Consider the following 139,024-nt stretch of genomic DNA (forward strand, 5'->3'; position numbering starts at 1 on the left):
AGATTTAAAAGATCCTTGATGTTCTATGACTGAAAATATTTGAAGCCATATAGGTTCAAAGATTTATTTATATACTGTACATCAAAGATACAGAGATGCCGAAAATGTTGTCTTAATTTTATTGAGTTAGATCCAAGTAACAGTTTTTACAGTGTAGCCTATCGATTCAGAGAGTAATGTACAGACTGACTAATGATGTGCAATGTAATACAAAAGGGGAAATTGAAAATAAAGTGATGGTGAGACAGTAGGCCTAATGCTAGTAATATGGAAAAAATACAAACAGGTAGCCTACTACTGACATAAGGTGCAGTGTGTGTCCCACAGATAGTGGGAAATATAAGCTGACGTCGAGCACATCGTTCCATTTACAATAGGCCTATGTCCACTGCCTCATTTACTTCTTGGAATCCAATATAAACACCTGATTCAGAAGGATATTTTCGTCTTATGGCCACAACAACACATGATGGTAGTGGTTTCCGATGCTCTCTCCCCAAAACTTCACCTTGTAGGGCCCATTCAAGCACGATCCGGTAGGACACAACCGAGTTTGACTGAGAAGACAGGAGAAGATAGGCTAAGTATAATGCACATAAACAGTAGCTTGTTACGTTAGATAGGCATATTTGAATGGTTTCAGCAGGCACTTACTCAGGGGATAGTTGCCCATCAGGTCCACTCGGTGTGGGTCGTTTCTTCCAATTAACTTTGTCACGTCGGAAAAATAAGTCAACGACGGCCGGGTGAATCGTTGCTGCAAACGCACCGCTTTCTGTGGCACAGCCAGGGTCTTCTAGATCTATGACCCCCGCTACCGATGGCAACACTAGATCCTATTCTCGACAGCACAGGCTCTCCACCAGTTGCTGTTCGCACGTGTTCACCGTCTCACTCATCTTTCCTGCCTTTCACGATCCATAAAAGCTAGTTCCTCCTCTGTGTATTCGGGTTCAAACAAATATGGTTCTGGGTCTGCTACAAGCCAGTCGTTATCATCGTCGTCTATCAAGTCAGCCATTGCAAATAATTTCTTGGTGCTTCCTAGCATAGGTTGAAGTCAAGTTGGTTCTATTTACGGAGGTGAATGTGCCGCGTGTGTGCCTCTCTCTCGTTCAGAGGGGAGGTGTCGGCTGAGGGGTCGATCCAGCATGGATTCTAAACTCTGTGATGGATAGGATCTACAATTAGGTGTTAATTAATATTATAACGCTAGGTCGAAGTACTCCCAAGTGCTATTGCGCCACACATTGTAGTTCTCCTGTTTATTCGCTTGGAAAATCGCCACGTTTCATGTTGTGTGACCTTACACATTTTTATCAACTACTCGTGCAACTGTATTTGAGTAGGGAAAACGTGGATGTGTTTGATTACTGCTATCTTCCTCCCTCTATGGCTACATCTGAGCCCGCTAGCATAGCAGCATGCTAACACATTTGCGCGGAGAGGTATGACTCAACTTGTGAAAGTTAAGGTAAGAACATATATTACTGACATTGGGTGGCGTGTTCCTTTAAGGTTCTGCGTCCATCTCCCTACCCATTCATCTCGGTGGAATACTTCACAAACCCTTCGTTCAACACATGACAAACCATATACCAGAATAAACAGCAGACCTTACCGAACACAGAAGTGTAAAGCAGTCTGCTGTACAGTTAGCTGTTCCAGAGTAATCCAGTTTTGAATTTGCAGCAAATTTCCACATACATGGATGTCTCCAAATTTGGGCTTGACGTTTTACAATGTGTTTAAATTGTTCTACTACATGATTTCATAACAGGCCAAATACAAAAGAAATGTTACAAATATTACCTAGATATCGGTAAATATCAAAATCAGAGGACAGCTATAAGAGTTTGTGAAAGTAGCCTTAACGATCACAAAATGCTAAGCATGCATCTAGGCACAGCTGAGCTGTGCTTAAATTGTTCAATACATGATTTCATAACAGGCCAAATATAAAATAAATGTTAAATATAGCCTAGATATCTGTAAATATTAGATGATCAGATGATTTACAGTTCTATGTAATATGTCATGTTTCATGTTTTTGTAATGTTTCATACAGTGATGCAGGTCTACTGCTGTGAATAGGCTAAATACAACTTTTGTACTGTATAGTTAACTTTGGCCTTGGTGCCCTGACATGTGGCCTTTGTGCCCCCCACCAAATATGCCCAACTGAAGGCCAAGTGGCCTTGCCCCTAAAATGGTGAAATTCCAAGCCTGGTGCTGCATGCAGTCTCAGGCTGGTGGCAGGGCCCCTCGGACCCCGACGCAGGCTTGGGAGCTGTCAGCGCTACGGCACGGCCATACATCAAGAGCTCATCCATCACACGCTGTGAAGTGGCTCCTCTTCTGCAGGTAAAGTGCTGTTCAATCCACAGCGGCCAGGCCGGGCCGCGATGACAGCACGGGCCAGAAGGAGAGGATCATGCCTTCAGGCACAAATGTTTGAAGTGCAACGGTGTATTACGTAAAAGCACTTGTGATAAGTGATGCATTCTTTAATGCAAAGAGGAGTGTTCTTTCAACAGAGTCTGCAATGAGAGGAGATGATGGACAAATGCGGGACGAATGACAGACAGAACAAAATATATTAGTCCAAAAAAGCCCCCCCCCCTGTCAGATGTGGGTCCTGCATCAGTGATAATGATAATAACACTTTAGAATGATAGACCATGCTTAGATGAGCATTAAAGCTCAGTTCTGCTTAAAATAGATCTGTTCTTGTTAAAACCTCACAGTTTAATCATCAGGTCTGTCTCGGTCAGCTTTTCTGGAAGTGCACCGGATTGACTAAAAAAGAGATGTACTACAACTGCATGAAAGAAAAATCTTACAGGAATAACAATAACAGAGTGCACTCGATTAACTCTGTCAGTGTTGTTATTTTAAAATACGCAGCCGCCTGAACCAGAGCCCATCAAAGGATGTTTCTTTTCACTGGTGCTCACTTTCCCATATAAAGAGTGTGATGAGAATGTTAAGTTGCACATTCCAAAACATGTCTTTCAATCATAACCAAAATAATCCTTCTTGCTTTCAGTCGGAATAGGATGGCATGGTATGATTGATTGATTTAACGATATGGCTTTCAAACATTTGTTTCTCTCATTTATAAGCACATTGCCTATCTGATGTTTTGATCTCACAGACACTCGTTTGATCCTCCACACTGTGGCACATTGGCATTGTCTCAGGAGCTTTACAAATGATAAAGTGATACACTGTGTGATTCACATGTGCAGACTACATGCAGAAACCTTGCGATCCTTAATCAGTGGAACATCGCTCTCAGGCTTCACATACAGACAAACAGGAAATCAATTCAGCGGCCAGACAAAGACACAGCTGATCTCACATGTCAACATCACAACGACCACAACACACACGATGCAAGGCTGGGATCTGGGGTTTTCACAAACACACCAAACTAAATAAAGTAAACTAAATGGTTGATTTATTTTCTGCCGTCAGTTATTTAGCTGTTTTCTGAGCGGAGTCAGTCAGGGAGATACACTAGTTTAGCACTCTTTACAGTAAAACAGCAAGCTACTGTTATGTCTGTCCTTCCCAATATCGTAACCCACATTTAGGCGGCAAATAAATTCAATACACTAAGCTGAGCAAAAATGACCTTCCAGGCAAATATGAGAGACCCCTCTAATGGAATGCGTATTGACTGCGTTTAATTGTTATCTGCACAGCAATGACACAGTAAGTCAGAGCATCATTACAGCACGTTCTCCCAACATGTCCAGAGGTCATTTAAATCAATGAGCTAGTCTGCTATGTTGATAAACCCTGGAGAGAGAGAGAGACAGAGAGAGAGAGAGAGACTGAATTTAAGCTGAATGTAACAGTTGCCACTTTCTGACACGTTTTTCATGAACAACCACTTTTGGCATCTTATACTGTAGCTATGTTTGATGGCTAATGGGCGTGTGAAGGCCAGATAAACGTGCCATTGTCATTTCCACTAGCCTCTCAGTCTATGCTCTATGTACCGCTAGTTTTGTTGTTCGGGTCAGATCAACACAAAGCCCTGTCACAACAGGATATTGCCAACAGTATCAACAAAACACAAAAAATCTGTTACCTTATAGCAATTTTTCTGGGCAGTTGATAGTGATTGGCTTTTAAGGTAAGTACAGTATTTCACTAGTTTTTGACCAAAACACCATAAAAAAAATGTAAATCAGGTTTGTAGGCCAAGTGTACTTGCGTATACAAGGAATTTGGTCTCTGCATTTATCCCATCCGTGAATTAGTGAACACACAGAGCACACAGTGAGGTGAAGCACACACTAACCCAGAGCAGTGAGCTGCCTTGCTACAGCAGCGCTCGGGGAGCAGTGAGGGGTTAGGTGCCTTGCTCAAGGGCACTTCAGCCATTCCCACTGGTCGGGGATCGAACCGGCAACCCTTCAGTTCCAAGCCCGAAGCCCTAACCAGTAGGTCACGGCTGCGCCAGGCCAAATAATGCTGCCAACATAACATACTCATTCTATTTTATAGTTGGGTTTAACATTATTCAAGCACTCTCTACCTTATTCTATCTATCTAATCTATTGATATTTAGTAATTATTACTGTTAACGTGATAACAGTGCACTGCAGAGCATGAAAAGCCCAGAGGCCTCTTTAAGCACAGCTCTGGTGCATCAACATTATAAACAGATTAAAGGCATTAGAGCTCCAAAGGGACCACAAACGACTACCACCTAATGACTAGTGTGGGTTAAATGGGGAATTTTTAAGTAAACAAAACAAAACAGGGCCTTGGTAGATTTTTAAAAAAAAGAACGGGCTGCATATCGTGTCTCTGCAGGCATGATATGGGTCACAAAATGGGTCCCCAGAGCTCTGCTGATTTGCTTGTTCATCTTTGCAGCACGTTGGCTGAAAATGTTGAAGTTCACGCTCAGGCGCAAGGAAAAAATGGAGCAGGACAACCACAAAAAAAATGCCCTCCCTAGGTGCCCCTTACGGAACGGTTAAGCACTAAGACTGCATGGCTGCGACTCTGTCGACAGATTTCAATAAAACTAACAGGAATCCCTCATGGAGGTCTTTCAAATTAATAGTCCTGGCGAGGAGTGGAGGCAATCATTCTTCTGGAGCTGACGGCACTGAGCGGCGGCACCTGAATAATAAATGCAGCAGGCTGGGTCAGCGAGGCGGGGTGCGGTGGGGTGGGGGGCGGGCTGAGGAGGGACAGGGTGACTGCTGGGTCTGTGCCAGGCCTCCACGAGCTGCTTGGGCGTGACTTTCACAGTCCCCAGCAAGTCCCTCCGTCCCATTTCAACACCGTCTCAACATCAGCGCTCTCTCAGAGGTCTTAAGCACGGATTACCAATAATGCATCCAGGCCGTGGGCGCACCAGGTGGAGGTGCCCTTTGCAGCACAATTTTGCAGCTGAGCACAGAGACGTGAAATATGGCCAGACTGCACAGTATGATGTACCACTGTATGAATATACCTTGTCTATTAAAAAGCTCTATTATGAGAGCTTATTCTAGGGTCCTCTCAGTCCTGTACTCATGTGCAGAAATAAGCATTTAGATACCTACATCACCAGGACAAAGGTACTGTATACAGCTCTAGACACCTGGTTGCTGTGCCTCCTTCTGAAGAAGTATGTCCAGTTCTGAGCCAGGTCAGCTTCTAACCATAGAGCCCAGAGCAATGAGAGAGAGAACAGCCACGGGCAGAGCACAGATAGGCATCTGTAGGTCACGACTATCTCACCATCAGACAAATATCAGCTTGGAAGCTGATCAACTGCTGTCTGGAGATTGAGTTTGGAGGGAGGCAGCTGTCACGGATGAGATTCTGTCCCTATCTCCTAGCTCACCACCACCAAGACCCCAGAGAGAGAGACCTTTGTACACAACAGTGATAATGATAGTGCTTCTCTGCTTGAGCAGTAGACTCTCTTCACAAGGATACTTGTCTTGTGCGTGTTTTTCTCTCTGTTTATAACCCCCCCCCCCCCACACACACACACACACACACACTCACACTTTCTTGGCTGTCACAATGAGGACTAGCCTCTCTTATTTTGCAGCGCAATAGAAAAAAGGTTAAGCACCGGCGTTAGCAGGGTCAGGCCACTGCAGAGGTGACACTGAAGTGCAGTGAGTCCTAATCAAAGCAGGAGGACAAGAGGAGGAGAAGGACTGGAAAGATTATCTTCTTTAGCCTTAAGCTACGTCACCTCGTTTCCTGAAAGACAATTTTTTTCCTCTTGCCGGGAAGAGACGATTACTGGGGTTATGGACAGACATCCATCCATTTAGTCTCGTCTTAGAATCAAAGGCCTGCAGGCAGCAAAGACTGTCACAAGTGTCAGCGAGAAAATGACACCTGCCATCCCCCAGGGGAGATGAGAGTGTCAGTGCCTGCCATGGCTTCACTCTCTAGAATGTTCCACTGAACAGTTTAGTCAGTCAGTAAGTGTATGAGGAGTTCATAAACGGCATGTTGCAATATTTGACAGTTTGCAAAAATTGTGATATTTCAATTTCATATTGTAATGATTTCATATCAGTGATATGGCAGCCCCAAAGCCAAACACACCCGGCTATCTTAAAATGAGTTCATAATGACTAGGACTGTCTGGTCTTTGAATTGAATGAATTTTGTCTGAATGAATGAATTTTGAATAAGTGAACATGTATTCAGTGAACATTATATGATACCTTTACACAAATTGAGTAAGGTTACATGCCCAATGAGGATAACTTAAAATGACCCTGAGAATATCTGTTATTTAAAACATCATGCTTTCCTTTCATTAAATAGATTTACAATTTCCATACTGATTTCAACGTTCTTGGAGGGTTTTTGCCATGGTAATGCAATGATATTGCAAGGTTATTTGCAATATTGTTATGTATATATTACAAGGTTGTTGCAATGGGTTTTTTTTGCCGAGTCATCTGCCGAGTTGCATTAGCTTCCACGCAGATCAAGTTGTCCGTATGTGCCCTTTCCATAGACAGATGTCCAGACAGAAATATTAGGCCATCATTCTTCATGCATGACTTACCTGCTCAAAGAAATGTTCCAAAAAAGCTTTAATGCATTCATCATGGACACACGTCAGTTGTATAACATGTCATGTAGCCTACCATGCTACTCTCCCAGCATATTACACAATATAATCAGTGGTGTAGTCTAGTTTGCTGTAGTGCTGTGGTGTAGTCTTAGTTAGCTGTAGTGGGTGTACTGTGATGTAATCCAGTTAGTTGTAGTGGGTGTAGTGTGATGTAGTCTAGTTTGCTGTAGTGGGTGTGCTGTGATGTACAGTAGTCTAGCTGTAGTGGGTGTGCTGTGATGTAGTCTTAGCTGTAGTAGATGTGCTGTGATGTAGTCTAGTTAGCTGTAGTGGGTGTACTGTGATGTAGTCTAGTTAGCTGTAGTGGAAATATTGTGATCAACCCCTAATGTTAATCCGATTTAATCCGATTGTTTGCACCCTCAAATGGCCGGTGACGTAGGTCTGTGACACGAGTTTGTGTGAAAGAATACGTTTCCTTGCCCAAGTGGGTATACTGAGAAGGTGATGCTTTTTAAGTGGGTATACTGCGTAGTCCTGCGTATCACATAGACTACCATTGAATAGAATGAAGGGAAGTAAGTCAATAATTTTATTCCATGAAGAAACAAATTTAACTCAGCGACGCAAAAGGTTTGTGCCTACATTGTCTGCCTACCTCACGTTATAATCAAGTTTATTGTCATGTAGCCTACTCAAAAAAGAATGTAGCCTATCAATAATGAAATGTCTTACGCTCAAGAGCTAGCATAACTTTATAGAATAAATGAAATAGTAGGCAAGTTTTTTTTTTTTTTTTAATTTAGCCTGTCTCGGCATTGCTGCTACGACCTGTTGTAGCCTTATGTGGTCAATGTCATCTGACGAGCGACCTCCATGAATACCTTCTCGTTTCTCGCAACCCCCCTCCAACTCCCGTTGAATTTTATCATCTGCTATATGCCACATGCAAAAACAAACAGAGCTACATCTTTTGTGCCAAGGGGCATCCCCCCCCCCCCCCCCCCCCAAGAACGGGTGCATGGCTACCCTACAAATAGAGGTGTTTCGAGCTTTTTAAAATTTCTGGGATGAGGAAGATTTCACCCCCGGGATTTTCTTTTTTAAATTCTGGCTGCTAAACACATAATTTTAACGCAATTTGGGTGGGACAGAAATACCTTTACAGAGCAAGCAGCTCTGGCCATGTCGGCTCTGGCTCACATGACGTAAACATTGCTTTAAATCAGTGGTTCTCAACCTTTTTTGAGCAAACGCCCCCCTGACCTTACTTTGATCCTCTGGCGCCCCCCCCCCCCCCCCCCCACACACACACACACAATTAACAAACAAAAAAACAAAAACTACACCCCTGGGTAGGCTATAGTCCACTCACACTCATGCTATATTACTTAAATAAAAAAACTGTTTTGGTTTCTTCTGGAATTATAAGTCCCTATGAGCCTATTTTATTATGAAGCAGATGTAGCCCACTGTTAGAAGCAATAGGAGACTGGTTGGGTAAAAAAAAAAAAAATAGATTTATGTAATTTGCATTGTACTGTCGGCACTTTTTCTTGCTATCCGCCATATTCGTTTGTGTTGTTTTATTAAAGATGAAGACGTCACAGTGAATTGTGTACATTTTTATTGGTTATTAAACTGTTAAGCCGCAAACTTGGGTTATGTTTATCGGCGTTACTATAGAGATGACGATATCTGGGGCTGGGGGACATGAGTCCGAGCGTGTGCAGGCCCGAACTGCACTGTATGACCACTGAGCAAGCGCGCCGGAAGCACCGGTGCAGGGGATGCGAACGCAAAAAGGGCAGTTGTTGACCACAACACTGACACGGCATCGCATTGATTAGAGCAGTGGTTCCCAAATGGGGGTACGCGTACCCCTGGGGGTACGTGAAGGCACTCCAGGGGGTACGTGAGATTTTAACCCTTCGAAGCCGATTGATGCAAAGTGCGTCAAAAAACACACCCTTTCTTCTCTGTTTGCTCAGCAACTGTTCATAGCAGCGAGAAGCCTTTATCCTGTGACAGAGCAGAAGTAGGGCTCTCCAACGAGACCACGCACCTGTCTGTACGTTAAAGTATGAAGATTAAAAAAAAAAAAAACATGAAATTAAATCAAATTGCATCATATTTACAGTCTCTGCGTTCACCTGCCCGCACCCACTCTCGTTTGAATTACTCGCGAACCCGTGAACGCATAGATATGGCAAGCATATCAGATGAAAGAGGAGACACAGGGCTATCCATTGATACCAAGTTTGTCGATCCTTCTGGCTTGTGAAAACAGACAAAGTGACTGCAAAATAATAACGTCATGTACAAAAACCAACTGCACACCCATTACTCTCGTTTGAATTACTCGCGGACCTGTCATCGGATAGATATGCCACGCATGTCAGATGAAAGAGGAGACACAGAGCTATCATTTGATACCAAGTACATCCTTCTGGGAAATAAAACAGACGAAGTGAGCGCAAAATAATAACTTCATATAGCTCGACTTACCTCACGTTTTTCTCTGTTTTTGTGGCAAAGCATGTTTATAATCCAACGCTATTGAGTGTTTCTCTATGGCAAAGAATGTTCATAATCCGGTTTTGAGATCCTAGCAAATTCCTGCATGGTATTGGTATATCAAGGCTCACATTGCATCCCAATTTGTTCGACAAAGAAACAATAAGGATTTGCTTACACTGCTGTTTGGTTGTCCCAAACTTTGAGATGATCCATACTCTACGCATTAACTGAATCTTATCAATCTTGAAACCCGAACTACGATGTTCCAAACAGAGTGACTGTGGGATGCAGTACCTAATCTCACTGCCTTCATCATAACTGCTAAGAACAGTGCGCCTTTTACTGTTAAACATCAAAATAACATTGCGTTTTTAAGCGCCAGGACTGCTCATCATGTCGTGACAAAGTGTACACCAATCATCATCTTCTAAGTAGCCTTATGTTGAGATGTCTATATCTTTTGCCCTAAACATAGGCTATCATTTGTGTGTGAAGCATGTTTCAATTAAGACAGTACACAAGCTATTTTTATTGTTGTAATATTGAATGATTTTCATGAATAAAGCGTTGAAAAATTATACGCACAGTGCGTAGGGCCTACAGGATTACGCCTGGCGGCGCCACTGCTAACAGACATGAGTGAAAACTTAGGCCTTTTTTGCTGGGCACAAGAGAGCAGTCTGGCAAGCTGCCCATCTCTTACATATGCATTCATGAGGAGGCCGAGGGAAAGTGGGAGAACCGTGCCTAAACAATTGATTAGGAATTCAGTCATATATATGAAAATAACATTTTTATGAGCAGGTTAAATCCAGATGGCGTTTAATGTATTAATAGGGGAAACATTCAGAAACAACAGGACCAGTATTCAAAGCACCAGTTCTGCTTCTCTGAACCATGTCAAAAGCATTTTTTACTTCTGGTAACCTTTTAATGTGTCACTTTCACTTTAGCACTTTAGTCATCCACTTCCCTATGCCTGCTACACTACTGCATCTTTCATAGCCTATAGCTGCACAACTAGCTCCAGTTCCGTTTTTTTTTTTAAATTGGGGAAGAATTACTGCCCTTTATTATCTACCTGTTTGTTGACATCTTGTTAAAATACATTGCATTATTTCATGATCGCTAAACTTTTGATTCCTTTCCATGTTGCCATGAGTTGACTGCATGGCCTGTACTGTATATACATATTATTCCCGTTGTGCATCAGCGTGAGCAACATCAGTTGTGGGCACCACAGATTACGTTGGAGGGCAACGGGCGGTGAAGTGAAAGCTTAGTAAATTCCACCTATAGTATATATGGCAAGGCACAGCATGCGTTTTCTTGTTGGTATTCACGCTGTTTTCACTCTGTCTTCATACATCCATGAGTGCTCTCTAAGACAAGAGTACCCCCCACCCACCCTTCCGGCCTGCATCACCCAGCAGCACTCAAATGCTGCTGTAGATCCTTGTAAACCGCAGAAAACGCCCAACAACAACTTCCTCTCTAAGTGCTTAAAAGCAAGTTTAACTCTTACAGTGCTGTGCATTATACAGACATGCCAAACACATTTCTTTTAGGGGAGGATTTCTAATCCTTGAGCCAGAGGAGTTGGTCGATACAATCTGAGGGGAATACATCTCATATAGATTTTTAGTAAGGTATACAACCCAATAAATTATATCACAAGACGTGGTAGCGTTTTGTGTTTTATCACCCTGTTTATGTCTATGATATGTCTGATGCAGGAATGCATTACAGGTGAAAAGGGTACACATTTTAACTAATATCCCCACAAAACTTCCCCCGCTGATTATTTTCGTCAGTACTGAAATACTTAAGATTTTTACCCTATTCACCTGTAATTTATCCCTGCATAGACATATCATAGACCTAACAAGGTGATAAAACACAAAAAGCTACCCCAAATACAATGCTATCACTTCTAATTCTAGAAAACCTTGAACTTTGAAAAAAAAAAACACTATAATACTCAGTCCCCTCGAATGGGATCGATGAAACAAAATTAGGGGTCTGGCTCAAGGACTAGCATTTTAACAACATTGTTGGAAGTGTCATCAATATGCAGCTTTACATAGTAGCCTATTATGGCACAGTTCTTAATAGACTAGAAAGTAGCCTACTATGGCACAGTTCTTAATAGACTAGAAAGACTCTCAGAGACCGCGTTCGTCAAATGATGCCTCTCGTAGCAAAAGTGAAATGAAATTAGTCAAAGCACCCCACGAGTTAGATCTACTCCAGAATTGAATTGATTATTTCTTGTCCGATACTACAACTTTGTTTTAGTTTTTGCAAAATCCTGCCTATAAACACACAGACAAACCACACAAAAAAAACCCTCCTTGGTGTAATGCTGGAAACATGCCCTCAGAGGGAAAAGGGCTGTTTTTTACTTTCAAGAGGTCTTACAGAAGTCTTACTTTAGCATGCTGTTAACCCAAATCTCTGGCTCCTACTTAGCTCACCACCTGCAGGGACTTCAAAAGGCGAGGTGGGCAGAATCACCTGGTTAGTGTGAAGATGCGGTGTGTGTGTCTGTGTGTGTGTATGTGACACCACAGCATACGACGACGAGCGGATGAGGATTACACATAAGCACACCGTGCCAATCAGCAGGAAACCACAGGAATGCCAGGCTGGGCTGGGCAAGGTGGGGCAGGAGGGGAGGGGGCTGGTGGCACTGTGAGAAAATGCGTGTGTGCTGTGAAATGCACACACACACACACACACACACACACACACACACACGCACACACACACACACACACACACACACACACACACACACACACAGGAACACATGTCTGGGCAGCGTCGCGCTGTAAGATTCCCAGTAGAAATCCCAGCCAAGCTCCTCAATGGGACATAAGCCATCCAACACATTTGTTCTTCCTCCACGTGTTCCTTCACAGCCACTCTCAGCTGTCTGGCTCTGGTGCCCCAGCGATGGAAAAGGAGCATTCTGGAGATGGAAAAGGGGCCTCTGCTCTTTGCTATCTGACCAGTTGGTGCTACAACGTGATGACAGGAGGCCAATGCTCACATTTACCCTGACAACGCAACTGCAGACATCAAAATACAAGCCAAGCATTTGGGAACTGCTCGTCAGCTCACAGATGGGATGTTTAGAAACAACTCCAGAACAGAAACTTGAGAGTAAAGATGAATAGAATACAATTTTGTTTTCACCACAAGGTCATAATGTACTCTGGTGCCAATAAATATGCTGAGCACTTAGAGTAGGGCTCGGCAGTAATTAAATTGATCCAATTAAAGGCCTCTGATAGGAGTTTATCTCCTCGGCTGTAACAAGCACCCAAGGGGGGTGGACACTCACCAAGAGACGAGATAAAACAAAGGGCAGTTTTCACCCCAAAATGCTCAGTGCCTGATTTTAGGGATGCGGTTTAGTAGTTTATTGAACAGACAAACCAGTCAGACCACCACAACCACTGTCCTCACAATCCAACCTTTTAAGAAAAAGTGTGTTCCTTATCATTTGAATAAAGGGCTCAGTGGAGGTTCCTTCTCTGCATGTCCCCCCATGTGACCCAACTGAACACAGCTCCTGTGAGCTCATATCAGCTTCGTCTCTGTCCAAACCTATCAGCAGCCTTCAGACATCCCTGTCATGGCATCTAATGAGGCCTTGCAGATGCATTCTCCCCAGTAATCTGCCAAACCCTCCCTTACCCTCCCACCTCTATTCTGGTGGTGAGGTGGCGGATGAACTGCAGTTGTTTGGTCTGGTGCTGTCTGGCCTGCTATCAGAGCGATATTTCACTGTCACTGTGTCCACCCCGTGGTCACCCTCCCTGCCTACCACACCGTTGACCTGGACTACCCACCCACCTGTTTCATGAGCCCTCCTCCCCGTCTACTCTGTACAAGACCCACATACCATATTATATTACAAGAGCCATGTGGGTCTGCTACAATGGGCCTTTGTCCATATGAGAGTAACATAATCTTTGTCAAGTAGGACACTTTAGAAAAGCAAGAAACTTTAGGTGGCAAATTCTCTGTATGTACTGTATAGTAAGTAATGTGTATGTTTGTTTTGGAAAACAGTCAAAGTCCTGCTCAGTGTTCGTCATGTTTGTCATTATTGGGAGGACTCTCCATGTCAGAGTGAGCTCCACTGTTGTTTCTGTAATGGGTAAAGGAAGCTGTGGCATTCTCAGAGCGCGTTCCACACTTCATTACGGCTCAAGTTAAACAAGCCCTGTTCTCTGGCTGAGCCAGAAGCCTGCTGGTTCTTAAGCAGGTGGCTGGGAGGGTTACCCAGCTGAGGCAGCCGCACAACAACAAGCAGACTCGTCTTTCCACAACTAGATGGATCCCCCGAGAACATCTGCTTGCCTGTCTTTCCGCGCAAGTCCTTAAGGTGAGGGATGAAGACAGGATTCATCAGCGGAGCACGCCCACAGCGAGGTGCTCGCACGCGCCAGCCACATGCGGCAGACGCTCTGCGCAGCAGACGCAAGGCAGACCCCGCGCATTAACCCTGAGCGAAGACAAGGAAGTGCCAATATTGCGCTCCAAGGCGAGGCAGGGAGCGTCTCAGGAGGGGCGTCTGGCGAGGAGCATTAAGGACGGAAAAACAATCAGAAGACATTTATGGAGTGCCGAGGAGGACTGACACAGAGGAGGTGGTGGTTTGTGAAGATTCAAATATGGGCTCGTCCTCCCTCACTCTGGGATGTCTTTTCCATACAGCTTGGTTGTCACGCACGCACGCACGCACGTCAGTTCTCATCAGTTGCTTTCCTAAATTAGAGGATCGGCTCTGCCTTGACATCTCGTGTCCAACAGTCCAACAGTGGAGGCTAATGCATTCACCAACACAGCTCATCTAAAATCGCTCCCTTCCCTAGGCCCAGCTACCACACAGCCCACACAGAGGCTGGCTGGGCGCCCCGCTGCTGACCCACTGTAAAGTTCAGCACAGATACGTCTGGAGCTGGTCGTGGGTCCCATGTTGGACTTGGATTAGTCCACTTGTTTGCTTTGGGAGTGAAATGTTCATCTTGGACTGTCGTAAAAGAGAAACCATAGACTTTGAGCAGATTCTACAAAGATTTGAAAAACACTGGAGAAAGTCCATCATTTATCATTTGTCTCAGGTCAAATTCTGGTTGAGCAAGAAGCCAGGTCTTTGGCAAGAAACTGACAAACTGCAATGGTTCCTTCAGGAGGACCTGGCTGAAACAGACGACACAGTAGAAATTCTTCAAAGTGTCATTTTACCACAAGGACATTTGCAGAGGCTGGACATGCTCATCACTCAGTGACAAGAAATTGGCACAACCTTTGATCAATTAGAGGCTATTATTTAGATAGGCAACCATTTGGAGTTGCTTTGGGAATAAAGGAAATCAAATGTCTTCAATGAATCAAATGGTAGACTGGTCTTCTGTGGGACCAGCTCTGCCAGCTAAAGCAGAGTATTTTATAATTGATGAGGGACAGTGTGAGAGGCCATCTCAAAAATGCTCTATCCGACAGCAAACACAAGAGCGTTTACAGTGTTCCGTCAGCCCTCTTAAAACAACTGCAGTCAGAAGACTGCAGATGCCCCTATATTTGGTCTGTAAAGAGAGGGAAGAAACCCTACATCCAAATCCCTTACCAGACTTTTAAGACAAACAAGGACAGACAGACAGGCAGACGGACAGACAGACAGACCTGATTACAATACGCTGTCCCCTACTGCGCGTGAGGGTAATTAGGGTCACACCAAGCATGTAACACTGCTTTTTTGTTGACTCATTGCGCTTTGTAAATGAAATAAGGTCTGTTACACTTGGCAGCTCATACACAACAACCCTCAGAGTAAGGAAGTGTTGGCTACAAATTGATAGGCACGGAACTAATCCCACAGTAATGTGGAGGTGAGAACATGTGGCACACATGTAAAACAACAGAATGGAACAAAGCAAGCCCAGGCCAGAGCCAAGAGGATCCGGCTGACTGTGCAGGGATAAGGTGATGAGATGCCTCAGTGAGAGCAGTTAGAGGATAATTGCTTGTGTTTGTGATAATGTATTCATAATTACTTTTCTGATTACAGAACATTTCCTATCAGGGTAAACAGCACAGCCTTTGAAGCTGAGACACCCCTTTGCATACCCCCCCCCCCCCCCCCCCCCCCCGTCCAACTACACACAAGCCAAAGCCTCCGAGCGTGGCCCTACACCAGGAACAGTTCAGTTCATCAACTCCAGGTTTCATTAAGAAATCAAGGGTTGTAATGGAGTATGATAACAGGACCACTGGCTGGCCTAGGGCAGCTCCGATCAGGTGGGGCTGCTGCCCAGCACACTGCAGCACATCAATCTCTAATGGCACTTATGCCACTGATGGAGTTTTTCTTAACCGTCTCGGAGATCAATGTAGGGTGAAATAAAAAGTCCAAATTAATAAAAAAAAAAAGGCTTATTAAAGCAATGGGTAAAGTACCTTGTCAAACAATGTTTTGATCAGATTACATAAATCTAGTTTATGAGATGATCCCTGAAATACTTGCTTTTGCCTGAGTCAAGCAAAATCAGTGCATCTAAAAGCCACTCTGTTTTAAGAAAACCAAATGGTAATTCTTCTATCTATTTACATGTGAGTGTCTCTGTTTTCTCTGTTGAGAGCGAACAGAGGTACTATTATCAGCTATTATCAGGCGAAGTCAGCGATTGCACAGGAAGTCGCATTTGTTTATGTTTATGTTTACATTTTTATTAGCAGACGCTTTTTTCCAAAACAACATCCATTATATTTTAACCAAGTACCAAACAAAACACACCAGAGAGGTAGCTCACCCCTCCCTTCAGTATTCCCACCAACACCTTTTTTTAGAGTGCACAAAAACAAACACACACTATGCAAACACTCATTTACATACACAAAAGTTGCAAGAGAATGGGATGAAGAGAAATTGACAAGCGTTATATATTTTTGCAGAGAGAATGTGCAAGACTGAGCGGCGGTCATATTTTGTACCGATTTGCGGTACATCTAGTTTTCCCTCTTTTATGCAGCTAGTTATAGTACAGGGTAACATGACAAAGTTGGTGTTCACCTTTAAAAAAGAAAGCATTGTTTCTAAGCAACCCTCTGATGGTATTGGAACGTTGAGTGTATTAATGATCTTCTTTTAAAGGTGTAGTCATATCATAACATTCACATTCAGCAATGATGTCCTCGCGATTCGCTAGCTGCCTATTCTGTGAGCATGTGTGTGTGTGTGTGAGCATGTGTGTGAGTGTGTATGTGCCTGTATGTGTGCATGTGAATGTGTGCGTGTGCATGCATGTGTGTGTGCGTGTCTTTATGTGTGTGTGTGTGTGTGTGCATGTGTGTGTTTAGCTAATATGGCCCCCCATGAACGGAATTCCACAAAACTTGGCATGCATTCAAAGGGTGTCAATATGATCCTACACTTCAAATTTTGTGCAGTTTTGAACATGTCAGCCAAAGATACCTGTGATTGCAACGCCTAATTTTTTATTTTTTCATTTTTACTAGGTGTCGCTATACCTCAAATGAGTGGATGTGGGATGGGTTGACATGGCCCCTTGAGGCGAACATACCAAAACAAGTTGGTCATCCTAGGCCCTGTGGTTCTTGATATATTCACAGAAAAACTGTGTCCGGCCTACTCTCCTTTTGGGGGGCCCGGTGCGGTGGGTGGGCAACGGATCAAACAAAAAAACAATGGTTCTGTGTCATCCTTGTGGGGCTACATGCACACCAAGTTTTCTGTAGCCCGATCTTTCAGTGTCCCAGGAATCGCTGACCCAAATTTACCGAAGAAAAAATATATATATATATATAAAATCCGAAGAACAAAAACTCTTATTAAACCTATATGACCACCGCTTCGTTAGCGTGGTGGTCATAGTAAACCATGACTGCTTCTTGAGATTTCCTTAGGAAGCACAATCCTGAGCAACCTGTTAGACTAGAAGCCCTCTTACTTCCTAACCTTCATGGACTTTGTGGTCATGGTCAAGGACTAGATTGCTAATGCAAAACTTAATTTTGTCAAGATTGCCACAAGCTTGTTTATCTTCTATGTGAGTAGAAGAGCTCTTTATACTTAGGGCTGTGTCAGTCACATCTGTTTTTCCCACAGATATTCACTCCACTCCTGCAATGCTGTGAAGGGCGTTGTTGGCCGGAAGCAGAAGAGCCAGTAGCTTTTGGATCTGGAAAAGCATGCTATGTGTCCTTCAAGTGGTCAGGACACAAACATACTTGTGTCCATCCAAAACTTCCATGATCTTACGGCAGACAGAGAGCTACTCCACAGTCTCACTCTTTATAGTAATCTGGAGATGAAAACTGTAAGCACCCAGCTGGACACTGATTGGTGCTATGTGTATGGAGTTGGTGAAGCCAAATCTGGTGATGGAGAGAGAGAGAGGGAGAGAGAGAGAGAGGAAACCAATCCCTAAATGAGGGGAGGACAAGAAGAAATGGGCACTCAAGAAATAGCAGAGTAGGATAGCAGTCCAAACGGAGCAGGGCTATGGCCCATTTACAAATATGAGAGAGGAGAATCCTGCCTACAGGGCTGGGAAGATGTGATGTGCATGCATCCAGCCAGATTTGTCAAAAGTTGGAATTTTGTTTGCAGCAAAGAGAGCCATTGACACCCTCTACAGCAGAATGGAGAAGTGACAAAAGAACATAACACCCTGTCTCTCCATGCTGACAAAATGTAAAATACAAAATTTGAGTTGAGTTGAGTTTGAGTTTGAGCTGAGAATGAGTTTTCCAGAGTTCGATGTGTGAATTATTTTTGGGATTTCTCACATGTAAATGTAAATCAATTCTAGGCCAAGTATACTTTGATACAAGGAATTTGGTCTCTGCATATATCCCGTCCGTGAATTAGTGAACACTAAGAACAACCATTTTTGGCATCTTATAACTATGTTTGATGGCTAATGGGCGTGTGAAGGCCAGATAAACACGCCTGTCATTCCCACTAGCCTCTCAGTCTATGCTCTATGTAGTTTTGTTGTTCAGGTCAGATCAACACGCAGAAATGTATGAAAAGCCCTGTCACAACATGATATTGGCAACAGTATCACCAAAACACAAAAAATCTGTTAGCTTAAATCAATTTATCTGGGCAGTTGATAGTGATTGGCTTTTTAGGTAAGTACAGTATTTCACTAGTTTTTGACCAAAACACCATAAAAAAATGTAAAATGTAAATCAGCTTTGTAGGCCAAGTATACTTGCGTAAATGCGTATACAAGGAATTTCATCTCTGCACTTAATCCCATCCATCAATTAGTGAACACACAGAGCACACGGTGAACACACAGTGAGGTGAAGCACACGCTAACCCGGGGCAGTGAGCTGCCTTGCTACAGCGGCGCTCGAGGAGCAGTGAGGGGCTCAAGGGCACTTCAGCCGTTCCTACTGGTCGGGGATTGAACCGGCAACCCTTCATGCTTATGTATCAGACTGTATATGCACATGTACATTTTGGCTCATCTATTGTCATAGAGTTAAACCAAGCCTGACAGAAAGACCCAAAGGCAGCAGTGAAAAGAAAGCGTCTCCAAAATATTACATTAAGTACATTTTAGTGCTAGAGTGACAGGTCACAACAAAGTAGTTTCCTCATACAGTATCTCAGGCCTAAACAAATGAAGATGGAGGAGAGGTGCAGAGCTGTTAGCTTAGCTGATAAACTAGCGGGTCAACCAGTCATTCAGGCTCACAAGCAGGTTCCAGAATTTAGGCTCACTCCTTGAGTGCAACTGTACAGTATGTGCTTGTGCACTGATGTATCTGCCTGTGTGTGTGTGTGTGTGTGTGTGTGTGTGCACCAATGCGCGTGTATTTCAGTATGGAGGGAAGTAGCAACGCTGCTTCTATTTTTATCCCTCTCCCTAGCCACAGGGAGCAGCCACCATCTGCATACAGCAAGCCAAGCTGCTGGCACCACCAGAGAGCCTCCTTGGACACAGTAAGGGCCTAAGCATTCACCGCAGTCTTCCTATAATCTGTTTCTATTTCCCCTTCATGGACTCCTCTCCTCTGGACTGGAAGGTCAGTGTGCACAGGGGGGACCTGTTCCAATCCGTGGACTGGTACAGGGACCCGGGCACCAACTTCATCATTGGCGGTATCAACACCAGCACATCTGATGCAGCTGGACCCCACGGCGTAGCCCTGGTCTATTTATACAGCGGCAGCTATAAATAGCACCATACCCTGGTGTGTGCCGCCTCGCATCTCCCCTGCTGCAGACCTGCAGTAAGCTCCACTGACTGAACACACGCACGCACGCACGCACGCACACACACACACACAAACACACACACACACAAACACATACGGACCACTGCAGTGCTCTTTATTCACAAAAAAACACAGAGACAGACACTAAGAGAGATGGGAAGAATGGGAAAGAGAGAGAAGGAGAAATAGAGAGAGAACAAGAGAAGGAGGAAGAGAGGGAAAAGGAGGAGGCATCCTTTGTGGATTCCGCACCAGCCCTAATGTTTCCTCGGGTCATGGGTGCGCACTAGAGGAGATTAAAGACTTCCATTCAGGTCTCCTTTTTACCGCTTCCTCCATCTGATTTGGCGATGCATCGTTTCACTCTAATTTACTGTACAGGAGGCCATGGGCAAGAGAGAGAGAGGGGAGAGAGAGAGAGAGAGAGAGAGAGAGAGAGAAAGAGAGAGAGAGAGAGAGAAAGTAAAAGACAGACCAAATCGAAAGGAAAGGGAGATGGAAGGAAAGAGGTCTGACCGTTGCCTCAAAGCCTCTCTCTAAGCCCCACTCCTCCCCCAGCTCTGGGTGACTGCAGTAGCCTTTTGCGTCAGTCTGGGTGTCTCTGTGGTCCCTCTCTGCCAGGAGGATGAGGTTGCTCAGGGCTGGTTGGTGACGCCCAAACCTTTGATGCCAGGCCATGTGTAAAGCACTTCTCATCGAAATCTTCTTTTCAAAACACAGTGAAGCTGGGAAGTCCAGTCAGAGGGGTGCTTTTGCATGTATTATTGCACAGGATAAACATCACATTGCAAACACACAGACAAGTGTTTGGGCAATAAAGTCCAGTGCAATTACAGGGGATACAAACAATCCAAAATTGTTTGCTAATCTGTTCTTTTGCTGTGAGTTTCCACCACATGTAAACTACGGTCAGTGGTTCTGTGAAACAGGCATCATGAACTCCAACAAAAGGGCCATAAATACTGACCTCTTCCACAGTTACCTTGACCTACACCTCAAAGTCATGTTGTGACATCCATGCAGTTTTTCATAAAATGAGTGTAGTTCATATTTAGACCAACTATCCATATTTTGACCATCTGTAGATTAGATACATTTTATATATTAATAATGTCTCTTTAAACAAATATTACATGAATCAAATCCAATCAATCTAATCACAACTCTAATCTATTCATGAATCTTATGGGTTAAAGTCACACAACACTACACATCTGCAAAGTTAGCCTGCCATCTAGTGGACTAAAATGGTCATCAGAAATGACCAGATGAATGGATCAGGGCAGCCACATAGGATAAGTGATCACAACAGGATAAATGGACAGGGCCCATCACTAGTGGGCCCTAAGAATCTCACAGACAAAAAAAGAAAAAACAATCAAGAGGTTAAATATGTATACACACACACCATATAGTACACACATGAATAACCATTGCTGAGGGGGCTATGTGATTATTGAGACTGTCATCCATATAGGCCTATAGAAACTTAAGTTGGACTGAAATCACTGCAGAAAACCAGAAGACTATATAGCAGGACTCTGCACAAACCTACAATGAAGGCTACCATGAACCAAAATGTTAAATACATCTCAAAAATGTCAAGAATTCTGCCGTTCTGAACATGCTAATAGCGCCATCATATAAATAGATGGAGATTAATCCCAGAGACAATATATATCATAATATCATATGTGCCCATGAACATGCACTGTGAGATTTCCTTAGTTTTATTCACTTGCCTCCTGTCTGTCATTTTCTTTTACTTTTCATCATATTCAATCTTATTGCTTGTTTGTTGGTGTGGAGTAAGATGTTGGTGATTTGCTCATAAAGTTATAGAAAGTAAACTGTAGCTGGGGTTTGAGGAAAAGTGTGTATTATAGTTGTTGGAGAAAACCCAACTCCACTCTGTATCAGGCCATTCACTTCCTCTACCTTGTCTGTTATGATCATAAAACGGGACATCCGTTACACAAAGTTATGCTTATATTAAAATGTAGACTTAAGTGTATGTGGATGTAGCATATATAGCACATTACATCATGTAATATTACATAAGACATTCAATATATTAACAAGATAGATACACTCTGTGTCTATGTCATCTGTTTGCTGCCATTCTGACATAAGGGCCTGTCTTGAACAAGGTGTATTGTTCTGAAGTTTCCTCTTAAATTACATACAGTACCTGCAATGTCAGTCTCCACATTTCAACATTTAACTTCCAATTGTTCCTTTTTTTATGCTTCCTACTTCTAGATCTGACAATTAAAGTTGCTAAACAACTGAACAACGATATAAATGCTTGTATTAAACTCACTGTAAATTACCAGAACTGCTTCCCCATCACCTTGCTACACAAGTCCTGGTTTTGTGCAAAGGTCACAGACACCAACACAAATGCATGCATGATTGCTCTGATAGAGTCAGAGCATGCATGCACGCACACACACATATGCACAGGCACACACACACACAATGTGTCATTTAATTAATTTAATTAATGTACAGTATACAGTAATACTGTATATATGTATTTCTTCACAATGCTGAAGAATGCTCCATTCACACTTGGGCCTTCCAACGTTCGGTGGTCTCCTATTTCTCGATAACATTCTTGCACTGATATAGTTTTTCTATAGTTTTTTTATATTACCTTGCCTACTCTCTTGTATGTCCATATTTATTTGATGCTGGTCTCTAGACTTTATTCTTGCACTGTTGCACTGTTGGACTTACTCATTCGCACCATCACCATGACACTCACTCTCACAGAGCACCTTACCTCACTATGCACAGAGACTCACAGGCTCAGTCCCTCAATCATTGCAAAGGCCTCATGCTTAATCACCCCTACTATCCACACTATGTGGATACTGTTTTAGACTTGATTTAGATTTAGTGTTATTTAGTGTAATTTGTATTTTAGTATATTCTTTATCTTCTACTGTCCTTATTGCTTAGTTGTGTTTTTTTTTTATATTATATACTTTTATTACTTTTTCTGCTGTTAGTGAATGCTGTATGTGATGTCTGTATGCTACTGAGACCTTGAATTTCCCCTTGGGGATCAATAAAGTATGTATGTATGTATGTATCTATCTATCTATCTATCTATCTATCTATCTATCTATCTATCTATCTATCTATCTATCTATCTTATCTAACAGACCGCTGCCAAGGAAAATGGGTTTTGTGCTTCTAAGTCACGTCTTTCATATCACTCCACAAGTACTGGAACTTCATTCAAAAGTGAAAGCAGACGGTTGCTCAGCTGTGTTCTAAAGAATGTTTGGTTCAAGTTCAGTGTGTGTTGTTACGAACTATTTGTTTCTCAGCAAAAGCCACGATGAAACGGTAACAAATAGGCTATAGCCTAGGCTATGTAGGAGTCATATCGTGGGGATTTTATTATTCCGTTTTGGCAAGTAGCCGTGTAGGCCTAATAAGCAGGATAATGTAGCCTATAGAACGCTGGTCATTATCGGGAACTAGGTCCCTTCAGGGCGGAACAAGACCCCTGGAAACGGACCTATTTCCAGATAATGACCGGCGTTCTATACATTATTCCTTACATAATAAATCATTCACAGCCCCATCACTTCGGGGAATAGTTGTCTCTCGTCACCATATCTCAATCCAGACAGTATTCTGTCTGCATTAGACATTTAGGTAAACAGTTCTAGATATCATGTCTCCATATTCTTTGACTGCAAACCAGCAGTTAAGTTCCTCCTTTCTGCCACTCTTCCTTCCTGTAAATGTGGTCATGTTAGTATGTGGAAGTGAGCGAGTGCACAGTTCCAGCACACTATTGAGTTTATTGTGAACAGCTGTACATCTAAAGTGGTGAGTACACAGAACATAGCTCATATTTATCTTTTCAGTTCTGCTGGGGATTTAAAACTTTATAACATTTTATAAAATGGTGTGTTTTCAGCAGTGTAGAATCAGCATCTGTAAAGTTTGTAATATTGAGAGGGTTAGTTGTTTTTAGGGCAGGTCATCATAGAAATACATTCCCTATAGCGAATGAAAACAATATGACAAAGATAACTAGACATAGAAATACTTTCTAGAACACGAAAGATGACTTCCTGTTACATGGCTGTTTTGAAAGTGTTTCCACTAAGTTCAGAACTGGTTTGAAGATGAAACAGCTAAGAAAATGTCTACCATCAGCTCTTCTATAGGCACAGAGTATATAGAAGAGCAATCAAGGGGTGTGTTAATAACCTAAATCTTCAAGGATATTCACAAAATACAATACTCAGAATACCATGCTTTAGCTAATTAGTGGGTCGACTCATAACGCATGAAGAAACTCTTATACCTCGTATCTTATAAATGTAGGTGTTTGTTAGGTTTGTATGCCTATTTTACAAAATGAGTAAAGTAGAATAAGTAGTAAAATAACCTCAACGCTAGTCTTAGTCCCAACAGAGACTGAGTGGTTATATGATACTAATCTACAGTTTTTTTTTTAAGAAAAGTATGTTTATTGCATGTTGTGAGCAACATTACAATGTCAGTGTAGTATTAAGAGAATTGCTGGTTAACATACATCTTTGTACTCCTTTTCATGGCAAAATGATATTTAACTCATTATTATGTATTGTTACATGCTATGCTGCCTTCATCTAGAAAGTAGAGGCGTTTAAATACTTCTCTAAAAACAGATCCTATGAGGCAATCAAACGTCACACACACACATGAAGGCATAGCCATTTATGGTTAAGTTCGGTGTCACGCCTCCCAGCAAAATGTGGCAACACAAAAATTATCATTCCATCAATTTGTTTCTGGTAAATGGTTACTGTTAAACTCTAGATCTAAACAGTTAGCACAGAAAAGTGATGGTATACAATATGCAACTGATTTCATTTGTAACTTTCTCTGGCAAAGTAATATTTGACCAAAACTGAGGGCTGTTTAGTCTTACATGAGCAATGAGCATGCAATCTTAGATTAAACAATCCCATTAGTGGTCTTACGGTACAGCTGCATCATATCTTTGGCTTTGGTGATATGCACATTATCTCTTTCTTCCCTCAGAAAATGGCCGCGCCTGTGCGTCTTCAAGTCCTCATTCTGCTATCAATAACAACAAATGGTGAGTTTACAGACAACAATGTAACCAATGAACTGTTCGACAAAAGTAAATGTCAATGAAATCTCTTTGATAACTATTTTTCACAGTATTGTGAAGTGTACAAGAAACTATTTGATTATAATGCAGGTGTAGATCATATTTTCCAAGTTCAACTTCTTTAACTATTTCTCTCCATATAGTCTGGCTTGAGCAAACCTGTGAGAAGGGAGCCGTCCACTCCTGTAATGACTGTATCAAATCTGGAGCATTCTGCTCTTGGTGCAAATCTGTGGTAAGATATTCACAAGGGTTGATTCTATGAAAGCTCTAATGTGTGAATTAGTGCTTGGTAGGCTTCTTTTTTTGCCTCCCACTGTTCACATAGATCCACAGAGAGCAGTTTTCCATCGACAGTTAATTTAGATTTTTTTTTGTTTTTTAGTTCACAATTTAGTTCACAACGGTCTTTCCTATTTATCCAACAACAGAACTTCACAAACCAAGGCGAATCTGATGCTGAGCGCTGTGAAACCAAGGCAAAGCTAATGGAAAAAGGCTGCAAGGAGACTGACATTATCTCTCCACAAAACTCCAAAAAAAACATTAAACAAAAACCACTGTCTGGCCCTACTTCAACCACCGACGCAGTCCAGATCGAGCCTCAAGAGATTAAACTGGAACTTCGCCCTGGTAATTTTTTTCCTCACATATATAAGATATATAAGTTCTGATGGGCAGTGCTATTTGTGCAATACAGAGTTTTAAAATACCAAAATATCACCAGTTTCAGTGGATGCATTAAACTGCCGATGCCTTAATTATATCTGCATGCAGAAATAATCCACAAGTTTCTAAACCCATCTTCCATCTTTTTAAGGCCTTCCAGAAAAGATTACACTCAAGTTTAAAAGAGCAGAGGGCTATCCAGTGGATCTCTACTACTTAATGGATCTCTCTTACTCCATGGTGGATGACCTGAAACTATTAAAAACTCTGGGAAAAGATTTAGTGGCAGTCCTACAAAAAATAACCGGTGGCAATGACAAAGCAAGAATTGGTAACGCAATTTATACCATCCAAACTATATGTTGTGACTAACTAAGCAAATAACTAAACTGATCCACGAATTTGTTCTTACACCAAAGGTTTTGGCTCATTTGTTGACAAGACAGTCCTGCCGTTTACAAACACTAACAAAGAAAAACTTAAGAATCCTTGCCCAACGAATGAAAAGGAGACGGTGGCTTGTCAACCACCATTTGGTTTCAAACATGTTCTCGACCTGACAAATAACTACAAATCATTCAATGAAGAGGTATCTAAGCAGGACATTTCTGGAAATCTCGACACTCCTGAAGGAAGTCTGGACGCCATCATGCAGGCTGCCATGTGCGAGGTAGGATGCTGGAAAAAGTTTCAAAAAGCTTCAAAAATGCTAAGCATGACTTTTTAACATGTTCATGTTTTATGTTTTTATTGGTGAAGAGGTGTCCCTCAGTTTCAGTGCTTAACATAAAGGCCTTTGTCTAAATGTGCAAAGTAGAACATCTAGGCAAAATGTGAAACATGATCTATATTATTATTTATTAACCAACTTTTGTTTAATTCCTAGAGAGACATTGGCTGGGGAAATGCCACTCGTTTGCTAGTTCTAGCCACCGATGCTGGATTCCATATGGCTGGTGATGGGAAACTGGCCGCTATTCTGGAACCAAATGATGAATTATGCCACTTGACCCAGAACATGTACAGCAAAAGCAATTTACTGGTATGATAAACTAAAGTAATTGCAGTGACTTGAACAATTTGTGTTCATTTTATAGATTTGCACAGTAGATTAAGGGGCTCTGTCTTGACGGTCTGAAATGCATGGTCTAAACTTGGGTTAAGCACATTTAGGGCGTGTCGAGTCCAGGCTAGTGGTCTGGCGCATTATCTAAAAATCGCTATCTTACACTACCTAAAAAGCATTACGCCACTGACCAAGAAAAACCTGGTCTATAGCGAAAGGCGCATGAAGCACAGCTGAAGACACGCGATCACGAGATGTAAGCAGCAAGTCCTCTGCAGGATAAATGTCCTTAGGTTTTTTATTCAGTCATTCGAACACAGTCATTGGTTTAGTGGAATACCTGTACCATACAGTTAGATTCGTTCAAATGCGCCACTGACTATCAAAATACCGATGCGCTGTTTAAAGTTGCGCTCCTTGCTGTTAAAGGGAAAGACAGATGTCATTTTCATTGGTTTAAAAGATGTTGTGCCCAAAACACACCCACGACTGATTAAAGAAAGAACCGCCTTTTTGCGCCAGGCGCCCGATGTTTCATAACAAAACCACCCCCAATGCGGACTGGACAAACCCCTAAGCTATGCTATTTTCACGGCGTAATTTAGTGATCAGACGGCAGGTGCATTGTTCAAAAGGATTGGTCTTATGTTTCTTAATTAGTCATGGGTGTGTTTTAGGTGTAACATCCATTAAACCAATGAGAGTGACACCTGCCATTTCCTTTAAGAGCAAGGAGTGCAAAACCAAACAGTGTGTTGGTATTTTGATAAAGAGTGAGCACATCCCTTCAGAAGGAGGGCCCTATCATGACAGTCAAAAGCGCCTCGTCACTTGTCAAAAGCGTATTCAAATTTAGTAGGATGTCCAGTCCACATTGGGAGTGTTTTCGTTATCAAACGTCGAGCGCATGGCGCAACAAGGTGTTCCTAGGTTTCTTAATCAGTCATGGGGGTGTGTTTGGGGCGTAACATCATTTAAACCAATGAGAATGACGTCTGTCATTCCCTTTAAGGCGCGATGTCAAAGAATGCATCGGTATGCTCTTGACAGTCAACGCCGCATTTGAAGGAGGCTGCTTGCAAGACCATATGGAATAGTCATTCCACTAAACCGTGCTTTACTAAAACCTAGCATAGCCTTCACACATTTGCACTCGTCTATTATTTGAACTCATTGGCAAAGTGAAACTAACTTCACCATGGTGTGTCAGTCAACGACAAGACAGTTATATGCAGTAAGTTACTTTCACTATTGACTGACAATGGGTTACCATCGAAAACATAGGCTGGAAAAAGCAACACTTACCCTAATATTGTTCAAATGACTCAATAAAACAACATGTATCCTGAAGAGGAGAGGAGTTGCTTATATCTCTTGACAGTGCGTCTTCAGCTGTGCTCCATACGTGTCGCCTCTCCCCTAATCACTTTTAACCGTCATTACCAATTTGCAAATGATGGTGAATAACTACTCATCATGAGATGTACAGTATTTTGTAATATCTTTATTCTAATTATGTTTCCCATTGCAATAGTGCAATTTGTAATGTTTTGCATGGATGTGCGCTGGTGTGCGTTCATGATAGAAGGATGGTGCGTTGTGCACCCGCCAATATGACTGTTGACAATGCGCTCTTAAAATAACATATAAAAAACTCACCATAGACTTCTGACCAGGTGTACAATAGCGATTTTTAGACAATGCGCCAGGCCACTCCCTAAGTTGTTAATTGCCACACCCCTGGGCGCATTGTTTAAAAAATAAATGTGCAAAATAAGGAATTAAACTTCGCGCGGGGGGGGACGAGTTTTACACCATGCGCCAGGGTGCAAAAAACAGCCCGGAATCTGCTTGCAGGCGAGACTGCGTATGCAATACCAGGATTCCACTAAAGATTACTTTATTAAAACGTGTGTGTGACAAGCACATGCATCTGCACTCGTCTTGTACTTGAACTCGTAGGCAATGACAAAACAAAGTCTTACATTTAGTTATTTATACTTTCACTTTTGACTGACAAGGGGTTACAATCGAAAACATAGCCTAAAAAAACTTACTCCAATAATATTCGAATGACTGAATATAAATCCTAAGCACATCCACCGTATTGGGAGTTGTTGCTGTCTCGCCAATTGTTACTTTTCGTGACAGCACACCCTTTAGATAGCTTACATGTGCCTTTCACTTTAGACCACGTTTTTTTTGGTCAGTGGCATTACCATTTTCAGTGACCTTAAAGGAATTATCCGGAGTAAAATGCACTTTAGATCAATTTACGGATGATTGGGAGTACATATGTTGAGTTGACATCCAAATCATGTCATTCGGATGTGTTTTGAGACGATTGCTGAGTGTGGAGTAACACGCTCTGGAAATGCACAATTTTGTCGCCTTTTTTTTTTTTTTTTTTTAAGCTTTAGGGACCCTCTACTCACTACCACGTAAATGTAATGTTGTTTGGAACTGTAGAAGAGGTATAAAAAATAGCGTTTTGTAGCGGCGAAATGACATGCCCACATCACTTTCAGGCTAACAAGTTTTGACTAAAAACGGTAACATCAAACTTTCTCAAAACACATCCGAATGACATGATTTGGATGTCAACTCAACGTATGTACTCCCAATCATCCGTAAATTGATCTAAAGTGCATTTTACTCTGGATAATTCCTTTAAAATAGCAATGTTTGATTATGCGCTTGACCACACCAGTTTTTTCATTGAAAACCCCATGGGTGCGCATTGTTCCTTTGACAACTTGTGAACTCGAGTCCTAGGCGGTAAAATCATTACTGTGTTTGGTGTAATATAGAAATTAAGATGTATAACAAAAATGTTTCTTCCCCATTATTGTGGTCTCCATCTTCAGGACTATCCATCTGTTGGTCAAATTGCAAGGACCTTACAGAAGAAAAACATTCAGCCTATTTTTGCGGTCACAAGCTCTGTGAAAGGAGTGTATGATGTAAGCAATGGTCTAGTATAAGTTCTGTTGTTCTGTTGTTCAGCTATAGACAATAAGGCTAATACATGTTTCCCACACATCTTTTCCCAGGACCTGAGCAAATTGATCCCAAAGTCTGTGGTGGGAGAATTGACTGATGATTCATCGAATGTGGTGCAACTAATCGAGAATGCCTATGATGTAAGACTTTATTAATTCATCTTGATATTTTTCCTTTGATTAAATAAGCAAATAGTAAATGCTTTTATGTCATAAATTAGTTTTGTTCTAAAACATAACTGTAATCAGTTGCCTACTGTATGTGCTATGCTATGCTATGCTATGAAAAAATATATGCTAAGAGTAATTCAGATTCTCCCCATCCAATCAGTGGCTTTCAAGATAATTAGTATTCTTAATTTCTCAACAGAAACTCTCCTCTAAAGTTATTGTGACCCATGATGTACTGCCAGACAAGGTCACAGTCACATACACCTCAAATTGTCCAGAGGGAAACAATCCAGGCGACGAGGGTATCTGTGATAACGTGAAGCTTGGCCAAGAGGTATCCATCCCACAAAGCACCCAGCAAACCACACACACACACATAAGAATCCACCAATGCAAATACATCATGATGTACATTATGACTAGGAAAGGTCTACTTCAAGATGAAGTACATTTAATTTATATAGCATGTTTAAGACCAAAGTGCTTCACACAGTAAAAAAAAGAAAAGAAAAGAGAAACATACCAAACAAAGACAAACATTCAGTATTTACAAACAGACATGACAATAATATTGACCCAGCTTCACGATCAGCAGCAGCTGATTCATATCCAGATGGAAAAAGTATGTGTTAAGCCTGGATTTAAAAGCAGTTAGGGCTGGTATATTTCTGAGGTCCATTGGGAGAGTATTCCAAGTCTTGTAAATAAGTAGGCAACGCATGTAAGCAAATCGATAGTTCTGTGATAACCAGCTTCCTCTAGGGAGAGTGAAGTTCGTCCCAAAGCTGAGTGCGGTATTATAACCCTATACCTCACTAATCAAGGGAACTTCATTTAGCTGCGAGGGAGCTTCCCACCCGAGTTCACTCAGTAATCGAGGGGAAGTGGGTAGGGATTACTTTTGGAAAAACTTTAATATAGTTTATTTTATAAACTTTTTAAAAGAAATACCATCACCTGGATGTTTAAATGAACCTTCATAGACACAGGGCTCTTTTTGGCGATCTAAAACTCAGCACAAAGCGTATTGTTATCACCAGGGGCGTACTGGGACCAAAAATCGGCCCTGGCATATTTGGCCCAAGCGGCCCTCAAATCGGTCGGGCACACCTAATTAAATACAAAATCTTTGCATTACCCTTAAGCATATATTTTCAGCTGTCATGGAGCACTGAAAGTGATGTAGGCCTCATTGGTTATCTCTTTGACTGATCAGAGGTAGGCATGGAGCATATGATCTCCATATTGAAGTAGGCTAACAAGCAATTATTAAAGAAGAGTTTCTGCTTGAATTCAAAGTATCATTTCAAATTATTCAATGGGCTACAATTGACAGCAGCACCAAAAATTACTGAAGCCTAAGTGTAAAGAGTTAAATTACCCAGATTGTCTTAGACATTAATGTAATTTACCAGTTATCACTGTAGGACAACTGAAACAACACAAAATAAACAGGGCTGTTACTGGAAATATTTTATTCCTGTAGGCTATACTACCTACCTACATTGCTGGTACATTTTGGAACAGTACAGCTACATGAACTAATTATCTTTAGTGTCTTCCAGTAGCCTATTAGCCTGGCGAGCCAGACCCACATTAAAATGTCATTCGAACACAGTCATTGGTTTAGTGGAATACCTGTACCATACAGTTAGATTCCTTCAAATGCGCTGCTGACTATCAAAATACCGATGCGCTGTTTGAAGTTGCGCTCCTTGCTGTTAAAGGGAATGACAGATGTCATTTTCATTGGTTTAAAGGATGTTATGCCCAAAACACTTTGCACCAGGGGCCCGACATTTGATAATGTTTGATAACAAAACCACCCCCAATGGGGACTGGACAAACCCCTAAGCCATTCTCCAATGACCATTTTTAGATTGCTGAGATAGGGCCTACAATGTTTAACAACCTCTACCATATTAATTTTCAAAAATGTCTAATGTCCCATTTCTTTTAATTATCTGTTTAGGTTCAATTCTTTGTTGAAGTGACAGCACATGAATGCATGAACAACGTTTCCTTCTATGTCGGCCCAAGGGGCTTCACTGAAAAAATGAAGGTGACCATTTCAACCCGCTGTGAATGTGAATGTGATGACCCTCCGTTTCCCAATGATCCACTCTGTAATTCTCAAGGAGAGGTGAAATGTGGAACATGCAAGTATGAGAGCAACAAGTCTTTTTTTCGATTTCTCGCACTTATACCTTCTTCGCCTACTTTGCAGGACTGAGCCATTATTACTTATGACCGTAAGTGAGTGATCTCTTATCTTCTCTGGCTTCCCTAGATGTAATAAGGGTTATACAGGCCAGAAGTGCAAATGCAAACAGGGGGACAGGAATGATGCAGACTTGAGGCAACTGTGCCGGGGCGACAACAGCACTGAGTGTGGGGGTCGTGGGGACTGTGTCTGTGGAGAGTGTCAGTGCCACAAAAGCCAGAATGGGAACCCTTACTATAAAAAATACTGTGAGTGTGTCGATGAGGGCTGCCAGATGCACAACAACAAGGAGTGTTCAGGTATGATCCAATAACAACGTTTAAACATACTATCACTAAAACTATCGACGCTGTTCTAGCCTTACTATGCATTGCTGTATGTATCATTACCATTGTTCTCAATAGTGTTTGTAGTAGCAGAAGTATCAGGGTATGAACAGTCAGTGAAGTACATTCAGAGTTATTTTTATGTTGATGTAATTTAGTGGCCTGGAAGCCAGCCCCAATATAACCCCCACCCACAACATTTGAGGACCATTAAAGGGACACCAGGCAAGCTTGATGCTTTTTCTCTACGAAACTCCCCCTCGCTCGGTCTGAAGCTTTTTTCCTTTTATTAGTATAAGTATAGTATAAGTATATATACTTTTTTGATCCTGTGAGGGAAATTTGGTCACTGCATTTAACCCAATCAGTGAATTAGTGAAACACAAACAGCACACAGTGAACACACAGTGAGGTGAAGCACACACTAATCCCGGCACAGTGAGCTGCCTGCTTCAACGGCGGCGCTCGGGGAGCAGTGAGGGGTTAGGTGCCTTGCTCAAGGGCACTTCAGCCGCGGCCCACTGGTCGGGGCTCGAACCGGCAACCCTCCGGTTACAAGTCCAGAGTGCTAACCAGTGGGCCACGGCTGCCCAATTTTCTTTGCATCTTCCGTCAAGGGTTTTCGCTGCTTCTTCACTGGCTCTGCCATTATACACACGTTTGCAACAATCGCTAGAGTTTCGTTAGCCTGCCTCTGTGCTGTATGCAGGATGTAAACTGATCCTGCTTCGGTCGGCGGGTAGGATACAGCGAACTTGCAAGTGGGATATTCTTCTTACAGGCAGTAGGGGCGGAGTCTTCATTCGCCCTGTAATGAGTCATTTAACCATATACCAACTTACGAAGATGATTAATTAACACGAAAACGTTGCCTGGTGTCCCTTTAAAGGTCCTTCATCAGAGGTTAAGTTCTGGCTATCAGGCTAGTAATTTAGTGTCATTTGCAACTTTTTCATAGTTTGCTAATTTTCTTTTGTGCTCCAGGTCATGGTGACTGTAGATGCGGGACATGCAAGTGCCACAGTGGTTACGATGGCGATGCCTGCCACTGCAAAGTGTCAGACGCAGGGTGCCGAACTGGCGGCAGCATCTGCAATGGCCGTGGGGAATGCCAATGTGACATCTGCAAGTGCAAAGGAGGCTACCAACCACCCTTCTGCCTGGAATGTCAGGCTTGCACGCCGCCGTGTCAGCAGTCGGCGTAAGAGACACTCCCAGCTCTACTCCTACACACTCCCATGGAAACCACCGTCATGCCAATACTTCTGCTGACGTTGAGTTTTCTTTGGTTAGCGTTAAGATATGTTGTTTCTCCATTTCGCAGGAATTGTATTGAGTGCCTTGGCTTTGGTGGTGGTCCATACGACAAAAACTGCACCACTGCCTGCAAGCACCTGAAGCACGTCATGGTGGAAAGACTATCATTCAACACACAGGCCAAGAAGTGTGAAGTAAAAGACTCCCTAAATTGCTGGCTTGACTTCACCATGAAGGAAATGGAAGGAATGAACAACTATTTTGTTGAGATACTTAAGGAAAGAAGTAAGGCTTCTTGCTTCAGTTTATTTAGAATTGAGATAAATTGTATTTTTCCGGAACTCTAATTCTTTATTGCCTGTGATTCTAGGGTGCCCCGAACCACCACCCATCCCTGCCATTGTAGCTGGGTCTGTTGCTGGAGTGGCCCTCATTGGACTCCTGATTCTGCTCATCATTAAGGCTCTGCTGTATGCAAAAGACTTAAAAGAATGGAAGAAGTTTGAGAATGAGAAGAAGAAAAGCAAATGGAGCAATGTAAGTATGACATCACAGGAACACACCAACTTCTTGGGAAATTAGCTTAGGCTATTTGGGTTAGACCACTTAGCCTATAGCTAGGCCTACATTTTATCTATAGGCTAGCTATACGCTAATAGAGCTAACCCACTTCCAGTGAATTATGCTAAGCTAGGTTAACAGTATCAGACTGGGTTATTGCACTCACAGAGAAGAGAATGGTATGTATAGTCCATGGTAGATGGCAAATAAGCTAATATAATCAAAAGTTGGTGTGCTCCTCTAAGTTCAAAAGTCAATGTTGCCCCAATACATTATTATGTCTAACTGCTAATCCATCTAATTTTTTTGTGTGTGTTCAAAGGCTGACAATCCCTTATTTAAGGAGGCAACAACTACAGTGACAAATCCTACATTTTCTGGAGAGTGAGCTCAAACATAGGTACTTTACCACTGTGTATAAAAAGAATGTGACTGCTTATATGTCTGTTAAAGTGTGTAGTGAGTATGCACATGTGTACAGACACTGCTGTTGTATGCAATTTGCCAATGTAACATATAGGTGGTTCACTGGACATATATCAAGGGACACTCTGGCTATATAGTTTTTATTCTTTTATTATGTCTTAGTGCAGAGACAGATAGTGCTTTATGGAATCAGGAAATTGTTATATGTATATTATGAAAAAATATTTTAGCAAAACAAAATCTGTTTATTCTTTAATATAGTTTTGTAAAAGTGTGTATATTTAAATATGTTGGTGATATGGTGTCAAATTTGAAAACACAATTCAAAGAGGTTATGAAGACAAGTAATTTATGTACATTGTGTCAAGAGTTCAGGAATGAGTTGCTGTTGAATGAATTTTGAACTGAACCAAGAATAATCTCAGTGTGGTTGTCATTTTTGTTGATTTTATTATGGTCATGATGAGTAGTAAATGTGGTATATTTTTAAAATCAATGAAAACATGAAATTGTGTGTATATGGTGCATGTAAACTGCTAAGGCTGAAAACAATTGTGTCCTGAAGCCCAATCTGAATAAATGTGTTTGGAGGATGAATTTGAATTTTCTTCATTTATACATTTGTGAAAAAAAGAAAATGAAAAGATGTTGGATGTTTCTAGCGACAAACACAGTGGACAGTAAGGTGCTTGTTCAGAGTGTGTGAGGGGTACACTTCACGGCACACTAACAAAAGGAGAGCCGCAGAGCTGAACTAACAACCACGCGGAAATGAGTCCACTTCAGCATTATGTAAGCCAGGGCCACAGAGCACCGTAAACACCCAGTGACCACTGCTTAGTGGAACTGAGCCCTGGGATACCCCCTCTCCCTCATTCTTATATTCTCTTTTTTGCTCATACACTCTTTCTTTCCCTTTCTCACTCCTTCCCTGTCTCCTGGCCGTTCCAATCTGAGTGTGGTTAATAAGTGTGAGCATGGGGAGGGAAGGGGAGGTGTAGGGACTGAAGTTCACTCACAAAGTGTGAGGAAGAAAGGGCTGCAGAGAACTTGACATTGCCCTGCCGTGGAGTCCAAGAATCAGGTATGTGAAAATCTTACTACTGGAATTTGGGCTGTGCAGACCTTTTCTTTGAAGTAGTCTTGTTATAGCTTGATGTTTGTGGATTTTAAGAACTGCCGAGTGCTAAAGCAGGTCTGGGGGGGGATCGATCACTAGGGCCACTGAACTAATCATGAAGTCCTCATGAGCTTATGAGTCATTCCTCATGAGCAATTTCCCATGACCTTCCTTTAATGTCGCCAAGATTAGACCAACAGCAACCACAAACAACTCTGAGCTCACATTTGATGGTTCATTTGGCTGTGGGCAATGCTGACCTAGTCTCTGTGCCCAAAGGAATTCTTAAAGTGTTGTTTGTGCCTTTGCCAGTAAATGTTGGGTAAGGTGGGCCCTCCTGATTACTAATAAATCAATAAGACAACAGAAACTCAAGGTCAGTAGGGTGTCTTACTGCAAGTCACATTTGCAGTTGATGTTTTGGTCACTCTTTGATTTTCTGTCGTATTCACACGAGCGGTGGTTGAGCAAGGCTCATGCATGATATGTTCACTGTGTGTACATGGGAACATAATGTAATTTCTATCTAAGTTATGGGGCAGAATAAGACAGACTTAATCATTGCACATTCCACAAGAGATTTTGGCTTTCTGTCAGGAGATCTAGCCGAGATCCCATAAGCTGAAGATCACAGAGGATTTAACACTCAGGGACAAGCGGGCAGACACACACATACACACACACACACACACACACACACACACACAGCAGCAAGCTCTCTGTTCTTAAATAAACGCATTAGGACTGAAATTAGCCATAGGATCGAATAACAAAGCTCTCTGGCTCTGCACCAATATTTCATTCTCAGTCTGCGGTAATTGCACGCAGAGCAAATCAGGCCTGCATTTAAACTTCACTGCACTAACAAAGAAGCCTGGCCCTTGGGTAAACACCTATCCCAGGTGAGATCAAGAAAGCAAACAAGGCTAACGCACCAATTGGGCTCCAGCCTGCCAGCGACGCAGACACAGACGTGGGGGCCGAGCTCTTAGCAGAGGCCAGCTATGAATGGCACACACCTGTATGCAGATCTCCAGCGCTTGCCATATATGGGGGAGCGATGCGTTTTATGAGTGGGGAGGGCAAGAGGCAAAGTTCACGGGTTGTAAAGAGGCAAGGGAGAGCTGCGGACACTCTGCAACTGCCTGTTTCGATGCTGCGACGTCTCTTCCCACACCTCTCTCCACCACTCTCCGCGCCACAGGTGAGTGCCACTCTGCTGAGCACACCTTTTCTAGCATCTCTGGGGGTTAAAATAGAGACACTGTGTGGCAAATTGATCCATGAGCGTATAAGAGATGGGTCAGGAATGTACAGAGTAGGGATGTGAGAGATGACACTGCTGCAAAAATGTTAACCATGCTATGTCCTTTTATTCCATAATGGACTGGGTCCATTTTCATCTAAATTCAGAAATTATTTTAGTGGAAATTCGGTGTCATGAGTGGCATCATAAACCTACTGTAGTAGCATATGAAAGGGACAGATATAACACTGTCCAAGTCCATCCTCAGGGTGTGGTCAGGAGCAGGTCTTGTTTGAGTTGTCTAGAGAACCATATGTTAACGTTTTTTTTAATGGATTTTAGGTTCATACTCACTCAATTTGTAGTGCTTCACAATGATATACATCTCATGTCTACCAGGGCTTAAATATGATGACAGACAAATGCATACTCTTCTAAAAATTAGGTTAGTTGCCTGGTTGAAATGAAAAGGTGAAAATGAACAACTGTACGACAGTAACAGCAACTGAAGCTTTTTTTACATATGCGTTAACGTGTCAGTAGTATTAACCAGCCGCAAAGCGATTCTGGGACACAGAGCAAACAGATGTCAGTGAGAAGAGACAGGGTTTCCCAGCAGGGGAGGCAGCAGACCTGTTGGAGGTGCATGGAGGAGAGGAGAAGGGAGGGGGCCTTGCCATTCAAACTGTGAAGTAAATTATCGCTCAAGGCCATGCCAGGCCACAGTTACGTAATAGCTGGGTACACTGTCCTGCTTGTTCTGCCAATTTCTCTCACAATTATGGGCACTCTCGATTATAAACTAGATAAGGAGATAAGGTTCAGCTGCCCATTTTTATGTATCATACAGAAACCATATATAGTTCTCATGCTAATTCTTATGTTATGTGTAATTCACACATAGCATATCTCTGTGGCACAGTGAGAGTTGTGTTTGGTTTTGTAATTGTTTTAGGAATACTTTGTTTCTTACAGAGCCCCTCAAAGAGACTATGCCATAGATAGATTACAATATCCACAGACCTCTGAACAGCAGTTTGATCATGCATTGATAAGCTTGATAAGGACGCTCATAAAAAGTTTATTTTATTATGGGCAAACCCACAAATCAACTGTGTGATGAGATCAGTGAAGAGAGATATATAATACATCTACATATAACACTTAAAGCAAACCTTTGTCACTGCATTGTCATTGACAATGTACTCATACTACCAGTACATGTTTCCTAATGTTGAGGGAAAAGACAGCCTCTCATTTCACTTGTCAGAACAACATCCTCATATCCCTCTCGCCATCAGTTCAGAGGTCTAATGTTGTCATGGGAGCGTAGCCATATCTGACTGCCATCACGGCCCTTAATGAGGAAAAGGGGAGGCACAGCATGGCAGTCTCAGAGGAGAGGACAGTCACTAGACGCTTCACAGATGGCTGGAGTCAAACTCACCTGATCACTCAGCAGCAGCAGTGCAACATAAACAAAAACATGTTTGCCTGACATAAAGCTTAACATGTTTTATGTCAAAAACGTAGGGGGAGGGGGTGTACAGTAATAATCATCTGTGGCGCCACATCGTGATGTGGGCGAGGCCTCCTTGAACTGAGTAATATTTGCTCAGAAGGGTATTATTAACACAGCTGGAAAGTCTGTCCCTTGAATGAAGGCAAACATGGCACAACAATAACAATTAATGGCCAGCTAATCATAAAACATGCATGATTCCCTGTGAGATATACAAAGTCTGTTTTATTGAGCCCTAAATTGCCATCAGTCAAAGCTGATCTGAATGCAAACTTAAACAATTCAGCTTCAATTGCACTGCACTTTTTAAAAATGGACATTCAAAGTGCATGAACCAACATTGCATTGTTTGTAAGGCAGAGATGTGGATATGAAACAGTACATTCAGCCCTTAGGGAAGAAGGCTGTGGCAGTGAGGTTAACTGGTCATTTTATCTCAGTCCTCCCACAAGTTCCATCACACATGCTAAAGAGAGATTGACATGCTCCACCGTGATGAGTTTAGACCGCATAGCCTTTTCCACCCAACGAGTCACTCACTCATTTCAATAGAACAGCAGTATTCATTTACTGAACTTTAAAAACACTATTGTTTGACAACACAGGTTAGTCAAAAAGCTGTGACACTAGAGTTAAACACTATTTATCTTACTAGTATATATACTGCACCATAATGTTTCAGTGGGTATGGTCAGTAAGGTTTAACTGCTGAGAAGACATATGTGAAATGAGGCTAGGCAGGAAGTTCTAAAAGGGATTTCCACTTGACTATCTCTGGCCATGTAAATTAGACCTATTTAGATAATGGCACATAACACTTCAATTTGGTGTTTGCTGTTACTGCTGTTAATGTTTGTACCTTTGCTAATTTCACACCAAACACATGTCCTGTTTGCAGCAGCAAGAACCATTTAATACATACATGTGTGTTTACACCTTCACCAGTCCGGAAACTTGAACTGTTAAAAAGATTCAGTGGTGAAGGTTGTTTCACTTCCTGTGGTGTGGTTTGCTGTTGCTCTGTGAGAATGTTGAAGCGATCAGGGAGTGCTGAACAGAGGGGATCCACCCAGTATTGCTCACTACACACTATTAATGGGGGATCATAAGTCAACTTGACAACCTCAGGACGGCTTGGAGAAAGGCCTCAATAAAAGAGGATCATTAATGTCGCTAATAAAAACACATTATGAAGACAAGAAAGTTCAAAGTTGCGTACTGAGCTGTGCTGTCAGTAATTTTCCGGTGAGCACTCAATGACAGGCGGTCCATGCACAAAGTTGAAAATCCTATGCAATAAACATAGTGCTTGATACTGGAAGGGTGTGACATTGGACCACTGTGAGGGAAACAGAGTGGTGTGAAGAATATAACGTTGCGCCCTGTTTAATGGGCCACACACACCAATCACCTGGGCTGAAATGTATGCTGTGTTGAGCAACTCCCCAGACTATCTCTCTTAAGATCTCTCTTCTTCTCCCACATCTAGGTATTCCCCAGGAGCTGAAGCTGGCACCATGCCACAAGTTCAAGTCAAATCTCAGATTCCAAAAGTCCTCAATAAAACAACCCCTGGTCTACAGATATGGAGGGTGGAGGTAAAAGAGCATGAACTATGAGCTGAACCATTCTTGCCTAATGCCATCACACCTGTCATGTAGCATGACTGAAAATGTGGGATTCATGTGAAGACCTTTGTTTAGACATTTTTCATGTGCTATCTCATTTGAAAAGGTTAACAAAGAGATCATCACATGTGGAATTATTTGTATGTCGTGTAGGTATGTGTCTTTTATGTGCTTTACATTTTCCCACCAGAACATGGAGATGGTGCCTTTCCCCTCAAAAGCATATGGCCACTTCTATGAGGGAGACAGCTATGTGATACTCTATGTAAGTGTCCATAAGTTCAATACAGGCTTATTATCAAGTGTTTTTACAACTGATCATCCATTAATCCAAAAATGTCCACCAATCTCATACTTTACATGGCAACTCAGACGCATAAGACCAGCGGGGCTTACTCCTATGACATCCATTACTGGCTGGGCAAGAACACCTCTCAGGATGAGCAAGGGGCAGCCGCCATCTACACCACCCTGATGGACGACCACCTGGGAGGTGTGGCCGTGCAGCACCGCGAGACGCAGGGCTACGAGAGCGCCACCTTTCGAGGATACTTCAAGCAGGGCATCATGTGAGTAGGCCTCTGTGTACAGGCACACAGTGCGCCATTATGGAAAAAACACCTGTCATCCTTCTGTCATCCACCTGTCAACGGTTTAGGGCAATGTTGCACCAGAGTGGCACCCATTTATTGGATATGGCTTCTGATTTATTAGGAAAATATTACAAAATGTTGTGTATCAGACAAGTAATACTATGACACCAAAGGAAGAGGAAGTTGGGTAAGATCTAACTGGGGCTTACTTCTGCTTCTGTTCTAAGAACTGGCAGACTATAAATGTTAAGCACACTACACATCCTTTGGGAAAAAAATACGCAATTTCTTAACCCATCTGTCCTCTGACTCCTAATAGCTACAAGAAGGGAGGGGTGGCGTCTGGATTGAAACAGGTTGAGACTAACACGTACAACATCCGCCGACTGCTGCATGTCAAGGGGAAGAAGAATGTTGTGGCTGGAGAGGTAAGAATGTCACACCCTCTCACACAGCTAACACATCAAGCTGTTTATAGAAGGCCAGCGACAAACAGAAAGACACACAGTGGATGACACACTGATAGCGAGAGCTCCAAGCGAGTTCATTTCCACCAGCTTTGGAGAGCCGCCTTTCGCAAGAGCATGGAGACACTGAATCATTGCAGCCAGGGTCAAAAAAGGTCCAAAACAGCCTGCTAAACCACACTGACACACACTGCTATGGTCAGTTAAATTGTTTCTAAGTTTCCACAATGAAATCATCTGTACAGTAGGCCTTAAGACTTCATCACAGTACATGAGAAACGAATGAGTGGCAGGAAAGGTGATCGCTCTCTTAGGGCTGGGCGATATGGACCAAAAGTCATATCCCGATATATTTAGGTTGAATATCGATATACGATATATATCCCGATATTTTTTCTGCAAAGTTAGAGCTGTAAAATGAAATGTTCAGTCAAATATGAGTAGTTTTATTGAAAACTCACTACTCAAATAACAATAAAATCTAAACATAAAATTGGAGTGCCTTTTTTTAAATCAAAGCTCCGTAAGGTGCACATTTAAATAAAAAAAAATATGTTAAATAAAAATAGCCTATAAAATAAAATAGGCCAATCTTTTTCTGAAATAAATATATTTATATGAGAAAAGTAGTGTGCAGTTTCACAGCAGTGCAGAGAAGGGAGCAGTGCAGCAGAAAGCTCTGGTCAGCGGCTTGCGTGGAGCAAGGATCACGGCGCAAATTTGAACTAGATATATGCGATATGGTCTAATTCCATATCGCATTTTAAAATATATCTATATATCTTTTATATTGACATATATCGCCCAGCCCTATGCTCTCTCAGTCTAGAGCACAAGCCACAGGATAACTGCTGGGTAACATTTCATGCTAACTGCATAACCCAATCAACCAGATGAAGATTAAGCAACCATGCCCTTCGGCATCCTTTCATGTATCTCATGGGACACAGCCTCATCCGTGTTTAAAACACAGTACATCAACCAGCTAGTTCAACTTTTTTCAAAACAAAATGTTTTCTAGCACCTCCTTGTGGTCCACACAAATGCATGTCTTTCAAGCCACTGGCATAAACTCATAGATCCCACTCCAGGTCTCCCATCCAATATGTCTAATCTGTCATGTTTGATACTTAGGTGGACCTAAGCTGGAACAGTTTCAACAAGGGCGACGTGTTCCTGCTGGACATGGGGAGCCTGATCATTCAGTGGAATGGACCGAAGAGCAACCATATGGAGAGACTGAAGGCAGGACACCATTCTTTGCTCAAACCATCCAAAACCATCCCTCTGAGACTGATATTATTAACTGGTTTATTGAGCACTCATTCTAAGCAAACTGCTGTTCTTGCAGGGGGTGAATCTGGCCAAGGACATCCGTGACCGGGAGAGAGGAGGCCGAGCACAGGTTACTGTGGTGGATGGAGATGACGAGAAGTCCTCCGAGGAGGCCATGAAACTCATGAAACAGGTCCTGGGGGAGAGGAGGGACATCAAAGACCCCATACCCGACACCGTGGTGGATGAGAAACTCAAGTCCAGCATCAAGCTCTTTCAGTGAGTACTGACTCTCAATACAGCTCTTCAACTGACCTATACCTACATATGGATGTCTCTCTAATACAACAGGGCTGTCACCTTTCAACAGCATTTCAGATGCACAGGGGAACCTGGTGGTTCAGGAGGTGGCTGTGAAACCCCTGACACAGGACCTGCTAAGGCATGAGGTAAGCTACCACTTTTTAATACGCATCAGGAATAGCTGAATTGCGCCAATTATGCAGATGCTATGGTTGTGTTATTACCACACAATGAAATGTTTGAGATTCAATTAAGTGTATCAGGTTAAAATGAGACATTTGCCTCTTGCCAGCTGATGTAGCTGGTGTATTCTATTTGATGCTAATTAATGTGGGTGAGATTTAAAGTAAAAATGGAGAACTGAGAGGTCTTTTCAGAAATGTGCGTGCCATGGAAGAGGGCTGGGCTCCAACTACAGAGATTAAAGAGTAAAGATAAACTTCAGTGGACGGAACAGTGGACAATGGACGGAAGAGAGGATAAACATTGTTGACACTGCTCCTACCTTAAAATACATGCTTCTTACTTTCAGTACAGCCTACATACTAATAATATCCATTCATGCTGTGGTATTGCCCTTACAGGTTGATTAAACATAATTATGGGTACATGCCTATACCCTATTGAAACTCTGTTCTGTTTGGACAGTGTCAGAGTGCATTCGATAGATAGATAGATAGATAGATAGATAGATATCACACACAACATTCACTAACAGCAGAAAAAGTAATACATGTATATAATATAAAAAACACAACTAAGCAATAAGGACAGTAGAAGATAGATAATATACTAAAAACAAATTATACTAAATAACACTAAATCTAAATCAAGTCTAAAACAGTATCTACATAGTGTGCATAGATTAAGCATGAGGCGCTTGCATTACATGGAATAGAAGTAAAATGAACTGGCAGACCTTGACTTTACCCACAAGGGTTTGGCTGGTCTCTTGCTTTTTTCCTTTTAGGGTTTAGTTCTCCAAAAGGTTGTTCTGTAAATCTAAAGATACTAAACAGGAAGCAAGCCATCTTACCACTGACTAGAGAAAGGACAGATTATTTAGCTCACGCTCATTGATATTCAATAATATTTTTTAATTTTTTAAAAAGCTTTTCTAAAAAATAAAAACAAATTCCAAAAGGCAGGCTCTCAGCTAAACCCTTTTATGGTCATTTACGTGTAGGTTGAATACAAAAGAATACAAAACATACATGCTACTTTGAGAGTTAAGACCATACTTTCATTTGTGATGTTTGTCAGTGAGTACAAATGATTACATTTATTCATTTGATCATTTCATTTCCCTTATTGTATACTAACACTTTTTCTTACCAGGATGCATGGTATACGCTAGAGAAGTGAAAAAATAGTAGGGCTGACTGCTCAAACCAAAGAACATTTATAGAAAATAAAACACAGAAGAAGAATCTGAAAAGTCATTTGCAGTGATACCACAAAAAACACAATTCAGTGCTCTTCCTACAGGACTGCTATCTGCTGGACCAGGGTGGGATAAGGATCTTCATCTGGAAAGGGAAGATGGCCTCCAAGACAGAGAGGTCTGAGTCTCTGAATAAAGCAGAGGTGAGTATTTAACTGGCACGTAAATTCAGTACCAATAAATACACCTACTGACGGTCAAGGGACTATAGAAGTACAATCAAGGATATACATGCTAATTAAAACATGCAAACGTGTGAACAAACGAATGGTCTGTCATTTCGTACTGGTTTTAAACCAATTACTCCCTTCTCCAAGGCCTACAAGAGGGCTAAAGGCTACCCTCAGTCCACTTATGTCGAGACCGTGAATGATGGGGCCGAGTCCGCCATATTCAAACAGCTTTTCCAGAAGTGGACGGTGAAGAACCAGACTACGGGGCTTGGGGTAACACACAGCCCTGGGAAAATTGGTAGGTAGACCAGACCACTTCATTTCACTCTACAGCTTTTGATGGGACCAGTTTATATTACAAATATAAAAATATTCATATGTCGATCTGCCATACATCAAAGAGCCCCATTATAACTCTGCCATTCTCTGCATGCTGCAGCCAAGGTTGAACAGGTCAAATTTGATGCCACATCCATGCATGCCAGACCTGACCTGGCCGCAAAGCAGAAAATGGTGGACGATGGAACCGGTGAAGCACAGGTCAGGACCATTTGACCACCAGCATGCTTACTGACAGCTGATTCAATTCCTTACTTTAAATAAAGACCTCTGCCTGCTTCCCAGTGTACAAATTGCACATATCTCTCTCATACGCACAAAGGTATGGAGGATCGAGGATAGTGAGCTGGTTCCAGTGGACAGAAGGTGGCTGGGCCACTTCTACGGTGGAGACTGCTACCTCATCCTCTACGAATATGAAGTCAGCAACAAAAAGCACTACATACTGTACATGTGGCAGGTCAGTAGCACTCATATGCATTCCACAAGCACCTTGTACGACTCCCTGACTGCAAGAGAAGTGCCACGCATTTCTGCAAGTTGTCAATGTCAATGCATGTTGTGTCACAGGGCCGTCACGCCAGCACTGCAGAGCTGGCCGCCTGTGCATACCAAGCTGTGGCCCTGGACCAGAAGTACAATGGGGAGCCTGTCCAGGTGCGAGTGCCTATGGGCAAAGAACCTATGCATCTCATGGCCATTTTCAAGGGCAGGATGGTCGTGTATGAGGTACGTCAAACAGCTCTATTTTCCCCTTACTGTATTGTTGCATTGTTGGCGTCAAGCTCAGTGGAAATAGAAGTGTACACCTCCTGACCTTTGCTTGATTGTCCGCAGGAAGGAAGTTCCAGAGAAAACTCCTCTCATGCCAAGCCAGCCGTGCGGCTCTTCCACATTCACGGCAGCAACGAGTTCAACACCAGCGCCATCGAGGTGCCAGCTCGCTCGTCCAGCCTCAACTCCAATGATGTGTTTGTGCTCAAGACTGAGAAATGCTGTTATCTGTGGTGCGGAAAGGTAGGTATCTCTAAATGATTTAGTGTCACACTTAATTATTGAGTAATTGCTTTGGGCATGTGATGGTGCAGAATGATGTACATAAGGTGCCCTTATTATTATTTAACAAGCAAAGTCTAAAGTCTAACTAAAGCTAACATTTGATAGTCTGGCCATATCGAACTTAATCATTTGATACCATGACCAAGATAAGCCCAAAGATTAGTGGCTCAGCTCAATGCTCCCACATGCCATGCAATAGTTGTAGTTGCTTGTGATATTTTGCGCATTGCCTGACATCTATCTATCTATCTATCTAACACTCAACAGCTTTGACATATGTAGACTCTTTCAATCTTTTCCTAGAGGATATCCAGTTGAAAAGTTCAAAACCAACGCAGATACTTTGAAATTAAAATGAATCAGGCTTTAGCTTAATGCTCTACAAAATGTCGACTTTAAAACATGTTTTTGTCCCAACGTTACCATTAGCTCAATGTTGATTTATGTGCCACCGGAAATGCTTTGGGAACGCACATGTTTGTTTATGCTGTTAAAAGGGTCTATATCTGACTGGTGTGCATTGCAGGGATGCAGTGGGGATGAGAGGGAGATGGGAAAATCTCTGGCGGATATCATCTCCAAAAGGGAAAAGCTTGTCATTGCAGAGGGCCAGGAACCAGCTGACTTCTGGGTGAACCTTGGAGGGAAATCCCAATACGCCAGCAGTAAGAGGTACAGCCGTTGTTCTAATGTGTCCTCCTCATGGATCTCACTCTGTAGTCCTCCTCTGCTCATTCCCTGTGACTTTTATTAGACTACAGGAGGAGCACGACAACATCACCCCACGCCTCTTTGAGTGCTCCACCCAGACTGGCACGTTTGTTGCCACAGAGATCACAAACTTCAACCAAGATGACCTGGATGAGGAGGATGTCATGCTGCTGGATATCTGGGATCAGGTGAGATACCTCTTTTGATTTTACCAGGTGTGGCACCACCATGATAATGAATAACATTAATTTGATTATTTCAAGAGAATGTAGAAACATAGCTGTTTACATCTCTCTCATACAGATATACCTGTGGATTGGGAAAGGTGCCAATGAGAAGGAGAAGCAGGAAGCAGTCGTCACTGCTCAAGAATACCTGCGCAGCCACCCAGCTGGACGTGATGTAAACACACCAATCCTGATGGTCAAGCAGGGTTTTGAGCCTCCCACCTTCACTGGCTGGTTCCATGCCTGGGATCCTCACAAGTGGAGTGTATGTGCTCATTTAGAACAAAACAATCAACTGTTCAAATGGCAATGACTTAAAGGAGTAAAAACAGCTCCATTGTGAAAACGACGGCCAAAGACTTCACAGAATCACCATAATACACCACACTGTGACGTATTCACATTCTCAAATCTTGTGTTTAGGATGGAAAGTCATATATGCAGTTGAAGTCTGAGCTCGGAGACGCAACTAACATCATCCAGATTTCAATGGTGAGTTCAAGATAAGACTTTCACTTGTTCCAGGTGTTTTCCTAATCGATTCCAAAACATGTTTACCTATAAATTCTACCTGTGGGTGGCGTCCTTACAGTGGATTGTCCACATCTGTACAGTTCAGTTAAGATTTATGATACACTACACTATCTTTAAGCCTAACTTGGAATCGCATGATCTCACCTGTGTGTTCAGGAGATGACCAACAGCAACAACTTCAACAGCACCAACAAAAAGGAATCTTCTGTTAGCATGGTTCCTACCACGAGGCCCGCCTTTCCTGCAGACAAGCTGATTAACTGTCTGGCTGAGGACCTGCCTGAGGGGGTGGATCCCACGAAAAAGGAGGTAAAGACTCACCAGGACGAACCCTAGATCCTATCTCGCGGGCCAAATATGTAAACTTAAATATAATTATGCAGAAATGAACAGAACGTAAATGTATGTTTTGACATGGAATTTAGAGCCTCTGTAAATAGTTCATTTCTTTCTGAAACTGCAGGAATACCTTTCAAATGAAGACTTTACTTTGATCCTGGGCATGGCTCGCATGGACTTTTACTCCATGCCCGATTGGAAGCAGCAGAATCTTAAGAAGAACAAGGGCTTGTTTTAGAGAGACACACACTGTGATGAGCACTCCTCAACATCACTCTTACTGATGTCTAACATGAATCTTTACTTTGTAATTTTGTTTTGCAGACCAGCTGATTAATTGGAATCACATTATTTATGTACCTACTCTTTAGCAGAAAATATGTAATCATACATGTAATTCCATTAGTTCCATCTAGTCTGACATGCAGCTATGTTGCCATTTTGATATGCCACTTAAACTCCTCTTTCCGTCACATTTGGTGGTATGGATACCTTTAACAAGTAGATTTATAATGTTAATGTATTGTTTGATTTTTTTATTGTAGGAATTTTGTTAATTACAAACTAAGTATAAGTATAAGTATATATACTTTTTTGATCCCGTGAGGGAAATTTGGTCTCTGCATTTAACCCAATCGGTGAATTAGTGAAACACAAACAGCACACAGTGAGGTGAAGCACACACTAATCCCGGCGCAGTGAGCTGCCTGCTACAACTGCGGCGCTCGGGGAGCAGTGAGGGGTTAGGTGCCTTGCTCAAGGGCACTTTAGCCGCGGCCCACTGGTCGGGGCTCGAACCGGCAACCCTCCGGTTACAAGTCCAGAGTGCTAACCAGTGGGCCACGGCTGCCCCAAAATACCTTTAACAAGTAGATTTATAATGTTAATGTATTGTTTGATTTTTTTATTGTAGGAATTTTGTTAATTACAAACTAATGTACTACATGGCATTGTTAATAAGATACACATTAATATATTCCTATCAATATTTAACAATACAAACTGACCTCTGGTAAATAAACATTCAAAAATTGCAGTTCCCTTTTACCACAATGATCGGGTATAGAGCAGTAGTATAAACAGCAGTTAGGAAAGAAACTACACGGATGTTGTGTCCAGATGACAAATATAGATATATTTTATTGAACACCGAACATGATTTTCTGTAAATTACAAATTAATATTGGAATAAATGATTAATGGTGTAACCCAATGATATTAGAGAGATGAACCAGAACAGTTCAAACAATGAAATCAATTATCCTGTCTGTAGCTTTTTCCCCTATGTTTTCCATTTTATGGCTTTTGCAAGTAAGCACAATCAATTATTTGGGTAGATAAAGACTCTTCTTTATTACTTTTATCTTTAAACAACGTAAATCAATTACCTTCAGACAGTATCAGATACCTTTCAAAAACCACAAAGATCATTCTTAGTTAGGTCATGGACTATTTAGAATGAGCTGAAAGAGAACTTCCAGGAATTCCATAATGGCAGTGAGTCATTCTTTTTCTAAGAATCTTTAGGTGTAGAGGTTAATGAGTCTCTGTGCTTCTCTGATACCTGTGAGATAAGCTCCATGTGTAGTGGTATAAAAGTTCACATGTGTCGCCTCTCCAGCAAACAGCACCTGCAGAGGCTGGAGGAAAAGAGAATCAAAACACAACGATTACTTCACCTTACACCTGCACCGTCTAATAATTTCTTCCATAATCAACAAAAATATTACAACACAACGCTTACTTGGAACACTCAAGGACAACTACACAGATGTTTCACTTCACCGGTGATGGTACAAAGTTAGTCATGGTTGGACACAAATACCTTCCTGTCGTCAGAACTTGGCTCAGGTGGGAGAGGTGCAGCCAGAGCCCCATGTTCTTCTGCTAGCACCCCCTGTGGCACAAACGTGTAGGAGCCACGGACGTAAGGGTCACGCCCCCACCTGGACATCAACACCTGAGAGACCTCAGGCACAGGCCAGCCAGTAAAGGACCTGAGTAATCTTTTGGGGGGAAAAGAGATTAGGACAACAAAAGAGATTAGGACCACCACCTTATGTTTTATCATTTTCAAGTAGTAGACCTACTTGTATTCATACATTCCACAATGAATCATACTTCAGAAATGAACAGAGATGCTTGTTCATTTTGAAGGACGTATCCTACAGTACTCCTGACCATGAAAACACTCCAAGTGTGTTAAACATAGAAAATGATAGATAGATAGATAGATAGATACTTTATTGATCCCTAAGGGTAAATTCAAGGACAGAGGTAATGACTTGAGAGTAGTCCTTCTCAGAGTAAACAGCCTTTATTACCGGCATAAAGTACATGGAAAGAAAATCTCACCTCATGCAAACATCTCCTACTTCTACATCCTCCAATGTCTCCATATGGAGTGCCTCTCTGCCTGTGATCCAGCCACACAGAACATTCGGGTGGCGAGCCACCGTGTCAAAGCCACAGATTTTTTTAAACCATGTCTCCTTCCAGGCCTCCCCTTCCAGCTCTGAAGTGTAGACAGCGGCATCCTCAGGTCCATTGTCCCATACAAGTTGTATCCCAGCACAGTCTTCTGGCCAAAACCTCTCAGGAAAGCAGAGATAAATCTTGTCTACTGTTCCAATTTCCAGTTTATCAATGGCAGCCATCTTGGAGTTTGGGAGAGGGGGACGAAACATCAGTGCAGCCCTCTGCTTCAAAACCCCCAACGAGACTGTCACTATTACATGGTCTGCTTCAAAGCTCTGACCATGTTCACAAACAATTTGCACAGGATGAGTTGACCTCTTGCCACTCTCATCTAAGGCCCATTCAATGTGTGCCACAGGGGTATTTGTCATAATGACCCCTGCTGGCAACTTTCTTAAAAGGACGTCTATAAATGCTTGATACCCTCCTGGACCAAGGGAATTAAAAAAGCCTCCCTCTAGGGCCTCATAGTGCGAAATCTGGGAGGCAGACACCTCATAAAGGGAAGAGCTTGCTTCGTCCGTACACTCGCACCTCTTGCACCACTCAAAAACCTTCAGGCCATCCTCTGTTGCTGCCAATGGCGACTCAGCAAAGGCGTTGTCAAGGTAATCCCCAAGGCTAAGGCAGCGGTGCCTATCTTCCAGTTCAGAGTCGAATGCCCTGGTGGTGAGTCGACTGAAGAGGGCACACACCTGCTCGACGTCCTCAGCCTGCAGCAACCTCCCATCCTCTTTGAAGAAGTAGTCACAAGGGGTTATAGATCCAGGTAGGCACATTTTAGTGCTGGCTGAGTGCCCCTCTGACAGCAGACCATGCTCCTTACCAAGCTCAAAGAGAGGGTTCCCTTCCTGGCCATGAATCCAGTTTGCCCCCAGCTCTATGATGTCAGAGCCAAATGGTCTCATTGTGTACACTCTGCCACCTACTCTTCCCATGGCTTCCAGGACCTGCACATGTTGAAAACCAGCCTCAAATAAGGTGGCTGCAGCTGCAATTCCCGCAAATCCGGCCCCTATTACTACTACTTTGGCGGTATGAATACGATTCATTGTACATCGAAAGCAATCTAACTAACTCTATCTGCACTTTGTAGGCAATATATATTTATTCAGCTCGTCTATGAATGAATTAGTATACTTAGCCTACACTTTAATTAACTATGTCAATGTGCTGTTCGCGAAAACTGTAGCTACAGTGAAGTGTATAGACGCTGATTGAACAGAAGAATAAAGCAATAAAAAGTGGACCTTTGGAGTCAGTGGACAATGTGGCGCACGTGTTCATATTATAGCCAATATATGTTCGCCAATATGAATTTTACAGTTCGGTTATCTGATAATCTAATCCATCCGTCTAATCTCATCATCTAAATTACACTGAATAAGAAGACTAGGTTGCTGTAGGATAGCCTACTGGCTAAAGTTTGTTGCATACAGTCGATAGTTACAATGACGCTCTGATCAGCCGACTGATGACTCGACTCGACTTCCTGAATTCGCAGTAAGCCTAGGCCTCGCCTACATGGGGTAGCGGCACCATCTACCGACATATATTGGTCACTGAAAGCTCTAGTGTAATTTGTGCGTTGCAGGGCGTCCACAGATCCCATTACCGCACTTTTAGTGTTTTATTGCTATATAGGGCATCTGTCATAGGCCTATAACATTTTTATCCAATAATGAAGAACAGTGCCATGTGATGCAAGTTAGACATCTACACTCATATAACTGTAAAAAAGAAGAAAATAGAAGGTGAACTAATAGGTCTATAGGCCTTACATGAAAATCTTACTCAGTCTGCAGCACAGTGTAATTTGGTGTATAGAAACACAGACTAGGCCTAATGCAAGCCATTTTAAAACCAAAACTCACTTGGAATTTAATGAAAACTACTGAGGAAACATGTAAAAAGACACACATAGCTGATGTACTAGGACATTCGACTACAAGAAACATACATTATCTGTTCTGGAATAGAATCAAACTTATTTAATACAAAAAAAGATTCTGGTAGTTGTTCTGTAAAGGAATATTCATTAGGTTATCAGATGTTTTTTTCTTTATTAGAATCACTTTTGAAAATTACAAATTCTGAAAAATGGACTGTCCCCTAAGAACTTCTATAGTTTTTCTACGATAAAACGTTCTACGATTTTAAGTGAAAAATACACCATTAATGACACCTTTAAGTTATCATGGGTGTGACCTGACAACCCCAAAAAATTGAAACCCAAAAATTAGATACAACAAAGCCATTAGAAATGAGTAGAAGTATCACTCCTCTCGATAAAATGTAGGTTTAATTAGAAATGAGTGTAGGCTTATTGAGTAGAAGTATCACTCCTCTCGATGAAGTGTAGGTTTAATTGTCTGTCTGCAATCAGCACAGTACGATTCAGAACTTTCATTTCACCCACATTTGGATCTGGTCTGACCTCAAACAGCTTGATCATCTATAGGTGGGAAAGAGAAAATTAATAACAAGATTACCCATTAAATTACACATTTAGATAGTAGTATGAGGCTGACACCACACACACATTCAAACGTCACATTCACAAACTAAATTTAAAAAAAATTTCCTACGCTTCTAAGTATACATTTCTGTTGTGTGTTCTCACCCTTGCCAGAGCGAGGTACATCTCCAGCTCTGCTATCCGGCGGCCCACACAGCCTCTCACCCCAAAGCCAAAGGGAATGGAGCCAAAAGGGTGGGGCCTGGCTCTTCCGTCCCTTAACCAGCGCTCTGGTTTGAACTTTGATGGCTCAGGGAATACTTTTTCATCATGGCTTATAGCATAGTGGCATAATGAAAACATTGTCTGTTGTGGTGAGACAGAGAGAAAGCATGGTGAATTGTAATGCTTTGGAACCACACACAGCATTGTAAGGATATAAAGATTGCTGTACAATAGTGTTTAGATTGAGAAATCACCTTCTTGGGAAAGAAATATCCTCCAACAATCATATCTTTCTCTGATATAAGGCGGGCATTGATGGGAACAACTGGATACATCCTATAAATGAATGTAATTTTCAAAAGTTGACCCCATCATTGAAGTCAGTAGCATATTGTTTTTAATATCTGTCTGATTCTCTCGATAGATATTGCCTATTGGGATCATGACAAAGTGAAGCAATTCATCAATTAATGTTATACAGAGTCTACCTAAGAGCTTCCTTGATGACAGCCTTAAGATAAGGCATATTTGTAACATCCTGGGCAGTAGGAATGCCATCTCCTTTAACACAATGGTTCACCTCTTGATATAAAGTGTCTTGAACTTCAGGTTCTCGAGAGAGCTGATACAGTGTCCACATCATGGTGTTTGAGGTCTTTAAAAAACACATAATAGTAGTTGACGCACCAATAATTATTTTCTACATACATAACCCAAAACCAAGTCATTCATACCGTGTCTACTCCAGCCAAAATCAGCTCAGCAATGCTTCCATACACCTCTTTATTGGTCATGTTGGTGTTGGAGAGCAGGTAGGTCAGATACTCTCCGTCCACTTCTTGGTCTGTGTCCACACGCTTCTGAATGGCCTCCATCTTCATGTCTATTAGCTGCCCAGCTAAAGGATGGTCAACATTATGATAATACTGATACTTACAGTGGTCAGTGTATGTTATTTCATAACATTGTTCAGTAACCAACTCACCAAATGTAAAGATGCCTTCCCAACCAGCAGTGTACCTTTTCCAGAAGGGAAGGATATTTCGAGTCCATTTGGGTGTAAGTACCACAGGCATGCTGTAGGTAAACATTTGGGCAATAGAGTCTATGAAGTCCTGTGTTTCAACTGGGATCTCTTTCTCCAAGCACCCAATCCGAGTTTCAAAGAGAATAGATGAGATTCCTTGTTCATATAGATGGAGGAAAGCAATGAAATTACATGGAGTATGAAACTGATATTTGGTCATTTCTGATTCATGTTAAAGAGGACATGCTCCAACACCAGCTAGGTACAGTAGACGTCATATATCATGACATGGCATCTTTGGTCCACATATCTACACTATTCTTTCATCTATTTAACATTACATTATCTCTTATCTATAATAATGATTACCTTCAAGAGCAAAACGGTAGAGCTCATTGGATAGATCAGTCACTAGATCCCCTGTTGGACTGGTCTTGCGTAGGTGGTATATTCTCTTGATGAAGTCGGTGACGACCTCATTGACAACGCCTGCATGCTGCACCGAGTCCTTGGGGTGTAGCATGCGCTTGTTTAGCACAGCTCTCAGTCTGTACCACTTCTCACCTTGTCTAGATGTGTGTGAAATTAAATGAAAAAGGACTGTTAATTATAACGCTCATTTGTCGAAGTGAACCCTCTATTCTTACTGATTAACTGTGCTGTACACCGTGTTATAAATTATTATGCAAATTGGATTTATGTGTCATACTCAAACATTTAGCTTTTTGTTTTTCAATTAAACTCATGGATGGTATTGTGTCTCAGGGTTCTGGATCATTGAAATAAATCTACCTTGGACAAGGTATGAAAACATTGGATATTTCCCGAAAACGTATGCGTGATCATCGTACTGTGAAGAAATTTGCTTCTGGAGTTTTGTTTCTTTGAGGTTTGTTCAATAAAATTCAAATTATACTCTAACGGTTAATGACTTGAAAATTAGCATTGCATAATTTGTAACACAGTGTATATTCAACTGTAATGAAAATGGATTTCAATATGCTAATATATTTCGATATGTGGCACACATTGCCATAACGTCCTTACTCTGTGAAGGGACCATAGCCATAGCCTCTCATGTCTCGGTACTCTGTCCACAGCGCCATGTCTCCGCGAGAGGGGAACTTGTCATCATTTCTGAACAGCTCCTCCACTAAATCTGCACTGTTCACAGCAACGGACTGAACACTGCCAGCACATGCTCTGTACATGGAGCCATAGAGCTGTTTCTCATAGACCTAGTGATTGGGACAACAAGAGTCATGGAACCATATAGCTGTTTCTCATAGACCTAGCAGTCATGGCAAAGCTTCAAAATGGATAAAACCCCAAGTCAGTGAGGTATCTTTCAGTCTCAATACACAATCTGGCATTGTGGTTTCATTTTAAACAATAATTAGACACATTTTAATATACACATTAAAACCAGACTGGTTTAGATAACACCAAGGTGATAAACACTAATGATATTGATGCTGATTGACACAAGGTGTATTTACACTCCAAAGTGATCAGCTTACCTGCAGCTCATGCAGACGACTGAGATAGCCTTTGAAAATCACCCTGAACAGCATCTTCAAAGTCCCAACACGGGGAAGATCTTCTATTGATTTCAGCTTGACATCACTGACAGTGGTTGCCACTTTACTGGCCATCTTTGTACTGCAAAAGCCTGCGGTGGCTGCTTGCTTTAAGAACAACCAGGGGCTCCTGCTCCTCATCATATTCATGTTCACTGCCTGGTTACAACTGAGACACAGTAACTCCACGACCAGTGAATAAAACCGAGTCTTACCGATGCAAAATAGCTGGATCAGTTATACTAGATGGCAAATTAATCAGTTACTGGCTAATAAATCAGTTACTAGATGGCAAATGTATGTAGTGCACAAGCTAGAAAGAGACACAAAATAAGTCAGTTACTTTTCGTTTTTTAGCAAACATCCTGTTGCACACCGGTTGCGGACCTAAGGCTTTGAGTTCTTCTTTGAAATTCTGTTCAGTGATTTCCTGTGATCTGAGGATTGGCACCAAAGAATAGCTAATTTAGTAAAGGACAGAAGTATCAACTGAGCACAGAATATCTTCATACAGCCACTGTCCTCTTGGCTTTTCATCTTTGCATATTATCAAATCTACTTGTCTATCATAGATTTCACCCCTGTAATGCACAGTGCCAATGAAATTGAAATATATATATAAATATTTGAAGCCATTTTTAAAATAAATAGCAATATTTAAATAATAATAATAAACTTTATAAATATAGGGTTAGGTTTATTTAAAATAAATTTTAAATAAACCTAACCCTAACCTCTAACCCTAATCATAACCCTAATTTGTTATGACAAAAACAGAATCTCACTTAATAACAGAAGCGTTGTCATAAACGTTTATGACTTGTTTATGACACATTCATGACAGTGTCATGTCACTCTTATGTCGACACTGTCAAGTAAAGTGTAATCAAAAATGTATTAGACAAATTAGAAATTGGTAATGGACCCCAACACATAGCACCCCCTAGTGGCCCATATCTTGACTTCAAATATGGCCACCAAAATATGCCCTTTTTCTACATTTATGATGCTATGCTGCTTTCAACACATAATATGTCGTGTCTAGAGCCATCTTTCAGCATTATGAAATACATAATGTGACAATCATGCATAATTAAGATGGCAGACATGGTGTATTTATGCTACGTGTTAAAGGATAATTTCGGTATTTACCCGATTCTGGTTTGTTTTGGATGAACGAGACTGGTGGACACAGAAATGTTGACGATGGGTCCCGTCTCAACTTTTTGACTCGTTTAGAATCGCCTTTGACTGCTTCAGAGTGGCTGGCTACAGGCATGCACAAACATGTCCTTAAAATAACCCTTAAAGTTAATTTTCAAAACTGTGCAACTCACCGAGTGGTTATTTTCTGTGCGTGCAATAACCCAGGGTAAAATGAATTCAGCAAAATATATGGAAATTCTGGAGGACAATCTGATTCAGTCTGCAAGAGAGCTACGATTTTGGAGATTTACTTTCCAGCAAGACAATGAGCCGAAGCATACAGCGAAAACTACACAGAAATTGTTTAAAGACAACAAGGTGAATGCTCTGGAGAGGCAGAGTCAAAGCCTACACCTAAATCCTATAGAAATTTGTGGTTGGACTTGAACACGTCTGTTCATACCCAACCCCTTTTCAACCTGACAGAGCTTGAGCAGTTTTACAAAGAAAATGGAGTATAATTGCATATGTGCAAGCCAAACTGAGACCAATCCACGCAGACTCCATGCTGTAATTGCGGCATCTACTAAACGCTGACTTGAAGAGGGTGAATATTTGTGCAATCACTTTAACATTAAAGAGGGGATTTTATCAATAAATGTAAAAAAGGGCCAAATTAAATTGATCAAGATTCCATTTATAAAAGCAGTAAAAGTGGAAATATTCAAGGGGATGAATACTTTTAAAAGGCACTGCACATCCCGTAGGTATGCATGCACATAGACCATTATTATCTACATCTTTCATAATTGTTGTAATTGGTAGGCCGATTTTAATAACTATAATACAGTGCCACAGGGTGATTTGAAGAAAGAGGACAGATGCAGATTATTATGTATTATGTATGGTATGTCTTCTTCTCAACATGTTGAGCTTGAAATTTCTCTGTAATATCCCACTCCGCCCCTGCTATCTTCAGTTCAATGTGAAAACACTGTTCAAGTCAATTTGGTAAAAACAGGCTAGTTTATTTAAAGATTACCAGAAAAGATTTACAAATCACCATATAATGAATTACTTTATCTTGTAGGGGGCAAAAAATAAGGTTCCTTCTTAATCCATAATGTTCACTTAATTTTAACTTCAATTCAACGTATGTATTGTGTACCATATATACTACATACTGTATTATTTACTGTATTACTGTAACTATACATTCCATGTGCCAGGGTTTGATCACACCAGCTCTTAAACATATGTAGGAAATACAACCTACAACAATAAATGTGGAAAAATATATGTCAAATCTATTCAAAATACAAAATGCCTTATACAGTATTTCATAATAATTTGACCTCATGCAAACTGTAGTGCATTTACATTTGACGGTCTCTTAGCCACTTATAGGTTTAGGGCATTAACAAGCTTCAGGTTGCTTTGTATACACCTACACATGCAAATCGGTGCTATAAAAAATATACTGTATGTGATTATAATATACAGGAAGCTCTTTTCACAGTAGCACTGAGAAGATGTTACAAACAAGTGTAGCAATCTTTTTTGATGGTCATCATCAATTCTGCAAAAAGAATCACAGTACAATGTTACCATTCCTTTCCAGAAAGTGCAGGTTCACTTGTCTGTCTGCTACCAGCACAGTGCGATTGATGACTTTCACATCACCAATACTAGGGTCTGGTCTGATTTCAAACAGCTTGATGATCTAGAAGGACAAAAAAGGAGGAGGTCATCGGTAAAGCAGCGAAGACTGCTCAACAATGCTGTGCTGCGGTAGTACTGCAGTCATGTCCATCCGACTTTAATGGGTCCACACACATGATCCTACAGTCATGAACAGTTTGGAAAGAAATACAGAAATCAGAAATACGCCTCCTGCATGAACTAGGGTTGGGCGATGTCCCCTTTATTGGCATTTGACGATGTGTACAGTAAAACTGTAACAATCAGCAAGAATTTCCTCTAATCGTAACAATAATAGTAATTCATAAGGACTATTTTATGCTGATTTGATGCTCAATGTACAGTGCAAGACATGTAAAAAATACAATAACAATGTCACATTCAGGAATTATTTGAATAAGACAGTAGTTTCACATAGTTTCACATACAGATAAGTCCTTCTTTTTTACACTCTCTGGCTGACAGTCTTTAAAGTAACCTTCATATGCATCGGTTCTAGGCTCAAATTCATTTGCAGGGAAATGTTTTTATGTTTTAGCTTATGTCAAAGCAGAGTCCATAGAATTACTGCGTGTCTGGCTTGTGGGGGCGTGGCATCATGATGGTTGCTTCCCATTGTAATGTCGGTCAACCAACACGATCGGCCCAACCCTAGCATGAACTCATCCTCCTCCAAATATGATCATATCAAATGAACTTTGTAATGGCTCACCCTTGCCAGAGCGAGGTACATCTCCAGCTCTGCTATGCGGCGGCCCACACAGCCTCTCACCCCAAAGCCAAAAGGAATGGAGCCAAAGGGATTTGGCCGGGTTCTTCCATCCCTTAGCCAACGCTCTGGTTTGAACTTTGAAGGTTCAGGGAATACTTTTTCATCATGGCAGATGGAGTAATGGCATAATGTGAAAGCTGTCTGGTATAATCAAACAAAGGACCACGTTACACATTTTAGTCTTGAAGGGGCAGTATAAGCAAGTGGGGAGCCATGATAGTTCCTCAGTAGACAACACAAAACTACCTCACCTTCTTTGGGAAAAAATAGCCACCGATAGTTATGTCTTTTTCGGACATGCGCCGAGCATTCATTGGTACAACTGGGTACATCCTAGATAACATGACAACAATAAAACAATGCAGCGATATTCTGAACTCTTCATACTTATACTTGTGCTCCTCAGTTTACATACCCTGGCAGAATATCTTTCTTTTATTTAGGTATAGTGGTCAGGTGACACCATTTAATAATAATAATAATAATATATTTATATATATTAAATATAATAATAACAAAGAAAAGGTAAAACCTTAAAATACCATAAAATGTAGGCCATTTATAGCCAGGCAAGCCGTCACTGATGGTAAAGGTAGGACACGGTATTAAGAACTACGGGTATGTCTCATTGCTTTCTTTATTGCTATGTTTTGTTTAATGATTGCTTTATTTTGTGCCTTTGAATTCCATTAATATAAAAGTAATGTGTTTGACCTGATCACTTGTGTTTTCTTAAAAGAATGGTATACATTATACAAATTCTACCAGGGTATGTAAACTTATGAGCACAAATGTAATAACAAATGTATAAAGACAAATATTTAATGTGAAAAATGTTTACCTGAGAGCTTCCTTGATGACAGCCTTAAGATAAGGCATATTTGTAACATCCTGGGCAGTAGGAATGCCATCTCCTTTAACACAATGGTTCACCTCTTGATATAAAGTGTCTTGAACTTCAGGTTCTCGAGAGAGCTGATACAGTGTCCACATCATGGTGTTTGAGGTCTTAAAAAAACACATAATAGTAGTTGACACACCAATCATTATTTTCTACATACATAACCCAAAACCAAGTCATTCATACCGTGTCTACTCCAGCCAAAAGCAGCTCAGCAATGCTTCCATACACCTCTTTATTGGTCATGTTGGTGTTGGAGAGCAGGTAGGTCAGATACTCTCCGTCCACTTCTTGGTCTGTGTCCACACGCTTCTGAATGGCCTCCATCTTTATGTCTATTAGCTGTCCAGCTAAAAGACCATTTCAGAGCATTTATTTATTTATTTATTTTATTTTATTTTATATTTCTTTTCCGCATTTGGAGATATTTCATGAAACGCATCCTCAAGTACAGTGTAGTGTCTGTAACTCACTCACCAAATTTGAAGATGCCCTCCCAACCTCTAATGTAACGATCCCAAAGTGGCAGGATGTTACGTGTCCACTTGGGCATCAGCACCACAGGCATGCTGTAGGTAAACATTTGGGCGATAGAGTCGATGAAATCCTGAGTCTCCTTTGGGATTTCATTTTCCAAACACCCAATCCGAGTTTCAAAGAGAATAGATGAGATTCCTTCATATAGATGGAGAAAGGAAATGAGTGATTACATTTTAAAGCCATGTCCAGGAACTGGTATATGATCATAATGTACTTCAACCTGGTAAATCATATCATAGTAGATATTTGAGAATGGAAAAAATCCTCTGATGAACCAGTACCCTCAAGAGAGAAACGGTAGAGCTCATTGGAGAGATTTGTCACTAGATCCCCTGTTGGACTGGCCTTGCGTAGGTGGTATATTCTCTTGATAAAGTCAGTAACAACCTCATTGACAACGCCTGCATACTGCACCGAGTCCTTGGGGTGTAGCATGCGCTTGTTGAGCACAGCTCTCAGTCTGTACCACTTCTCCCCCTCTCTACAAGACACATGCAGAAGATCACACTGAATCAGGTCAGACTATTACAAAACACTTTTAGCATTTTTCAGCATTAACAAATAATAAGGAGGATTATCCCTGTTAGTTTACAGTTGCACAACCCCAAATCAGAAAAAGTTGGGACGTTGTGTAAGATGCAAATAAAAACAGAATGTGATCACAAGTCTTGTAAACCCATATTTATCATCAAAAAGGACATAGACAACATATCAAATGTTGAAAATGAAAATCTTGACTATTTCATGGAAAATATATGATCATTTTGAATTTAATGCCAGCAACATGTTTCAAAAAGTTGGAACATGGAATGTTTACCACTGTGCTGCTTCACCTCTTCATTTAACAAAATTCTGTAAATATTTAGGAACTGAGAAGACCAGTTGCTACAGTTTTTAGAGTTAAATGTTTTTCCATTCCTGCCCGATATTAGCCTGACGAGCCAGACCCACATCAAGATGTAGGGTCTGGAGACTCACCAGTCGCAGTGCTCAGTCGGAGGGTAAGGATTAAAGGTTGTCTTTCAAATTCCCGCTGCATGCAATAGGATAGTGTAACAACTCATGAGTCCCATGCGTTTTCCCACCAGCGGATCTAGTTGGCTAGTTGTTCAAACTTTTGGCAACTTAAAAAAAGGTTAACTCGTGTCACGCTTTTTGGCAACAGCAACATCCATCTTCTGTTTTCAAGTAGCAGGGAATTCATGCCAAACCGTCACAACTCTGCAATCATTATGTGAAGCCCGAAGTTTCATTTTTCCAGCTCGCAAGCCAATGTAGAGTTGCTAGACTACCCCGGCAGCTAAGGTGCGTCTAGATTTCTAGGCTAGCCCGATATAGGATTTCAGTTTTTCAGGATTTCAATACATACACCTAACACACCTAATTTGACAGGTCTGGACTGCAGACAAGCCATTTTAGGACCTGGACTCTTGAAGAAATACTGTAAAAATATGTGCAGAATTCATTTTGGCATTGTTTTTCTGAAATAAACTGGAAAAAAAAAGCATTGCCTGGATGGCAGTAGGCCTATATGTATCAAAACCTGTATACATCATTCCGAATTGATTGTGCCTTGCCAGATGTGTAAGATGTCCATGCTGTAGGCACTATTACACTTCCACACCGCCATATACCGTATGTTGAATTTTGAATTGAGGACCAAAACAACTTGGAAAGGTTGGATGCTTGGATAGGCCCTCTCCTCTTTAGCCCAGATGAGTCCATGATTTCCAAAAAGAATTGCAAATTTTGATTGGTCTAACCACAGGACCTTTTTCCACTTTACTTTACAGTCCACTTTACAGTCATTTTACATTTTAAACAAGCTCAGGCCCAGATAAGATGGTGGTGTTTCTGCATCATGCCTAAATACAATTTTGGCTGTTGCATGGTTACTCTAGCCTTTCTGAATTGAGTATCAAACTGTGCTCATGGACAATGGTTACCAGAGGTTTTCCTGAGCCCATACAATGATTTTCTTTACAGAAACAGGTCTGTTTTTAATGCAGTGCCATCTGAGGTCCAATGACCACGGCCATCCAATATTGTCAGCTCTATCCCTAGTTTGCAATGCAAAGATTTATCTGGATTCTCTGAATATTTTAATACTATAAGCATTGTGCGCTGCAGATGATGAACTCCCCAAATACTTCACAATTTCATGTTAAGAAGCATTAAAATGGCATTGTTTCATCATTTGTAAACACAGGTTTTCACAGAGCGATGAATACCCCTACATCTTTACCTCTAAGAGACCCTCTGGGATGCTGTTTCAAAGGAGTAAAATTGCTCTTTTTCACACCCGCTCTTTTTCACACCCAATCGTATCCCTAGTTACCCTAATTAGTTGTGAAACATTCCTTCTTTTTGTTTTCTTTATCATCGCACAACTTTTTGGCAACTAAGTATGAGTTTACGAGATCTGCAGATTACAACATTGTTTTTATTCGCATTTTACACAACGTTCCAACTTTTTCTGATTTGGGGTTGTATTTCAGCCTTGGGGGCAATATGCAGTGCATGGTTATTCAGAACTGCTGGGGCAGTTATCAATATTTATGTGAACATATAATCGTAATCAGTAAAACTTCATTGTAAGTGTTGTCTGTCACCAAAATAAGTCATACTGTATATTAACACTTGGAATAAATAGGCAGTAGCTTCTCACTCTCTGTTACTGTATTCAATTCTGTACCATTATATTTCAATATCATATACAGTTTACACACAATAACAGAACTTCCTTACTCTGTGAAGGGGCCATAGCCGATATCTCTCATGTCTCGATACTCAGTCCAGAGACTCATGTCTCCACGAGAAGGGAACTTCTCATCCTTCCTGAGTAGCTCCTCAACCAGCTCCACACTGTTCAATGCTATTGAGTAAAGGCTGCCAGTGGCCACTTTATATATGGGTCCATATATCTGTTTCTCATATATCTGGAATCACAAATTAACTGGTAATCAGGTAAAAAGAAGTTAATACACACAAAACAAGCATGTATTACAAATGAGTTAAGGGCAATCCTGCAGAGGGGAAATATTAAGTGTAAAGCGCTCTTGGGATCACCTGACATTTAGGCAGTAAAAAGGCCTTATCTCATTCTGTTCTTTTTAGAGAGTTGCTGTGGCAACATGAGCTCAGTAACACCTGCATAAATAACAGACATCTTGCTTATTTATTTATGTCACTGCCAGTGTTGGTCAGAAATGAAAGTCATTTGTGTTATACCACACAGAATTCAGCACATGGATCCATTTTGTAATCATGTCTAGAGAGCACAAAGCCCAGAAGTTTCTGTTGCTATGCTACACCATACCTGAAGCTCGTGCAGATGATTGAGATAGCCTTTGAAAATCAATCTGTACAAGACCTCCCAGGTTTTGATCCGTGGCAGATCCTCATGTGTCTTCAGTTTGCCCGGGCTGTCCAGCACCCCCACAGACGCCGCTGCATTTCCCCCGACCCCTCGCCTGCAGCGAAGCACCATGGATATGGGCTGCGGTCGTAGCCATGGGCTCAGCTGACCAGCCAAGCTGAGAGCCAGTCGTGCAGCCATAACTCTAACAGCCTAAGGAATGTAATAACAGCTCCCCTTACACTCCGGAAGGGAAGGGGGCGGGGCCATGGTCAAGGAGTTAACCCTTTGTTTAGCACATTTGTATTGTTACTGGTGACCCACATGATATGGAGTAAATTAAAGGATTTGTATGCACCTCACACAACAGCATCAACTTTTCTCTATGATGTAAAGCTTTCATGTAAAACTAAAGATACATTTACTGCAAATATTAACTCACAGAAAACTCTTTCAAACAGTGAACCAATTCAAAGACTGCTTCTTCTGGCCATTAGTCATTTTTCTGTGACTATGCTCTTTATTGTATCATGTACCATATTTACATACATACAGATATAGATAGATAGGTCCTGAAACATACCTAACTAGACCCATCTCTGATGCATTTTATTTCAATATTATTTTTCAATTAAATAGTAGACCTGCCAATAATGTTTCACTGAAAACATTTATTTATTTGGATTTTGTATTAGCTTTTTTTGTATGTTGTTTACCCCACAACATTATATTTCTCATGTCGTTCCGAAAGGCATTGAAGAATGGTGAGAATTGTTGAAAGAACATCACCAACCACTTCCGAGTAAGTCCTAAGAGTGGTCAAGTCTGCATTTGGGCCAAGTTGTCGATGGAGCCGATGGGATCCAGTTTGTAGAGCATAAAGTGTCCCTGCACCTGTGCAGCACTGATCTCCGGGTACATGGCGAGAGCTCGTTCCGCAAACCTCTCTGCCGACGCAGACTCAGCAGGGTAGAACCGGCGGAACATCTGCGTGAGCTGCCAGTGGGAGCAGTGGCCCACGTACTGCTTCAGGTCCACCCGACCGGGCCGGATCAGAGCAGGATCAAGCCTACAGGAGAGATCAGCCAATTAGTTGTTGCTAAGCACACATTTTAAAAGCCTTCAATGTTACATAGTCCTACGGACTAAATTCCCACACCATTGTTGACAGTTTACACTGCAAAGGTAGGTCCAATATACCCTACAGCAGTGTTTCTTAACTGGTCTGGTCTCAATTTCCCATGGCCATTAAGTCGTGACCCATATTTAAGCGTTCAAGCCAAGTGATACGGTGAGTTATGTGGTAAGATGTGCAGATCAATTAATCAATTAGATTACTCGTTACTGAAAAAAGTAACACCGTTATTCCCATAACTGAGGACAAACACCTAATGTTTGACTTACATACCTGTCAAGAAAGTTGGTAGTCATGAATACTATCCTTGCTTCAGAAGAAGCCACTCCATCCAAGGCATTTAAAAGTCCACTGAATGTCAGCCTTCCCATGCCTTGATAAGCCATTGGATCTGAAAAGCAAAGAAAACTGTTCGCTGTTCCAAAAATGAATACTGGTACTATAGAACACAAATAAGACCCAGCTGAGGCAGTATTCCAAAAAGGAATACTACAGGACCCAAATAGAACCCAGGTGCTGCCGAAACATGTATAACTTTGAATAAGTAAAGCAAAGAGCCACTAGTGTTGAACCTCGGAAAACATACTCTCAGTGGGCAGCAGCTCCCGGCTGACAAAAGCAGCGTCCACGTCCTCCAGCAGAATGATGCTCTGCTGAGGAGCCACGGTGAGCAGGTGGTTGAGCCGGTCATCTGATAGACTGCGATCACTCAGGCTCATCAGGCAAATGCTGTAGCCCAGCTCTCCTGCCAGGGCCGTGCTAAATGATGTACACGCACACCGATACAGTCATCAGTATCTATCGCAGAATGATCAAGATTCTGGCTGTGTCTAAAACCGCCTACTTGCAGACTTCAAATACTTAGTTTAAGTATATAGTGCAGATATGGGGCCAATCCCAAGTCCAGACTCACAGATTTTTTATCCCATTTACACCTATCTGAGCCCATGTGGTCTCACACACTCACTCACTTAGCACCCGAGATCAATTAAGTCTGTGAGTCTTTAGTCCTTAGTCCTCAGGGCTAACTTTGGGATTGGCCCATAGAGACAATACTAACCATCGAAAAGTGGGCACAACACAAGTAAGCGCTCAGCAGATACTAGCAGTGTACTGACAGAAGTATGCGGTTTGAGAGACAGCCACAGTCAAACATGAACTATAAACATGTGTCACATACAAAAGTAACATAATATGGATGTACGCACATGAAGCTGCTCTTTCCACACCCTGGTGGGCCATACAGCAGGTATCCTCTCCTGTAGGGAATTCCTACATAACAGCAGACATCAGTCAGACCTACTGTTGTGCACAGGATGTCAGATGCAAATGTAGAATGATTACTTTTTTCATTGTATGTTACCTCTGTCTGTGTACCACTTTGGGTTGCTGATGAATTCCTTCACATCATCCACAATTCTCTCCTCAACCCCTCTCTCTAAAACCACTGAAGAGAGAGGCCGTCGTCGCCGTGGAAACCCGAAGGGCCGCCACTCAGCTCCCAGGGCAGTATACATCACCGTCCGCCCCTCCTCTTGTTTCAGGGCCAGTTCCCGTGCTAAGGAGTACCAAAGACAGACAGACACACAACAACGCACACACAGACCCCCACACAGACATATTACATTAAGAGCTGGGTGAGCCATACGTAACAAAATTCAAAGTTCGATAGTGTAATGCCTTGATTCTTTCACTTACCTTCCTGAAGAATGTTTACGAACAACTGTCTGTCTCTCCCAAGGGATGTGAAGGTCACAGACTCCCAGGGGGTTCCTGTGTGGAGATCAACCATTTGTTTCTCCCTTGTTCTCTCGACTCGGATCCATTTATTTCCATACCTAGTCATACCGAGTCCAAGCAACCATATTTAATGACAAAATGCTCCACATGATTTTATATGTTAAATGTTAACAGGTAGCACTGAAACTACAAGTTTGTCTTACCAGATAATATGATTGCCTGGACTGGGGTGGAAGTCGAACTGTGTATGCACCCGTCCACTCTCATGTTGAAGGTATGAAGTTTCCACACTGAGGTGTTGTGTGTGCCTGGCGTGCTTAGTAATCCAACTCAACAGCCAGTGGTAACTCTTGTCTCTACTGGGCACTTCTAAAGTAATCATGTAGTTCCTCCTAAAAAAGATCATACCGACCTGTGCCCCCTTTCTAGCGACTGCGAGTGCTGTGCCCACACCCACGAGACCAAAGCCAGCCCCAAAGTAAGGGTTGTCCTTCAATGCAGCAAGAAAGTCTGATAGAGGCATGGCTCAAATGTTAGTTTGAGGACAAGCAGTGTGGAATTAATGTAATCTATGCAACCTATGTCAAGACAACGAAGACCTCATACACAGTAAAAACGGCATAATTACAAACACCTCTTCAGCAGCCAGCGTCAAGTATTCAACGTACGCTGTAACGTTAAATTAAGTGACTCCTACTCGACACCTACTACTGTCCTACTTGACCAAGCTCCATTGCAAATCAAAAATCTAAATACCGTTAAGTTATTTCCAACGGCTCAATTAAATACTCAGCATTTGTTTGGTCTGTTTTCTGGATCCCTCGCCATGAATTGGGATGTCTGGGATGACTTCAACACTGCCAAGCTCAACAGCAGCACGATGTTGATGATTCCATTGGACAAATCGACGCGTCACATGGTGACCTCTAATGTATTTCCTGTGTTCGGCCATAATATGTCCGCTACAACATAGATCATCTAAATAGGTCCTATCTCTGGAAAAAAGCTTTTTATAATAATAATAATAATTTTATAATTTCCAATTCAATTATTGGAAATAAGTCATTGCATGCCATATGTTATTTAATTAATTTGCTTGGGAATATTGGCAATGCTGGTACATTAAGACAACTGCAATGATGTATGTGTGTTGCAAACCTACCCCCTAACGTAGCATTATAACGTTAGTTGCTAGCGTTACATGGCTGTGGACTTAGCTAGAAGGCTCGTTAAGCCAAAAACTACAATTGTCCTTGCGAGAGAGGCGTCTGCTTTCAATGAAAATCCATGCAAATAAGCTCGTTTTTTGGTTCGCTAGGGACGGGTAGACAAACTCTGATGGAGGCTAGGCTACAATTCGTTGTTGTCCGGAGACAGAAATCAAGTGATCCCACGCAGTAGGTCAAAATTTCTTTTCATGTTTCATGAAGTCTTAATGATATTGAACCGAATATCCAACTTGTAATTAAATAAATCTGTATTACAAGTAGGGATGTAAATCTGTTGCTATTTTCTAAAAAATAAAGCAACATAATAGCCTTGTGCACATTCTGTTGGTTTGCAATGGGTGAGTACCTTTGTTAAGTTGACATACTAGGACTCAATATATTTGTTAACTTCACTAAGCATATATCAAGTAGCCACAACTGTTCATTTTTTGTTAAGGTGAAGAAATGGATAATCAGGACAGTATGCTGGAGCCAAAGGCGGGGATGGGACTGGGTAAAAGACAGTCAGCCACAAGAAAAAGAAGGGCCCAAAATTGCTCTACAAATGCAGAATCTGTGGAAGAGCCGGAAGGCTGCAGCACAAGCACAAAATCCAAGACCCAGAAGACATCCACCCCAGAGGCAAAATGTCCCAGCAAAGGTACACTTAACTTTCACTGTTCAATATTGAATCTCTTCTCTCTATCTCTTTCTCTGAGAGTGTTAAATAATAATACATAGATTTGTTTCATCCCTCAGGAAAAGGTCACATTATTGAAGGTGCCGAGCACCTGTATCGCACCCACATTTGCTCAGAGTGTCGTCGCTGCTTCAAGACTCGGTCCCACCTGGTGGAACACATGCACCTGCATTTTCCAGACCCGAGTTTGCAGTGTCCTACCTGCAAGCATCACTTCACTAGCAAGAGCAAGCTGCGCATCCACATGCTCAGGGAGACCGGCCAGAAGCTGCACCACTGCCATCTGTGTGAGTACGGAGCAGTGGAGCGTAACTCCCTCCGCCGGCACCTCGCCAGCGTGCATGGAGACCAGGCAGGAGGGCAGCTATACTCGGACGAGTACCCCTGCCCAACCTGCGGAGACACCTTCCGGCAGAGCCGGATGCTCAAGGCCCACATGAAGTCCCACCACACTGCCAGAGAGGGTCAGCCTCTGACCTGCCTCGACGAGGACTGCACCTTTCAGACCACTGAGAAAAGAGAGCTCCAGAGACACATGGAGGATGCTCACGGCATTAAAGCCATCGAGTGTCGCCATCATGCATGCAGTGCTCTCTTCCGAAGCGTTGAGGCCATGGAGGGACACCTGCGCACACACCAGGCCTTCCACTGCTCGCAGTGCGACTTCTCCTGCTCCAACAAGAGCCGCTTCCAGCAACACAAGAGACAGGGGCATCCGGGCAAGGAGGAGCTGCACTGTGACTTCTGCACCTTTACCACCTTCAACCCAGTGGAGTTTGAGCAGCATGTCGGCCATTTCCATGCAAATGAGAAGATCCACCGTTGTCAACAGTGTGATTTTGTCACAGCCCATAAACGTGTTCTAAACCGACACATGCTAATGCACACTGGTGAGTAGTATATGTTATAAGTGAGTTATTGTAATTAATAACTATGTAAAATAGTTTTGTATTCCTAGTACTGCTAGCACTAGCACTACTTGTTGATGTATTGTTGATGTTACTAGAAATAGCAATAACAATGGAAATGTGTTAATGTATTATACCATTATAGATTGGAGTATTTCTATTATTTCCTCAAGTGCTTAGTGTATCCCACGTTTCTCATTTTAACATATTTTTAGGTGAGAAGCCCCACAAATGCAAGCTTTGTGACTTCAGATGTCGTGATGAGACCTACCTTTCCAAACATATGCTAACACATTCTGATGATAAGCATCATATGTGCTCAGAATGTGGCTATGTCACCAAGTGGAAGCATTATCTGAGTGTGCACATGCGGAAACATGCTGGAGACCTCAGGTTAGTATGTTTCATTTAATATGCAGATGTTGAAAATACACAGGCATTTCTATGTTATATAGGCTATAGCAAAACAATCTGTTATCTTTTTCAGGTATAAGTGTAATCAGTGTTCATACCGCTGTCATCGCACGGACCAACTAAACAGCCACAAGCTCCGTCACCAGGCCAAGTCACTGATTTGTGAGGTCTGTGCCTACTCCTGCAAGCGTAAGAGTGAACTGCGCAAGCACATGCAGCTGAAGCACTCTACAGGAGAGCAGTTCCAGCCTCCTGTCTTTCAGTGCAAATACTGTCCTTACCAGACACGCTACCGCCAAGCTCTGCAGAATCACGAGAACAGCAAACACACCAGGAACAGAGAGTTCCGCTGTGCCCTGTGTCCTTATACTACTTTCAGCAACACTGGACTCTTCCTGCACAAAAAGAAGATCCATGGGTATGTGCCTGGGGATGTTGAGTGGCTTGAAAACTATGCAGAGAAAGAGAGGGAGAGTAATGCTCTAGATCCACTTCAGAGCTTGTTTTCAAAGACTGCGGCAGCCTCTTCAGGGAACAATGGAAGCCCTACAGGAAATAAAGCTAGAAGCCAAGTTGATCCTAATCCTTGTGTGAGTGGATCAAGGCAAGTGCTGTCAGACCATCAGAATATGGTGGCTGCTGACACTGTTGTTATCACTATTTGTGAAAGCCAGGAACAGCTGTCAGTTGAATCAGGAACTTTGGAAACTGTTGTAGATAACCAAACTGTTCCAGAGACAGAAAATATAGAGGGGCAACCGTCTGATGATAACCAAGAATCCTGCTGTACCTTAGTCTTAACACCTGTAAGTGATGCTGAATGCTCACAAACTGGGACTGATCATGCTGAACGTTTAGCTACTGTTTCAGCGAAGCCACAGAGTGAAGGAGAAAAACTGCAGATCCTCACAGAGTCAGTAAATGATCAGAATGATGTAGCTCTTGAGGAATGTGAAGAGCAGAATGATAGTGAGGAGCCAACAGAGCCTCCCTCCTCCCTGCCTCTCACTCTCTCTCCTCCTGAACACTCCCCCACTGGAACCTCTGAGGCTGCCCTGAGAGCCATGAAGAAGCAGGACAAGGAGCAAGCAGAGGCCCTGGTGTTGGAGGGCCGGGTTCAGATGCTGGTGGTCCAAACGCAGGCCGACGTTTTCCGGTGTGAGCACTGCTCCTATGTGACGCGCAAGCAGACGTCCCTCAGGCAGCACTGCCGCTCTGCGTGCGGGGCCCGGAAAGCAGTGCTGCTATGCTGCTCGGACTGTGGCGCCAAGTTCAAACAGTCCCGGGGCCTGAACACCCACCGCCTCAAGAAGTGCCCCGTGCTCGTGAAGAAGGGCCGAAAGTTTTCCCAGGTGCCCCCAGCAGGGTTGGACAAACCCAGTGACTCCACGCAGGAGTGGGAAGAATCACAACTTTCGGACCAAACAAATGTAAATAATGCTATGTGTGAGCAGGGCTCCGCTAATAATAATATGACTAATTATCCGGATGCGGATGGAAGCTCTGTATCTGATACAAACAAGGCGAGCAGTGGTGTAACATCTACAACTATCGCTCCAAAGCAGAGATGCCATGCAGAATTGAGCTCAGAAGGTGATGGTCAGGGTTATACTGAGTCAGATGGAAAGTTTGCTTGCAAGATCTGTTCTTTTTCCTCCTCTAGGATTGCAACCATAGAGCGCCATTGTACCTCTTGCCTCACCTCTAAAGGCAATGCCAGCCCAAGCAAAGAAGGCCTAGAATCAGAGAGAGACATCAGTGATTCAGATGCTGAGGTGCGGAGTGAAGACGGAGGCGGCGGTAACAGTAATTCAGAGGGGCTGAGGAAAGAAAAAGGGAACGGACATTTGTCCTGCCCCAGTTGTTCCTTCAAATGCCACCAGCAGAGAGCATTAGCGAGCCACAGAAAACGGGGCTGCCTGAAGCCCAATGAAATCCAGTGCCAGTTTTGCTCATTTGTGGCTAAATCGCAAAAAGCGCTTGTCCAGCATGTACTAGTCCACAAGAAGGAGAAGCCCCAGGCTCCGACTACAGGCAGAAAGGCCCGGCTGCAGTGCAAGTCCTGCCCCTTCAGCTGTAAGCAGGAGCGCTGCATGGCCCAGCATGTGGCCCTGAAGCACGAGGGGGCCAGGCCGTACCGCTGCCGCTTCTGTGCCTTCAGCACCACGCGCCGGTACCGGCTTGATGCCCACGAGTCCCTGCACACGGGTCTGGGTCGGCACGCCTGCGACCTCTGCAGCCAGACGTTCGGCACCACGTCCAAGCTGCGGCTACACCGGCAGCGTGTGCACGACAGGCAGGCCACGCACTTCTGCCAGCTCTGTGACTACAGTGGCTACAGCCTGAACGACCTCAGCCGCCATACCCTCAGCTGCCACACAGGGGAGCTCTGCCACGCGTGCGGCCAGTGTGAGGCGCGCTTCAGCTCCGAGACGGCCCTGAAGCAGCACCAGAATCGGCGGCACCAGAGCCGGCAGACGCACACCTGCGCGCAGTGCGACTTCACCTGCCCGAGCAGAAGTGCTCTCAAAGAGCACCTACAGCAAGAGCACCCTCAGCTGCGATGCGCCACCTGCCAGGTGAGCTTCGAGACGCCGAAGAGCCTCGAGGAGCACCGCAAGACCCACCTCACCCAACGGTGCCCTGAGTGCCCCTTCGCCACCCGAAAGAGGCAGCTCCTTGCGCAGCACCTGCTGGAGGAGCACGAAAGTGGGCCAGTCGAGGACAAGTCCCTGAAGTGTGAGGTCTGCGGCTTCGCCTGCCGCCATCAGCTGGTGTTTGAGCAGCACATCCGCTCTCATGGGGGAACCCGACTCTACAAGTGCACCGATTGCCAGTACTCCACACGGAACAGGCAGAAGATCACTTGGCACATCCGGATCCACACAGGGGAGAAGCCCTACCATTGTGAGCAGTGCAGTTACTCCTGCGCCGAGCCATCTAGGCTAAAGGTAGGTACATTTGGCACAGTGTTTATATCATACACTTCAGCTTGTGTATATGCTATTGTTAATAACATATTAACAACTTTGTAGTATCATATGAGGATTCACCAGGAGGAACGGAAATACCTTTGTCCAGAGTGTGGCTACAAATGCAAGTGGGTGAGCCAGCTGAAGTACCACATGACGAAGCACACAGGTAAGGGAACACTGCCCACCCATGTCTGATGAGTGTGTATGTGTATAAGCCTATGTGCATATAACAGGGTTTTTTTCATTGCTGTGTCACTTTTGGTAGGAGCCAAGCCATATGCATGTGAGGAATGTGAGTATCGCACCAATCGGCCCGATGCCTTGCGTGTACACCGGGAGACTCGCCATCGTGACGTGCGCTCCTTCATCTGTGAGAAGTGCGGCAAGGCCTTCAAGACGCGCTTCCTGCTCAAGACCCACCAGAAGAAGCACAGCGAGGAGCGCCCGTTTGTGTGCAAGCTGTGCTCCAAGGCCTTCCGCTGGGCTGCTGGCCTGAAGAACCACTACCTGACCCACACCAACCAGCAGCCCTACCACTGCCTCCACTGCAGCTACCGGGCCAAGCAGAAGTTCCAGGTGGTGAAGCACCTGCAGCGGCACCACCCGGACCAGCTCGTGGGGGAGGGTGTGGGCCGAGACCCAGGCGCTCACCTCCTGACGCTTCAAGAGGCCCGGCTCACCGTGCCAGCAGAGCCACCAGACAACGCGAACGAGGAGGCCCAGCAGGCAGACCGAGATGCTTCCAGCACTCAAGAGGAAAATGAGGGCTGACGACCAGCAAGGCTTATTCCTGTGTGCTCATAATATTGTACTGTAGTCTCTTTAAGCAGGAATACATGGGATAGATCGATCAATTTTTTATCACAAGGACCGAGGTCTGTTGCACATGTGCCCCTGTATGCTGGAAAAATAGCTTCACTGCTCTGTATCAGGTTTTTTTTTTTTACATTTTACTACGCTATGTACAACTATCTATATCTGAACTATAATATGTACAGTATGTAATCTCTGAAAAAGAATGGCAGAATGCTGCTTGGAAGTAAAATATGGGCAAAAATTCACTCTAGAAATCTTGTGGGAATCATTCCCATAATAGTGGAAGCTGTTCCAGCTGCCAAGGGGGAACCAACTGGATGTCATTGACCTTCCTGTGGGTGTAATAGCAGGCATCCCAATATGTTTGTGTACATAGTGTAAATTCCAATCTATCCTTAAATTGACATAGCCTATAATGCCTCGCCTTAGGGTTGTTTAGTTTTCATTCAATAATCAGGTCATGAAAAAGTAACTGAGGGATCTTGTTTACAAAAGACATTTCACTTTACTTGGTCTTGCTGAAATTTATTTGTTTTAACACAACATGAGTGTGTCAAACAATAATGATAATAATACATGAATAGCAGCAAATTAATAAAATAATACAGTTGGAAATTATGTCATAAAATGACAAAATGAAAATTACTTTTTTAAAAAGTCATAGTAATGTAAAAGAGCTTGAACTATTTCATTCAGATAAAAGATAATACTGAGTATTAAGGCCTCTACACCTTCTAAGGTTCTTCAGAACAAGCAGATCATTCTGAAATTCTATGCTAGTATACCAGCAGGAATCATACAGTTCAGGACACTGAATTGCATGCTCTGCAAAGACATCATTAGAACAATTGTGGCACTTAAGGAAATGCATTAGAACCCTGAAAAGGGGGGGGGGCATAACATGACATGTTTGTGAATACTTTGTTTTTTTTATAATGAATTCATATATGAAATATATGAATATAAGACAACATATGAAGGCTAGTTTGCTTAAAAGTATCACATCACATGCAAAATCTTGCATGCTAGTAATCCTACTCTTGGTGATTAATAAAGTATCTATCTATCTATCTATCTATCTATCTATCTACTCATCTTCAGAGAAAACATTCTGATGCATTAACAATGCCAAATAACACTGCTCCTTTTTAAAATGATGTGATTGAATAGTGTTCAGCTTATTCATAAAAAAACAGCAAAAGGACATGAGGTAAAGATGTCATGTTTTTAACATGCTGGTACTAATGCGTCAGCTGTTCATCATGCAAGGTCTATACGGATGTGTACGAACAGAGAGGACGGAGCAAGACTTGTGCCGTCTTTGGACAGCAAACGAATGTGACGATATCCTGCAAACATACAAGCATACATCTACTTATTACACATACTTTATGTTCCTTGCATTGCAAATATACCATATCCCAGTACATAAAGTGGAATTATTCTCTTGTGATTGCAAATATACCATATCCCAGTACATAAAGTGGAATTATTCTCTTGTGATTGGAAATGGCATTTTTCATTCAGCGGCTGACTTACCCTGTAACATAGATGTGAAAGGCAAGGTGTACTGTCCTATGAAATCATTCCTGGTTGTTGTGTCGTGGTCTTCCACCACAAACCGCACCAGAGCCAGCTCAGGAGTGTGGATGCTGAACTGAAGGCTTTCATTCCATACTGGATTAAATCCTGCAACAGACAGAAATAGCTTGGATGAAATCACTGAAACCTTTTCTTTGGCTTCAACGATGCTTCAGGAGAGCAATGAAAACATGCTATACTGAAAAATAACTGCAACTCACCATTGTTGTCAATGTGTCTTGTCTCTTGTTTGGACTGATCCTGGGGGACACCGTAGATTTCTACCCTGACGAGCGGGTCCACAATCGAGCCTTCCTTCTTACTTAATTTGGGAAGCTGTTGACCACTAATTATCTTTGATAAAGGGAAGATTTGTGTCATCTTAGTGTTATCTTGTGTTTAGCTTAGAACATGGACTAACTGATCAAAATCCATCCTTGTCTGTAGACTGTAGGTCAGTGATGGGTGCTGGGTACCTTGATGAAGAGTTTCTGGGGATGATAGTTGCAGAACTCCTGGGGTCTATCTGGATTAAAGGTACTGGCATATTGCCTTAAGAACTCAGGCTTTAGAATATAGCCGCAAGAGTTGTTCTGACTGAAGAGACCATCATTGAGGTCCATCTCAGTGCCAGCTGTCTGGAAATTCAGGGCCACTGTGATTGAAGACAAATAAAACTGATAAGCCATGCATGATTTACCTTATTAGAGTATCTTAATATGTGTGTAGCTTATAATAATAATATAATAATATGGCACATGTAGCAAGTGGTGGTCAACATTTTTTCATAAACATCACAAAAATATTAATCTCAATGTTCACTATATCTGTTGTTGGTAAACATATGCATTATTACTTCCAAAACCAGAGTGGTAAATACTAATTCATCTGATGAGACCCACCATATAAAACTCTTACCTATCTGGCATCCCACATTCCACATGTCCTGAGGACTGTAGTTGGATGAGTCTGTCCTCATCCCGCTAGGGTATACTCTGGTCAGCTGCCTTGAGTTGTGCTGCACAAACTCTGTCCCTATCCAAACAGAAACGAGCTGACATTTAACACTTGCTCCAGAGTTAGAACACTCAATGCAGTTGCATTTGTTTTATTAAGTGGCCTCTGCTACTGTTCCTTAAAGTGAATTCAGTTGATGTCAAAGCTGACTCCAGCTGTGTAGCATGGACCCACCTGCTTCTTTGATGTGTTTCCTGGCCTTGGATTCGGAGAGAGAGGACATCTCGTAGGACTTTCCCGTCTCACGAGATTTCTCAAAACCACTGAAATGGACACTCTTACAGTACACCACCAGATCTGATAGCTCTTTGCACAGACTTTGCTTCAACTTCTGCAAGAGACATATTTATTGTAAAATAGTTTAATTCAAAGAAGTCTACACAGCAAACTCAGTCACCTGGCAAGTTTTTTTTTTACAAACAAACAGACAAGCAAAACAAAAAAAAACAGACAGTCTGTCCAGTACCTTTTCTCCATGGCTTTCCTCAGGTGGTAAGCTGTCTTTGTCTATTTCAGCAGCTTCGTCCTCATCGCTCACTTCCCCTGTGAGGGTCTCCTGTGCTCCATCCAGATTTTTCTCAACTCCACCAATCTTTTTTCCTTTTATCAGTATCTTCCCCCTCAGAGCCTAACAGGGCACATACACACACAGATAAATAGAAAGAGAGAACAGAACAATGGAATGAGTCGGACCTCAATGTATAACACCATGTGTTTCATGTATGTACTGTATTTCATGGTTAAGGCCTCTGCATGCTATGACCACATTGTGTCAATTACATTTGCACAGTGACCTAAAACTTTAGTTCATCAAAAAGTTTTCAGAACAGGTTCAATTTTCAACATTTTCACATCCGTATATAATGTCAATGCATGCGGTTTCCTCCTGCAGCATTCGGTATTTGATGGACCGGAAAAAATGCATATGGAAGTACATGTAAGTTATAGATGTAAGATATAATACAGGCCTTTGTAGTTGTGTTGATGAGCACAAACAATCACACTAATTATCTTGTTTAATGCTGCTTAGGTTCATTAAGAGCTAATATAAAATGTTCCTTGAATGAATGTTCAGAATCGTTTTATTTTACATTGTAAAAACATTGTAAAACATTGTCACAACGAAATTTAGTGCTACTCCTTCTGGTGCCTAGAGGTTCACATTCATACTCACGCCTTACCCTTCCACAAAACCATACCCTCTCATACACATAATGGGACAGATGCTTCTAGTGCATAGTAGTATACATTCATACTTACTCAGTCACACCAGATACCAATATATATGTATACAGTACATACACTAATAGGACAGGTTTAAACTGCTAATGAGATCATCTTATGTCATTAAGGTTAATATTTCATTTATATATTCAATATAAATATAATTTCAAAGAATCAGAGTTGAAAGGCATATTTATCTCACCTCTGGAGATGGTAGCACACTGGGAACTTTTCCGTCCAATGTGAATTTCAGTAGACTGTTACCAAGGATGCTGCTAAGGTGCTTGGCCATGACTTTTTGTTGTTCAATACTACAGTGGTTTTCCAAGGATATGATAACAGGGTACTCCGACACCTGATTAACAAGAGGAAAGACAGTGTCACAGAGCCTTATCAATACATCATGTGTACACAGATAGCAGAATTCCGTCCAGGACATACTGCTCAGGCAACCCATAGTGAGTTCAGGTAAGTATCTCACTTTGAAAGCATAGTTTGCCACTGAGGCTATGACATCTTTGAAGAGGATCTTGGAGGTCAAGGTATGTCCATGGTAAACTATGGGTTCTCCATTTGGGCCATCCCAGCAATCAACTTCCACACAGCGGCAGCCTCGCTTCAGAGCCCTTATGAGAATGGACAGGAAGTGAGTCATGATCCAATTCCATCATAAACCTTTTCTAAAGCATATCAACCTCCTGGGAGAACAATTCAGTTAAGTGCTCCCTTTAAAAGCGCTGCCCATGGTGTTTTCTTGCCTTTCCTTTTAATCAATACGTTTGCATGTGTAGTATGGAAGTCGGGAACATTTTGGAAGATTCCATCACATGCGTGTAACTTTTGAAGACCTATTGAATAAGACATGCAAACTGGAACTATTAAGGGATCACAGCATGTGAATAATGGATGAGATACTGTTAGAAAGGATCTGGGGTTCATTCTCTGCTTCCTCTTCATTGGCTTCTTGCTATAGTGGATTTTTTAATGCTTTGAGTATAATCCTCTATTTACATTTTAGCCACAATGATATATCTTAAGACAGGACAGCCTCGGAGGTGTCATACTGGATGTAAGCTTCCACACTACTCGGCCCCTTCAGCTGGTCCTCCAGCAGGTAGGTGTTGTGGGAGGAAGAGATGAAATAGTGACACAGGGGCTGGCTCATGTCCTGGTACAGTCCCTGGTGTTCTGCGTTAAAGATGGAGCCCTCAGAAGAGCACAGGTACATCAGAAAGCCATCTATGGACATGACCTGCCGTTTTTTAGCTACAGAAGAAAGACGAACAGTTTAATTCATCTCACATGTTCATATCCATCATCAATTATTGGGGAGACATGAAGAGGCTTGATACGTTTATAACCATTTTGAGAGTTGTGATGGCAAATAAAGATGTTTCCAATTGACTATTTATAAAGGGTTCATTTTGGACACACAATTTTTCATTTGTAAAAAAGATGAAAACGCTGAAAGTCTTACAGCCTTTTGGCATGTGACAGTGTCTTTTTCAGTAAGAACAAACATATTGGTCAGATTGAAAATCAACATAAAATCAATATTTGCCAGGGGTGTGAATAATTTTGTTCCTAAATGTATAATGGAGGACCATCCACGTCATTTGGTTCCAAAGGCTGTGATATTAGAGCACAAATTACAATTAATGCGGTCTGGTGAACCTACAAATCTGTGAGCACATTTGATCTAACAGTAGCTTAACTGGCATGGGTGGGCTTTAAATGTTGACAGAGGAATAAGTTAGCAGTGCTGTTGAACATTATGGCTGCACTGATGGAGTCAGTGTCAGGTGTCTGCTGCAGTGGATTTTGGCAGTTATTTTGAATTTAGGACAGGGTCTGTGCAATCCTTAGGATTGCTAAATTAGAAAATTTTAAAGTGAGGATGGTTCTGTCTCAATCTTCCTATCTTAAGTTGAGATAGGATTTGTTCCTAAAAGCAGTTAGGAAACATGCTTCTGTAATACCATAAATCCTTAATGTCATCTTAAACTGAGATAAGAGGATTTCATAGTTAGGAAGTTTCTGTTATGAGGCTCCTGGTCCCCACCATCCTTCTAGGAGAAGTCCGTATACAAATCGGTTATTAAATGCAGCACAAGCTACTGAACTGTCCATGGACAGAGTTCGGTGATCGACTTGTATGGACTTTCTTTCTTCTAATATTGTTTTGGTCTCCAACGAAAGTTTACATTTGTTATCTTATCATCCAAAAATAGACCCTAGGTTGTTCTTACACCAGACTTCAATTTGGCTTGAAGAGCAGGACACTGGGTAAGAATGAGCTTTTAATCTATCTGCCAATATGCCCCACACTCCAATATGCCCCACACTCCAATATGCCCCACTCTCCAATATGCCCCCCACTCCAATATGCCCCACTCTCCAATATGCCCCACTCTGCAATATGCCCCACTCTGCAATATGCCCCCAATATGCCCCATTCACTGCACAAATCATTTCATGCTACAGGGATGATGTAAGATAAGTGGATATGTGCTATTTATTGAGGTGTTGTTTCTGTCTTGTGTGTTAATTTAGTTATTGTGGGTGGTCATTGTGGCTGGTCTGTAACTGATTGTGGAGGAAGAGGGTGATTGTAGTGGTATATACCATTGTCTGAGGGCTCGTAACGGTCAATCAGATCAACAGCGTGTTGCTGACTCGTGTCACCTTCCAGCTGTTCTTCCCTTAGGAAGTCCACCAGATCACACACAGACAGTTTCTCCCCATCACTTGAGTACTCCTGGAACAATTCCAGAATTTCCTTCCTCTCGGTCAGCATTTTGTAGAACTCGACAAACTCCTCGGCCTCCAGAGAGTCAGTCTGAGATTTATCTGCTGTCTGTGAAAAAGAAAACAAAAGACAAATAACAACACAATTATGTCAACCGGTCAAAAAACAAGATAACCATAACTATGTTTACAACACTATTAATGGGTCCTTACCTTGAACAGCAGCATGGCATGCTGTTCGTTCATGTCCAGATTCATCATTTTCAGAAGCTTACGAATCTCCTTAAAGTTCATCCTGCCATCTTTGTTTTTGTCTGCCTTAACAAACCAGTCACAGATCCACCTAAGCAAAAAAGTTATTTAAGGAAAGAGACAACCATGTTGGTCATGTGAATTGACATTTTATCGTCTATCTCTTCTGATAAGGATACTGGTCAAGCTTCTCCCGTTCATCCATGCTCTCCATATTCTCAATTAGAGCACGAAGACCCTGGATCCATGCCCGAGCCTCCTCTGCTGTCTCAGCAACCAGGTCCAGGTTGCCACGGCGGCCTCGGAACACCAGTGTAAAGCAACATTCTGCAGCAAACTCCTGAGCGAGGCTTTGCAGGACTTCTGACTGATGTCCCTCACGCACTGCCTCCACATCACATACAGAGACTGCAAGAGTGTCAGGAAAGACTGAGTCATCCAGTGCAAAACAGTGAGGCTATGTTTATTGAGCCATTTATAGGGATTATAGAAGGGAATGGACTACACATGAGCATTTCTTACAGGAAGAGTTGGACATTTTGGTCCAACTGGATTGGTACCCAACAGTTGCAAAGTCTTCTTGCAATCTGAAATGGCGTTGTTTCTTTGAAGAACGAGACTTAACCTTCCGCAACATAGCTCCTGCCATCATGCGCTGAAGGTTTTCATTACCCTGAATACCTGGACAGGGGAAAAAAAAATCTTTCAATTTTCTGAGATTATTTTTGTGGCTGAAAGATTTACTTGCTCTCTTTGGTGGATTTGAAAAATGAGATATTGCCATGATTCTGTTTTGCAAGCAGAACTTACGTAATTTTTGGGGTGATTCCATAGTTGATTTATCACATGCCAAGGGTTTTCTGCCAAAGAAATTATTTTTTTGTCACAGAGTGAGTGCCTTGAATCATAGTGTGTTCTCTGGTTAACAAGAGATAGAAGTTAACTTTTGAACACACTATCAGAACATGTGATGATATGCAAACAATTCTGTGGTTTTGACAATTAACTCTTGAGTGACTAACCACTAGAGAAGAAGTAAACAGTCAATCCTGTCCTTACAAATAATACATCTATGGGTATTTAACTAGCTTGTTCAGCTTATAGGCTGTGTGTTTCTACTGATTATCTCAGTAAACCGCTAAAGTGGAATAACAAAGAAAATGATATCCTGCTGTAAATTTATACATCCTTCTGAACTGTGCCAAAGGAAAAAAGGAAAAGCTGTGACAATGGGACTTGGGGGGGGCGGGGGGGGGGGCTCATATTTTATTTGGTTTTGGCCACTCCCTTTGAAGTTCCAAAATAACTCCGCTTAATGATGAGGTTCCTCAGATAAAACACGTAACAGTCACAAACAAAAGAGTGAATGCCATAAAAACACTCCAGGCCTGTGAGAAAAAAGGCCCCTTGTTTGAGAATTGTACCAACTCTAACAAAGGCATCTTTAACATCTTCAGTTCATCAGCTGGCAGAATGTCTGCTAAATTGATAGTGAGGCCTCGAGCTGTACATGTGGCCTGCTTGCGGTGGGGTAAATGAAATGGATGACTAAGACATTTCTCCTAAGGGAAATCAGCTGATGGATTAACAATGGCCCTTCCACTACAAAACCAAAGAACAACATAACTGATTAAACCTCTGCTAAAAAGCTAGAAAGCATTTCAGAGAGGGTTGCAATTTCTCAGCTTCGCAGTCTGTTACTGGAGCGGTGCTGGCTGTAATGCAGAGCAGCCATCTAAATTGCTGAAGGGAAAAGCAAATGAAATCCATGTGTTGAAATGTGAGCCAGACAAGAAAACAAGAGGGCACTGGAAAACAGTGATGAAATCCGCACCAACGCAAAAAGGCAAGTTTTGATGAACTCTCACCCATGACAGTACCAAATGTTTCACTGATACAAAGCATGAACACACAGGGTCAAAATACTGAGAGGGTACTCACCAAATGAAGGGGGAATATCACTGTCCAGACAGCTATAAGGACCCAGGGGACAGGGCGTGTTTAGGGATAGAGCAGGCAGTTTTTCACCGCCTGACTGCCAGGCTCCCCACTGCACAGGCTAGTCTGAGTCAGAGCAAGGAGGCAGGCTGGGAAAACTGAGCCACAGTCAACAGTGATGCACTACTCCACCCCCCACCCCCCTCCCTTTCTCCCTCCTCCTCCCCTTCCTTCCTCGCCACTCCTACTGCTGTTATGCTGCCCACAGACTGTGCACCACTTTCTTTCTATTGCATCTTCTCTATTTTTCTCTCCTCTGGTTATGACAGAATTAGCTTTATAAAAGTGGCTGCTTCTCCTTGAGTAAAACATGTCACAATCAGATGATGTCATCAAGAAATATGCAGTATGTGAACAAGCCATTTGAAAGAATATATAATGCCTTATAAACAAATAGGAGGAGTTTGTTATCTAGCCAAATGCCCAGATATTTGTATTGAGAAACTTGCTCAATCTGTGCCCCATTTAGGGAACAAATGTTATAGGCATCAAGGTCACACTTTCTCGATCTAGTAAAGATCATATATTTTGTTTTTGCTTCATTTAGAACCAGTTTAAGATCTTTCAAGGATTTCAAATGCACATTGGCGATATGACACGGCTTGCTCTACAGATGGTGCATAGGCATAAAGGATTGTGTCATCTGCATAGAAATGCACTTGTTGTGTTACATGCAATGTTCTATTGAAGCACAGATGTCATTGATATACAATGTAAACAACAGTGGTCCCAAAATTGAGCCCTGTGGAACACCATTATTTAGTCTCAATGACTCTGAAGTTGATCCTGTCACATCTACCCACTGTGTTCTATTAGAGAGGTAGTTTTGAAACCATTTAAAGGAAACTTCATCAAGACCAAAAGAGGTTAGTTTTTCAAGAAGTAACCTGTGATTAACAGTGTCAAAAGCCTTTGCCAAGTCAATAAACAAAGCTGCACAATGTTTCTTACTGTCAACAACAGTAGCTATATCATTTACTACAGCAGTTGCTGCTGTAATTGTGCTGTGGCCAGCTCTGAACCCAGATTGATAAGGACTTAACATAGAATATGATGACAAAAAGGAACGAAGCTGTTCATTTACAAAGGATTCTAACATATAGCTAACATTGAAGCTTGGAGATTGGCCTATAGTTATTCAAATCACTTGGGTCTCCTCCTTTATGTAGAGGGGTCACTAGGGCTGATTTCCAGACTTCTAAAAATAGAACCAGAGCAGAATGTTAAATAAAAAATAAATGTGAGTTAAAGGTTCAGCAATGACAGGGGCTACAATCTTTAAGAGATGTGGGTCTAACTGATCTGCACCCAGAGAGCCACCGAGTTTTACGTTAATGGCTAACCCGGGACAGTTTTACGTTAATGGCTGACCCAGGACAGAGGTGGATACACGTATAGAGAAGCTTAAACTGTTTCTAACATAAATATCTACGCCACCACCCCGTTTAACTCTATCAGCTTTGCAAATATTGTAACCAAAAAGGGACATATCTGAAATATTGGTATATATATATATATTATACCAATATTTCAGTATAATATAAATATTGGTATAAATATTGGGAAATAACATTGGGGCAGCCGTGGCCCACTGGTTAGCACTCTGGACTTGTAACCGGAGGGTTGCCGGTTTGAGCCCCGACCAGTGGGCCGCGGCTGAAGTGCCCTTGAGCAAGGCACCTAACTGCTAACCCCTCACTGCTCCCCGAGCGCCGCCGTTGTAGCAGGCAGCTCACTGCGCCGGGATTAGTGTGCTTCACCTCACTGTGTGTTCACTGTGTGGGGATCAAAAAAGTATATTATAGGCCTACTGTATTCAACCAAGTTTCTGAAATGACAATGACGTCAGGGTTGGAGTCATTAACCCACAACTTTAAAATGTCCATCTTTGGCAAAAGGCTCCTTAAGATACGTAAAGGCCTTGGTTTTGTTCACATAAAAAAAGGCATTTATGTGAACAAAACCAAGGCCTTTACGTGTTTTAAAATGTCGTGACAAGTCCGATATAGGAATACCCAAAAGACGATCTCCAATATCAGATGAGCGCTCACCAGCAGGAGTTTGTGCGCTGTCAGTTGGCATGTGACTTTTTGTTGTTTATATCCATTTTCGCAGATGATTCCTTTTTCTTTGCACTTCGCTGTGTAATCGCTGGGGCAGAATTTCGGTAGATGGCTTTGACACGACAGAGCCAGTTGGCCTACGCTCTGGTGAGTCGCGCTCATCAGACCATCGCTGTTGACAGGCACCAGGAAGATGAGTTGAGGAGTTGTACCTGAGTGAAGGGACACAGGGATACAGGAGGATACCATCCTCTGTTGTCCGCTTGATAACAGTGCGACCGGATCCTCGATGGATCTAGCGTTTCCTGCGTAATATCCCCGTTGCCCGGCAGAGGTGGAGCACATTTTCGCTGACAGCCGCGTTGAAAGATGACAACTGCAAAAGTTGTAGGGCAGTGTATCGTAGGGCCAACATCAGCAAGGCATGCTCACACTGACAGTCCAAAGAGAGCTATGCAAGCGCCCTTCTCCTGCGTTAGGCCAGCTGTCAGTCCACCGACTAAATCAGCCACTGATGTCACAGTTGAGAGTCAACCGACTACATCAGCCATTGAAGTTCATAGATTGAATGAGTAGTCTTACTCCCAACTGTCAACCGACTGAAACAGCCACTGAGTCCGTATGCTGATGAGATAGCAAATGTTACGGAGATAACGGTCTTTCAATGGAATGCCGTCTCTTAGGCAAAAACAGACAAAAAAACACCACGGAAAGGGAAAAAAACGCAACAAAAACAACGAACGAGTTGATATGTTAACGAATAAAATATACAAATAAAAAAATATATAAATCAAGTTATGTAGATATTAGAAAACAATCAAACAAAATTAGGCCAAACGGAGCGGCGCATCTGGCAAGCGTCCCCTGTAGGCTAGCCTATTGAGAATCAGGAAGATGAGTGCAAGATGAGTGTCATACCAACCTCAAGTTTCTTGAGAACTTTAACCATCAATTTCTTGAGAACTTCAATCATTGAACCCAAGGAACTCATTATGTGGTTCCCCTGCAACATTGCTCAAAAAGTAAAATATAACCTGACAATGACATTCTCCGTAGGCTATTAGTGTATTATGAATTTGAAGCCGTTATTTTAAGGTAACAGAACTGCATTTGCTTTAAGCCCAAATTCTGTGGCTCTCAATAGGTTCAGTGGTTTGTGCCACTTGACAAGTTCAGTTGTGACTTCTTGAGTAGGCCTACATTACTGATACAGTAGGAGATGTTACAGGCAGGTCAGCACAGGGCCGGCCCGAGGCATAAGCGAACTAAGCGGCTGCTTGGGGCCCCCTGACCACCAGGGGGCCCCCAATCGAGTTTCTTTTTTTTTTTTTTTACATAATAAATAACGTAAAAGTGACGTCAATGAATGAATAAATGAAACAATTAATAATTCAAAACAAGAAAATTCTGATTTCATGATCAATATGCCTGCCTACCTCTACTGTGTCTGCCAGCCTATGCGCATAAACTAGACACCTCGGGTGCATAGACAATTCCTGCAGACACTCTATCAAGTTCAAAAATCGGAAGAGACGGTAATGTTAAGAAAAGTCACAAAAAAGGACGTATCCCTCTGGTGCTGAAAACAGAAAATGACAGAGGAGGAGAAAAACGAGCAAGATACAGGTATGTTTGCATGATTATTTACAGTATGTTTTGTGCTTGAGGTAGCTAGCTAGCTGTCATGATCTAATATAAGCCATCACCAGAGCTAAATCCTCGCCATCAACAGAGAAATGTCTCCCATTAATATATATTTATCTAGGTGTATTTCAGATGTCAAGGATATTGGGATTGTTTTGGATGTTCAATCAAGCATGTACCCTAGCCATAGGTGGGCTTATGTTGTAAATTAAAGTTAGCTAGCTGACTGAAGTGGACATTAGCACTACAGTAGCTACATGAAAACGTAGCTGAAGGCAAATTTACCACAGAGGGATTGTTTCTAATTTCGCACCTGAAAGTGTTGATAGTTTATTACTGTTCTATAATATGTGACATAGTGGTAAGTCTGATAGCAACAGCAGGCTAAGCCCAGGCTCCCAGTCCCAACCCCAACCCATTGACTAGCGCGACTCTGGGCATCGGTAACGTTCCAGCTTCATAGGCAAAGATGGAACAGTACGTGCGCTCTGGTCTAAGATCTTTGGAGAGAGATGGTAGTGTTTGAGAAAATAGGCCTATACCATGTTGGGTGGGGAGACTTCTGTGATGGAAATAAACTTACATTTGATTAAGATAGTGGCAAGTGATGTAGCGGTGCTACCCTAATATTTAGGCTGCAGTAGATCACCATGTTAAACGTTCACCACCTGCAATTAAGTATACTTTTGATTATGCCTCATTTGCCAACAGAATATGAATTGTTACATGTGGAATTGCTTGTTGATGAGTGTAAGTAATGATAGCAAAATAAACTCATTCTGCTCGATCAACTATGCACTTATGCAATATATATTTTTTTTCTGTTGAAGTACTTTGGAGCACATCTCTACAACTACCTAACTCTACCTCATCAAGTGTCTGCCTCCATGGCTGATATGACACAGAAGGTGAGGTTTTCTTGATGGCAAATGGTTACATAGCCTGTTAATATGACATGACACATTTAACATAGTTTTTGTTTTATTTATTTATGTATTTATTTAATCATTGCAGGTTCATCTACTGCAGAGTTGCAGATACCTGAAAGCCAGGAACGAAGTAGGAATAAGTATCTATTTTTTTGGGACATTTTATTTTTGATTATTAATGTTTGTCTATTTTGGTTTTATTTTGTAGTTGAAGATTGCTCATTTAATGCACATTTGCGGATTTGTTCTGCAAATCTGTTGAAAAAACAGGTCATTAAACGGATGTACTTGTTTACAACAAATACAAATGCTGTTGTATTTTGTTATTTGTCAATTCAACTTCAGTAAACCACCCTTAGTGCTTCACTTTGAATATGAATGTTTCAAATAAATCTGTGATTTTAGTACCCTCTAAGATTAAAAGGTGACAGGGTTGGTGTAAATAACAACTAATACATTGGTTTACCAAGCACATGAGGCCAGAAGTCTAGAGCGGAGCCCCAAAACATTTTTGGCATGTGAGCAAGGATGGATTACTGAATGAGCCTACCGAGTCCTTATGCATCTGTGTCCAGGGGGACAGTAGTTCATAATCAGTCACTGTATTAATACATAACCTCACTGTATTAATTTATAATATGACATTATAGTGTGAAGTTGTCAATTATCGCCAAGCACAGGTGACTCCGCGTTGTGGGAGGGGGCCCCCAAATCAAATTCTGCTTAGGGCCCCCAAAAGGCTCGGGCCGGCACTGGGTCAGCATGTTGATCTGTTGATGTTTGCAGATTTTTGACATGTCTTATAGGCAGAGAAAAGCTGTTGCTTTCAAACACTGCCCACTTAATCAGCAGTCAGTGTGCTGATGAAGGAATAGATTAACAGATGTGGAAGGTATGCAAAGTGATTTCATGCTCCCTTTAAAGAGTATTTGTAGTATTTTCAAAATATAAAAATACAGTATTTTATTTTGATACATGGCGTGGCTACTGTATTTTGTAGTTTATTTTGATACACTTAAAATTAGGGTATTTGATATTTTATTTTAAAATACATTTTGATGTATTTTTGCTCATCCCTGGCTGAAACTAGATGCCTAAAATATGTACTTCAAAAAGTGGTAAATTGTTGCTTTAAATTTGGGCCTACAAACATACAGCTGATGCAACAAGAAAAACTACTTTGACAGTTCAAAAACAATATGAAGAGTTTGGTTCCAAAACGCTATACCAAACCAAACTCTTATGCCGAGCCAAACTCTTCATATTCTCTTGATAGTTTTGTGGACTATCCTAATTTAAAAGAAATAGAAAGGCCTAACCCTGACTAATGGATCCATTAAGTGTCTGCTAAATGTAATGTAATGTAATTAAGAGTGCACTAGAACATATTCCTGACATGCATATTGGTGCTACTGTTTTTTTTTTTTTTTTTATAAATAAATATTTAAACTCGGTTCAGGCCATTTGCTCAGAGGAAAACATCCTGATGTAATAATGTGGCCCCCAGAGTGCTATCTCTAATGTTCAGGTAAGAACCATTGTTGCGTTTATCTGTTAGAAAGCACTCCTCTGATGGCTGAAATCCTAATGCACTCGATTATATCTACTTCAGATTCTTCAGCCAAAGAAATGGATATGCATTTATCAAGGAATATATTGTTGCAGCACTTCTGTCCTGTCCTGTATTTCATCACATTAGGCTCTGCAAGTTGTTGAGTTGTGTTGTGATGCCTGTGTATATGCTCTGCTGTCTGGATCTCAATCTTGAATGTTCTTGGGCCAGTAAATGGCATTCCTATGCAGTGTCTAAGTTTCCCCCAATGCATTACATTATACAATGCTTTCATTTTTACATTCTTGCTTTCAGGTAGCATCATTTCTCTTTAGAATTCCAATCTCTAGACTGCAAAAAATATCTCAAACCCTCAAAGATGATGGATTACCAGAGTATTTGACCTTGTTCTCTGATGCACAGAAAGTATGCAACTTTGGTCTGTCAAAAACATGCTCAGATGCTATTTTGCAATTTACTACCCTGTAATTAGACTGGGAATAAAATGTCCCATTTTAGAAAGACTTGTGAGTCTGCATAGCTCTGCAATTCACCAACAAAACACTAGATGGGATTAAAGAACCAAAAACTAAAGGACTGTGCTTGGAGACAAATCTAATTTGTTTAGCATTTTCTATTACAATTTGGTTAAAGTAAGAAATGGACACTGTTCTAATAATGACCAAATTGTAACCAAAAATATACAACTGAGGTGGTTTGCACTCCACTGCAAGATGTCTTCTGTACAGCAATGTACTGTAAACAAGCATTTATTTTAACCAGTCACTGTAATTTAATATTGTGAGATTCTCCTGCCTGAATCAATCCAAAATCAGACTGTCAAAGTCCAGTAGATCCCTCGAAACTGAGGGTGTTGTTTACTAGCCATCTTCTTCTTCAAGACTTGAACTCCAGCCGGGATGGATGGAAACCTAAACATACGGAGAGAGGCACCAATTCATTTCCAAAAACCTGGCTTGTCGTGCGTTGATGTGCTTGGCAGTTATGAGGTATTCTAGATTCTTGTGGCTGGCAAGAGACGATCAGAAAAAAAGACATAGCTACACTAGTTTGTTGTCTTTGGGTGACCTCTGTACACCCTTTACTCCAGACTCTAAGCCATCTACCTCGACAACAAAATAGAGAGGGATCAGGAATGGTGAGGGCCCAAAGTGAATCTCTGTTTGAGAACAGAAAAGGCTTTCTCTGCTTCTTCATTCTAGTGGAAAGGGACCTTGGTAGAGGTGAATATGGTGAGGGGACCAGTCACGGAACTGCAATCCCTGATCAACCTATAAAATGGAAGTGGGCAGTGCCCTCAGTGTCAAGGGATCCATCTGGACCTTGAAAGAAGAAATAATGAATCCCCAAAAAAGACACAGTTCTTAAGAAATTTGCATTTCTCTGCCTTGACAAGTTTGTCAGCGGTTGCCTGATATGGAACCATGATGTTGAAGAGAGTGTAAATTAAAATATCAAGGTACACAAAAAAATCAGAAAGTCTCTCAGGACATCATTGACTAGGGCTTGGACCACCGCTGGGGCATTGGTCAAAACTGAACAGGACGAGGATGAGGTATTCAGGGACTAGAGTTAATGTTGTATCCCTGAATTTCACACGAGTTGTGCTTTTCTGTTGAGTTTCTGTATTTTCTTTATTTTCCCATGTGTAGGGATAAGGGCGTTTGGTGTAGGTGTGACATGAGGCTTGTACCCCGCGAAAAGTGAACTTTAACTTGGGGTGCCATCCCTCCCCTGTCTCTTTTCTGGTACTGTGCTACAGAGAAGCATCAGTGCATGTGTGAGCAAGCAATTTATTTTAAAACTAAACACAAAGCAGAGTACATCAAGACAGAGCCATATCCTCCAGAATTATTGGCATCTCTGCAAAAGTTGACTAAAAACTGGTATAAAAAATAATCTGTTGGTGATTTATTGTAATCTCACAATGAAAAAAATAGAAAAGATCCAACCTTGACAGGAAGCACATTTATTTTGAGAAATTGTAATACCTCCTTAAGCCTCCTTTTGCCAATAAAACAGCTTGTAATATTCTCCTATGAAACCCCATAAAGTTGGAGAATACAAAACAAGGGATTTAAGATCGTTCGTCTTTACAAAATCTCCCCAGATCGTCCAGATTCCTGAGTCCACACTTGTGCATGCATTCTCCTCTTTGACTCACCCCACTGTTTTACTATGGACTTTAGATCAGGGGACTGAGATGGCAATGTCCGAAGCTTGATTTTGTGTTCAATAAACCATATTTTTGATCTGGACGTTTGTTTTGGTTCATTGACCTGATGAATGATCCAATCATGTCCAACTTTTAGTGTCTTGGCAGAGATTGACAGATTTCCTTTATGTTCAGGTTTTTCTTGGTGTTCATGACCATAGGCCTTTGGGAATAAAAACAGCCCCAAAATAGCACAGCCCCTCCACCATAATTCTCAGTCATGGGGTTCTTTTCAGTGTATTTATTCTTCTATATACGCCAAACACACCTAAAGTGTTTCTAGCCAAAGAGCGCATTTTTATTTCATCTGACAATAGACCACACTTCCAGACAAAGTCACTGTACCATTCAGTAACTCCTGCTGTTTAAATTGGTAATTAAATGACTGGACAGGCTTTTACCTGGCATGCCCTCAAAATAATCTATTAGCAGTGAGGTCACTTTTGAAGATTGTTGGGGGGGGGAATGGTGACCCCAAGATGATACCTTTGTAACTCTCCAACAGTGGTTCTTATGGAATGTGTTGCCCATCTTACCATCCTCCATACTGTACGTGGGGGCAAGATAACCATGAGTCTTTGACCAAGCATTTGTCACATTTCCAGATTATTAGAACCATTTAATCATTGTTTAACTGTAGATAGATAGATAGGATAGATACTTTGTCATTCTCACAACATGGGAGCATGAGGAGAGCGAAATAAGAACTCAGGTCTCGGTGCCAACCAACTACTATAGTCATTATTAAATAAAAAAAAATAATAAAACATTTCCTCATGAGCCCGATCCTTCTAAAAGCAGTCCTATCCTTCTAAAAACAGACCACATCACAGTGTTTCAGAATAGCAGCAAGTAAGGACAGTAAGTGCAGTGCAATTGTTCAGATGACTCAAGGGCATGCAGTGTGGAGTTTATCAGTCTGACCACATCCGGATAGAAGCTGTTCTTCAACCTGGTGGTCCTTGTGTAACAAGGTGATACATAGGAAGGGCCAAGGGGCCAATCACAGTAGCCTGACTACGCCACCCTGAGGCCTAGTGCATCAGGGAATCTTTAAGAGATCGTACCTCTAAACAGACACAGCTCGTAGGTTCAAATATTACACAAGGGAGACATGAATTCCAGCAAAGCAAAAGATTTATTAATACACAAAAGTTGGGAAGTGGAGATCTGAGGGTGGCAACTATGGACGTCCACACAAATGTTTTACATGCAAGCATTAAGAAAAGCTCACCTATTACACAGCAAAGGCACACTGCAAAGCGATAAGCAATACACAAAACCACACCACACGTATGCTCAGAGTAGCCCCCCTCAGAGCCACCTCCCTACTAAATAAACATAAAAGTTAAACAGAAGGACAAGACAGGCAACACAAAAACCAAACATAAAATAACCAAAGCAAAACCAAGACAAGACAAGACAGCAGCACGACCCATGTTCCCCATCAGCATGACTGTGCTGCCTAAAAGAACAGAACACAGAAGATTAAACAAACACACCACAATATACATAACATAAAACCACAAATGTTTAGGGGGAGACAGGGGCTACACCAGTGGAGTCTACATTGCTACTGGCTGCTGCCCCTCTTAAGTAGCACTCCACTGGTGCCAGATTGATCAAATGCCTATGCCCCCCCCCCCCCTACCCCTCTTCATTAGTACTTGCAGGTGCTATGGGGAAATAGCAGGCAGAGAAGGTCTACCTGCTACACTCGCCTGGATGCCACGCAGCCTTCTGCCTGAGGGGACATGGGAAAACAGTCTGTGTGCAGGGTGGGTGGAGTCTCTCATGATGCAGGTCGCTCTGCTCCTGCATCGGCTTGTGTAGATGTCTGAAAGTGCTAGTATGTGCATCCGATGGTCTGTTGTGCAGCCCTTTACCACCCTCTGCAGCAAATATAGGCCTTTTCAATGAAGTACCTAGTTTTCATAGACATTCTATGACTTACAAATTACAACACACTTTCTTTTTTATTTAAATTTAGTGTATTCTCTTGTCTTTCCGATGTTGAAAAATGACTAGAGGATTTAGCCTCTATGTGACTTTATTTTCATACCATAGTGAAAAAGAAAGTCATGAACTACTTCTGAAAGTTCACAGACACTCTGATTAACTTAAATAAGTTGAAATTAGATAGGAAAATGCTTCTGTTAGGTTTTGTATACAAGCCAATAATTCTGAGCAACGTGTTTTCGTTAAAAATATTTATTTCTTTATGGCATTTTCCTTTTTCTCAGAATAAAATTGCTTCCCTTCAAGGGTGGATTTTTCCTCATTGTTTTTATTGTGGGAGTACAATCATGTCACTCAACAGTCTATGAGTACAATAAATCACCAAAAGATTATTTTTTTATACTTGTTTTTAGTCAATTTCACCAAAGGTGCCAATAATTCTGAAGGGTACTGTACATATATGTGCATGTATATGTATACATACACACAAGACAGGTTTACAGTTTAGAATTGCTGTGTATCCTCTAGTTGAACCATAATGTGGAATGTTGTTACGTTGGCCCCATGATCCACTTGCACAGCCAAGTGGTCACTCTGAGGGACTCCAGCACATTGACTACTGTAGCTGTAGCCTACTGGTAAAAAATGAGGGAGTATCTCCAGGGAACAATTACTGACACAAAACACGACGAACCAAATAATGCATTATCTGACCATGATCAGATTGTTTCAGCTCTGTGACTTAGCCTACCTCAGTGACAATGATGATTGTCTTTTTTGTAAGGCTATCTCAACCACACTTAAAAACAACATTAAATTTAGGGGCGTGGTGAAGTCCTGCTCAAACTAGTTTAATTTCATGTCAGCAAATTTTCAATGCAGTCAAAAATCTTGGTGTGCAGGCTACCCTAGTAGAGAAAGGGCTTTCATTTATACATGACAAAATTGTTAGGCCTATAGCCTTCATTTCATGCACTTGCTCTGATTAAGTTTTAAGAGATAAATATTCAATCTTGTTTCTATGTTTTTACCTTGTTTATCATTTAATTTAATTTCCTAATTTTCTCATAAAAAAACTAAAATCATTCATATGATCATAGGCTAGGCCTACATGTGATCTCACAGGGGTAGGCTAAATGACAAATAGCCTAGGCTATGAACCATGATGTCTATATATCATGGTAGGCCTAATTGAGTTAAAGTAGGCTACCCTAGCCTAAACATCTGATAAGGATATTTCTACATTGTTATAGCTGTATTGATTTAAAAGCCTAATAATGTGGTGGGTCTACCAGACCCGGGAACATTGGCTGAGTAACAAAAACATGGGGTTAAAAGATTGGGTTAAGATTCTAACAAGGGTTAAGAACATAGACAGTAGACCTAAAACGAAGAACTAACCGCTGAAAAAAACATCTAGAATCTGTTGCGCTTAGAGTCATCTCGCGCGAAGACACCTTCATTTAGGTCGCGCGAGCCATTTCCGCTGTAAAATTTCACATTCCCGCCATCATCGACTAGTGAAGTACAACGTCGTGGACCACACTGTCAACAACACCGTACTGGTATCACTCCATGCCGGCAAAATAGGAATACTTTTACCGGAAGATCATTGGAATCGATATTCTCCCTTTGACTTATCTGTAAGGATAAGTCCCTGCTGAAAGTAAGTTATATCTGTTTTATAACTGCGTTTGGGCGAATGTTTCATCTTCAAATCACAAGCAAGCGAATCACTCAGCTAGCGGGCTAACGTTAACTCCGGCCTGCAGAGGTTTATGGCTATACTTAGCAAGCTAACGAGTAGGTTTTATGTAAATATTCTAGTAACCTGTGAAATAACTTTTGTCAATGAAATAATGAGGTTTGCTAAAATTTGCAATTTTGTCATGCGTTGTTTGACATGGAATGTGTCGTTGTATCCTGCGTTCAATAACCTAGCCTGGACGTACACAGCAGGTCAACCGCGTGTGATGTTGTTAGCGGGCTAACGTACCTATGATGATTTTGCTATCCATTGCTAGCTAACTACTAATTTTACCGTGCCTGGCGGAATAGGGTAATGTTAAGGCTGCTAATTGTCTTATCACCGCCCTTCTTTTCTTAAAATGTCAGTTTATTTCCGACGTAACAAGTCACGCTCTCCTATGATTGTGATGATGACTGGTATGATTTAAGGTACCCATAGCTAACTTTTAAATGTCCCAACTTTCCTGCGTTAGCAGTACCATCACTAGCTAGCTAATTGCGCGAGGGATGCTGCTAGTAAAGGGGTAATAGTCTGCAATGGCCATAGAACGAATGAACGCTCGCTAATGGGACAAGGTTTCGACCGTCATTTTTGACAGTTCTTGCGTTGTAACGTTAATAATTATATCTAAGTCGGGAATGTGTGTGTGTGTGTGTGTGTGTGTGTGTGTGTGTGTGTGTGTGTGTGTTAATCCACTGTCCTGCAAGTCCTTTGCGTGACAATATCCATTGACCAAATGTAATGCATAGATCAGGTCGCATTGGCTTGCCTGCTCACTGCTCGTTTGTCTATCTCTTGGATGGATGTATGAAAGTAGTGTTAAGAGGTTAATTAAAGTTAACTTTTGTTTATTTGTTTGTCAAGCCAAGCCGCCTGATATCAATGCAAAGTTTGGATAAAAAAAAATTGAAATGATGACTGAACTTAGGTAACATTAGTTATATAGATAAAGGAAAGGGGTAGCAACCATGTTACAAGGCTCTACCTGTGGTATTTATTTTTTTATTTTTAAAAGGTTTCTCGAATGCAAACACTGAGTGGTGTTCCGACAGAGACTGCTTGTCATTTGTGTTATGAAATAACACCATTAGCATAAACGCTCCCTCTTTTTTCTACAACATAGAAACCTGCCTCAAAACCTAGATAATGAGGATACTTGTTAAAAATGGTCTGTATGCTTTCTTTCCGCTGTCGTGTAGAACTTTTGAAGACTTCAGCCTTTGCAAAATTCAGGATCAAGAGCGCTGCATCTAGGCTGTCATGGCAGTCGCAGTGCCTAAACTGTCCAGTGGCAGCATTGTCCGTATTCGCATCAATAGTCTGGACCTGGGTACCACCAGGTGGAAAGAAGGTGTCTTTGAGATTCACGAGAAGGACAACAAAGTGAACCTGTTACTGAAGTTCAACAGCGGTGGTACCCCTAAAAACTTCCAGGTTAGTTTTTGTGCAAAAGTCTCTTTCTCAGACACTTGTATTTTTCTCTTGTTTAGACATTATTTGATATTGACATTTGATATACAAATTATGATATTTGCTTTGTATCTTCTAGTTGAACCACAATGTGAAGAATGTTGTGTTGGGCCCCAATCGAGCCGCTTGCAGCCGACTGTCAATCATTCTGAAGGACACCGGTACTGTTACATTCGACAAGATGCCTACTGTAGTCGCCAAGAAAATGAAAGAGTATCTTGAGTCACTTAAACAGGGGAAACAAACAGGTAAATGTCCTTTTGATGTCTTAAATGTAAGAAGTGTAATTGCTTAAGAAATTTCAAGTGATCTGCAGTGTATTCAAACATCTGTTTTTTTTTTTTTTCTCTCTTTCCCTTAGTACTGAAAACAAATCAGGGAAGTGCTAGTTTTGGGGGGGTACTTGGAAACCGTACAGGGAAAAATGAGACAACCTTGTCTACACCAGAGAGACAGGTAGGACATTTAGAAGTATTTTTAATTTATTAGTGATACAACATTGTTATCAAACATTTAAACAAGTCGAACTTGAATCCACAGACAACTCCCAGACGACCAGGTACTGATAGCCGGGAGGAGAACACCCCAAGGAAACCTCTTGGAAGTCCAAGCCGAGTTGCCTCTACACCTGTCCGACCTGGACTCTCCGAAAATAGGTAGGCCATTATGTAGGTCTTGTGCCTCTTCATCTCATAACCCGCCACCACCCTGATCACAAATTGATCTGTAAGTCATCAGATACATTTGGATAAGGGTTGACTTGGTGACTACATCAATTTTCTAAAGGACTGGACTATGAGGAACATGGTTTTTATCTTTCCCTTTAGAAGTGAGAAAAGGAAGAGGCTCATGAACTCGGAAAGTGATATAGCTGAGGATTATCCCAAGGAAAACGACTCGTCAAGGTGAGGGCAGTTATTCACAAGATTGGTATAACTTGTGGTATTAAGATCGTCTTGGTAGTGTATAGGTCTAATTGAGTGCCTGTCACTAAGATGTTTGAACCCTTGCAATTGTAACACAGTTGAAAGGCTGCTGATGTGTGGATGCAATTCATAACGTTTTCTACATAGTTAAAATAAAGGTTCGTACTTCTCCTTGAGGCAAGCACTTTTGAATTTTGGAAAACACTTTTCCATTTACATCGGGATTTTGCAAACATTCAGTATCAGAGTCAATAAAATGAGCCCTTCAACGAAATTGACAAGTAGGCTAAGCATACTAAATTCGACATCCAAACAGTATTCTCTAACGTTAGCTTTCAGATACTGCTTGATTTCATAACTTAACTTAGTTTAGTCTCTTCAATGTAGCCTACTATGCTGTAATAAGACCTTAGCAGAGTTCACTTCAATGCAGCAGTTTTGAACAAATTTGCGCAGCATGGTCACGATGCTAAGCGGATTTAATAGCAATTTAGCCAGACGTCTTCTATGCAATGCTTCTATGTGGCACAATCGTGAATATTTTGTTAAATGCACATGCAGAGGAGTGGGGCAGCGGGCTACGAGAGAGGGCGGGGCAAGGAAAGGCTGCATGCGTAAAAAGCGCGTATTCATCTGTGGCGGCCGATTTTTAATTTTGTGGCCCCCGCCTCAGATTAGTTAATGTATGGGAAACACTGCAGGTGTAAGTAATTCAGGATGTGTGCGCGTTCTCGTTTCTGATCCAAAGTGCCTACGGTTGGAATAAAAAAGACGCGAAAAATAGTGTCATTCAGACAACCGCTTTTGATATACTAACAATGAAGTAAAGTTGTCCTTTTTGGAATTGGGAATCATGGCTATTTCTGTAAAACAGCAGGAGTAGGCGTGGTAGACCAACTGAATGCAAATGTATGTATGAACCCACGTGCTTCCTTGTCTCGGCACGCAACGTCATTAAGAAAGCGCTTGCCACTGTAAAGATGCACATAGTATGATATACCTTAATATTATAGTTGAAAATACCTTCCAAAACTTGTCCTTCACTTCCAATCAACTACAGCAGGCTATTCATCAAACGTCTATCAACAAAAGAAGCAAACAACGAGTAGCCTACGTAAATAATTATAAGACAATTAAAATAATAACCATATGGTAGTAGGCAGACAATCTGTTTTGTTTTGCGAGAAAATTCATTTAGCAAATAGTATATAAATGGAATAAAGCTCCTTAAAAATTAGCACGGAGGTCTGATTTGAATGACAGCTAGCTGAGCCAATAAGACAACATAATTACCATTAGAATTAACTTCGCTTGGCTATTAGCCTGGTGGGACCAGGCTAGGTGCAGAGAATAAATCCCCATGGTAACTTATGTGCCATCTCTTTTGTGAAACCAAGTCAAGGATAAATTCATCCAAGATAACCAAAAAATCCCAGCTTAATCGCTTATCTAGGTTTTGTGAAATACCCCTCTGGTGGTAAAATGTAATCTTGTTGAACCCTTTTACAGCAACAACAAGGCGATATCTGATCCATCCCGGAAATTTCTTCTCAGCTGCAAGGAGAAGTTGAAGCAATCTGAGGAAAACAGGACCTCTGGTCAGTGTTTGAAATGTGTTTTTTTTTCATCATTCCTTCTCATGATGACCTTGTTTAAAGCCTTGTTCTTTTTTAGTTATACTGTTAGTTGTGGTGTGGTGGTCTCTCTTGATAATGGTGTCCTTTATCTTCACAGCCACACCTGCACCTCTACAGCCATCGTCATTCTATGGCAGCAGACCCGTTCCCAAGGATTATACTCAAAGCCATTCTTTTCTGGACAGGTATGAGGCCAGTAGTGCAATACGCTATGTAGTGTGCTCCAAGACTTTTTGGAAATTTGTCATGGCATAGCAGGTGCATGAGAGGATTTGTTGTGGCCAAAAGTGCATGTGCTGAAGGAATTGTCAGAAATTATATGGACAAAAAAAATCTAAATATGAATTCCTAGAAATGATGATGGTGCCTTGATCTTGCAAAAGGTGGTTGTGATATTGGCAGTCCAAACTGTCTGAATTTTAGCCAGGAATTATTGTTTCTTGTAGCAAATAATTAAGAAATTCCATGACTATTTTCCATGACTAAATTGTAATCCGTAGTAGCAGGCAATATATGAATTTACAAGGAGTTGATTGCAAATTCCTGGAGTGACTGGTATAGTGGGTGAATAGTGTGTGTGATAGTGATTTCACACATGCATACCGTTTGAAGTGGCAGAGCTCATGATTTGGGCCTTTGTTTCAGGCCCAGCAGCACGAGCCAGTCTCCTTCTACTAAACGGAGCTTGATGTTACCAAATCACTCCACTCCCTTTAAAAAAGTGCGCCCTTCACTCGACTACGGTGGCTGGAACAAACCAAGGCCATCCACTCTTACCCAGCCACAGCCTTCACTACAGGGGTGAGAATTACTTCTGATTTACATGGATCTGTGTTCAGAACAGTAAGCAGCAATGCAAGATCCATAGCTTTATCTTAACAATGTAATGCGCCTGTATCTCCACTAAGTGCTGTTGTTAACATTGCATGGTTTGTGCTTTCAGATTCTCAAACTTGGGGAACACATGCTATATGAATGCAATCCTCCAGTCGTTGTTCAGCCTGCCATCCTTCTCCAATGACCTACTCAAACAGGGAATCCCGTGGAAGAAGGTTCCCAGTAATGCCTTACTCAGGTAATGACTCATAGATATTACCCCAATTAAGCCTTCTTAAAATTAGTTTGTTTTATTTATTTATTTATTTATTTATTTATTTATTAAATGCACTTTTGGTCCCTTGTCGTTTTTCAGACGCTTTGCACATCTGCTTGCCAAAAAGGATATCTCGTGCCCAGAGTTAAAGAAAGATCTGCTGAGGAGGGTTAAGAACTCCATCTCATCCACTGCAGAGAGGTTCTCTGGATATATGCAGAATGTAAGTTTGTGGTTATACTTATTAACTTTATACATTCTTGTGTGTATGTGGTATGGATTTCCAAATAAAGTAGAATGATGTTTTGACCTGATTAAGGAAGAGAAGTCTGTGTGTACAGGTGTTGTGTTTGATGGAAATGCATGTTTGAATCTCATAGGATGCCCATGAGTTCCTGAGCCAGTGTCTGGACCAGCTGAAGGAGGATGTGGAAAAAGTGAACAAAAGCTGGAAAAATGAGCCATCGCCATTGGATGAGTCCCAGAGTCCACGTTTGGGCGAGGAGACGGACACCTCTCGCATCTACACCTGCCCTGTAGTCGTCAATATGGAGTTTGAGGTGCTGCACACCATCACATGTAAAGGGTGAGTAAAATATTTTAATTTCATGCTCTCATCATCTTTCATTGCTATAGATTGGTAAATATACGTTTGTTACCAGTAAAGAATCAATGGTCGTAGCATATTTGTTTCTGTTGGCAACATTTTACAATGGCACATTTGTTTGCAGGTGTGGAGAAGTAGTTCAGAAGCGTGAGCGGTTCAATGACCTGTCAATCGACCTGCCACGCAGGAAGAAAACCATTCCTCTGAGATCTATCCAAGACTCGCTTGACCTTTTCTTCAGGGTAGGTGTGGAGCACCTATGGACACTAGATAGCAGTAGTTCTAAAGCGATGCAGAAGTGCTACAGAGCCCTCACCATGTCTGTTTCTACAGATGGAGGAGATTGAATACTCGTGCGAGAAGTGTAGTGGGAAAGCAGCCACAGTGACGCACAAATTCAGCAGATTGCCTAGGTCTGTCTCTTGAATTCATTTGGTTACAATGACCACAGTATCATCTGTCTATCATCTGGCTGATTTTTTTTTTTCCCTTTGATGTATTCCCATGCAGGGTTCTGATCCTTCATCTCAAGCGGTACAGCTACAATGCTCAGCTGTCTCTCAACAGCAAGCTGGGCCAGCAGGTTGTGATCCCCAAATACCTCACGCTGCTGTCCCACTGCACTGATTCCACACGGCCTCCTCTCAGTCTGGGCTGGAGCGCACAAGCAGCCATGTAAGCAGTCTTACACCTGGTTGTTATAAGGTGTTTGTGTGTGTTTATTTTCTGTAGCCTATGGGTGTGCAGTTTGTTTTAAAATAGACTGGCAGACAGTACTACAGTTGCTCATGTCACACTTTGTAAGGTGCTGTTCTCTGTGCTATTATAGGTCACGGACGCTGAAAACCTCCCAGACTGTGAACAATTCCTCACTACGGTCAGCCCCTGCTTCAGCTTCTGAAAAGAAAATGCACTTTGAGTTTGAGTCTTTTTACTTTCTTGGTTCTTTAACTGTGATGTATTTCTTAAACAGAAAAGGGACCCTTAAACCTTGCACGTCTACTTACACCATTGTGGACTCTGATAGTGAAGAGGAGCTGGTCAGGAAAGTGGCAGTCACCCGCAAACATCGGCTGAGTGAAAGCCTGGCTGATGACGACAGATCTGAGGAGGTATTCCTTTAATGTCTTTTGCTTGGACCAGAGGAGAATCGGTGGTATTCTGAATGATTGTGTCTGTGCTGCGGTTTGCGTACCACATGGGTACTAAATGTACAGCCAGTAGATATGTCAAATCTGCAGTTGGCACACCAATACTACCAAAGTATTGCAATACGCTCAAACTAAAAACGTCACAATACTTAATTGTATTAGTATCGATACTTTTTCAGATGACAATGTTGTTTTGCAGTAACCAAAGATACATATTTCAGATCCGTGTACGCAAAGCGTGCAAAAGCTTCTAGTGCTTCCTGTAGCCTATGTATCTTTTCACACATACACACAACCTGCAGCTGTCATGTGATAAGTAGCCTACAGCAGTGTTTCTCAAAGTGTGGTCCGGGGACCACTGGTGGTCCGCAAGCTATCCCAAGTGGTCCGCGGGCCGACGTGGTAAAATATAATATACTGTAGATGAGTTGTTTGCAATATTAAACCAACTTATATGTAAATCCAAACAGTTCTGCAACACTGTGTAAGCTACGCCAGTTTAAATCATATGAGTCCTCTGACACAATAAGCAAGGTGCCAAGACAATAAGCAAGGTTGTTCAGTGATATGTCTATTGTGTAATATACTGTTGAAGTAGGTCTACTGTTTTATATTTTTTAGCTAGGTGGTCTGTGAGGTTTCTATTTATTGGTTAAGTGGTCCTTGGTCTGAAAAAGTTTGAGAAACACTGGCCTACAGCAAGACATGGTTGCTAGTTTAAGTATTGGTGATCATATATACACAGGCAAATACAGGCTGTTATTAGCCCCCAAACTGTGCTAAATGATCTCCCATTTGACATATCTGCAGATCCCTCAGACCCAGCCCAGTGTCCAGACTGAGCAGTCTGACTTTGCTGGCATCAGTGATGATGAGATGCTGGCAGCTGTGCTAGAGATGAGTCGTCATGAGACAACACTGGCCGCACCACCGGAGGATGACCCCACCAGTAGCCCTGACACAGGCTTTGGAGACGCTGATGGCCAGGACCTGACTGGCCACATGGAGTTGATGGAAGCAGACAAGCCATCAGCAGGTATAATTTGGTTGCTTTGGCATTGGGGTCCTTGTGTTGTATTGCATGACTTATGTCTGAAATGAGCATGAGTTTGGTTAAAAAAAAAAAAAAAAAAAGTTTTGCGTGTATGACACTGTTTCAAAAGGAGACCAACTAAATCTCTGCCTTTGTTTTATTTATTTGTTTTTTTGTTATAGATGTGCTCGACTCCTTAGATCTCACCATGGATGAGAACAAGGAGAACCAGACTCCGGATGCTGCGCAGGGCGAGCTGGACTGGGTGCAGCAGTACAACCTGGACCAGGAGAGGGAGGAGCAGGAGCTGCAGCAGGCGCTAGCCCAGAGCCTCCAGGAGCACGTAAGAGGCCCTTCGCTCTGGAGTGGATGTCCTGTGTACTTCACACAGGCTTAGATAGAAATGTGACTTTGTCTTTTTTGACGTGATTCTCCACAGGAGGCTCGGGAGATGAGGGAGGATGATGATTTGAAGAGAGCCACAGAGCTTAGTCTTCAAGGTCTGTTTTAAGTTTGAATCTACACCTGCCATCCTTCTGGCATATCTTCAGTATGCTATTGATTTGGGCCGGACGGTCAAGTTTAGAAAGGCTTTTGATAGCAGGATCCTGACTACAGAATGTTCACCTTTTGTAGAGTTTAACAACTCCCTGCCAGAGTTGCTGTGTTCTGATGACGACTCTGGGAATGAGGATGTGCTGGACATGGAGTACACAGAATCGGAAGCTGAGGACCTGAAGAGGAATGCTGAGGTGAGGGATGGAGGACCGAGATTGAAGTCTTGAGCTTTCATTCGTACATGTACATGACCTTTTCCTCATGTATGTTTGTGTGCTCTGAGGAGAACTTATGCTTGTTCCCCCAACTCTTTCAGAGTGGAGACTTGGCCAATTCATTTAGACTCATCAGTGTGGTCAGTCACATTGGCAGCAGCTCTTCCTCAGGTAAGGGTACACACATTTAGGTAGGGGTAGCAAACGGGTAACAGGCTATTCCTAACATTTTGCATTGGCTTTCATCCATCATTATACTCCAAAAATTACCCAAACCCAAAATATGACTGGTGAATACAATCGTTGAAATGAGCTTGAAAGATGTAATTTTTGGAGTGCACCTAAAACCAATTCTGTAATTGCCAAGTGCCAAGGTTGGACGCACTCTTGCTTCAAAGAAACATCCTGCTGATGACGACCTAAAATCGTTTCTCTGTCTAAAACCAAGCACATGCTGTAAATGTAGTAGTCAATAGACCCTTTTACTGTTTATAAACAGTGATGGATGCGTGCGCAGCATGGAGCTGGAAGTTAGTTAGTCAAGCTATGCAGAGGGATTAGCAAAAAAATATTGCGGAAATTACCTGAACACGCCACAACCAGACATCTTGATGCTAGTTACACTAATCAGCGTTGAAAACTGTAGTTTAAAGTAGTGTACTATGTCCTTTCAGTATCTTACAGGATGAGCCGGTAGCCAACCCTCTGGTCTGAATGAATGGGCATGTTACTTTTGGCTTCAGTATGTGCATGCAAAAATGTAAAAGGGTCAATAGTCTTAAGCTTTTTGCTTATTCTTTTTTGCCTAATATTGCCATAAACCTCTATTAATGGTCCTCCTTTCCCAAAGGCCACTACATCAGTGACGTTTATGACATGAAAAAGCAGTCCTGGCTGACTTTTAACGACATGGATGTGTCACGGACCCAGGAGTCTACTGTTCAGAGAGACCGTGACCGAAGTGGATACATCTTTTTCTACATGCACAAGTGAGTAGTTTTGCAGAGGTTCTCAGCCTTTTTATTGTTAAGGCATACCAAAGGTCAAACAAAAACGCCAAGGCACACTGACCTATGATTACTGATGACTGTCACACACATAATAGGCTATTACTAGGGGTGTTCATTCTCATATGCCATCTTATTTTGTACATGCACTATGTTCATGAGCTGAGCACAAAAGAAAGGCAAGTTATGACATTCACAGGGTAAAGGTGATTTTTAATTCTGTTGCTCTACAAGGAAAAAGGATGCTGTCAAAAGTTGCACATCCTCAGATTTTTCTATTATTATTATTATTATTATTATTATTATTATTTTAGTACTAGAGCAAGCAGTTGAAAAAGTTGCTCAATCTAGCAGTTGCAATCTGTAGCCTATTTCATGTGCCTGCACAAAAACATATTTGGTTCTTTAAAAATCCACGGCACACCTGTTGAGAACCATTGGTTCAGCAGTCTCCTAAATTATTTGTACTCTTTGCTGTGCATCAAACGTTAATGTTCCCTTGTTGTCTTTAGGGATGTATTTGATGAACTGTTGGAGCTGGAGAGGACTGGAGGCAGCAACGAAGCGAGCCGCACTGTACTGCAGCCTCTCTGAGGAGAGGGGTGTGTGTGTGTGTGTGTGTGTGTGTGTGTGTGTGTGTGTGTGTCTGTCTGGGACTGGACATCTGACACCTCCAGGACGTCATCAGGTGGCTAAATGTGCTGCCTGTTTTTTTCTCGTACTACTGATCACCCGTCCACTTTCTTGTACTCTGGGCACTTTCTTTTATTTTTTTAGTCTTGTAAATCTAATACTGGTCATAATCCTGTGTCCTCTTGTCATGTTAGAGGCACACTGTTATTTCTGAATCATAAGATAAATGTTGATGCTTTGTACACATTTCTGGGTTTAAAATGGTAAAAAGAATATATAAATATATATATATATATTCCCCAAGCTTATCTCCAAACAATGCTTGTTAAAAGTAGTTCTTTGGTACAGCAATGCATTAAGTCATGCATCAAGAACCTCATTGGAAGTGTTCAATTTTAGAAATATTGGTCCTTCTTATGGCCATCAACAACCTCTTCGCCTTTGAGCTTTCTATGTAATTCTCTTTAATAAAAATCTATTCTTGTATGTGTTCTGAGAAGGGAGATGGACAGTGTGAACTATGTCGTTACTTCTATATGCAGATAAATATGGTGCAATATTTATTTGGCCTACTGGCGTCTGTTTGTCCTATAACGATGGATGGGTGATTTCTGGTTTATCTTTACAGCTTTACCTGTGACTTGTTTTATAAGTTTTATTTTATGAGCTAAATTTAGCCTGTCTTTTATATATGAAAAAAATCACTCATGCCTGTAGCTTCTACTGAAAATACCAGTAGTTCATTTGTCATTTAACCAACCACACTTTTTAGTTAAAAAAAGAAATCAAACTGGTGTAGAAATTACTTGTGTGTTCTGTTTAATGTTCAAACCAAGGGCCAGTAATATCTTTATAGTCTGCTTTTACATTTTCTTTTAAAATAAGCTCTTTGGCTACAAGAGTGTATTGAATGAACGGTGTGAATGCATAAGTGTACAGTAACAATGATATATACACATACATATATGCTCTGTAAAATTGCCCAACATTCAGCTTTTAGCCTCCTGAAGCGCATTTAAATAAAACATGAGAAAAGACATCTCTTGTGTTTAATTATCGAGTATAGCTGCTTGGCAAAACCCTTATCACACTGTAAAGATAAGGTAAAAGGTCATCAGCATGACCTTGAGGTATAATGTTGAATAGTGCACTAGGTCACTTCACAATATCAGAGGTGAGACAATGTGGTTCATCTGTCACGTTAGTCTCCCAGGCAATAATATAATTATCTGTCTTGAGAACATTTGTTTGAAAGTGGTTCCAGTCGGCTGCCAGTCAGTCTGTTGAATTCTGCCAAAATGTAGCTTTCTCTCTGAAACATCTATTAAAAAAACGAGAAGATATGTAACGACAAGCGATGCTCTTCTGGCGTAAGTACACAACAAAGTGCATAAACGAATACCTCTTTCCATTCTTCGTCTGTGTCATGTCTGTATCCAAGTAAATGACAAATCCCATGAGCTGTGACCACCTGCACAGAAGAATATTAGAGGTTTGAAAGAGTACGCCAATCTTAACTTTAATATCTAACTATTTACGACTTTGCCTTTATTTTATGCTCACTGTCAATGCGCTGTGAAAGTCTTGAGATTTCCCTTTACACTGTTGCATCACATACTCCACTCCAAGGAATATGTCACCGAGGTTGTGTTCGTCTCTTTGCAATCCACACGGGAGTTTACCGGGTCTCAGGTCCTTCAAATATGACAAATATTAAGTCGTCCAGTTCATTGATGAGGGTTACCAAGCCTGCCATTTCTATTTTTCAAAATGTAAAATAACTTCTTACCTCGTAGAAGGGGAAAGATAATACATCAGTTGGTGTATTCTTTTTTCTGTAGATGCTGTTTATCCGTTGGATCTTACAGTTGTCAACACATATTAAACCCACGTCAAATTTCTGAATGCCTAAAATATGCCTCAACGTATCGACATCTTTGCGTAGTCTCGCGCGCCGCACAGGCACCACGTGCTGGAGATTGCGAATAACTACACCCATGGCAGAAAAATGACCATGAACGTTAAGTCTAGCGTTGCATGCACGTTAAACCAAACACCTCACAATATATAACTCTTAGAACAAATTATAACTTTCAGTTAAGTTATCCACTAAATCGTCGGGCGCATTAGAGTTTCTAAAAAAACATGTCGATCATAAACGATTTTAACAGACTTCGCTAGCTAACGTCACTGCTACCAAAGTGTTAGCTATCTTGCAAGCTAATGTGATCGCTACTATCAAATGAGGGTCGCATTTTCACTAAATGTCACACAGAATATGCAGTCTCAAAACAGTGCCTTGATGGCCATATGCCAGCGAACTCTAGTATCCAATTAAGTGTATGTCCTTAGATGACACATACACTACACTGTTCGCCTATAGCTACAGCACAAGCGGACCTTGACCGGTGTTTTCTTCGTGATTCAAAACAGGACGGACAGGAACCGGAAATACCACAGTCCTGTTTTCATCTGACTGAGTCGGCGGAGTCCGTGTACATTCTCTGGAGCATTTGGAAAGAAATCTCGAAATGGGTGAGTAAAAATTCCAAGAAGGGGTTTTAAATATAATATGTATTCGCCCATTACGTTTAACTATATTTGGTGTAACTATAAATTGTATAAACATTCAGCAACGCTACTGTTGATTCTTAAGATCAGTTGCATGCTAACGATAACAGCTATATGTTACGATAACTTCAACATGGCGAGAGTTTAACTTGCTCTTAAGTCGACTTACTATTCTGGCTATACGATCTTAAATGAATTGTTTAGATGTTCGCAAGTTTAGATGATTTGAATAATGTTATGCTATTGAGCACGCTGCCTTGTTTGATTGTATTGTTTCTAATGTTGCAGGTTCTTTTGGTACATCTGTCAGTTGAAGTTTAATATCTGTGCCTGAAGCCGAGGTGTTTCTCACTCCTGGTGTTTTTGCTGCACTAGAGCAAAACAAGAGAAGAAAGTTTGCCCTTTTCCTTCTCTGACAATGAATCCATCCAATTTTTTTGGCAGTCAACAGGGTGCCTTTCAGGCCCCAAATAATGCGAACCGTAGCGGGAGTATTTTTCAGTCATTTGCACAGCAAAACACACTTAACGCCCCACAGAACGTAAGCTTTGGACAGACATCAACATTTGGTCAATCATCCGCATTTAATCAGCCACCAGGCTACAGCCAGACCACCGGACAGACCTCTGTGTTTGGACAGTCCTCAGCATTTGGTCAGACTCCTTCATTTGGTCAAAGTGGAGGTCTTGTTCAAAGCACTGGACAGACTCCAGCCTTTGGACAGTCTTCTCTGGGACAAGCCACCACAGGGTTTGGCACTCCACCTTTTCCACAGTCAACTGGACAGACTCAGGGGTTAATGTTTGGACAGACCTCTGCATTTGGACAGACCCCTGCGTTTGGGCAAACAAGCGGATTTGGTCAGCAGACACCTGGATTTGGCCTCCAACCGGGGATCTCACAGCCACAGGGAGCGTCAGTCTCCTCTGGAGGCTCTGGTGGAGCTCAGCCAATGAGCTTTGGCACGCAGTCTGCCTTCTCACAACCCACAGAAACATCCTCCTCAACTACCTCCTTAAATGTCCAAAATGTCCCGAATGTTGCCCCAAAAAGTGGCTTTGGCATATCTGAATTCAGCTTCAAACCATCCAATGAGGCTGTCTTTAAGCCCATCTTCAGTGCAAGCCCAGAGCCCACTAACTCTCAAACTTCATCTGAACCCTTCGGGACATCCAAGTCAGCTCCAACCAGCATGGACAGCAGTGGACCAGCAAACACTGGATTCTCTCTTCCAGCAGCCCAGAGTCTCCAGACAGGAGGGCTGGGCTTCAGTTTTTCCCAGCCAGCCGCAGCGCCGTCCATCTCTGGCCCAGCTGCAGGGGCCCCTCAGAGGGAGACCCTCCCGGCCAGCACCAGCTCTGTGACCGGCCTGCAGTTCACCTTCTCTCAGCCTGCTGTTCCATCAAGCAGCAGCACCAGTGTGACCCAGCCGACAGCCGTGCCGAGCAGCCCGTCCTCCTTCACCTTCTCTGCCACAGTGCTCCAGGGACAGGGGGAGTTGGAAACGTTTTCCTTCGGCGCGGCCGGGGCCAGACAGTCGGCTTTTGGAGACCCTAAGGTGAAGCCTGAGGACACTGCGAACTCCGAGATGAGCCGTGGGAATGAGGGACACTCGGGAGAAAGCACATTTGGCAACTTCGGAAAAGGAACCAAACGAAAGGAGGAGACCAGTGACCTTACTGCTGCTCAGGGAAAGACCGCCAAGGTGGAGGTGGATGCTCTAGGATCAGCAGGTGCCTCAAGGCAGCCATCAAAACGGCCTCTCCAGCGCAACCGTGCATTAGCCGGAGGGCTCTTTGGGAATGCCATGCGTAGTGTCCTGAAGTCCTCTGTTAATCCTGTCAAGAGGGATCCTCCAAAAGAGGATGATCAACCCCCAGAGTGGGGACAAACTCAGAGGCCTGATCACCCTGCCCCCTTCCCCCAAATGGGCAGCATATCAGCTCCTCCACCTAGATCCCAAGCTCCAACTCGGGAAGTTCTTGAAAAGGCAGAAGAAATGGGTGAGTGGGTTGACCCGATCTTGCACACCTTGCTCTTTGGTATCTTCCGTTTGAATTCTGTTACAAATTTGAAATGCCTAAAAAAAATGTCATGATCTTCTTGTCTTTAAGGTTCACTTGAGGCGACAGAGCCAGAGGCTGCGACCCCTGAACCTGCGAAGCGCCGCCAACGGCAGGAGAGTGCAGACAGCCTAGGGGGACTCTCTCCCTCTGACATGACAGTGCTGCAGTGCAAGGGTGTCCCTCCCAATTTAAACAGGAAAGATGTCATTGAAAAGCACTTCAACCATTTTGGGAAAGTGCGCAGAGTGTTCTGCAGACCGCAGAAGAATTTGGCCATTGTGCACTTCCAGGACCATGTGAGTCATAAATTGATGATGTGTTTTCATTTCCTACTGTGACATTGAGGATCATACTACATTAATATGTGTTTGTGAGTCGCTCTTTTGAAGATAACTTGTTTTTATATGTTTGTATTCCTTTGTCAGGCATCGGCAGCAAAGGCAAAGAAAAGGGGCAAGTCACTACATGGAAATGAACTGAGCTTATTTTGGCAGCGAAAGAAGCAAAGTAAGTTACACTGGGTTACTAACTGAATATGTTATGTATATGTTAACTGAATGTGTTTATTAGCCACACATATCAAGTGCCATCTTTATCTCTTGTTTCTGCTCTCCAAAGGTCCAGCAGAGAAGGGCGTGGGATCCTTGGAGGGAGAGGACGCTGCTGGTGGCAACCCCTTTAGCCAGGCCTCCGCTTTTTCATCCTCGCCACTCAGAAGGCCTCAGCCAAGGTCGGCAACTGTCTCAAGTGCTGTTTCTACAAGCAAAGGGTAAGCGAATGTGTTCTTGTTTTCTTATGTAAGTACACAGTGTGTCATGTAATTGCATTTGTATTTTCTACTATGTCTATTCAATGTGGTGTTTTGCTGGACTGTAAAGTGAAATATTTGACCAAATGTGAAAGCTGCGTGTTGTGAAAATGCTGTTTATTATAAATGCAGAGGCACAGCTTCATTGCGCGTTTTACTTTATGATACATTTTTCAGGTCTCCACTTAAGAAGTCTGTGATAGCCAAATCTCTGTTTGAGAATGAGCCACAGCAGGAATCTGCTTCTGAGGGCCAGAGTTCTGACCGGTCGGTGAGCAGCCTGCCTTCCTCACTCTTGCCCCTAGTTGGTCAGCTGGCAGAGACAGCAGAGGAGAAGTACCGCCTCCTTGAGCAGAGGGACAAGCTCCTCCGACAAGGTACCCACTCCAGTAGAACGTCAGATCAGATACTTGTATTGCTACTCATTCATGTCTATCAATAAGAAGGGCACACCTATTGCCACTTATTGCTGCCGTTTCCTCATAGTAATATATTAGCAATAGTCATAAAATGTCAGTGGTTCTGTTCTGAGACATGTACTGACTTTATTGACATTGTCTTTTAGGACACAGTTCTACATTCATTAAGTAGTTAATTTCAGTATAGTTTGTCAAGTCCTTTATCCGCTTTGTTGTTTTTGTTATATCGAGGTGAGGTATTCTCATTCAGGTTTGTTTATTAATATATGTTGTCAGGTCGCCCCAAGAGAACAGATCTGGATATGTCCAAGGTGTTTGTGGGGACGTGTCCTGATATGTGTCCTGAGAAGGAGCGCTACATGAGGGAGACCCGCAACCAACTCAGCTCCTTTGAGGTGGTGCCAGAAACTGAGAAGGTTGGTTTCATCCTCTGCCTACCAGCCAGACTTCAGAGTATGGTTGCTCTACGTTTTACAAACCCATTGATGCTGTTTTAGTGCTAAGGACATGCCTCTGTGCCGTCTATCAGGTGGACCACTGTGCAGCCATCAAAGAGTATAGCAGATCATCGGCTGACCAGGAAGAACCTCTCCCCCATGAGCTGCGACCACTTCCTGTTCTTAGCATGACCATGGACTACCTGGTCACGCAGATCATGGACCAGGGCGAGGGCAACTATGGGGACTGGTACGACTTTGTGTGGAATCGAACCAGAGGAATTCGCAAGGTTGGTGCATTGTTTATCATCACAGCTGTGCAATATCAGTGCATATTTACCAGTCAGTGAGTACCTTACTGGCCTTTGAATCAGAGAAAAGCATGCTTGGTTTACAGTAACGACCCATTGGGCTCTATCGTGCACACGGCGCAAGGTAGCACAGGACGAACCTGGCCACACCTTTTAATGTCTATAAACTTTACGCCTCTGACCATCCGTTTCTGATCACCAAAATAGGGCCCATAGTGTTATGTGTAGATGTTAGAATTATGAAAATAGTTAAATGTTTGGTGGTCATAAAAAAAGATCTGTAAAAATATGTACTCTGGTGCCACCTCCTCAGGACATCACTCAGCAACATCTGTGCGACCCCGAAACTGTGGCCCTGATTGAGAAGTGCACCCGCTTCCACATCCACTGTGCCCACCACCTCTGCCAGGAGCCCATGATGTCCTTTGATGCCAAGATCAACAATGAGAACATGACCAAGTGCCTGCAGAGCCTGAAGGAGATGTACCAGGACCTGGCCTCCCGCAGTATCTACTGCCCCCACGAGGCCGAGTTCCGCCAGTACAATGTCCTGCTCAAGATGAACGATGGAGACATCCTCCGGTCAGTTGCCACTACTGTTGCCTCTGTCATCTTAGTGATCTTGTGGTCATCACACAGCCTTTCGATACTATATGTGCATCTTTTTGTTATGTTATATTATTTATTATTATTATATTCTCTGCAGAGAGGTGCAGCAGTTCCGTGAGGAGGTGCGGAATTCCCCAGAGGTGAAGTTTGCGGTGCAGGCCTTTGCAGCTCTCAACAGCAATAACTTTGTCAGGTTCTTCAAGCTGGTGAAGGGTGCCTCATATTTGGCAAGCTGCTTATTGCACAGATACTTCAGTCAGGTAAGAAAATAGGTCTACTCACTGTGCAGTACTGTTAGACTGTTGATCTTTTCAAATTGCTATCAGCTCTTAATCTTTTTTGTCCCTTGCCTTTGTTGTGTATGTCTAGGTTAGAGGAGAGGCTTTGAGAGCTCTCAACGTGGCCTACACCATTGGGTCTCAGAGACCCACAGCTTTCCCTATCGAGAACCTGGTTAGAATGTTGATGTTCCGTAACGTAGATGAAGCTTCAGGCTTCATCCAGCACTATGGACTTGCCATGAACGAAAGGTCAGACTCTGTCCTCACACACATTATTACAGAATATTATTCAATTTAACCCTCTGTTTTTACTTTTGTGCCCTTTTAATTTCATTACAATGTTTGAAGTCTCATATTTACATCAATTGTTTTTCTTTCTTTTTTTTGTCCAGTATGGTGGAGCTCAGTCGCACAACCTATCAGGAACCGGAGCTATCGCTGCCTCAACGGAAATCGCTGGCCATTGAGAAGAAGAGGACAGTGCTGATTGGTCAGGTGGTGAATGGCGAAGCCCTGCCCAACCCGCCCCAGCATGTGCCCGTCTGCAGCTTCGACTCCCAGAACAAGTTTAGAGGGGAGGCACTGCCAACAGAGCCAGCTCCCTCTGGTGTTCGAGGTGAGTGCATGACCAATCATCACTGACTTTTCCTCCTAGGTTCTACATTTAAACTCTTAAAAGGTATAGATAGAGCTTGATTAACCTGCAGTGTATGCTTAAAAAAGAAAAAACGGAAATTCAGACTCTGCCCTGCCTTTGTAAACGGGAAGCAAAGTAACCCTGACTGAGCAGTGAGCACTGCACTGGGGCTACACAATTAATTGATATTTTAATACAAATCACCATTTGATCGAATGGAATTAGCTAAACACAAAGGCTGCAAATAATCGTACAGCTCACATCCCTGTCCCAATGGTTGATCTGGTCACATCTATGATTTTTATATTCATGGCATCCTCCTTTTGTGACAGACGGTGAAGCTCACCCAACAGGAGTACTGTGGTTCTCATAATCCATGCGTCCTCACCAATCAGTAGTGGCCCAACGCAAAGCAAAATGTGAAATATTGAACTGAAGCTTGACTTTCAAATCAAATCACAATATCTGTCAGGAAAATTGCAATTAGATATTTTCCCCAAAATGTGCAGTACAACTCTTTCAGTCTAGTTCACAAAACCAATGGGAAGTCATTCTCAGATGATGTCATTGATCAGAACTGATCTCCAACCACCCATTTTAGGGATTTGTTTGTGGGCCTTAAGCCATATACACACTACCAGTCAAAGGTTTGGGCACGCCTACTCATTTCTGGGTCTTTGTAGTTCCGCTCTTGAAGCTGGAGCAGAAGCCTGTTCTGGAGTCGGAGCCCAAGCCCCTGCTGAGGCCCAGGCAGCTGGTGGAGCCCCAGCCTCAGGCTGCAGAGGACCACGGTGAGGCAGCGGGGCTGCAGAGCCAACCAGCTGCCCTGTCTGGACCAGCTCAGGAGCTCCAGAGCCTCTTCCAGCCCAGAGAGCAGCCGCAGCCCGACAGGCCTCCATCCCCACCCCCCAAGCCAGAGGTCATCTACTCTGATCAGGTGAGCTGCCGTACAACTCATTTTGAACTCGGCATGTACTGTATAATCTTTGCTTCCTGTCACAGTGTTCTGAGAGACTTGAGAAACGTTGAGTGAAATTGCCTCTGACAATGTGGTCTTCTGTTTATTAGGACATCATGGCAGAGGTGGAGTCGGTGGTGGATGAAGTGCTGGTGGCTGAGGTGACAGCGGTGGCCAATGCTGCATCAGAGTACGTCACCGCAGCCCTCAGGTGAGACCGTCTGCCAAAGGGCCCGAACAACTGAGATTGAGGGAGGTTTTTCAGCGCTGGATCTCTGACTTATCTATATCTTTGTGTGTTTGTGTGTGCAGTGTGAGCGACGTCCAGCTGGAGGCGATGGTGAGCGAGGTGGTGCAGGAGATGCTGCGGGACGTCTCTTCGTCTGAGATCAACGCTGAGAAGGAACGCATCGCCGAGGAGAAGCGCAAGCTGGAGGAGGCCAGGTGGGACTCTGACCTCATCATTATTTGGTCCAATTAAGTGTAGCTGTGCCCATCAAAGTGCTCTGACCATCTCTGGTTCTCTCCACCAGACGGAAGCAGGAACACGAGGCCCTCCTGGACCGTTTCAGCGCTGACCTCTGCCATGAGATCACTGAGGAAGTGGTTATAGAGTGCGTGAAGGAGACAGCCACTTCAGAAATTCAGTAAGCATATTTGACTCTTAATTTGAACAAAACAGGCAAGAGTCTTCCTGAGTGAATGGCTGTCTTTTATCACCCGCACCACTTTGAAGATATGTCTTGTGCTTGCCTTATTAAGATTGAGTTATATAGAGTGATATGATTATAATGCTCTGTAGCACATATGTAATAAAGAGTTATGAGCTTGCATTTAAGTGTAATCTCACGAAATGTCAAGAAATGTTCTGGTTAGCAAGCACAGGTTGAAGTCGGGCAGTGTTGTAGGGCTGTGCAATAAATCTAGTTAATCGATTAATCATGATTATGACTTCCATCGAACATAATGGAAATATATAATGATTATTTTGCTACATTCAGTTTCAGAACAGTGCTCTCCTTTTGTTTTGAGTTGTCGTGTGCATTATCTTTTTGTATGTATTTTTTTCTGTTGGATTATATGTAAAATTCAATTTAAAAATGTTTTGAAAATAGATGATGGTTCCAAAATCACTGAGTAATCGTGTTTAATAATCGCGATCTCAGTATTGAACAAAAATAATCGTGATAATGCTTTTTGCCATAATCGAGTAGCCCTGCAAACGTTGTTTTGAATTGTATTGTAAAGGTTGTGCTGCGTTCTGTCAGGTTGTCACAGGAGGAGAAGGCGGCATGTGTGGCCCGGAGCTCCCAGGCCGTGTGTGACCACCTGGTGGAAGAGACCCTGGAGCTGGAGCTGTGCACGCTGGCTCAGGAGATCCTCGATGCCGAACTGCAGCGCATTCGCAAGTTCATTAAGAAGTCAGTGGTGACCACCTCCTTTGTCTTGTTTGTCTAGAGGGCTTTTTTTAAACCTCTCACCCTGTCCTTGAAAAATATCTGTGCACAACACTGTTAAAAACTAAATCGACTGTATTTATCCCTCATTCTTCCTTGCAGTGTTCGATAACAGCTGTGTGTGTGTGGCCTTTAGGTGGCGTGATGTGGTGGCTGTGCGCCGGCAGCTGAAGAGACAGATGCGAGGTTTCCCAGCAGCCCCATGCTGTGTGGACCTTCGCTTCAAGCTCAAGGCCCTGGCCCCCAGTGCCCCCCACATCCCCTCTCTGGATGGCCTGGCCAAGGGGCTGGTCAACCTGGGCAACGCCGGAAACATGGCAGTATCCTGCACAAGGTACTATTGGCTAAATTTTGACACTTAACTGTCAATGTTTTCCCAGGGCCAATCCCAAAGTCGGGACTCACAGACTTTGGTGCGTGTTCTCGCGAAATTATAACGCCTGTCCCAATGTCGAATTTCAAAGGGTGTGGAGGTTTGAGTACACACTTACCGAGCCCTTTCCGTAAGTCTGCATCAGTGCAGAATTCACCAAAGGGAATTACCCACAGTTCAAAGCGTTGTGACGTTTACCGCGGAGACCATAGGGAAATCTGGAAATTACAAAGGTAAACAACAGCACGACACACGTGCATGGTGCACGTGTCAGCAACGAGTCTTTAGTCCTTATTCCTCAGGGCTCACTTTGGGATTGGCCCCCAGAGTGCATTTACATGTGACTGATGTCAGTATTTTGAATAGATGGTAATTCCTTTGCTTCCTTGCAGGCTGTTGAAGTTTAGGAAGGAGGCACTTCACCAGATGAGGGTGCATTTCTTCTACAGTCAGCTCCTCAGGTGAAGATTGAACAGCTGTAGTCCAACGTTGCCTGTTTTGTCTTTAAATGATGTTCTATAAAGTATCGGTTTCTAACGGCCTGTTTTATTTTTAAGTGAATGTGTCTGGACTCCTCTGGACTTGCCCACACTGGTGGCCGAGAGCATCCCAAACCCACCTGACAGAATTTTCTGGAAGGCTATGCTGATGCTGCCCAGCAGTCACGAGAGTGATGCCAGCCTCACAAACAGGTATGAAAGGAACAGCAAGCAGACTAAAATCCAGGATGCCACAAACAAAGCGATGAGTGTTATGAAGGATGGCCCTAGCTCTTATTTCTGTTCTGTCCCCTGCCCTGGCCTGCAGCATCCTGACGGACTGGTTGGAGGCCAAGTTCAGTGGTGGAGAAGAGCGGCTGGACAGCAGTGATCTTGCCCCTGCTGGTGCTCTGCAGACCCTTAGCATCAGTAATGGCCTCAGGGAGCTGGATCAGCGGACACACAAAGTACACATCTGCATCAAGGTAGCGGTTTCTTTTGCAAGGAACTGGAAGAAAATTTATGTGGAGCATACAGTGTGTGTAAATTGTTTTAAATTAAACAAAATTATACACCCATATTATATGTTGTATAGAGTTGCTACCTGACTGTGATTGGTTGGCATTACCGTGTGGTGACTGACATTTGTTGATCAGGTGAGCCGCGGGCCCCTGGGCGAGGAGGCCCAGTCCCAGCTGGAGGAGGGCAAGGAGCTGCTGGGCACCAACGCCCTGCTGATGCTGCTGCCGCCCACCCTGGGCGCTGGACATCACGGGCAGCAGGAGCAGGACGAGGAGGACGTGTCCATGCTCTCCGCCCTGCTTCAGCTCAAGCAGGTCCAGCAGGCCAGCAGTTGGCACGCCCCCATGCCCCTGGCTGTGGTGGTGCCCGGGCATCTGGATGAAGCCGTTAACGACCAGAAGCTGGAGGAAGGTAGGGTACTGAAACTACTACCAGAGCCAGAGGAACACACAATTCACCACTTAGTGGTGGTCACTGTTGTAGTCCCTAGCTTGTACAATAGCTCATGTGCAAAAGACTGTTTTTTTCCTCTCCAAGTGCCTAATTCTATTCTTCTTATTATTATTATTATTATCTTATTCTATTACTTATTAGACGCGAGTGCTAGGATCAGTAAGCCTTGTTGTAAGTGTTGCTATGAGAGTAGATGACACCAGCCGTTTTAAACTGACAAGTAACTGTTAAAAACAGCACTCACCGACGCACTTATTCTTACTGTACTCTAATGTTTTTTTAAACTGTCCTAAAATTGTGAGAATTGTTCTAAAACTTACTGTTTACCATGTTGTTAGTCGCTTTGGTTAAAAAGCGTCAGCCAAATGTAATGTAATGTAATGTAATGTAATTTCACTGTCCTTGTCTTAAGTGTTTGGTTCATTCTTGTTTTTTAGCTGTTTATTGTATTGTTTTTACCCTAAATGCACTAAATGCAGATGTAGCAACCCTAATGTCATTGCACAGGCAACTATACAATGACAATAAAGGCTATCTATCTATCTATCTATCTATCTTGTAGTGGTAGTCTTCATCATCTTGTGAAATTCTCTATTTTGTCTAGACCTCATGCTGAAGGCATTAGTGGATGATGGACTCATCTCAGAGTATATATTCATTCGCATCCCAGAAACCACCAATGACATGCAGGGAACAGAGCAGGTATGCCTACTTGGCTCGTAAATCAGTGAAAATATTGTTTTCTTCTTTTTGGCCCATTTGACCGATATGTTATTTCTGTAGAGTATTCCTTCTGGTGCTAATGCTTGTGTCCTGTGCGCCAGGTCAGCCAGGCGATGAAGTGGTTGGTTGCCCACTCCTCAGCCGCCTCCCCGCTCACCTCTCAGACGCTGGTGGACTTTGTCGAGGCGGGCCTGTGCCACGAGTTCAGCTCCAGGCTGTACCGGGACAAGCAGGATCGGGCGCAGGCAGGGCTGCCCTGCCAGGACCCGGCCCCCATCATCGAGCTCTACAACAGCGTGCTGCTCTTCCTGGCCGGACTGGTCTCCTCGGAGCAGCTGTCCAACCTGTCCTGGCCCCCCGCCGAGTTCTCTCTACCGGAGACCCGAGACCTGCTGCCCCACCTGGACTGGAACGCCCCAGCACACCTGGCCTGGCTGAAGAGGGCCATCCTCACCCTGCAGCTCCCCGAGTGGGACCTGCCCCCAGTGACTGGTGAGCTTCTGCTGGTAGTAGTGGATGTTGGTTACATACATTAGTTGACTCCCTTAGATTGTGTAGTGCCAAAAAATATTTGCATTATTTTGTTTTTAAATACATGTTCTGTTAGAGGGAATGTTTTAGGAAGTGGTAGAATCCACTTTTTCATAGTCAAGTTTATAACTTAACAGTAGTTCTCAAGTGAGTCACTGTAAACAAACTATCAGATGGGTTCATTCACTGCAAATTAGGAAATGAATGAATAAAAACAAACTCTTTCCCCTCTCCCTGCTCTACAGCCTCCTGGCCTTGCTTGTGTTCCTCCATATTCCAGTACGTGTCTCAGATCCCCTCGTCCCCCCACAGCCAGCCCCTGCTCATGTCTCGGCTGGAGAACCTCATGGTGAGAGTGCGTTCCCAGATCCCTGGGGAAGAGGAGGACGAGGAGGATCTGAAGGCAGGTCCCTCCTTCCAACACGTGCCCTGGGATGAGATCATAGCTCTCTGCATTGACCACCGGCTGAAGGACTGGCGACCCCCAGAATGCCCCGTTGCAGAAGGTGGGAGAAGGATGGGAGGGGCGGAGATGGGAAGGGGGCAGTGGCCAACATACTAAAAAGAGAGAAAGGATGGAGCTTACATGGTGTCATTTCTCACTTTTCACAGATGCCATAACTGCTGACGGCCAGATCCTGGTGTACTTCCACAGGGAGGGCCTGAGTGACTTTGTACCTCCAGCCAGCTGGGGGGAGGCTTTGAAACGGACACACCAGGAGAAGCAGCAGGAGTTACACGAGTAAGACAGCAGAGCTCTGGAGATCCAAGCAGCTTTTAGATCAAACACAGCTTGCCTCTGAACATTTCTTTTATGGTAGAATCGCAATTGTAACTTTGAGGGTGCTAAATTGTTTGCTGCTAGTACTTTGTTTTGCTATATTTTAAAGTAACAGATTGAATTCTGAAACAGCAGAAGCTCTATCAGATTGCGCCCCCTAGAATGAGAATGACAAGTAAGGTTGCGCATGTATGGTCTGAATTACTGTATGAATGTATGTTTGTTTTTCAGGTCCAGAACCAGCTCCAGACAGAGCTTCACCCCTCCGGTCCACATGCTGAGACAGAATCTGTTCCAGAGTGTGATGGAGGTGCAGGAGACGCCCCCTGAGCTGGACCTCACCCACACGCCCTCAGCCCAGGAGCTGCTGCCCCAGCGCCTGCTGTCCGGCATCGAGCAGGAGAAGGCCCACAGCCAAAGGTCAGAGGTCAAAGAGGGTTTTTTTTTTTTTTGGTGAATGGTATCGAGTGATTATTTGGCCTAGGGAGGGTCACTCTTGTCCACAGCTTTTGTGGACTAAATGGACGCATAGATGACTAGAGGACTCTCTGAGCACTGTGCTGGAATTCAGGCACGGGCATGTTTGTTTAAGATTTGAAAACAGATTATTATTTAGAGTGGTTTCTGATTACTTCAGGCAAACAAATGTTTCTTGCTTTTAAAGCGTGAGCACATTGCACTTGTTGTCCAAGAGCACGTCGTCATAACCACCCTTTTACTTCTTCTGCCCGCTAGGTTTGAGGAGCAGCTGAGGCGTTGGCTGGACGGAGACTCTCTGGACACGCCCTCGCTCCCCCTGTTCGTCCCCTCCACTCTGCTGATGCTGCCGGAGCTCATGACCCACACCAGGAGAGCCCCCACAGCTGCTACCATGGCCCTGGCTGCCTCACTCACACAGGTACAACTCACGCAGCATCCCTCCTGTTCCAAAGACCGCAGCGGCACCTTAAGGCGGGGATCACATTAGCCAGCAGCAGCGGCAAATGTAACGCAACTAGGGCTGAAACGATTCATCGAGTTACTCGAATAACTCGATTACAAAAATTACTCGAGGCAAAAACCCTGCCTCGAAGCCTCGTTAAATTCCTATGACGCGCACTATACGCGCAGGAATCTGATTGTTCCACACGGACAGTTGTTCAGGAAGCACACCACTAGCGCGTGAATCGTGATACATTCTGAATTTAGCTGGCGCGATTGCGAAGTCAAGATGTCCATAAATGGCAGAGAATGTCTAAAATTTTCAAGTAAAGTTTTGGGATCATTACATACTCATAAAGGTAAAGAACAAGCATCTGAACCAAAAACATCCACTCCATGCTGTTTCACCAAGCGTCAATAAAGTAGGCTATCTATCTATCTACGTAGCCTATAGCCGCATTGATGTTGGCTGATTTTAATCACAAACTGTATTTGTAGCGATGTCGTGATATAATCAATGTTTAGCTTTGATGTTTTTAAGTAGTAAACTTATTCACTTTCAATTGCAAGACAGTATGCCTAAAAAAGAACCCCTTATACACATGCATGCACCCTCATCTTTCCTCACGCACAGCACGCGTGACAGCGTTTTGTCATTAAGCTTAAGGTTTTGTGGCTGTGCTTGTAGGCACCTGACGCTGATGATCCAGAGAAGTCTGGTGGTGACCGGCTCAAGGGACTGTCCATCGCTCAACGCATTCAGGATCTGGACCGTACGATCGCCGCCAGTCGAGAGGAGGAACTTGCCTTTGGACTTACCCTCAGTAGCCTCTTGGACATTGTGGATGATTGAGGAGAGACTTAACCTATTTCCTTCACTGTTTACAAATGATACCTTAGAAAGGCCTTCATAGCACATTGAATGAGGTTCATTCAGCAGATATTACTTCAGTTGTATTTAGTTTGGCCTATGTAATCAAAATAGAACTTAATAACTTTTTATTGTTAGACTTTTGTTTGTTTGTTTGTTTGTTTTAGCAGATGTTGCTTTTCATCATCATGAGAGTTTGAATGATTAGAAGCTCCTGGTTGGTGGTGGAGTGATATTTTAAACATACTTAGTTTGCATTCAGAAGTCTTGTGCAAATTGTCAAATCGCTTTCAATGTGTGTATTTGTTTAAATTTTTTTTGTATTTTTAAGTGGATTTGTCAGCGAAATAAAGAGTATTTTTTGTATGATGTTGCTGTGAATTGATGTGTTGATGAGAGTTTATAAATGGGTCGAATGGTGGTGATACCCATACCCCTCCCCTTACTCCGCCCCCTCTCATTTTGATTGGATAACGTCTCCTCTGGTCATGTCTCTCCATGCCGAAACCTGTCGGGAAGGCATCGTGCTACGCAATGGGAGTCGTAGTCCATAAACAGGATCTGTGTCTGTCAACTATCAAGATATCTTAAAAATTGGACTACATTTACCTGTAGCAACATGAGCTGGGGCGTAACTCGTCGATCAGCTGAAATTTGAGCCACCTCAAACTCACTGTAAGATGCGGGTCTCTCAAATGCTTACAGCTGAATGATGACAGAAGGAACGTAAGTATTTCAACTTTTTGAATGGGGGGTGTGTAGCCTACATAACCTATGCTCGAGTAGCCTAGTCCTACTTCATCTGTTTTTTTCATATTAGTCGTATCACCATGTTTAAACTGAAAAACATGCACTGTCAATATACCTGAAAGTATGTCGGCTACCTGTTGAAATAATTATCCTATTCCCTCCTAATTCACCGGGTCAAATGTCAACAATACAACGTGCGTAGTATTCCTCCATTGTTTTCCATTTAACGTTGATTTTGGATTTAGCACTTTTTATCTGCCTAAATCAGGTGTCTCCGAAGACGAGGGGGCCCCTACAAGACAGATCCTGCCACAGATCTCACCCGTTGGCGACTCAGTAATGTGGAGGGCAGGCAATGCTGGAAGTACGTGGAAGATGGGGTGTCCGCGGAGCGGGACATGAGCTTTCTGGAGGCGCACTCTCTCGGACTAGACACGGTAGATTCGGACGCAGAATTTTGTTGACATTGGCTATGATCCCATTTTCAAACTAAAATGATCTAAATAAATCACCACGTCAGAAGTATTTTCAACTATACTCTATGCAGAAAGTTGTGCAGTAGGCCTAGTGTGTAAAAGTCTTCTTTGTAAGGAAATATAGCAACAAACAAAATTCTCCATGACCATGTGTCTATTTTTCTCGGTATAACTTAACCTTTGCACATCACGACCTTTCCCCCAAGGCCAAGTTCATCGGAGACTCCCCTGCAGCCCAAACTGCTGTGGAGGCAGCTGTGAAAGGCATGGAGTTCTACAGCCACCTGCAGGCAGAGGATGGTCATTGGGCTGGGGACTATGGTGGACCTCTCTTCCTTCTGCCTGGTGAATATCAACTCTTCACACCTTGCTGTATCATTTTGCATGTATTCACCATCAAGGGATTTTGAGTTTTGCGTTGCATTGGATATTGCATTTGGAATGCCATTTTGAGCTCGCTAGCCTCAGCCTGTTACAAACTTGTTTATGTGCTGTTTTTGAATCTGAGCATTATCATTATTAAAACAGCAAAAAACATTCTTCAGTTACACTTCATATTAAACCTGCATGCATGTTGCTGTTGTTACTAGGCCTGCTGATCACGTGTCATGTGGCCAACATCCCCCTCCCTGATGCCTGGAAGAAGGAGATGGTGCGCTACCTGCGTTCAGTGCAGCTTCCTGATGGAGGCTGGGGCCTGTGAGTAGCACCTGAACATCTGGCTAGTTGCATGATAACATCTGGCATGGCAACATCAGTCCAGTTACATGGCAACATCAGGCCATCACATTGTCACTGAAACAGCCATGCTGTATTACTGTGTAGATTAGTCTATCGTTGCATAATGTTTACAAAGTATACTGTGATATGTAACGCTGGACTGGACAGCACATGGACAAGAACTGTACATTCTCTGATAGGCATATTGAAGACAAGTCAACTGTGTTTGGGACGGCGCTAAGCTACATTTCTTTGAGGATTCTTGGGGTTGATCCTGATGACCCAGATATGGTTCGAGCTAGAAGCAACCTGCACGGCAAAGGTAGGAGCTCATTACATTCATACAGGCCTTACTGATGTAGCTTATCAAAAACTCTAAACGGCTCTCTGTATATGCTCTGCTGTTAAGGTGGTGCTGTGGGCATCCCTTCATGGGGTAAATTCTGGTTGGCCATCCTGAATGTATACAGCTGGGAAGGCATGAACACCCTTCTGCCAGAGATGTGGTAAGCCTTTCCAATGATTAAAATAATCTCCACCACACTCATTGGTGTCACTGTTCAAATGTTCTCACTGAGTTTCACAGAGCGTCTCTCCACGTTCTGTTCCTTCAGGCTGTTCCCCACGTGGATGCCAGCACACCCCTCCACTTTATGGTGTCACTGTCGACAAGTGTACCTGCCCATGAGCTACTGCTACGCTGTCAGACTTGCTGCAGAGGAGGATCCCTTAATTCTCAGCCTACGACAGGTGCACTGATTCTTCTTCACCAATAGAAGGCAGCACAGAACCAACTACTTGTCCCTCACAACTCACCTCTCTGTGTCTCTCGCAGGAGCTGTACATTCAGGACTACTCCACAATTGACTGGCCAGCCCAGAGAAACAACGTTGCACCCTGTGATATGTATACTCCTCACAGCACCCTACTCACTATAGCATACTGTTAGTATTTATTCTGAACTTATACAGCACTTTTTTCAATCAGCTCTGAGTCTTTTAATCCCAGTATCTAAATGCACTTAAAATGCTATGTTTACAGTGGTAATGAATGTGTATGAGGCCCATCACAGCTCATTTCTGAGAGCGAAGGCAGTGAAGGAACTCTATGACCACATTCAGGCGGATGATCGCTTCACCAAGTGCATCAGCATTGGCCCGGTGAGGGAACCCCTCCTACACACACAGGGCTGAGTGCATGAGTCTGAGTCAAAAGAAATTCCACTGCAGATTAGCAATAGACACATGAAACTCAAATAACTCTTTAAACTTCCTTATCCAGGGCATGACCCTAGAATCACTTTAAGCTTATTTTTTGGTTGTGTTTTCAGTGGTTCCTTTTGAATGATGTTGTGCAATAAAAACATTCTAGACTCCTGTGGTAGCATTCATTTTCTTGTCCTGAAATGCCAAGTAAACCTTCTTTTTATCTAGATCTCTAAAACTATCAACATGTTGGTACGGTGGTATGTGGAAGGACCAACCTCACCTGCCTTTCACGAGCACGTGTCCAGGATAGCAGACTATCTCTGGTCAGTCATATTCATATCCATGTCTGTTTCTTAAAATCATATAAAACTTTTGAAAACAAATGAATTTTTTTTTAATTTTTTTTTTTAAAGCGTCAGCTAAATGCAAATGTGTAAAATCATGACTATGAAAGTTCAATTCCTTTTTGTGTATTTTTCCCCCTGTAGGATTGGTCTTGATGGAATGAAGATGCAGGTGAGCTAAAAGAATCCAAATGATGCACGGATTTAAAAGCAAATACTTCTATAATTTTGTCAAGGTTTTGATCTATTGTCATCATATGTCATCAACTCACTCTGACATTACTGATGTCTTAGGGGACCAATGGCTCCCAGTTGTGGGACACTGCCTTTGCTGTTCAAGCGTATCTGGAGGTAATAACGTCATAATGCTAGTTAACTTAGCTAATAGTTCATTAATAATACAAATATTTCAATAGAGGGCTTGAAGTATTACTTCACTGGCACTGGTATATCTTGATTAAATACTTGTATTGAAACACCTTTTGCAGATTCAACTAGCGTGACTGTATGTTTTAGCCCCACCCTGACATTCTTGCCCCCTATTCTCTTATTCATTGCTTCCCACAGGCTGGAGCGCAGGATAGCCCTGTGTTTGTTGAAACCCTGAGACATGCCCATGACTTTCTCAATGTCACACAGGTGTGTAGACGACATGTTCAGGAAGGTCAAACCCTGTGTCACCCAAGCATACCTGACACCATGATGGTGGAACATTCCTCCACATCTTCATTTCACTTCTTGAACAATAAAGTTGTTATTGTTATGATGTGAACATGTTGCTATGTTGCTTTCATGAGAAAAGAGGGTGGCGTACTACAATCTATGTCTACATCTTGTTTTCTAAGATAAAAGAAAATCCTCCTGATTATGAGAAGTACTATCGTCAAATGAACAAGGTACACCTTTCGAAATTATGTAAAAATTTCAAGGAATGTTTAAATGGAGAATCGTTTGTTGAGAGAAAGATGCCAGAGAAGATGTCAAAACAGAAATGTCTCTTTCTCTGTCTACCTGTCTGTCTGTCTCTCTCTCTCTCTCTCTCTCTCTGTGTGTGTGTGTGTGTGTGTGTGTGTGTGTGTTCGCGCGCACATGTGCGATGGTGCAGGGTGGTTTCCCCTTTAGCACCAGAGATTGCGGCTGGATCGTGGCTGACTGCACTGCTGAGGGCCTGAAGTCTGTGATGCTGCTGCAGGAGCAGTGCCCCTTCATCACCAACACAGTCCCACAGGAGAGACTCTTTGACGCTGTCAATGTGGTGAGATATGCAGAAGAGGAGACATCTCTGTCCATTGCCTGTTAATGCTGAGCTGTCTTTATCTCCCCTGAGGCTTCTCAGGGAACTGTAGCCTGGATTCCATTTGTTTCACAATAATGCACCTGAGTTGTTATCACTATGAAATCTTTGCTCACTGCAGAAATATGTCTTATATCCTTCATATTAGTTTTTCATGAGAGTTAATGAATGTCTTCTACGGCTTCTGAGTTTGTGGTGATATGTGTGTTGCAGCTCTTAAACATGAGGAACTCCGATGGGGGGTTTGCCACCTATGAGACTAAACGTGGAGGGAGGCTGCTGGAGCTGCTGAACCCCTCTGAGGTGTTTGGTAAGACATTTCAGAGGATGAAGGATACACATTGTTTGTTGTCCTTTCTCCTCTTGGATTAACTACATTTCTGTACTACAGTGCCCTTGTGTCAGTAAATATTCTGTTCATCTTGCAGGTGATATTATGATTGACTATACATATGTGGAGTGCACCTCAGCGGTGATGCAGGCTCTGAGGCACTTCCAGCATGCCTACCCACAGCACAGATCAGACGAGATCAGGTGAAACATTTAGAAGCCTAAACAAACTCTAATCAGCATTTAGCCTGTAGAAGCTCTGACTGTCTGCTTGTGACTTTCCAACTCAGGTCCACCCTGGAGGAAGGACTGGAGTATTGTAGGAGAGTGCAGAGACCTGATGGATCATGGGAAGGGTATGAATAACATCCAGCACCTCATGTGCGATATGTCGAAACTGGTCATGGAAATGATCGTCATGCTCAGGTCGTGTTCCTCTTTCCCTCTGTCTCTCCCAGGTCATGGGGGGTCTGTTTCACTTATGGCATTTGGTTTGGTCTGGAGGCGTTTGCATGCATGGGTCATACCCTCCAGGAGAAGTAGGTTGATATGTCCACAGATGCAAGTTTCAATTCCACAACCAGCCTTTCGGTTCCTACTGTATATGTGTTGCCTAATGTGAACTAATGTGTCTACTACTATATAAAAGTATATAAATAAATAGTGTAAAAAATGTGAATGGGTATTGAAGAAGACATTAGTCTCACATCCATATTCCTCACACGTGCTAATGTAAGCCATGAGAACATTATAGCTCACTGATCAGAGCAGTAGGCTCTGATGTGTACTGCTGGTGCTGTTGTTGTTGGTGCTGCTGGTGCTGTTGTTGTTGGTGTTGCTGGTGGTGTGTTGGTGCTGCTGGTGGTGTGCTGGTGGTGGGGAGGATTCACCAGCAGGCCTCTCTGGTCATGGTCCACCTCTCTCCCCTGCCACAGGCCGGCGTGTGCGGAGGTGCAGCGAGCCTGCGACTTCCTGCTGGCCAAGCAGATGGAGGACGGGGGCTGGGGTGAGGACTTTGAGTCATGCGAGCAACGGCGCTATGTCCAGAGCGAGAACTCCCAGATCCACAACACCTGCTGGGCCCTGCTAGGGCTGATGGCTGCCAGGTAACACCAAACGCCGTGTGTCTGTGACAGCTGACAGCTTGTAGGCGATGAGGGATTTTGGAGGAATGCAGTTCCGGAGTGGTGCCAATTCTTTTTTGAACCTGTTGCTCTTCTAACGTGTCTGCCATCATGTGTCCTCAGTTACCCTGATGTCAGAGCCATTGAGAGAGGAATAAAGGTCCTCGTCGACAGGCAGATGCCCAATGGAGACTGGCCACAGGTTGGCTTCCGTTTTCAAGAGCTTTTTTCCATGGTGGTCACAATGGTTGTGTTTTGTAGAAATATTATTTGTTTCTCTAATCTTTGGAACTGTATTGTTATATAATAGATTTCTGCATTTGTTACGTCCTGAATCTTTGTGATGTGACAAGGCCCTCTACTACACTACCTATAATGATGACCCCTTTCTCCCATGTCCACTGCAGGAGAACATTTCTGGGGTGTTTAACAAAAGCTGTGCCATAAGCTACACCTCCTACAGAAACGTATTCCCGGTGTGGACCCTGGGACGCTTCTCACGCCTTTACCCCTCCAGTCCCCTCGCGGGGAGAGTCAAGCTGTGAGGGGTCGGCAGTGACCAACCCACCAGGAACACACAGGGAGACCCGTGGTGACGTGCTGCTCCTCATCAAAACAAACCTTTTGCTGCTACAGAAGGAATAATGTACCATTAACACAATAGAAATGTCGTAGATACAGACAGAGATGAACATTTCTTACTCTTCAAATCCAGACATTATGCATCTGGACACATATTTTGTCTTTTAAATGTTTTAAAAAGGTGATTAAATATAATTTTGTACATTTAGATTTATCTGGTCTTTATTTTGTCGTTGAGCCCATTCCACTTTTGTCACACACTGAATAACAAAACGCTCCTTTGCTAAACACTAGACTAAACACAACATTGCTGATAACTGATAACCAACAAGTCAGTAGATCAAGGGCGTAGGTTTGGTCTCAGCTTTAGTGGGGACACATTCCCAAATTCTGTTGTCACGATACCAACATTTTTGTTTCAATACTAAGTGAAGAATCTCGATTCCGATACTTTTGCGATTTTTTAAAATTTGATTTGGTTTGTGTGATTTGTGAGATCATTCACATCAGTGGCAATCATAGAATTTGATTGACCCTCCACACACACATAGAAAGTGATGGTTGTCATAGGTTTCTATTTCATATTTTGGAATTCATATAAACTTTATATTGTTAATTATTTATAGTATTTTATGATCTGCATAATAACTAATAGTTAAACATATTTAGTCATTTGAATACATCACATTGATATTTAAACTATTAGGCTACACTTGTCTTTAATATCATCACATTTGTGGTGTGTAGGCTAAAAAACTAATTGAGTGTCTGTCACTTTAAGTAGCCTAGAACGTGAACGCAATTAGCTTTCAGTCTCAAGGTTTTAGGCTAGTGAAAAATAGTTTTCGCAAGTGCAAGGATATGTGGATTCAATTCATCATGTTTGCTATGCCATTAGATAAAATAAATGTTCAAAAAAACTAACAAGTCAAAGAAAATCTTTCTGGGATGAGATCACAGAAGAGATATCTGGTGCCTCGCAATGTTCATATTCATGCACCATAGTTTATATTTTATTTCTTTGCATTGTGCAGGCTACATTCACAGATACATTACCCTACATAAACAGAATATAGGAACAGGAAAATGTCTCGGATCCATAGTTTATTGCGATAGCAAGATTGGCAGCCCAATTTACAGTCAGTGATGGTGACTTCTATTCTGTGCTATAGCCTATGCGACTGTCCGTGCGGCACACCAACATGACTCCTAACTTTGGTTGAAAGATTACAGAAGCTAGGTTTAGCTTTGACAATATCCTGGGTAATATCCTAACAACTAATGTTATTTTACACAGTAAAATCAGCACCCGCTCGCTTGACTGCCAGTGCAAAGTAGCCTGTGCTTTGACACTCTCCGTGCGTGTAGCGGGCGTGTCAGATAACCCTTTCTCCTCGTTTTTTTACCCAATCAAATGACGATGTTTCTTGTACTGTCGTGCTGGCTGTTGGAATAAACAGCAACACAAATAAGTTCGCTAAAATATTGTTGGGGACAATTTTGTCATCTTAAAATTTTGATTAGGACTAGTCCTTAGCGTCCCACCCTAAATCTACGCCCATGCAGTAGATTTATGGGCCACTAACATTGTACTATTGTTACAGTCATGTGCACATCAATTTGATCATTCTTTTTTGTAGATACATTGTGTGTAGAAATCACCTCTAATCAGGGTTGGGTCAGATTACTTTGAAATGGAATCCATTACTGACTACAAATTACATGGTAATTTTTGTAATCAGTAACGTAATTACCAGTTACCAAAAACATGTAACGTAATCTGATTGCTTTAGGATTACTTCAATAAATATGCCCATTAAGTAAAAGACACCACCACAGAATTGATAAAAAGAATTCTCATTCTATTTTTCTCCACTCTTCTCCAAACATGTACAACTCAGTTTAACCTTTATAAGGGCACACCTGAACAAAGAATTTAGCTTTTGCTGGATTTTTTTGACCCAGGGACATGGCCTGAGATTGGCATAAAAAAAGGAAGCATTAAACCCAAATGACACCATGTCCATTTCAATTGTGGGGGTGAGAAAATGATTATTTTGGGATGTTTTTCAACCAGGGGGACCTGGTGACTTTGTCAAAGACAGTAAAAAACAGTAAAAAAAAACAGTAACACTAAAACAAGAGGCTACGTTAAGATTAGGAGGAAAAGATCAGGCAGTGTGCCGAGAGACCTGCCCCAATAGTATGTAAGTTAGTAAGTAATTAAATATTTTGATCCCGTAAGGGACATTTGGTCTCTGCATTTATCCCAATCCGTGAATTAGTGAAGTTGAACCGGCAAGCCCAAAGGCCAAAGCCCTAACCAGTAGGCCATGGCTGCCCCAAAAGGCAGCATTTGAACATTAAACCACACAATGATCCAAAACATACAGCCAAACAAGGCAAGAAATGTTTAACATTGAACAATTTCAATATTTTAGAGCGGACCTCAATCCGTCAAAAAAGTGAGCACAAGGCCAAAGTGATGGCAAATAATCGTTCCTGCCTCAAAACCCAGATTGCTGCTAAAAAGGTGCAGTCTACAATCATTGTGGAGACATGAAGAGGCTTGGTGGGTATTATGAGAGATGTGGTGGTAAATAAAGATGTTTCCAGTGATTGTTTAAAAAGGGTATGAATAATTTTGGGAAACAAAGGAGTGCGCGCGCCCATCAGGAGTGCAGGTGCTGGACCAAAAAAAGTAACTGAGAAGAAATAATAAAGGTCCGCACACTGATTGAAGCTCCCAAACGTGGATTTATTTGCAGATTTATTTTTGTCAGTGTGCGGACCTTTATTATTTCTTCTCTATGAAGGTCAAGAGAAAATTATTTCTTCTCTATGATGGTCAAGAGAAAATCAATATTTGCCAGGGGTATGAATAATTTTGTTCTTAACTATATCTTAAAAAAGTCTAAAAAGTAAACGTCTTGTCAAATTAAAAGATAGCTAGGCTATCATAAAAAGTTGCATTGTTTGCATGATAAAATGTAATCAGGTAATCCCCAACAATGTAACTGTAATCTGATTACACAATTTTTTTTATTGTAATCTGGGCATGATTATAGTTGCTTGATTTTTGTAATCTGATTACGTAATCCAGATTACATGTAATCCGTTACTACCCAACCCTGCCTCTAATATTAGACATTCCATATCAAGTGGTACCGTGCTTTAAAAAGAGCTTTAAGATGACACCAATTAAGTGCCAACACAACCAGTGTAATCAAAGGTAGACAATATAGAAATATGGGGTTTTGTTGTGACAGTTACATATGGGAAAACTTTGGATACACTCAAATGTTTGGCAGCCTCTGCCATTGGTGTATGAGTGTGTGTGTGTGTGTGTGTGTGTGTGTGTGTGAATGGGTGAATGTGAGGCATGACATTGTAAAGCGCTTTGGGTGTTAGAAAGGGAATAATACATGAGTTTATTGAAGGTATGGTATTGCTAATGCTAAGTATTTTTCCTAAAATTATGAATCTATTTGTTGATCCTGAGCGTTTATTTATTTATAAGACTCACTACCCTAAAGTAGTCTATGCTTCATGCCTGCCTATGATGTGCTGATATGGACAGTTTTACACTTTACTTAAAGTAAGCAGAGATTTCCTATGTCACATTGAAATGATAATAAAATATTATTCCATCTTGTGAAATCACTAAGCAGTTGTTAAATTGCATCAGTGCGATTTGCAACAGGGATGTAGTCATGAGCTGGTAGGATCGGTGCATTGTGCAAAATGATCTGAGATGTTTGGCCCATAATGATATAATCTGATATAATTAGCCTACTTATAATACATTAAAGCTACAGGTCATAATGCATGTAACAATTAATGGTATCACATTATATTGTGCTATGAATGTACAGTAAAGTTGACTTAAAAACAGTGATTTATTGTAGTCTCGCAATGAAAACAATGAGGAAAAATCCACCCTTGAAAGGAAGCAAATTTATTCTGAGAAAAAGGAAAATCTCATAAAGAAATATATAGCCAAATTTTTAATGAAAACACGTTGCTCACAATTATTGGCACCCCTAGAAAAATATATACAAAACCGAACAGAAGCATCTACTTTCAACTTATTTAAGTTAATCAGAGTGTCTGTGAACTTTCAGAAGTAGTTCATGACTTTCTTTTTCACTAAGGTATGAAAATAAAGAGACACAGAAGCTAACATTTGTAAATCAGAGAATGTATAAAAACTAGGTACTTTGTTAAAAATGTCTTTGGTAAAAATATCTTTACAGTTAAAACAATGATTAAAAGGTTCTAATCAACTGGCAATGTGACAAACATGCTTGGACAAAGACCCATGGTTACCTTGCCCCCATGTACAGTATGGAGGATGGTAAGATAGGCAAACAATTTAATAAGAACCACTGTTGGAGAGTTACAGAAAAAGGCATCATCTTGGGGTCACCAAATACCCCCCAAAATCTTCAAAAGTGCTAATAGATTATTTAGAGGGCATGCCAGGTAAAAGCCTGTCCAGTAATTTAATTACCAATGTAAACAGCAGGAGTTACTGAATGATGACTTTGTCTGGTATTAGTCTATTGTGAGATTAAATGAAAATTGCGCTCTTTGTCTAGAAACACTTTAGGTGTGTTTGGCGTACATAGAAGAATGACTATACTGAAAAGAACCCCATGCCTAATGAGAATTATGGTAGAGGGGCTGTGCTATTGGGTGGCTGTTTTTATTCCTAAAGGCCTTGGGAACCTAATGAAGGTGTATGGTATCATGAACACCAAGAAAAACCTGAATATTTTCAAAGGAAATCTGTCAATCTCTGCCAAGACACTAAAACTTGGTCATGATTGGATCATTCATCAGGTCAATGAAGCAAAACAAATGTCCAGATCAAAACAAATATGGTTTATTGAACACAAAATCAAACTTGTGGGGTGGGTCAAAAAGGAGAATGCGAGTGTGGACCTATAATCTGGATGATCTGGGGAGATTTTGTAAAGACGAATGGTCTTAAATCCCTTGCTTTATGGGGTGAGAATATTACAATTAGTGGTACAGGGAGGCTTAAGAAGGTATTACAAACAGGGGTGCCAAAAATTGTGAGCAACGTGTTTTTGTTAAAAATATTTATTTCTTTATAAGATTTTCCTTTTTCTCAAAATAAATGTACTTCCCTTCAAGGTTGGATTTTTCCTCATTTTGTTCATTGTGAGATTACAATAAATCACCAACATTTTTTACACCGGTATTTTTTATACTGGCCAGGAAACCACCAACAATGGAGTTTTGATAGATTTCAATACAGAGCTTTGCTTTGTAGACATTCATTATTGTACAATCCACTCTTTGTTAACCTAACACCAACCGGTTGAGCTTTCCCCTGTTTGGTCATTTGAAGCAAATCAATCAAACGCCTCCACCCTTGCGCCACAGTAGTTATGGTTATGAGGGGCGAGTGGAACGTGAGGAGTGGTTGGAGATGGAATGTTGGTCTTGGCTGAGGATGGAGGTGTAGAAGGTGGGGAGGCGATGATGGATAAGCAGCAGAGCGTGAAAACACTGCAGACAGTCGTCCCTAGCAGAGGCGATGATAAGAGATGTTGAGCAAGTGTTTTTCGTCATTTTCCACTTCCTCATACTCATAATCATACACCTATTTTCCCTTTCAGTTAAGTGTCAGCAAGAGACATATTGATCACACATCCCACAGCTCTCTAAGCCTAAATAAAGCCCTTAAATAATCAGGCGATCTGCAGATGATATAAATCAAACACTTGACAAGTGTGTCACCGGGTTTACCATTGCACAATCATCTGTGCTGAAGGTGACTTTTGTTGGTTTATTTCTCAGTCTAATCTCCCAGGCAATGCATTTGTGATTTGAAAGCCAAATTATTCAGCAAGAGGTCATGAATTCCCTTCATGTTAAGAAGAGATACTGACCACATGTGAAACACTCAGTACAGTACATGGTCAAAGTTAATGCATGGTACAATGACAGGTAATTTGCAAGATGTGCTTGGATGGCATGTTCCACTGTATCAATTTGAAACTTAGACGTTAACAAGACAAAGCAAAAATGAACAAACTGGCCTCTTCCATTATATAACACTGTATACAAAATATCTACTGAAGATATCATTGAAAACTTTCCAGAAAGACCTCCTCCTAACACACTCAAGACCAAATGGATGGGCGTGGTGTGGTGCTTATAACTGCCATTGCCTCCCACAGGACACACTCACTTATACTCTGCATCTTGTAAGTATCCACCTTTTACAGGCTTTGCACATTTTAGCAGAGTAGTTTTAGTCAGAGTCTTTTGACATAATACCTTGATAAGCTAATGATTGTGCAGCAATTACATTATTTGCATTTTTCGGAAACTTAGTTAAATATTTATTTCTTCTAGGTAATAAGTTTTAAGTAAATCTTGTGACATTCTTGGGATATTTTCAGGTATTATTGAATGTGTGACTGGGCAGTGGTGTTAAAAGATTAAAGCCAGTAGAACAAAGTGCTTGTTTCACATGACTCTCTGCCTCTGCGTGAGAGACGTGCCTCTGCAGTGGTCCACCATGTCCTCAGTTTACATTGTACTGTACACTCTCAGATTAGCTCCACCTGCCAGATGTGTCCAACCGGTTTGATGTTATCACTGACCGGGTTATCACTGACCGGTTAGATGTTATCACTGACCGGTTTGATGTTATCACTGACCGGTGTTTGGCTTTAGTATATTAATTCTGCATGTTATATCTTTGCAGATCTGCAAGTATGTTTGGCCAGGGTCATAACCCTAGTGGTTGTGGTCCTCCTCAATATGTAGGAGGTTGTCAAGGAGGCCATGGGGGTCAACAATGTCCTGGCACTGGGGCTTGCCAGGGGCACGGAGGGCATGGGCATGGGGGACATGGGCATGGGCATGGAGGACACGGACACAGCCATGGAGGACACGGACACAGCCATGGAGGACACGGACACAGCCATGGCAACGAATGTGATCATGGGCACAAACATGGACACGGACACGGTCATGGACACGGACACGGACACGGACATGGACACGGGCACGGACACGGTCACGGACACGGTCATGGGGTATGCCCTTTTTCTGAACATAAATGGATTTGTAAATGTATCTGAATGTGAATGGATATATCCAAAATGTGTTAGAGACTATGAAACTTGGTTTTAATTATTGGATGCATAGACCCTCAGCTGATGAACAGGTACAGGTTTGTCCATGTTATTCTGTGCGAGGTCCAGAAACACACTATGATTTCTTTCTCTGCAGTCCGGCAGCTCCAGTGACTCAGATTGTGAAGGTGGAGGACGTAGACGCAGACGTAGACGTTGCAAGGGGTGCAAGCATGGCAAGAAGAAGTATGGCAAGAAAAGGCATGGAAAAGGAAAGGTAAGATATTTAAGTTCAATTAAGTTACTACATTTAATGCCTTCTGAGCGTAGTGTACACACATTCATACACACACACAAACACTAAGAGCAGTAATCTAGCTGGAAAGTTTATTGAAATTAGACTCATTCTAATCATTCGTAATTCTTTAATTTTGAACGCATTTCAAATTGTCTAAATTCAGATCCTAACTCCAGTACTACATGAATCAGTCCTCTGATGCTGAATGCTGATGTGATTTCCCACTGTCTTCCCTCGTAGCACTCTGGCGGCAGCTCCTGCAGTGATGGCAGCTCTGATTCGGACTAGATCGCCACCATGAGGGCTGCCTCAACAGCAACCCGCTCCAGCCGCAGCTCTTCCTCAGCACATTCAGCTTTCATGGTTACCTGTTACAAAAAAAGTGTCTGCATTATACTCAACTTGTGTCTGGAATTAATCAGTCAATTTAGCTTTTGCAGCTTTTTAGGTTATTTTTTCTGTCTGATGGTGATAATTAAAAATACATCCAATAAAGTTTTTATATCTGATATTTCTGATATTATGTGGCAGTTTTTGACAGCAGGTTCTTGTTTATGTAATATAAAATAATACTATACTATACTACAACACAACACAACACAACACAACATAACAGGATAGGAGACTTCCTTCTATAAAAAACATAAATTCCCCAGGAGTGAATAATCAACAGGTCACTGAACAAATAAGTATAGCCTAAGTAAAGTTAACTTGCGCACAATGCTGTCAAACAATTCTACACTTCTCAGCTTTGACTAGAATGAACTTAGACTACATGTCAAAACATACACACACACACACACACACACACACACACACACACACACACACACATCCAGGATAATAGAATAGAATAGAATAGAATAGAATAGAATAGAATGGGTTACTTACATCGTTGTTATATCATTAACACACGTAGGGTGGCAGTGTTGCGGTATGAATCGTGCGACTTTATTTTGGTTTCTTTGTCGATGGTGCCTGCGTCCGTATACGCCCCCATGACGAACGTGAACGCAACCAATCAGTAGTTTGATACTGCCAGAGCTCTGCTCGGAAGACAAGGCAACACAGTTGGCTCACGTTGGTTCATTGAAAGGAAGGCAAAGCACCACAATGTCAATAACAGTATTGAAATCAGCGTTTAAGTAAGTGTGCACCTGCATGTAATTTGTAATTTTTATAAAAACACGTCGTACTGCAAAGCTGTCAAGCAAAGTGAAGGACAGCTCCAGCAGGGCAACTGCTAGCTAGCCTAGTGGTGCCAAAATCTTCTGAAGGCATTTAATTATTAGCCTACTTCATTGAAACAATTGTTAACTAAAGACTTATGATGCCTGCTGTCGTCAGAGTATTGCTGTAGGACTGTTGTGAAGTAGTTGATTAGTGTAACGTAGTTGTACCACATTACCCTTAACAGGCCTATTGAAAGAATGAGGAAGAAATGGCAAATGTAGTCTTCTGTCACAATAATACATTGTTGCCAACTATATCTGGCGTGACATTGCATACATATGGCGTACAGCTCTATCAACTGAACCATGTAGGCCTACTATGAATTTGAATTAAAGTTACTTTTATCTGTGCACAACTTACCACGTGTAGACTGAGGTCAATCTGCAGATTGCAAAGGATACGAGGTCATATGGTAAGTGCATGTAATAAAACCCCTTGCATTTTGAAATCAACCTGTGTCATTGCAACAGATGTGTCAAATTGTACATTGATGTCCCATGCTGTTATTGCTTGCCAGATGTCCAGTCATGCTGGATCTGAGGTTCTCTCAGAGAAAGTGGGTAATGCTGGAGTCATCACACTGAACCGACCTAAGGCCTTGAATGCACTCAATCTCCCCATGATCAGACACATATATCCACAACTAAAGGTGAAAGGGGTCTCATGCTACACTCGTGTGTAAAATGCCTGTGTTGATTAATTGATTGCCAGAGAACTTTAGAAATAGGTCTGATCTTAGTTGTCAACAACTTTTTCCACAGAAATGGGACAAAGACTCAGAGATCGACCTTGTGATCATCAAAGGGGCTGGAGGAAAAGCTTTTTGTGCGGGTGGGGACATCAGAGGTAAGACCTCTAGCTGAATGAGCATCACCATTCATGTGTATCTATTAGTGCCATACAGCTGTGCCAAACAGATGGTAAAGTGTTGTCCATGCTTAGTTAGATTTGACTTTGTTTGTTATTGTTTACCTTTGTTTCCTTTCCTTCTAGCTGTAACAGATGCAGGAAAAGTAGGTGATCCACTTGCTCAAGATTTCTTCAGAGAGGAGTACATACTGAACAATGTGATTGGTGAGTTTGTTAAGTTCAAAAAAATAATTGGATAATAATAAATAATTTAGTGTTGCATTATTCTGTTAATGTCGGGTCCTTTTGATATGTCTTAATTAATTATGTCTCCTCTGTTTTAGGTACATATGCGAAGCCCTATGTTGCCCTTATTGATGGAATAACGATGGGAGGAGTAAGTAGCACTTGGCATCATGTTTTTGACTGTAGTTCTGTAGTTCTCCGTAGGACCTCTAGATGGCACTCAGTGTGCATGTAATCAGAAATCCTTTGGCAGAGCGCACCAAAGGAGATCAAATCCTCAGCCAAGCATACATGTTTTCATTCATTGCAGTTAAGCTGTTTGGGGGAAATGGGTGATGCAAAACATAGGCTCTGGAGCCTTCCCTCTCTCCTATCTAAAACAAGATGGCTCCAGACGGTGCTGGCTGCCTCTGATTTGTCCGCTGAATTTGAGGAGCTCTCTCAGTTCATCAGCTATCGGAGATTGGAGGACTATTTTAATTGGAAGTTCAGAGATAAATCCAGCAGGGATTAATGATAGCATTCTGGAATGACATACTACCAAGAGCTGCAGTCACGCTAGAGTCTATGCTGATGCGCTCAGCTCTGCAGCTGTGATGTTTGGGACTATTGTGAGTGGGGTCACACTCACACTAATTATGTGGTTAGCGTAAAGATGCTTGAATTTGGGTCATTTGTGTGTTTATTACTTTTTTTGTCTGTAGTGAAGAGAGATTGGGGGTCTGGGTGTTGAATTTAGTGGATAGTTGTTTTAGATAGGTCAGAATTATTATTTGGCTGGCACACTGCGAGTGTGCATGTGACCTTTGTATAAGTACTAGTGGTGACCTGTGACATGGCTTAATCCCCTCACAGCAGGCCTGCAGGGGGCAGCAGTGAGTCGTGTTTCGCTGGCATACCCTCACTAGTTTCCTTTGAATTAAGACTCAGATGGCCTCTGATTGGTCAGGATGTGGAGTGACACAGGGGAGAGTATGTTGCTATCATACTTTGATTTCTCTCTCTCTCTCTCTCTCTCTCTCTCTCTCTCTCTCTCTCTCTCTCTCTCTCTCTCTCTCTCTCTCTCTCTCTCCAGTAGACCTGTCTAGAATTTGAATTGAATCCTTGCTTCCATATGTTCCCAGTGACACAAGCATTTGCTTGGACTGCTGCAGTTTGGAGCACAACTCTATTAGTGCAGTTTG

At 42.3% G+C, this 139,024-nt stretch overlaps 13 protein-coding genes and 1 long non-coding RNA gene across 20 annotated transcripts in view; 7 read left to right on the top strand and 7 right to left on the bottom strand.

Moving 5' to 3' along the window:
• Window positions 1–50: 50 nt before the first annotated feature.
• Window positions 51–1,042, bottom strand: LOC121702091. Its single transcript, XR_006028519.1, has 2 exons — window positions 655–1,042; window positions 51–557 (listed from the first exon to the last, which is right to left on the bottom strand). It is a non-coding gene; the product is annotated as an uncharacterized LOC121702091 (long non-coding RNA).
• A 22,487-nt stretch (window positions 1,043–23,529) lies between these two features.
• Window positions 23,530–35,309, top strand: LOC121703951 (integrin beta-2-like). The gene is made up of 16 exons (XM_042084428.1): window positions 23,530–23,710; window positions 24,917–24,974; window positions 25,154–25,245; window positions 25,442–25,643; window positions 25,831–26,010; window positions 26,099–26,349; window positions 26,566–26,721; window positions 29,613–29,708; window positions 29,799–29,888; window positions 30,118–30,252; window positions 31,891–32,081; window positions 32,209–32,441; window positions 33,453–33,669; window positions 33,793–34,010; window positions 34,096–34,262; window positions 34,609–35,309. The coding sequence occupies exons 2-16, from the start codon at window positions 24,920–24,922 to the stop codon at window positions 34,672–34,674; spliced, it is 2,349 nt and encodes a 782-aa protein (XP_041940362.1). The 5' UTR covers window positions 23,530–23,710; window positions 24,917–24,919; the 3' UTR covers window positions 34,675–35,309.
• A 383-nt stretch (window positions 35,310–35,692) lies between these two features.
• vil1 (villin 1) lies at window positions 35,693–48,267 on the top strand. 2 transcript variants are annotated; one of them, XM_042084427.1, is made up of 20 exons: window positions 35,693–35,796; window positions 40,090–40,198; window positions 40,419–40,493; window positions 40,601–40,797; window positions 41,141–41,249; window positions 42,423–42,533; window positions 42,640–42,842; window positions 42,934–43,012; window positions 44,355–44,453; window positions 44,628–44,781; window positions 44,923–45,023; window positions 45,145–45,282; window positions 45,393–45,551; window positions 45,660–45,839; window positions 46,408–46,553; window positions 46,636–46,780; window positions 46,896–47,084; window positions 47,243–47,311; window positions 47,510–47,662; window positions 47,817–48,267. In XM_042084427.1, the coding sequence occupies exons 2-20, from the start codon at window positions 40,118–40,120 to the stop codon at window positions 47,928–47,930; spliced, it is 2,502 nt and encodes an 833-aa protein (XP_041940361.1). In that variant the 5' UTR covers window positions 35,693–35,796; window positions 40,090–40,117; the 3' UTR covers window positions 47,931–48,267. The 2 variants fall into 2 exon arrangements, with proteins under 2 accessions (XP_041940361.1, XP_041940360.1); XM_042084426.1 differs by lacking the exon at window positions 35,693–35,796 and adding an exon at window positions 36,795–37,036.
• Window positions 48,268–48,808: 541 nt separating this feature from the next.
• On the bottom strand, window positions 48,809–51,707 carry zgc:66484 (uncharacterized protein LOC327557 homolog). 4 transcript variants are annotated; one of them, XM_042084434.1, is made up of 4 exons: window positions 50,997–51,707; window positions 50,048–50,903; window positions 49,518–49,698; window positions 48,809–49,332 (listed from the first exon to the last, which is right to left on the bottom strand). In XM_042084434.1, exons 1-4 carry the CDS (start codon window positions 51,220–51,222, stop codon window positions 49,216–49,218), a joined length of 1,380 nt encoding a protein of 459 aa, XP_041940368.1. In that variant the 5' UTR covers window positions 51,223–51,707; the 3' UTR covers window positions 48,809–49,215. The 4 variants fall into 4 exon arrangements, 3 of the variants coding, with proteins under 3 accessions (XP_041940368.1, XP_041940367.1, XP_041940366.1); XM_042084433.1 differs by having other exon boundaries at window positions 49,518–49,689; window positions 50,048–51,707; XM_042084432.1 differs by having other exon boundaries at window positions 50,048–51,706.
• Window positions 51,708–52,427: 720 nt separating this feature from the next.
• LOC121703954 (sterol 26-hydroxylase, mitochondrial-like) lies at window positions 52,428–56,043 on the bottom strand. Its single transcript, XM_042084431.1, has 9 exons — window positions 55,401–56,043; window positions 54,928–55,118; window positions 54,250–54,449; window positions 53,839–54,036; window positions 53,588–53,751; window positions 53,342–53,508; window positions 53,108–53,189; window positions 52,794–52,994; window positions 52,428–52,625 (listed from the first exon to the last, which is right to left on the bottom strand). Exons 1-9 carry the CDS (start codon window positions 55,608–55,610, stop codon window positions 52,494–52,496), a joined length of 1,545 nt encoding a protein of 514 aa, XP_041940365.1. The 5' UTR covers window positions 55,611–56,043; the 3' UTR covers window positions 52,428–52,493.
• Window positions 56,044–57,613: 1,570 nt separating this feature from the next.
• Window positions 57,614–64,285, bottom strand: LOC121703953 (sterol 26-hydroxylase, mitochondrial-like). The gene is made up of 9 exons (XM_042084430.1): window positions 63,840–64,285; window positions 63,269–63,459; window positions 60,802–61,001; window positions 60,458–60,655; window positions 60,167–60,330; window positions 59,921–60,087; window positions 59,331–59,412; window positions 59,020–59,220; window positions 57,614–58,329 (listed from the first exon to the last, which is right to left on the bottom strand). Exons 1-9 carry the CDS (start codon window positions 64,077–64,079, stop codon window positions 58,198–58,200), a joined length of 1,575 nt encoding a protein of 524 aa, XP_041940364.1. The 5' UTR covers window positions 64,080–64,285; the 3' UTR covers window positions 57,614–58,197.
• A 90-nt stretch (window positions 64,286–64,375) lies between these two features.
• LOC121703957 (mitochondrial chaperone BCS1) lies at window positions 64,376–67,674 on the bottom strand. Of its 2 annotated transcripts, none has more exons than XM_042084435.1 (7): window positions 66,957–67,674; window positions 66,712–66,851; window positions 66,377–66,571; window positions 66,222–66,285; window positions 65,600–65,772; window positions 65,287–65,404; window positions 64,376–64,947 (listed from the first exon to the last, which is right to left on the bottom strand). In XM_042084435.1, the coding sequence occupies exons 1-7, from the start codon at window positions 67,274–67,276 to the stop codon at window positions 64,698–64,700; spliced, it is 1,260 nt and encodes a 419-aa protein (XP_041940369.1). In that variant the 5' UTR covers window positions 67,277–67,674; the 3' UTR covers window positions 64,376–64,697. The 2 variants fall into 2 exon arrangements, with proteins under 2 accessions (XP_041940369.1, XP_041940371.1); XM_042084437.1 differs by having other exon boundaries at window positions 66,712–66,786; window positions 66,957–67,169.
• Window positions 67,675–67,816: 142 nt separating this feature from the next.
• znf142 (zinc finger protein 142) lies at window positions 67,817–74,401 on the top strand. 2 transcript variants are annotated; one of them, XM_042084425.1, is made up of 7 exons: window positions 67,817–68,150; window positions 68,419–68,622; window positions 68,721–69,551; window positions 69,785–69,962; window positions 70,057–72,934; window positions 73,019–73,124; window positions 73,224–74,401. In XM_042084425.1, exons 2-7 carry the CDS (start codon window positions 68,427–68,429, stop codon window positions 73,727–73,729), a joined length of 4,695 nt encoding a protein of 1,564 aa, XP_041940359.1. In that variant the 5' UTR covers window positions 67,817–68,150; window positions 68,419–68,426; the 3' UTR covers window positions 73,730–74,401. The 2 variants fall into 2 exon arrangements, with proteins under 2 accessions (XP_041940359.1, XP_041940358.1); XM_042084424.1 differs by lacking the exon at window positions 67,817–68,150 and adding an exon at window positions 68,168–68,320.
• A 579-nt stretch (window positions 74,402–74,980) lies between these two features.
• Window positions 74,981–82,715, bottom strand: plcd4b (phospholipase C, delta 4b). Its single transcript, XM_042084429.1, has 16 exons — window positions 82,538–82,715; window positions 81,407–81,456; window positions 81,119–81,277; window positions 80,776–81,004; window positions 80,558–80,687; window positions 80,222–80,453; window positions 78,661–78,862; window positions 78,078–78,222; window positions 77,799–77,951; window positions 76,839–77,000; window positions 76,547–76,703; window positions 76,274–76,390; window positions 75,832–76,010; window positions 75,577–75,709; window positions 75,314–75,463; window positions 74,981–75,123 (listed from the first exon to the last, which is right to left on the bottom strand). Exons 2-16 carry the CDS (start codon window positions 81,426–81,428, stop codon window positions 75,035–75,037), a joined length of 2,259 nt encoding a protein of 752 aa, XP_041940363.1. The 5' UTR covers window positions 81,429–81,456; window positions 82,538–82,715; the 3' UTR covers window positions 74,981–75,034.
• Window positions 82,716–94,487: 11,772 nt separating this feature from the next.
• On the top strand, window positions 94,488–106,094 carry usp37 (ubiquitin specific peptidase 37). The gene is made up of 24 exons (XM_042069336.1): window positions 94,488–94,643; window positions 95,927–96,161; window positions 96,277–96,445; window positions 96,559–96,653; window positions 96,738–96,853; window positions 97,025–97,102; window positions 98,633–98,721; window positions 98,858–98,945; window positions 99,406–99,561; window positions 99,704–99,835; window positions 99,953–100,076; window positions 100,234–100,439; window positions 100,585–100,702; window positions 100,794–100,873; window positions 100,971–101,135; window positions 101,290–101,337; window positions 101,434–101,572; window positions 102,422–102,647; window positions 102,827–102,987; window positions 103,084–103,144; window positions 103,281–103,396; window positions 103,519–103,588; window positions 104,268–104,406; window positions 104,937–106,094. The coding sequence occupies exons 2-24, from the start codon at window positions 95,988–95,990 to the stop codon at window positions 105,016–105,018; spliced, it is 2,832 nt and encodes a 943-aa protein (XP_041925270.1). The 5' UTR covers window positions 94,488–94,643; window positions 95,927–95,987; the 3' UTR covers window positions 105,019–106,094.
• On the bottom strand, window positions 105,854–107,497 carry ybey (ybeY metalloendoribonuclease). Its single transcript, XM_042069348.1, has 4 exons — window positions 106,847–107,497; window positions 106,621–106,752; window positions 106,460–106,528; window positions 105,854–106,378 (listed from the first exon to the last, which is right to left on the bottom strand). Exons 1-4 carry the CDS (start codon window positions 107,054–107,056, stop codon window positions 106,283–106,285), a joined length of 507 nt encoding a protein of 168 aa, XP_041925282.1. The 5' UTR covers window positions 107,057–107,497; the 3' UTR covers window positions 105,854–106,282.
• LOC121689461 (minichromosome maintenance complex component 3 associated protein) lies at window positions 107,478–121,634 on the top strand. The gene is made up of 29 exons (XM_042069325.1): window positions 107,478–107,592; window positions 107,917–109,631; window positions 109,743–109,990; window positions 110,120–110,201; window positions 110,313–110,463; window positions 110,680–110,879; window positions 111,198–111,337; window positions 111,451–111,648; window positions 111,983–112,251; window positions 112,376–112,538; window positions 112,648–112,808; window positions 112,952–113,175; window positions 113,880–114,133; window positions 114,265–114,365; window positions 114,467–114,598; window positions 114,688–114,801; window positions 115,423–115,575; window positions 115,748–115,945; window positions 116,377–116,445; window positions 116,542–116,676; window positions 116,792–116,948; window positions 117,120–117,396; window positions 118,043–118,140; window positions 118,263–118,653; window positions 118,938–119,198; window positions 119,305–119,434; window positions 119,705–119,893; window positions 120,209–120,371; window positions 121,083–121,634. The coding sequence occupies exons 2-29, from the start codon at window positions 108,047–108,049 to the stop codon at window positions 121,245–121,247; spliced, it is 6,408 nt and encodes a 2,135-aa protein (XP_041925259.1). The 5' UTR covers window positions 107,478–107,592; window positions 107,917–108,046; the 3' UTR covers window positions 121,248–121,634.
• A 207-nt stretch (window positions 121,635–121,841) lies between these two features.
• Window positions 121,842–128,301, top strand: lss (lanosterol synthase (2,3-oxidosqualene-lanosterol cyclase)). Its single transcript, XM_042084392.1, has 22 exons — window positions 121,842–121,991; window positions 122,284–122,452; window positions 122,698–122,836; window positions 123,082–123,190; window positions 123,412–123,533; window positions 123,621–123,717; window positions 123,826–123,961; window positions 124,047–124,155; window positions 124,253–124,371; window positions 124,645–124,742; window positions 124,908–124,935; window positions 125,058–125,114; window positions 125,331–125,402; window positions 125,609–125,659; window positions 125,869–126,018; window positions 126,271–126,367; window positions 126,486–126,591; window positions 126,678–126,743; window positions 126,846–126,926; window positions 127,323–127,493; window positions 127,635–127,713; window positions 127,919–128,301. The coding sequence occupies exons 1-22, from the start codon at window positions 121,975–121,977 to the stop codon at window positions 128,054–128,056; spliced, it is 2,211 nt and encodes a 736-aa protein (XP_041940326.1). The 5' UTR covers window positions 121,842–121,974; the 3' UTR covers window positions 128,057–128,301.
• An 8,211-nt stretch (window positions 128,302–136,512) lies between these two features.
• hibch (3-hydroxyisobutyryl-CoA hydrolase) overlaps window positions 136,513–139,024 on the top strand; it is a 21,313-nt gene continuing 18,801 nt past the window's right edge. Inside the window, exons 1-6 of the mRNA XM_042081672.1 lie at window positions 136,513–136,657; window positions 137,115–137,157; window positions 137,263–137,394; window positions 137,507–137,591; window positions 137,739–137,819; window positions 137,939–137,991. Of these exons, the coding sequence (XP_041937606.1) occupies window positions 136,626–136,657; window positions 137,115–137,157; window positions 137,263–137,394; window positions 137,507–137,591; window positions 137,739–137,819; window positions 137,939–137,991 (426 nt within the window). The 5' untranslated portion in view covers window positions 136,513–136,625. The remainder of the gene's footprint in view (window positions 136,658–137,114; window positions 137,158–137,262; window positions 137,395–137,506; window positions 137,592–137,738; window positions 137,820–137,938; window positions 137,992–139,024) is intronic.

The sequence above is a fragment of the Alosa sapidissima genome, chromosome 2, assembly GCF_018492685.1.
Source record: "Alosa sapidissima isolate fAloSap1 chromosome 2, fAloSap1.pri, whole genome shotgun sequence".
NCBI lineage: Eukaryota > Metazoa > Chordata > Actinopteri > Clupeiformes > Clupeidae > Alosa > Alosa sapidissima.

Excerpts from the sequence above, each read along its gene's own strand:
- zgc:66484 (XM_042084432.1), bottom strand. The coding sequence starts at position 51,222 with ATGAATCGTATTCATACCGCCAAAGTAGTAGTAATAGGGGCCGGATTT. Across the intron at positions 49,699-50,047 it reads GTAGGAGATGTTTGCATGAG|ATTACTCAGGTCCTTTACTG; the intron begins GTGAGATTTTCT and ends TCCCCCCAAAAG. Across the intron at positions 49,333-49,517 it reads CAAGTTCTGACGACAGGAAG|CCTCTGCAGGTGCTGTTTGC; the intron begins GTATTTGTGTCC and ends CTTTTCCTCCAG.
- LOC121689461 (XM_042069325.1), top strand. The coding sequence starts at position 108,047 with ATGAATCCATCCAATTTTTTTGGCAGTCAACAGGGTGCCTTTCAGGCC. Across the intron at positions 112,252-112,375 it reads AACGATGGAGACATCCTCCG|AGAGGTGCAGCAGTTCCGTG; the intron begins GTCAGTTGCCAC and ends TATTCTCTGCAG. Across the intron at positions 114,134-114,264 it reads AGGTCATCTACTCTGATCAG|GACATCATGGCAGAGGTGGA; the intron begins GTGAGCTGCCGT and ends TCTGTTTATTAG.
- LOC121703957 (XM_042084435.1), bottom strand. The coding sequence starts at position 67,276 with ATGCCTCTATCAGACTTTCTTGCTGCATTGAAGGACAACCCTTACTTT. Across the intron at positions 66,852-66,956 it reads CCAGGCAATCATATTATCTG|GTATGGAAATAAATGGATCC; the intron begins GTAAGACAAACT and ends CGGTATGACTAG. Across the intron at positions 66,286-66,376 it reads AAAGTGGTACACAGACAGAG|GAATTCCCTACAGGAGAGGA; the intron begins GTAACATACAAT and ends GCTGTTATGTAG.
- LOC121703953 (XM_042084430.1), bottom strand. The coding sequence starts at position 64,079 with ATGGCTGCACGACTGGCTCTCAGCTTGGCTGGTCAGCTGAGCCCATGG. Across the intron at positions 63,460-63,839 it reads ATCATCTGCACGAGCTTCAG|ATATATGAGAAACAGATATA; the intron begins GTATGGTGTAGC and ends TTGTGATTCCAG. Across the intron at positions 60,088-60,166 it reads TTTTGGCTGGAGTAGACACG|ACCTCAAACACCATGATGTG; the intron begins GTATGAATGACT and ends TGTTTTTTTAAG.
- znf142 (XM_042084424.1), top strand. Across the intron at positions 69,552-69,784 it reads ACACATGCTAATGCACACTG|GTGAGAAGCCCCACAAATGC; the intron begins GTGAGTAGTATA and ends ACATATTTTTAG. Across the intron at positions 69,963-70,056 it reads AAACATGCTGGAGACCTCAG|GTATAAGTGTAATCAGTGTT; the intron begins GTTAGTATGTTT and ends TATCTTTTTCAG.
- vil1 (XM_042084427.1), top strand. The coding sequence starts at position 40,118 with ATGCCACAAGTTCAAGTCAAATCTCAGATTCCAAAAGTCCTCAATAAA. Across the intron at positions 41,250-42,422 it reads AGAATGTTGTGGCTGGAGAG|GTGGACCTAAGCTGGAACAG; the intron begins GTAAGAATGTCA and ends TTTGATACTTAG. Across the intron at positions 47,085-47,242 it reads GGGATCCTCACAAGTGGAGT|GATGGAAAGTCATATATGCA; the intron begins GTATGTGCTCAT and ends TCTTGTGTTTAG.
- lss (XM_042084392.1), top strand. Across the intron at positions 125,403-125,608 it reads ACTTTCTCAATGTCACACAG|ATAAAAGAAAATCCTCCTGA; the intron begins GTGTGTAGACGA and ends TTGTTTTCTAAG. Across the intron at positions 126,927-127,322 it reads GGTCATACCCTCCAGGAGAA|GCCGGCGTGTGCGGAGGTGC; the intron begins GTAGGTTGATAT and ends CCCCTGCCACAG.
- LOC121703954 (XM_042084431.1), bottom strand. The coding sequence starts at position 55,610 with ATGAATATGATGAGGAGCAGGAGCCCCTGGTTGTTCTTAAAGCAAGCA. Across the intron at positions 54,450-54,927 it reads GGCTATGGTCCCTTCACAGA|ACAAGGTGAGAAGTGGTACA; the intron begins GTAAGGACGTTA and ends ACACACATCTAG. Across the intron at positions 53,752-53,838 it reads GGAAGGCATCTTTACATTTG|CTGGGCAGCTAATAGACATG; the intron begins GTGAGTTGGTTA and ends ACCATCCTTTAG.
- plcd4b (XM_042084429.1), bottom strand. The coding sequence starts at position 81,428 with ATGGAATCACCCCAAAAATTAC. Across the intron at positions 80,454-80,557 it reads ATGCCATGCTGCTGTTCAAG|ACAGCAGATAAATCTCAGAC; the intron begins GTAAGGACCCAT and ends TCTTTTTCACAG. Across the intron at positions 78,863-80,221 it reads TTACGAGCCCTCAGACAATG|CTAAAAAACGGCAGGTCATG; the intron begins GTATATACCACT and ends TTTCTTCTGTAG.
- usp37 (XM_042069336.1), top strand. The coding sequence starts at position 95,988 with ATGGCAGTCGCAGTGCCTAAACTGTCCAGTGGCAGCATTGTCCGTATT. Across the intron at positions 96,654-96,737 it reads TGTCTACACCAGAGAGACAG|ACAACTCCCAGACGACCAGG; the intron begins GTAGGACATTTA and ends TTGAATCCACAG. Across the intron at positions 103,589-104,267 it reads TGGCAGCAGCTCTTCCTCAG|GCCACTACATCAGTGACGTT; the intron begins GTAAGGGTACAC and ends CCTTTCCCAAAG.
- LOC121703951 (XM_042084428.1), top strand. The coding sequence starts at position 24,920 with ATGGCCGCGCCTGTGCGTCTTCAAGTCCTCATTCTGCTATCAATAACA. Across the intron at positions 24,975-25,153 it reads GCTATCAATAACAACAAATG|TCTGGCTTGAGCAAACCTGT; the intron begins GTGAGTTTACAG and ends CTCTCCATATAG. Across the intron at positions 29,709-29,798 it reads CTGTGAAAGGAGTGTATGAT|GACCTGAGCAAATTGATCCC; the intron begins GTAAGCAATGGT and ends ATCTTTTCCCAG.
- ybey (XM_042069348.1), bottom strand. The coding sequence starts at position 107,056 with ATGGGTGTAGTTATTCGCAATCTCCAGCACGTGGTGCCTGTGCGGCGC. Across the intron at positions 106,529-106,620 it reads ACTTTCACAGCGCATTGACA|GTGGTCACAGCTCATGGGAT; the intron begins GTGAGCATAAAA and ends TCTTCTGTGCAG. Across the intron at positions 106,379-106,459 it reads CAGACGAAGAATGGAAAGAG|ATGTTTCAGAGAGAAAGCTA; the intron begins GTATTCGTTTAT and ends TTTTTTTAATAG.